At 35.2% G+C, this 134,986-nt stretch overlaps 9 protein-coding genes and 1 long non-coding RNA gene across 15 annotated transcripts; 4 read left to right on the forward strand and 6 right to left on the reverse strand.

Annotated features, from left to right (window-relative positions):
• Window positions 1–895: 895 nt before the first annotated feature.
• LOC128230569 (von Willebrand factor D and EGF domain-containing protein-like) lies at window positions 896–22,637 on the forward strand. Of its 2 annotated transcripts, XM_052942969.1 has the most exons (22): window positions 897–1,110; window positions 1,523–1,744; window positions 2,246–2,416; window positions 2,717–2,737; window positions 2,989–3,166; window positions 3,487–3,592; window positions 3,764–3,850; window positions 7,797–7,925; window positions 8,773–8,844; window positions 11,009–11,167; window positions 13,159–13,241; window positions 14,084–14,150; window positions 16,141–16,323; window positions 16,437–16,645; window positions 17,741–18,041; window positions 18,197–18,349; window positions 18,517–18,706; window positions 18,987–19,177; window positions 19,476–19,568; window positions 19,756–19,914; window positions 20,221–20,329; window positions 21,174–22,637. In XM_052942969.1, the coding sequence occupies exons 1-22, from the start codon at window positions 1,059–1,061 to the stop codon at window positions 21,686–21,688; spliced, it is 3,450 nt and encodes a 1,149-aa protein (XP_052798929.1). In that variant the 5' UTR covers window positions 897–1,058; the 3' UTR covers window positions 21,689–22,637. The 2 variants fall into 2 exon arrangements, with proteins under 2 accessions (XP_052798930.1, XP_052798929.1); XM_052942970.1 differs by lacking the exon at window positions 18,197–18,349 and having other exon boundaries at window positions 896–1,110.
• An 18,092-nt stretch (window positions 22,638–40,729) lies between these two features.
• On the reverse strand, window positions 40,730–53,369 carry LOC128230572 (involucrin-like). The gene is made up of 9 exons (XM_052942977.1): window positions 53,268–53,369; window positions 50,210–50,363; window positions 49,553–49,974; window positions 48,201–48,636; window positions 47,961–48,025; window positions 46,002–46,109; window positions 45,494–45,574; window positions 44,278–44,490; window positions 40,730–42,186 (listed from the first exon to the last, which is right to left on the reverse strand). Exons 2-9 carry the CDS (start codon window positions 50,358–50,360, stop codon window positions 42,139–42,141), a joined length of 1,524 nt encoding a protein of 507 aa, XP_052798937.1. The 5' UTR covers window positions 50,361–50,363; window positions 53,268–53,369; the 3' UTR covers window positions 40,730–42,138.
• Window positions 53,370–56,037: 2,668 nt separating this feature from the next.
• On the reverse strand, window positions 56,038–92,206 carry LOC128231481 (E3 ubiquitin-protein ligase RNF6-like). The gene is made up of 7 exons (XM_052944366.1): window positions 92,116–92,206; window positions 66,439–67,108; window positions 65,572–65,636; window positions 63,117–63,218; window positions 62,347–62,427; window positions 61,802–62,008; window positions 56,038–57,544 (listed from the first exon to the last, which is right to left on the reverse strand). Exons 2-7 carry the CDS (start codon window positions 66,974–66,976, stop codon window positions 57,497–57,499), a joined length of 1,041 nt encoding a protein of 346 aa, XP_052800326.1. The 5' UTR covers window positions 66,977–67,108; window positions 92,116–92,206; the 3' UTR covers window positions 56,038–57,496.
• On the forward strand, window positions 73,166–76,660 carry LOC128231482 (uncharacterized). The gene is made up of 2 exons (XR_008260377.1): window positions 73,166–73,820; window positions 74,086–76,660. It is a non-coding gene; the product is annotated as an uncharacterized LOC128231482 (long non-coding RNA).
• Window positions 78,850–83,702, forward strand: LOC128231480 (uncharacterized). Its single transcript, XM_052944365.1, has 4 exons — window positions 78,850–82,317; window positions 82,431–82,617; window positions 82,758–82,850; window positions 83,011–83,702. The coding sequence occupies exons 1-4, from the start codon at window positions 78,955–78,957 to the stop codon at window positions 83,619–83,621; spliced, it is 4,254 nt and encodes a 1,417-aa protein (XP_052800325.1). The 5' UTR covers window positions 78,850–78,954; the 3' UTR covers window positions 83,622–83,702.
• On the reverse strand, window positions 84,328–85,778 carry LOC128230881 (uncharacterized protein F54H12.2-like). Its single transcript, XM_052943309.1, has 2 exons — window positions 85,316–85,778; window positions 84,328–85,184 (listed from the first exon to the last, which is right to left on the reverse strand). The coding sequence occupies exons 1-2, from the start codon at window positions 85,776–85,778 to the stop codon at window positions 84,328–84,330; spliced, it is 1,320 nt and encodes a 439-aa protein (XP_052799269.1).
• Window positions 86,661–87,785, reverse strand: LOC128230882 (uncharacterized). Its single transcript, XM_052943310.1, has one exon. It carries the CDS (start codon window positions 87,783–87,785, stop codon window positions 86,661–86,663), a length of 1,125 nt encoding a protein of 374 aa, XP_052799270.1.
• Window positions 92,207–98,883: 6,677 nt separating the features above from the next.
• Window positions 98,884–117,681, reverse strand: LOC128229699 (uncharacterized). Of its 5 annotated transcripts, none has more exons than XM_052941497.1 (11): window positions 117,580–117,681; window positions 113,484–113,548; window positions 111,933–112,960; window positions 111,540–111,676; window positions 110,624–110,819; window positions 109,415–109,467; window positions 108,652–108,676; window positions 106,919–106,944; window positions 106,553–106,630; window positions 104,152–104,364; window positions 98,884–101,164 (listed from the first exon to the last, which is right to left on the reverse strand). In XM_052941497.1, exons 2-11 carry the CDS (start codon window positions 113,522–113,524, stop codon window positions 101,114–101,116), a joined length of 1,848 nt encoding a protein of 615 aa, XP_052797457.1. In that variant the 5' UTR covers window positions 113,525–113,548; window positions 117,580–117,681; the 3' UTR covers window positions 98,884–101,113. The 5 variants fall into 5 exon arrangements, with proteins under 5 accessions (XP_052797457.1, XP_052797455.1, XP_052797453.1 ...); XM_052941495.1 differs by having other exon boundaries at window positions 113,484–113,561; XM_052941493.1 differs by having other exon boundaries at window positions 113,484–113,561; window positions 117,520–117,592.
• On the forward strand, window positions 117,584–120,139 carry LOC128229700 (uncharacterized). The gene is made up of 3 exons (XM_052941499.1): window positions 117,584–118,016; window positions 118,250–118,446; window positions 118,667–120,139. Exons 1-3 carry the CDS (start codon window positions 117,702–117,704, stop codon window positions 119,718–119,720), a joined length of 1,566 nt encoding a protein of 521 aa, XP_052797459.1. The 5' UTR covers window positions 117,584–117,701; the 3' UTR covers window positions 119,721–120,139.
• Window positions 120,140–121,287: 1,148 nt separating this feature from the next.
• On the reverse strand, window positions 121,288–123,980 carry LOC128230883 (uncharacterized). Its single transcript, XM_052943311.1, has 3 exons — window positions 123,564–123,980; window positions 123,060–123,223; window positions 121,288–122,587 (listed from the first exon to the last, which is right to left on the reverse strand). Exons 1-3 carry the CDS (start codon window positions 123,978–123,980, stop codon window positions 121,423–121,425), a joined length of 1,746 nt encoding a protein of 581 aa, XP_052799271.1. The 3' UTR covers window positions 121,288–121,422.
• Between the last annotated feature and the right edge of the window lie 11,006 nt (window positions 123,981–134,986).

Here is a 134,986-nt window from a genome sequence, read left to right on the forward strand (position 1 = left end):
ATGTCGATAGGTTCCGTCTATTTCGGTACGACTTTCCGAACTTGCGCCCCCTGGTGCTAAAAGATGCTTTAATTTTGTTAAAATGCATTTCAATAAAATTATTTCTCATATATTTTTTATTGAAATGCATGTTTACTTGCTATTGTATTTATTATGAAATGGTTACGATTGCACACGATTTGTTTTATCAAAGTGTCATAAAAATTATTTCAATTTTAGATACTTAAAAAGGTGTGCTTATTCACTCTGTTTTTCTTAGAACAAAGGGAACTTTAAAAAGGGTTCATACATATAAGAAAGGAAAGAACGAACGAACGAACGAATGAATGATCGTTGTGGTGCTATGTTTTGAACTTTTATTTAAACTCGAATTTGTATTTTCAGGGTTTTTTTACGGTTGTGTCTGTGGCCGCAGTAAATTGGTGTTGTAATATTGTGTCTATTTTGGCGTCACATATTGACGTTTGATAGTTCATTTGCAACAGAACGGGTCATTAATTGTTATGATACTAGTTAACATTTTGTTTGAAGTATAAGAGAATAATAACCGCGCAGCGCTCGGCAACATATGCATGGTACTTAAAATAAGTATTTTTATCCGCCCCCGTCGAATAAAAGAATATAAAAAAAATAAATGAATAATAATAATAATTAAAATGATAGTAATAATAAATGATTAGAATATAAAGTAAAAAAAACACAACAATAAAACAACAACAACAGGATCTGTGTTTTTCATTTAGGAAGAAAACAACATATTTATATCCTTTTTTATCATTTTAAACGAAGAGAAGACATTATTTATTGCGAAATTTTGCACACGTTGCTTGCGGATTGGCTAACTTCTATTGGCGTCGATTTCGTTCTCCTTGCTAATTGTATTTAAACGTTCTTTAGTGACATTGCTTATGCTTTCGGTTGTTTTTAAACAATACGTGATGATTGTCAAAGATATATATCTATATATACAGATTTATCAATTACATATTAACTATATACGTATCTATATAGATACAGTATTCTGTGCATAAGTAGCTATATTGTCTAACTGTGGTATCATGAAGTTCGCAAGCTTGGTAATGGCTTCCATCATCCCTACATTACTTAAAGGTTTGTTTTACTTCTTCTTCTTCTTCTTCTTCTTCTTCTTCTTCTTCTTCTTCTTCTTCTTCTTCTTCTTCTTCATCTTCTTCTTCTTCTTCTTTTACTCTTTTATTTTCATTGCTATTGTTGTTGTTGTTGTTGTTGTTGCACTGACTCAGGAATTATCCAACAACAAATCTCTATAACACAGAAACTTGACCTGTACGCTGTGTTTAAACAAAGGGAAAACATACTATAGAACAGTATATGCACGTTTTACAACTCTACGCGAGCTTGAAGCGATAGTTCGAAACCCGTGTTATCACATTCTTATGACATGTTAATCGGTGTAGATGTATACTGATATATGCAGATATCGTTCAATTAAACTTCAATCAATTATCATATTCACAAACTGTACTGAATATTTTAATCTTAGGCTGTCGAGTCGAAGATGGTGATCAGCTTTACGGTTTTCCAATGCGGAAGGTTGATAATATCGTTCACGTTGGCAATTTAATCAGCGACAGCCTGATTCCCGAAAAATGGTACAGAACAGTTTACATGGGCAAACAATATTTACTTCTTGATATCAACGGTGCCGCCAACTGGAAACTAACTTACGGAATGTGTGGAACATACTATCCTATCTACTTACAGGGTTTGTATTTCATTTAATTTAACAATTTTTAATGCGTTCTCTTTCATAGAAATGTTTTTTTGCCCACATGCTTACCCTTCTCAGGGCCAAAATGTATAAACGGAAGTATTTTAATTCTTTGTTCTTAGTACTCAGCTTTCCTTATAATATCATTTTACACTTATTTGTTGTTTGCGATAATAGCTTAACAAATCTCCATCCATATCTGTTTAAATTAGTTGATTTAGCATAGTTATCAAAACACTTTTCCTTCATATTGCTATTAAACTATTTAGACATGACACTCACAAGTATTTGTCGTTTTAGTGTGAGCTAAAGTTACATGTTTGTAATCATTAGGTGCGATGGCAGCCCTTTAAAAATCATATTTTGATTATTGTCAAAAGCAAATCGCATTTATTTTATTGTTAGTCTAGAAGTTTTATCATATCGTTCAACGATTTGAAGTATTTAAAACAAAGGAGGCGAGGCAAATAATTCATTTCAATGTCACTTTTGTAGACGCACATCCTGATATTGCAACTCTAAACAGTCAGTCAGTCGAAGTAACAGCTTGTACACTGAACCTCAACACGGAGTGTTTACCAGCGTTAACTGTTTATATTCGGAAATGTGGGGAGGAATTGCAGTACCTTCTTACAGCTTCAACTCCCTACGCAGGATACTGTTTTGGTACGAACAACTTCTTGAATATCTAGCCGATGGTATTTAAATTAGAATACAAAAATCCTGCATATATTCAATATAACTAATTATATCGTGATTTAACGATGTTGTTGTTGTTGTAGATGATGATGATGATGATGATGATGATGATGATGATGATGATGATGATGTAATCATCAATTGTTTGAGTATACATTTTACATCGACCTTCTCACAGTATTGCAAAAGTGACAAATTTAAATTGAAAATAAGCAGTAAATGTAATGATATGTATAAACCTATATAATTGTGTTTTCTAAATTTTAGACGAAGGTCAGACAGTATACGGTAAGAGCTTAAATATATATAAATGATATAAATATTAAACAATTAAATGTACGTATTAAAATATTTCAAGAAATTTGAGGCATGAATACCATAATTGTTTAAGTTTGATAAAATGTGTAAGCCATTTAAATGCATAATTAATAAACAATACTAATACCCTTCGATGTGCGTGCATATCAGTTTAGAACTGTATTCTTAGTCATGCTGCTAATGCCAAAATATACATCTTGAAACATTGAACTTCATTACAGACCCGGTAAACCAGCCAGCGCCAGCTATTGATGATGTCGATCTTGGACAAATCTCGATCACCACTAGAGTAGTTCACACAAGCAGGCCTGCAGGTCCGTTTGGACTCCAATATATACCAACTACCCATTTTGTGTGCTATTTTAACATGAAACTCAGATACTTCTACACTGTCAATTGGTAAGATAGTAATGCTTCTTTTACTGACCTGCATTAAGAAATACATACTTTTCAAACCTACGCCCCTGAAGTAAACTGTTTTCATCGACCGTTTCATGGCAATACCCCTCGAATTTAAACATTAACTACGTAAACATGGTAATGCATTATGTTTGTTGTATGATGATGATGTGTGTCTCTCGTTGGTGTCTGTATTTCCTTGATACTTTTACCTTTAACATGCTTAACAAGGTTTACTTAGCTTGTCCCTAAATTATCTTATTTAAACGTGTTCCCATTGTATGTATGATCATCAGAACCTTATGTCGTTCCCTGTTTAGGTACATTGACGGGATTAACTTGACCACCACGGGTCCCTCGACTGATTCAATGGAACTGTCATTAACTGAGACAACAATAATGAACACAGTTCGTCCTGGGTTTACGGTAAGCATCCCCTTCGTTTTCATTTCGTTCAAAGCCAAATGATTACAATTTTAATTGCCATTACCTGAGCAAACCGAAATTCCATCACTCATTCAATCATATAAGAGTAAAGAACGACCGGACAACCGTGAATCGATGATGATTATTCATGTCAAGTATTTTTACTTTTAGATTAAATGCGGTGTTCAAGCCTCTGTTCTCAAGGAAAGCAAGAAAACCGACGAAGATCTCAGTGAGGAGTTTTTTGCTGGAGTCAAAGTAAGTTAAGTCTTAAAGTTGTAGTATTGGTTTAAACAATATGTCGAGGACGCATTTTAAAAGGGCACCAAAGGTGAAAAAATCATAATTTAAGCTTTGTTTTAACTGAACCCGAAGCCGTACTCTCTTGCAAGCATTTCAGTCGAAAGACAATAAGAATATCTTAACTTTTGGCGTGTTATGGGAATTTTCGCATAATTAGGGTACATAAAAATTAACATGAAATTGCTTGCAAAATTTAGGTAGTTATAAAACAAACAGTAATATGATATTTTACATTTTATTACGAATAATTTAAAAACGCACAAACACAAAGGAAAAAGAGTGTCATGACAACAACAAAAACATTCTTAAATGAAAATATGCTGCAATGGCAATTGATTTCTAAAACCATCATACAACAACTAATACCATTTTGATTGCAAAACTATTGCAGATAAATAGTGTTATATTAGTATATCATTTCATATTTTTTTATCAAAATTTATGCAAAAAGCTACAGAAACAAGCTCAGTAGCAAAAAGTTTAAACATAAACCCGGTTTAGTGGCACTGGGCAAACGACATAGAACACAAAATCACAAACAAGAAACAAAGAAGAACAGCACAAAACTCCAAGTATTCTTTTGTTGCCATTGTAACAATACTGAAATGTAGTATTTCACTTACATATGTCCTTATTAGGGTTTGAGCCAATTTTTGAAAAGGGCAGCGTGCTGCAGAAAAGGGTTAGGGCGTTAAGGGGGGGGGGGGGGGGGGAAAGGGCACATTATATCGGGCTATGATTATTTTTTAATTTATAATTATGACAAAAAATGTTATAAATATAAAGATTGAGCAGCTAAAAATGTAAAAAAAGTTTGAACGTATAGTCATATGTTAAGATCAGAACTGAAAACATTTTTATTTGATTATCTTAAGCATTTAAATCTATGAAGGCATAATGGTGCACAGGCTGCTTTCTATAAGGGCAAAAGGGTGCTATGACCCTTGCATAACTTTCTAGCAAAAACCTTACCTTATTCACACTATACAAACTCAGGTTTAAAAAACATAATATTATTGAAAAATCTTTCCCCTATCATCTTCAATCATGACAAGTTTTTACATGATGTTGTTTATTTCAAAACCACCAAGATAAAGTGTTGTGGTTTTAATTTTAAGATTCACTATAACCACAGAATTAGATGATTAAACAATTAACTGCATTGCACTTACACAATTTTAATACTGTCATCATAAATATAAAATCCCAGAAAAATAAAATGTTTTGACTGTTTAACTGCTTTTTATCCAGCATGAATAGAAACTATGGTATAATATTTTCACATATTTTTCAGCCATAAGCCTGTATGAATTAACCCTGACTTTCTGTGAAATTCAAAGAAATAAAACAAAATTAAAATTTCCATTGGTCATTATCAACTTTAACTTGAAGCCCCTTCGGTAATTGTAAAATTAGACAATTGAAGTAAAGGAGTATCGGAATGATCTTTAGATCTTTGATTGTTTAAAGGATGTACAATTATATTTTCTCGCAGACGATGTTTACAAAACAGTAAGACAGGTATTATTTTAAACACACTCTTGAAAATTTATGTAGGTTTATTCGAACTATATTTAAATCATGCAACCGAACTTAACAATACTTCACATCATATTCTAACATATGAAATTAAAATTAAAAAAAACAAAAAAGGATAAAAGATATAACACAGCACTTAACTGAAAGAAATAGAAAAAAAAACCAACTTACCCTACAAATAAATCCTTAGCTTCATCAGTCGCCGATGGCCAAATTTACAACCAAATTATTCGTTCATTCACTAAAATATTCCCATTCATGCATCCGCACTAAACTCACGCAGAAAACGCGGAACAAATACATCTACACTGGCGGTACGCTTTGTTTACTCATCTGTCGTTTAATATTTATTACTGTAACCTTAACCGCTATGTATAACTCATTCTTAACCCAAATTTCTAGTATTGTATATATCTTATCCATAATGAACAAGAACACTCCCAACCTCCCCCGTCAATGTCTTGCCAATACAAGTAGATATCTATTACACTAAATATTAATTGATACTTAACCTTGAAACGTATTTGTCTCCATATTGAATTTCAGTGTCGTTATGATATGTATAAATTGACTATATCTGTAGTATGATTGATATTACCAAATATATGATTACCTTCACTTGTGTAACATGCAAATCGGATACTACTATCACTCTGTATAACATTGTACTTGCCAATGATATGTTTTCACGAAAAATTATATAGCCAGACAGAGCCCCTGGTGTTTTATACCGCAGTCTAAACAACGTAGTTGACACGGTGTGATTATGCCCCATTTTGTAGACGGGATAAAACAACAGTGGCCCTGCTAAGCTTTTATACATGTACATGTATATATGATTATTGCATTTCGTACTATTAATCAGTTATTTCGAATTCCTGTACCCGATTACCAATATTTTAACATGCGTTTTTTATATATCCTATTCATGTTGTTGTATACATTGTAACCTGAATTAGTAAATAAAACGAGTTTTGAGTTGAGTTTAAAGCTAAACACAACGAGTAAAACGCGACAAAATAGAATATACATTGTTTCCGGACTTGATTGCTTTTGGTGTAATACAGTACTGCTTCGTTTTCGTTTAATGCGTTGAGACCAACTACTGAGACATAAACGTCATTTTGTGAGGTGACCATTTTGCTGACGATAAGAAAATAGAGGGATACTGCTGACCAATGGCTAACCATACAGATAAAGAAGGACATTCTTACTAGTAAAATGAAAGTAGTAGAGTTGTTTTATGATTAATTATGCACTAGCGGATCCAGGTGCCCCCCTCCCCCGTCTAAAATCGTCCAAGTTTACTTTTTAATTCAATAAAGGAGAAAAAAGTAATAACATACCCCCAAAATGCACCATTTTGAACTAGAAATTGTTACTTTTTCGTTTGGAGAAAACCCCAAACCCCACTGCAAACACTTTCAACCAAATAGAGTTCGAGGAGGGGCGCGTCAAAAGAATTCGCCCCTAAGTTACGCCCCCTCCAACGTCAAATCCTGGCCCCATTCCTGTTATGTACTATATGTTGTCAAAAAATCGTTATAAATGTTAAATTGGCAGGTGACCTTTATCTTGTAATAGCACATGCAAACAAAGGGAAGTGACTAAGAATTCTCAAACATGTAAAGCTCCTTTTAAAAATCGATACGTTTTGAATGTTTTCGTACTTGATTGTAATGAACCAAAAAAAAAAGAACCTCGAATGTATTTGTGAATAAACTATATGATAAAATTTCACCAGCGAAACTTTAAACTCGATTTGCACAATTATCACTATGCCGACTTTGTAACCTTTCTACAGGCGTCGTAACAATTAATTATTTATAATTTAACAACACTACACAAATAGGCACTAAATATACTCATTATAATTGTGAAGTGAGAAAAAGGATGACATTTCAAGTCTTTTGACATTTTTTTATCTGTATAATTAGTTCAGCGTTCATCGTATGTATACTTGTACTAAAGATGTTAGCATAAAGTCTTGTCAACATCCTTTTTGTCGAGTTGACGGATTAAAACACGACATATCCAATAGTGTGTCCACTAGTCCACTTATAAACTTAGCATGTCGACTAATTTTGGCTCCACAAAACATTTATTGCAATTATTTATTGTTAACAACCTTTTTTATCGACAAAATACGTGAGGCTAATTATTGGATAAGAAAAAAACAACCCGGGAATGGATACGACAGTTGAACGAGGACACGAACGATGACAACGACGCGGAAGGCGTCCAACAAATTCTGGTGTAAACGGTTATAATACGTAGTGTTCGCCCAAGACGCCATATTTATGCACATAAATGCACACAAATGGAAATGGTTCAATTGCGTGTTTTTACTTCTTTTTAACAGATTGAAAATAGAACGATACATTTACCAAAAGGAGGTATAGGAGAAATTGTCTTGAAAACAACGATCCCAGTGGCTTGTCAATATTTGGACGGACTACCTATTCATGATCAGTGTAAATTGACATTAGAGGTATGACTCAATGTATATAACAAATTAGTTTATCATTACGATTATTTATTTTTGAAATATTGTTTTTATTATAATATATACTGAAATATTGATATCATGCTTCCATGTGATATCTTTTTATCGAACCCATTCTAACAATGACGATATTTTGATAGATATGTTAAATGGGTTGTCTTAGTGTTTTGCGTCTCTCGCCTCGTGTTTGTTTTGTCTGGATCATTGTTTCGTTAAACAGGATTTGGGTTAAACTTTAGGAAACTTGGTCTGTCTATGTAGTTTTAAGTGTTTCATTCAATAAAATACAATGAAAACTACAGGGACCAGCCCTGTAGTCAAAAATGCTAGTATAACCCTGTTTAGAGACCCAAGACTAGGTCTCAAACGACGCTGAAGGAGAGACACAAGCGAATAAACACCACAGACAGACCACACACGCAACAAAATAGCTTTTTCAATAAATTCAAACCTATTTATTTTACAACGATTGTGAAACAAGTTATTGCAACATTATGTTTATCACTCTCGTTGGCACGATTTTACGCGAGAGTGTGGTCTGTGTTGTGGGGGAAACCGGAGTACTCGGAGGAAACCCACTTGTCCGGCTTGTTGACCACAAACCAAACTCACATGCACCCAGGCGGGAATCGAACCTGGGTTCGCCTAAGTGCTGGAAGCTTTATCAAAGGCAAGATGCCGATTTGCCAATTATTTTTTTTACTTGTAATATATGATGGATTAACCGCATTGGAATTGTCCGAGTCCCTGTAGTATCATGACATGATGACGATATGAATATTCTTGTAAGATACAATCATAACAATGTTTGAATCATTACATGGTTTGATAGATGGGTAAAAAGAAAATACCTGAATGCACCGGAGACGTACGAAGCACCACGGACTGCAACAATGTGCTAACAGTAAGTTTACTTATATATGTACTGCTTAGTCTTTATCGATTCTGTGTATTTGCAGAAATACCGTTAAATATACCGCGTGAAAGGTTCAATCATCACTTTATGTATTTCCCATACTGTATAAACATTTGTTTCTAACATGTTCCATTTATTCAATATTTATAATCACAAACTAAAGGATCTTTGATATTTTTTTTGTTATCGTAACTGACACTTTATATATGTTTCATTTTAAAAACCTGAAAATAGGCGTTGAAGGCAATGAAGTATGAAACAAGAAATTCATATAAACTAATAAGTGAACCTTTATGTGCATTAGTATTGATAGTCTAGGAACTATATCTATGTGATCATTACCAAATTGCCTTCTTTTATTAGAAAAAAGTCCTTAGCACAATATATTGAAAATACCAAAACTACCACATGGTCTTGTCTGTTCTGAACAATTTGAAGAAATTCCCATTTTCTATTATTGAGTTGGGTTTTCTATGGAAAACTCTCATTTAAAATATACTTTTTTTAACCAGGCTATTTTTTAAAAACTTTTTTTCCATATGAAGTGCGATCAGGTTTAACATATTTCAACCAATTTGTTTACGTTTAATGAAAAACATAATCTTTACATACATCGAGGGTAAACAGGTTGGAAAACATAGGATAGTATACGTTTTGTTTTAATGTAATTATATAACAATATGTTTTGCGAGCGTTTTGAAGTTAAACTTCAATTTATAATTAATTATATTATTAAACATGTATTGCGAAAATCAACAGGCGGGTTTTTACCCCAACTATAACTGTATAGTATATCAACTTCAGTTTTCATACTATTGCTTATAGTAACACTATGCTTTTAGTAACGGTGACATCGACCTTTATCTCGTTTGCCTCAAATGCAACCCAAGTTTACGTCTTCAAAACAGCTTGCATTATACCAAGTTTTAACACTAGAAGCTTTTCAATTTATTGCGCGTAAACCTTTTTCTGTCTTAATTACAACGCTTTTAAAATTAACCCAATAAACTCAAAAGGTTTTTCATGCTCTGTCTTCAAATACGCTTCTTATACAATAACTTCCATCACTAAAATACATACGAAAACCATTCTTAAGTTTTGCAACAGCGACCATGACCTACAAAACACACCCGAACTACGTCTTTACATTTATCTACCAACAAGCCAATTATCCATGAAATCTTACTGAAGTTAGTCCAAGCTTCTTCACTCCCATTCGCTAATAATGCTCCAAATGAGTATAAGACAACTCCATAGCGTAACTCACCAGTCTTGTATCTTGTATTCGAATTGTTTGGAAAAGTATCTCTTCTGATAACTTTAATTGTGGATCTTAATAAAAAATGATGACTTAAAATAACTGTTAAATGTAATATTTTTCTTACAGTTATCGAAAATTTCAACAATATATCAAAATCCATATATATAGTATTTCATATTTTTGACAATGACATGTAACTTTTCTAAGGGCTGTTACCTATGTCTCTGTGCTGTAAAAATGCAATAACACAAAATGACAATAGCAACGACAAGTTATTTGTCTCGTATACATCCGCAAGACGTCTATATTGTATACATTAGCAATATGCATATCTAACCGCGTACAGTTTGATGTTGGGGCAATTTTCTCAAACGAAAGTACTTGGATCGGGCACTTCCAACTGGCATGTAGCTCCAATAATCTTTTTTAAGATCCCCAAGACACTGCGTAATAAGTCACGTAACTGTCTTGTTTGAATGCCAAACGTAAAAACACCTGGACAACATATTTAATTTTGTCTACGTTTTAAATTCATATATTTTAATTATAAGAAAACCCTGACAACTTCTTTACTGTTTAGACGACATTTATGCAGAACTAATTACTATGTTAAAATATGGTTAAACTATACATACCGATGCAATTACTTTCACTGCCTTTAATCTGTAACGAATACTTAAAAGTATTGCTTCTAACTTTAAAACAATTCTTCTTTTGAAAGAATCTGACACTCATCGTCATGTAATACAGCATTTGAAGACCACATCTTATTCTGCTCGTCTAAGAATCAGACGCTGACAAAATAAAATTGTGTATATCATATGATGACAGATTCTTTATTTGTACAATTAATCGAGATGTTTTGCATTTTTTTTCACTTTGTTTCAACAGTCGCTGAATGCAGATGGAACCTTTGAACCAGCAGAGATACGGTTCCCAATTGTAACTGTGGACATTGATTACAACGACAAAAGCGTGTTTGACATCGATCTCAGATTTGGGTCGCACACAAGCGCGTTGTGGCATAATTATGTTCTTCCGAGTGTCCGGGTAAGATTTGTCAAAGTTTTTCACGTTATAAATTTTTTACATCATTACATACATCTCACATGCATTTCATAAAAGAAATTTTATTTCTAAATTTAAAAAATGGATTACCAATAATGCAGCATGAACTTGTAGTTTTAACATATATTTGACATATTACCGAACAGCTGCTTCTGGGAATATATTAATAAAATAGTTTTTTATGATCTTATGATTTGACACTTATACTAGGTTTTGTCATATAGTGATAATCCTGGTTGTCCGTCCGTCAGTTTTGTTTTTATCATAGTTCTAAATTAAAAAAATGGATTACCCATAATGTAGCATGAACTTGTAGTTTTAACATGTATTTGACATATTTACCGAAGAGCTGCTTCTGGGAATATATTAATAAAACAGTTTTATATGATCTTATGATTTGACACTTGTACTAGGTTTTGTCATATAGTGATCATCCTGGCTGTCCGTCCGTCAGTTTTGTTTTTATCCTGAATAACCATAACCCATTAAAGTTACCAATAGTAACAAATCATAAAACTATAAAAATATTGTCAGATTTATGGCCCGAGTTTGTTATTTAAATTCAACAAATGAATTTACTTAACATCACAGCACGATTTTGAAGGAATTGAATAAGATTTAAAGAATCAATATATTACATATACCTCTTTCACCAACATCATCAAATTGGCTTCTTTGACATAAGAAAAACAATGTGTATGCATTTTGTGTATTTAAAGAGAAGTTAGTGAAATTTCAACAATTAATAATAAGCAAGCACACGTTGAACTCGAGCACGTTTTAAGAGCAATAACTGTTGCCCATTGTTCCCAAATGGCCTCCCTTGGCATTTTTGTGTTTTAGTTAATCACTAAATAATTTGCTTTTGAAATGAATGAATCTTGAAGCATTAAGTGATCGCGGTGTTGAATCTTCAATTTCGAAGAACCATAACTCTGTGACATATTGTTTCCTTATTTCATCCGTTGCGATAACAAATAGGTTTGACCATTATTCAAGGCATGAATGATTTTGTATTTGAAATTGATTGATGTCAATAAGTGTTTGTACCCTTTAGGAGAATCATAATTTTACAATCCATTCTAGTAATCTTTAATCCAAAGGCCCCATGGTAACTTTCATTTTATATTTATTTTTCTATAATTTGTTAGGGTTGCTTAATTTAGAAACTGTATTGACATTGGGTATGCTTGCAACGGATGGCAATTATAAGCAGTACTCAGTGCCAAAACAAAATTGATTGGTTTATTATACAGAAAATAAATGCATATAAATTCAACAGTAACAACAGATAAACTGTTTGTTTTTTATCTGTAAGCAGTATTTTTTTATTTCATGGCCCATCACCTTAATCCACTATTAATATACTTGCATTTTCTATATAATACAAATGACAAATATCTGATAATGCATTTTTAAGATAACATTTTTCTTAAAATATATCAGAATGCCTATTTGTTAAAAAACATTCTTAATTATAATCGAGTACTAATTTAAATATTGTTAGCATTAAAAGGAGAGTTTCCTCTTGATTCTCTTGTTATCATTATTGTTCGAGATTTCTTTTCAATTTATTCACTGATGACGCCCTGGACATACTATACAATCATGAAATCATCAATGCAAAAAAGACGTCACGATTGAAAATAAAGCAAATACTGAAAACAAAAATACTGTGCTTTATATATGTTGTTAATCTTACTTAATTTCATCTTAGCATTTATACTTTTGCCAAACCGAATTTAATTAAATTATATGAAAATACCACACACTGTTCTTCGGTTACTTTATATCTGCAATGCATGCAACAAGGCAAATGGCATTGTTTTGTGGTGTTGTTCGTTATTTTTTTTATCGACCGATCATTTGTTTGAAAAAATATGACACGTTTTCTCTTATAGTACACACTCCTATTCAACTCGTCTAGGATATATGATAGTAAGCTCGGTATTTTGTTGTTTTTTTCATTAAAGGTCATTGTGGAGGACACGGAAGAGTACAAAAGCAAGTGGTGTTACTCTCATATTGATCCACATATGAGGACTACAGATGGAAGGTTAAATTATTTCACTTTTCAATAAATTACGTGTTCACTTTTACTCTATATCCGTCTGTCTGTCCGTCAGTCTCTCCCTCCGGAACACTAGACGCTGTAATAAGAAGAATACAAGCTAGGTTTTGAAATTAGAATATAATGCACGTTGCTATGGCAGCTAAAATTCCCAAAAAGAGATCCTACGATAACTCAAGAAGTATGCAAACTAGGTATATAAATTTTGTCTTTAAGTGTTTAGGGGCCAATAAGAAAATTATGAACATCATTTAAAAATATTTTGTTACTAGCTTACTACTCAACGAAAACTGCAGCTGTCGGCGAAATAGGACAATTCCAAATGTATGGTAATGTAATAAGTACTGTTAAGTCTTACCATAGATTGTTATCAGCTAATTGGTTTATTAGGTACTGCTGCTGTGGTTTATTTTATAAAAATAAGAAAAAAATGGTGAATATCTAGTTTACAGCTAAACCTTAGATATCTTAAAATACCAATAAACAATTCAAGATCAAAATTTGTACAATGATTTTGAAACCAAAAACGGTTCTCCATGTACAAAATACATTTAAAGAAACTTTTGCCTGATACAGGAAAACTTAGAACATAAGCTTTATTAAAAACAATTTTGTACAGAATCTTATTTTAGTATAATAGTGAGCCAAGAAGTAAGAGAATGTTTCTCAAATTTTAAAGCCAGTTCACATTAGTTTTTACCACTGCCGCACTGTCATTTTGCTTATGTTATGCACTTTGCAACGTGTACTAGATGGATTAGTTTGGTATTCAAATAAACATCTTGGATGAAAATAGCATTTGACCACGATTAGTTTTCTTTTAACAGACATTACGAACAACAAAGCGATGCCGGAGTTTATATGATGTACACCAATAAGGCGTATGACATTGAGGTAAGACATGTAGAAATAGCTGTATCAGGGCTTTTGAATCTTCTTTAGCAGCCGCCGAAATTCGGCTACCTCACATCTGAAAAAAATAGATAGATTTATTCCAGCATTTTGTAGATAAAAAATACATATATAAAATTAAGGCAGCATTTTATGTGCTGATGTTATAGTTGCGTTTGTTTCAATGTTGTGTCAATCTGCTATTGTTTGGAATAAATGTGCTTGAAGCACTCACTCGTAACGCCGTAAAATTTTATTTTTAAATGTTAAGCAATGAACAGGCTACGCCTCTTTCCAAGGCCCTGTACTTTTCTACTATCTTGATATATATTTATAACGTCTTTGATTTGTGTTTTAGATTCAGACACTGAATGTTATTGTGAAAATCGGCGATTATTAGAAACGCACTTTTACTGACAGTTGATCGATACTTTGCTTTTTATAGTTTATTAACATTTCATTTTAGATTAAATGGTAGGTGGCGTTGGCACTTGACAGTAGTCCTCTCAATAAACAGTCTCAATCAAATATGGACATATTTTATTCCACAATGTACATTACATCTTTATAACAAACACTGATATAGATGCGTTTTGTACACTTGAAACGCTAAACTTTACTGTGTCTCAAACATGCACTTGATTTTATGTTACGCAGACCTATTGTATATACAACTCGTTACTAATAACTTTTGTAAACAATGCAAAATAAGACTGGGGAATTTATGCGCCAACGTTATACTTGCAGCCTCGTTCTGAGATTGATGTTTACGAAATATATTTATAGAAAACGACACCAACCATGGCCAAACGTCGATTTTGACTGCTGTATTGTACAACAATACAGGCATATATCCTTAAACGTTAAACCATACAATTAATTTGCAACGCAAGAGCGTTGTATCGAAACATTGAAAACAGTTTAAAGCAAATAACTAGCACATGTCCTTCGAATCATCAAGGCGATTTGCGCAATATCGCCAAGCTTGATTAGAAGTGAAGACAACACATTGGTATAAAGGCCGATCTTAAATGTTCCCAAAATAATTGGAATGTGTTTGATGTCACTTGTCTAACAGCCAGTAAATGCAAAATTACGGGGACTGTTTATAGTTCCCGACGATATATCCGATATGACGCGTGTATAGTGTCATCAAGTTCACACCTGTGGCATTACGGGTACATCGTTGTAAAAACAGAACAGACGAAGATGACAGTTGTAGGCAAAAAGTTTATTAATTTATTAATTCAACAAAAACATCGAATATTCGAATACCGATTTTGACATTCGAATACCAAACGTTTGATCGAATATTCGAATATTCGTTTGCAGCCCTACTAATAAGCCATTTAAATACATGTAAACCCATGGAACTTGAGACGTCACATTGCCGTTGTTTAGTGGAGTCCATCCTCTCAGCAATTAACATCATTTATATTTTTTACAACATGACAATACGCATTTATTTAACAACGCATCCAAGGCAGTGTTATAATAGTTCACATAAAAACAACGAAAAACAACAACATCAAAATACAATAAAATAATTCCTCTTCACAATAAAAATGAACTCTTGAAGAGACTTCGAAAGAATATCGCTTTGGTAAATTGTTAAAGTCTTTCAATATTTTTTTCAAATAATGACCCGCCCGGGCCCCAATTCCCAACAACAACAAAAATAACCTGTATTGCTTCGGCGATTACAAATCGTAACAATAATAAACCGAATAATCATCATTAAAGTGAGTACTTTCAAGGTTTCTTTGCAAGTTAGATTCGGTTCTATATTTTAGCTCGATGTATCGATCCGTTTGTAATTTATAAGTGAACGTAAGTCTATAAACCTAAAATCAAGCCCCATGTCGCACGTCTTAAACCAAATATAAAACTTGCCGTTGCAATGCCGTTAAATTTTAGCACCATGGAACATGATAAGCGATCAGCTGCTACTATGACCCAAAGTACTTAACAATAAGTTGTTTGTATATAATAGGTACAGCAGAAAACTAAACCATGCAACAACGATCATGCAATGTGCGCCTGTGGTGTTGCTGTTCGTGCAGGGAAGGACGTGTTCATGATAAATAGATGCGGATCAATCCATTACATTGATTTTGTCCATTGTGGCGAAGGGGGGATATTGGAAGTTCTAGAAATAAACTCCAAAAAATATAGGGTAAGATTATATTTAGCATTCATCATGTCGCTATTGTTATGAACTATCCTGAAGTTTAAAACAACGCACAACTTTCTTACAGTAATCTTGACTGTTTTATGTGATGCTTTTAGGTTCTGACACCAATTGGAACACGTATTGAAATTCGTCTTTATGGTGGTAGCTATGAAGGAACGATGAATATAGACATATACATGGCTCCTAAAGATTTTAACAGCATTGAAGGCCTATGTGGAACATTCGACAATGATGTCAATAATGAGTTTTTGGGCAGTAATGGTCAGCAACTGCTGAATGAGAATGACTTCGCTGAGTCATGGAGGTAAAGTAGTTGATAAATACTATATTTGGTTAGTAGATTTTTGTGGAACCATGCGTGAGTGGAGGAAATCGCCATGTTATTTTGTTATTATCTTAGCATTTAAAGTTTTTAATCATTAAAAGATCGTGACTTAATTCTCACCCTTTTCCATCAATAAACTTTAAAACAAGTTCAACACACATACCTGTCGATTGACTTCATAACTCATAACAACATACTGCCATCATCAGCGATTTGATGTATACCTCAAGTATCACGCGGAACTATTTAAGCGGTGGACGGCTTCCCCAAAGGCACAGTTTCCTCTGGTATAAATTAATCGATTAAAATTAATCGTATCTTTAAACAACGCTCGCAAGTATGGCGCGGTTACAATCGAAATAGTGTTGAAGCCATTTTTGGGAGGTAGAAGTTGACCGTCTGCTCGATGCAAACCTGACATTGCAATCATGATTTGTTTCACTGATGGACGATCACATTGCGAAAAGTGAACATGCATAGAGAAGACATATTCAAATAATAATAATTAAACAACAATGCAAACTACAGGGACAAGCTCAGTAGTCAAAACGTTAACGATAACCCTGTTCAAAGGCACAAGAAAAGCCAAACATACGCTAAACGAGAGACGTGCAACGCTGAAACCATCACAGGACAACCACACAACTACATTTGTTAATAAATGGTGGAGTTACCGCCTAAGAACGGTCTGTGAAACAGGTGTTTACTGACTGCATCATAAGTTAAATATTTTTCTCAAATATATCTACAACTGGTTATAGTCTAATTGTATCTGTCATTTACTTTAAACATGTTTATTTTACAACGATTATGAAACAAGTTATTTCAACGTTATATTAATCACTCTCGTTGGCACGATTTTACGCGAGTGTGGTCTTGTGTTGTGGGGGAAATCGGAGAACCCGGAGAAAACTCACTTGTCCGGCTTGGTGTCCACAAACCAACTCACATGCGCCCAAGCAAGGAGTCGAACCCGGGTCGCCTAGGTGAAAAGCGAGTGCGCTAATCACTGCGCTAACCGGACAATCTGTCATTTGTTGCATATATGTAATACTGTATCATTTGGCATTCCAGAATGGACAGTGACACCCAAAATACTGGTTTGAAGGAAAAGAATCTTTTCATTAACTCAGATCGAAGTTTGCAGTCATGGAAAGAAAGAAATCATTTGTACTGCTTTTGTCAAAGCGGAGCCGCGAACTGTTCGTCTACTCAGTATTACAAGTGTTCATTCCCAAACAGCATAACGCCATTAAAATGTCATGTTTCCAAAGGAAACAGGAAGAAGCGAGGAACAGATTCTCACATGAAAGAGTTGCGGCGACTTTTTGATTTGATGAACTCTGTCGACCCCCCAATGCACTATTTGTACAAGGTATGCATCATTAACATGCCATTCCTAAATATGCTAATGTAAATATTAAATGACTAGGCACTATCTTATTTCAGTCAGTTCCTTTGTTTTAGTATTTCGTACGCAGTACTTATAAAATCATGATAAACTAATATGTTATATGTGTATATTTAAAGCGCCAAGCAGGGGCCCAGGATATTACCACTGAAGATGCAAATAAAGCATGCACGGCTTTAATAAACGGAAGTTTAGCGGTGCAGAGTTATTCAGATTTGTCGGCGCTTGAAAACCCTCAAGAAGTTATAAAAAACTGCGCGTATGATGTTAGGGTACTGAATACGAAATGCTTTAATTGTACCATCGTGCCTTTATTGTGAGATAATGTCTGTTTACGTTTTAGTTAACTGGTTTCCCGTTGACATCTTGTTGTTCAGTTACTTTATATAAATAAAAGGACATTTTTTAACAATTTTTATGTTGTAAATGTTATGCTTAGGTTGGTGGAACGTTAGTTTGGGCAAACGCACATGTGGAGTCGTATAACGACTTGGTAAAGAATATGATAGACTTACAACCGGAATACGCTGCTAACAACACTGAGAGGATAGACGTTTTTCTGGCAAATACTTGTCCATCTAACTGCACAGGAAACGGAAATTGCACACTCGTAAATAATAGTGGGGAAGGTATATATTATTAATCTTTTCATCGCTTAATCTTGAATCGGGAAATATGACATAATAGTATATCGATATAATTGTGCATTCAGTTAAGAACACCAGCAACCTTCATTTATCTCATAAATGCACGATCAATAATTAATTTGAAAATGAATTACTCGTACAAGAATAAGGTTTCAAATCATTTACTTAAAGAGGTAACCATTCCGTCATACCTATTACTTCTTTGACTTATGCAGACAAAGAAGTTAAAATGTTATCTTTTCTAATGAAGGCTTTTTTGCAGGCGTGTGCGTTTGCGATGCATTTTACCATGGAGCTGAGTGTTCGATCGATGAAAGAGATCCGTTGATAATAGACGACATAGAAACTGGGGGTGAATGCGACACTGCTGAAAGGTCCGACAACTGTCGATGTTTTGCAATAAGGAGCGGTGCCATTTTGCGTTCCATTCAGTGCAATGTTAAGACATTCAAGGTAAGAAAAATGTGTCATTCAGCTGTTCTGTGCGATGTTTCTTTTCATCGAATGAAAAAAGATCTGCTTTGTTATCATCTTTCACCTCATCAACGTTACGAAGGATATGGAATATTTTTAACATTATCATGTCATTACTGTTAAATTATTTAACAACGGTCGTATCTTTAGAATGTGAATTCCAGGAATACAGCTTGTTAAAGGACTTAGTGAAATGTAGCTTTCTATGTATGGTCTACGGAATATGTGCCTATGAGCAAAAACAAGCAGAAGATTGCACCCGATTTGTTCATTTCAGATATCCATAAACGGGGAAGAAGAATTGGTTTCTGAATATCGTTCAAATGGTTCATACGAAGATATATTCACTGGGGTTTGTTGCTCCAACCACGTAAGTGTTCACGTGTTATCTTAACGTTGTCTTTTTCTGCAGCATGGTGTACATACAGAAATAATGTTCAGTGCGTAAAACCTTTATTCCAGTAAAGCATATTTTTATAAGAATAATGAAGCATTATATATTATGTCCAACATATTCTGAGAAAATAGATAAAATATGATTTGTTTCTTTTATCCAGAACAAGTACGACGCTGATGCATTTGCAGTGAAGTACGAGGTTTCAGCAAGTAACGGTGGCTCTAATTATGGCAATATCAAATCGGTCTTTGTATTTGATTCTACATGCCAAAATGTTGCTTACGATAAAAATACGAACGGGACTGTCTTTTTAAATACCGTAAGTTTATCGTCATAACGCGCTGGAAATCTCTTAGAACCATTAAAAGCTTACTGGTGTATTTACCAATAAACAAATATTGTTTCATGTATAACCACGGTAATGTAATTAAAAGAGTTTCCGATTTAACTATCTTTCTTGCTTTATACCCAATATGATTTACAACTTTGTATACTTTATCATATATTATTCTTGTGATGTACATGTATGGGACAGCACTTCAGATTCCATTTGTCGGTAATCAAATAATTTGTGGCGTTTAAATTTAAGTATCATCCTAATCACAGATATTTGTCACAATTTCAGACAAGCGGATGTTTTATCGAGAATAGGTGTTATTCTGATGGTGAAGTTTCACCGTTTAATACTTGTCTGAGATGCAACTCCTCCGTCAGTGCTACAGACTGGTCTGAAGGTAAATAAAGAGGATAAATGAGAGATGATTTTGAGCGTCTCGGTCAAAATTGAATTTAAAAATTTAGATCTATAACAAAAAGGGGAATCAATGACATGCAAGTGAGATAATCAGTGGCGTTGTTGACAACAGTCATTGGTATGTTTACTGAGGTCTGTCACTGTAAGTGGAGGATATACAGGGTAAAAAAGTGGACAGCCGAAATCGACACATAGTGCCTCTTTTGAATTCTCGTTTCGAAAATTCGATAAGGCGACAAAGGGTAAGTAAAATGGCACCAAAATTTGGGAAAATAAATTAATTAATTTGTATTAACGGTATTTTAGTTGCCCCACTTGCAAAAATACATTAAGTAGCATTTGCGGTCTTTCGCCTTGTTGCCATACAAAGACCTGACCAAAGCGAGACATAGTATTTTTTATAAGCTTCCTTCTATTGCTGTCATGACTTTTTGTTTTGAGAAGTTCACGCATTGTGTTTTATTAAATTTAATATTGTTTAAAACCAAAATGTGACACATGCAGTGCAAAAATGCGACACATATTAACCTACAAAAGCGAAACGCCACAAAATGGTGACATGTCGTGTACACCAAAAGTGAGTCGCAAAATTGACCCTTCCCTTTTCAACGCATTTTAATCCTGCATAGCAAAAGGAACGGCTTAAGAACAATTCGTCTTTCTTTTGCGACTAAAAAATTATTTACCCATGAAAATCCTTTTTCAGTTCATAAGTCAGCTTTTAACGTGCTTTCACTCTTCAGGCCGTTCCCCTTTAAAACTCGACCATAAGAACTGAGGAAAAATGTATAATTATTTTATTAATCATTATTGTGTATTTTAAGCACCATGCACAACAACGACTGTTAGTACCACAACTACGACAAACCCTACAACTACTAAAAAAACAACGACAACAACTGCAGTGCCTACGAAAACTAATGCAGGGCCTATGACAAGTACTGTTGAGCCTACGACAAGTACTGCAGAGCCAACGACAACTACTGCTGAACATACGACAACTACTGCAAAACCCACAACAACTACTAAGGAGCCTACGACGACTTCTGCAGAACCTACAACCACTACTTCACTACCCACAACAACTACTGAAGAGCCAACGACAACTACTGAAAAGCCAACGATAACTACTGTGGACCCTACCATGATTACTGCAGAGCCCACGACAAGAACTGCAAAACCCACAACAACTACTGCAGAGCCAACAACAACAACTGCAGAGCCTTCTTCGACGTCAACTGAAGATTCACTACTGCGTGGGCTGCGACTACTTCAGCAGCTCGTACAACGACTGATGGTTCAGAGACAACTAAGTCATACGACAACAACTGTACAATAAGAACAACTGTAAGCCTACGACAACAACCGCAGAAAAAACACACACAAATAAACAAAAGAAAACAATAATAAAAAAGGAAGTAAAAACATTTTCGTAGACCTTTTTAGCATGTTTAGAGTTTATCAAATGAAAGAAACATTTCACCTGTTACAAGAGCTGTCGAACCTTTAAACATGTTTTTAATGTCATATATAGAAATGAGAATAAGGATTTATGGGATTAAAACTAACTCTTTGCAAAAAGTACATTTTGAACGCCAAATTATTCTATCGAATATAAGAAATGTTAAAGTGCAATTCTGTTAAATAAAAAACTCAGCAGTGGAACAAAAAATATTTTTTGAGTGTTTGTTAAGATTACAATTATGGAAGGGATTTCCCGCCATTTCCCTCATAATGCTTTATGATATTCCAATTTCAATTTTTCTTTTGCTAAAGTAAATTTGATTATAATTTTGATTATTTCAAAGACTTGGTGTATTTAGTATGTTTGAAATATTACGTTGTTAAACGTTAATTTTATGAAAATTAAGCGTAAACTGCCAAACAAGCTGGAAGATTTAGTCAAATGAAACATTTTTAACTAAACTTATTGAAGTTGGTAACACAGCTGGTACTGTTCTCAAAATATTTTTTTTTCTTAATGAATTTATACTTTACTTAATACATAATTAAATAACCTTTATTACTATATAAGTTAAACAAATGAACATTTATCTTTTATCACAAGCTATACATTGTTTCCAGTTTTATATAACTATATTATATAAAACATTTCCTGTATTAAACCTGTGTTGAATATCAATATCACTTGGCATATTTGTGAACAGTTTAATTGGAAATTAATTGTTGAAATGTTATTATTCCTGCAAGTCATACGTTTATTTCTCATTTTGTAGACATGATTAGAGTGTGTTTTTTTGAATAAAGTATTTTATTTTCCATTTCAATCATACGAAGTACATGTTCCTCCGGATTGTATGAGATTCTTAAAATATCCGTCACTTTCTGTATTTAATCCTGATATAATGTCATTAACACATTGACAAACTATAACGTCATCGGACTGGGTATGACGTCATCAATTAAAAGAAAGTCATGTGATTACTAGTGGATATTTTCGCACTATTCTCTTGACTTTAAACGGAATCGAAACGATCGGATACAAATTTTGTTTACGATTATTCCTGGTACTACATTTCTGCAATGGTTGTCATTGCTTTGTCAGTTCGTGGTTTCCGGTTCATCATCAGTGCAATTAACACAGATATCTGAAAAAAATATCGGATGCCTGGGTACCATCGTGGAACGCAATGTTAACAAGTCGGAAAGAGATGTGGAAGTTATTTCATTTCTATTTTGCACGAGCATGGTATAAACATTCATTTGCAAAATGATGGATTATATGAACGAATCCTTATGATTGGATTAGAAGATATCTGTATGTTGTTTGCATACGAGTTTTATTTTCGCCAAATTCAGTGTTCAAACAATAAGATATCTACGGGTTTTGTATTGATTTGTTTCGTCACTTCTCTCACTTATAGCTCCAAATATTGGGTACGTATTTTTCTATTACATAAATAATGATTATTTTGTTGATGGAATTCTAAACAATGACTTTGAGCATGGTCACAACACATTTATTGTCAATAATAACATTTAATTTCCAAAATTTAAGCCATTATGTTATTTATTGATTCCGTGCCAGTTTGCACGTGTCGTATTTATGGCACTTCGTACAAATACAAGAAAAAGAACCACCTGAGAGCACAATGGACATTTTTGCTCCAATTGTTAGGAAGGATAGATTGATCTAAGTATGGAACACGGTTTTGATTTATTTTTAGGCTGTAGGACGCTAAGCTTGCATATAATACATATTTACAATAAAAAATCAAAGCGCTTAAAGCGTTGACAGGTTTTCAGCCTGCTAAGACTTGTGAAATGGAACAGAAAATGGGTGAAGATTTCTCAGTTTGTCTCAGTAATTTCAACCCAGTGATACAAATCTGTTTATTTTGTCCACGGGTGAAATAGGTTGAGGACACTTTACATTAATAAGTACAGGCAGTATAGTAAGTGGGTGATTCGATCCAGACGAATTTTGCGCGATCATCCTGACATTGTAGAAAGAGATCTTAAACATACTTTAATGTCCAAAACATTTTGTTGGATGCATTTGGCTTGGCGGGCATGCCCTGGTAGTAAATTAAATACAACTCAGGCATGTTTGAAGGGTAGCTCAGTGGCCAAAAATTAAAACATAAACCTCATTTAATGGCAAAGGGTACATGCCAAAGAAATAGAACACAAAAAAATCGCAAACAAGAAACATAGAACAACACCAGCACAAAACTCCACAAACAACACAGTGCATATATACTATATAAAAAACAAGGTGTGAATATCAAGGATTGTTAGGTACCGCCTTGAAACGGTCAGTAAAATGTATATTTACTGGGGATTTAAACCAGCTTGCGTGCACAACCTCACTCTTATCCCAACAATCCAAAATAAAGTGAAAACTTAAAAGGTAAATCTTATCTTAAGCAGTGCATTGTTTGTGCACCAAATTTTTAGATAAGGTTTCATATGCAATTGCGTATTACTCCATACGTGTATAATTGAGTATTTAGGGTGACTGATACTTCATGGTTTTGATTTATTTGAGTTTCAGCTTAAAAATCTAAAACAATTTGCGGAGGATTTATGAGCATACATACACTATCTTTAGATGTTGATGTAAAATGTCATATGTTTTAGAATACATGACCATAACCACAAAACGTAGCAGGCCGAAAGCCTTTCAAAGATTTAAGCGCTTTGATTACTCATTTTGTACATCTTCAAGTACTATTCCCAAAGCATATTATCGCCATCGCATTAGCTTTAATAATATTCGCCGCTTTAGGCCAAATTTATCGCGCAAACATAACATGACCATAATATTTTGTTGATGCACTTGTAGTTTTTGAAAAGTGATTACACAGTCACAAAAAGCTAATTGGTTTTGACTTCGGTGTCTGATGGTAACTGGGTAATTGTGCTATTTGACCTCCATGCCCTCCTCGTTCTGAATAGTAATGTATATCTGATACTTTTTAGGGGAGACTTTTGCGTATACGACAAAGAAATTGTCAAAAACAGCCACTCATAGCCAAATGTAACGACATGGGAGATTATTGCGCTGTAGTTTGATATGCAACTGGGCTCAATAGATTTAGAGTACACGGAAATGCATGACAGTTTAGTATTTATGTGATAATTTGTTTAAGTGACAGCATTCAGTCAGTGATTTAACTAATGATCCGGGCTTAAATACGCATAATCTCCTTTTGGTAGTTAGTCATGTTTCAAGGAAAAGTTAAGAATTTTGTCGTCAACAATTGGATGTAGGTCGTCGGTTATACTTGAAGGTTTGTCTCTTCATTTCTGCAATCTAGTCATACACATTTCGGTACTTGTGTGGGTCATGTACTGCACATTGGTATGTTTTTACACTGAAAATAGCATGTTTAAATGTTTACACATCGTGATAAAATCTGTATTTACTCTTACGAATTTAGCCTAAGCACCAAACACTATGTTTTGTAGCTATTAATATATACTATTAAGTACACTATCTATAAGATATATGTATTTTGCTCTGAGAGAGAATACGGCACTAATTATAAAGAAATACCAAAGAGGACAAAAATATAATTGAAACGAAAACATAGAAAACACACATTCAATTTACCGTAAGAATGCATATGTTTCTTAACAATAGAATGAAGTGGAACCATAAAAAAATAACATAAGTAAAAGCTGTAAACTTTATGAAATAGACTACTATATATGTTCGTGGTGCACTTAACGAATATCGTCCCCCAAATCTTGCTCTGAGCCTACGGAATTACCTGAAACAAGTTTTAAATATTAATTAAATAGTTCTTCATTTGAAGTAGCAGTTCTTGTGAAATACAAGCGTGATGGAAAAAAGAGCCCAAACATGAAACCAATAAACCTTTTCTGTGTCCGTGCCAGTATTTCACCACAAGAAGGACAGCAAAAAGAACAATACTGTAGAAGACAATGGCTATGACTGCTGAGGGGTTGATCTTCGCGCTGTCAGAATCTGAATAATGAGCAAAATAATACACCCACTCGTCATTTGTTATTATTATTAACATCAACCGTTTCTGTCAGGGTATAGTAAAGACACAGTTTGAAAAGTATCAGTTCGAAATAATAAAATACCTTGATATTTTCGGTTTGATATACCATGCACACATATGTGACTACTTTAATAATAAATAGGTAGACTTATTGCTGATACCTTATTGCTGTAATGCTTGTAATGCTGAAAAGTCAACATAGAATGTCATAAATACTGGAATATTGAATACCTCTGACGCAGCACCTTTGTCAGTACGGATATAGCCATCATATCGCCAGGTAGCTGCCTGGTAAATAATCGCAATGCGTGCTTTGATCTGTGCAAATACTTCCATCTTCACATTTATCGATATCGACATCGCATGTAAACCCGGTCCATCCCTCTTTGCAAAAGCATTTCCCGGTGTCAGATATGCATGGCTCGCCTTCTTCAACGACGTTATCAATGTTACATGTGCATTCAAGAAAACATTCAGGACCGTAAAACAGGTGGTCACATCCTGAAACCAATGCAAAAATAGACGATATTGGCCGCTCATGTACATGTTTCTTTCTGTAAGCATTCCCTGAAACAAATTTCGATCAAACACTGAAAATAACCAACTATTCTAGTTCATTTAAAATGCTTACGTGTTAGAAAAACATCAATGTAGTAGGTGTTAATTGAAAAATCGAGTAAGAACAATAATGTTGTGACATCCTATGAGCAAATAACCTGACATGGTGAACAGTGCGCTACTTTTATTAAGTAAGCAAATTTTAAAAGACCTGTGATACTAAAATAGATACTTCACTGCTGGGCACAATACAACATTCAAAATCCCACAATGCATCCCATCGAATGCATAGGAGAAAGAGGCCATAATGTAAGGTTATGTTCGATCGTTTCCAGTATAAGAATGTCAATTATTGTAACGAGAGTCTTAATCAGACAGTCTACCAAACACAAAACAAACACGACTCGAAAACATACCTTTTATGCATTTTAATCCATCGGGTGACAGTTTAAAACCTAGCATGCATTTGCAATGATAGGAACCCTTTATTGCGATACATTCACTGTTCTCTGGACAGTGATGGTCACTGGATGCGTTTATCGAGACAGTTCTATTACACGTACTTCCGGACCAACCCGGTTTACATTCACAGTCACCGTTGTTTGGGTAGCAAAAAACGGTGTTCTTTTCAACACATTGGCATTCCTGCCCACAATTCTCCCCGTATAGGTCTTGTTTACACTGAATATATGTAGCAGGACACATGTTGTATGAATATTACAAACGACAATTAAAGCATTATCTGTCAAATATTTCTTTGAAGCAAAATAGTTTTTTCTCTCCATTGTACTCGGTCAATTGTATGGCAGAATTATCTGGGATAGTTTATTAAATCAAAAGACAACCAACACAATTCAATATTAAAATGTAACACAGGCACATTTCAAGACAGTTGAAACCTTTGGAACGAATTAATTAAACAAATACTTGATTAGTTATATAAAGTAAACTGACATCAACAGTTTGAAGATAAAAGTCCAGACAATAAGCAAAGAAATACGAATTTGTCAACATATTCAACCACGTTACAAAATTCCATATTCATTATTGGTGAAGATAAGCTGGAATTATAGGAGAACAAAGAAAATAAGCGATATTTACCATAGCAATACGCTGCATATGGAATTGTAGCCTCAAGGTAATATCGCATTTCATGTCCACACCTTCTAACTATAATGTCCTGCAAATGGTTGCATGTTCAGTCTGTGTCTAAAGAACAACCTTTCATAACCGCCAATTCACTCGTTAAGGACGACAATTCTAAAACTTTATATGAACAAATATAAAGTATCAAAAACGAGATACCTTACCTCAAGATTAATCTAGTTCCTTATCATTATTTTGCTCAATCATAAGTTGCAGAGAAAATAAAACGTATCGACCATGCTCTATGCAGCTGATTGTCATGTTTGATTTCAATCGAGACCAATTTAACTAAACTGATAGAATTGTGTTCTATTTTCAAGAAGGACTCACATATCATTTGAAGTAGGTTTTGAACTAGACTTATGAAGCTATCCCCTTTTAAAACCTGATATCTGCAACATAATTATATATATATTCGCGATGAAAAATAGAATGTTATACACTATTGTATTGAAATAAACATGTTTTATAGCTCTGCAAACAACAATTTGATATATTTTGAAATTGTCTAAATATATTAAAGGAGACCTTGCAGGAAAATTGGTTTGAAAGTTCCACAGTTTCCATTAGTGACATTGTGGCCTGGGCCCGCAAGGAGGAACGACCGACCATTGTATATCGGTCTAAACCATCCTGACTTTAACGTAGAGTCACTTAGCAAATTGTTTGGGTTATTCTCGAAGTTGCTGATCAGCCTTGTTGAAAGATTACTCATTACCAGTGCCTCGTCATCGCAGCCATTCTGAACAAACAGTTCTGTTAATATAAGTAGTAAAAAACAATAATCGAATACAACCGACAAATCGTCGTTGACAATACTATGTCGGCGTGGTTGTCCAAAATCGATGTCGCTAATGTTACTTGCGGTAACTACGTATCTTTTGTTATGCGGTAGAAGTAGAGTAAATGTCATTTTTTTCCGGTAAAATCTCGTTGAGTTCATTCATTTTAAAAAGGACGGTCACTCTCGTACACAAATGCAGTGGGTATAAACACTTTTGCTTAAAAACTTACGAACTCTCCGAAAATTACAAATTGTTTTTAATTGTTTATATATTTAATATAACCTCAATAAACTGTCTCTATGGTGAAGTTGGACCGGTCGGATCGGGGATCCCGGCTCGATGCAGACTGTTTTTGAAACGTTTTTTGGTATCGTTTGTTATTAACAAATTTACTTTTTTTGTGAAAATTTTATAAAATAAAGATATTTTAAGAAATCTTCTATATTACAGGTTATTGAATATTAAGCTGTTAACAAATATTTAATATCCTTTTACATGGATAAAATGCTAAGATAACTTACTTGATGCGTTGTGCATCATTTTGCAATTGATGTGCAATTATCAAGTATGTGTTTTGTTGTTATGTTTTTTCGTTAAGTTATTAAAGACAGGTTATGGATATTGATCTACAGGTTAAACCATCTAAATGGTCATGATTATACTATGCTTAAAGAATGTATTGCTAAATGATATTATGAACTTTCGATTAGTGTCTGATTGTAAATCGAAATACTTGGTCCGATTCAATTCAATTATCGATAGCAAATGGAGTCCGATTTTCCAACTCTAGATAGAAGCCATTGAAGAATAAACGTATTCTTTCTTGTTTTTGTTTTTGTATGTACTCGAAGACGATATATCAATGAAAACTACTGGTCAGTATCCCAATATTTAACGATATCTTTTTTAAAGGCACAAGGTTCAATGTCTAATAGACACTTAATCATTGGTGATCATCACATAGATTGGACACTAAAATATGAATATATTGTTTGAAAAGTAATAACAAGACATTGCAATACAATTCTAAAAATTTCACATGAAAATATATCATTATATACATATATAATGTATAAGGTAAGCATGTCCAGAAATCTCCCAAACCTAATTCGCCTTATTTCGATACATAATGTAATAATTCTTGTTGTTTTATATATACAAACAAGTATTTGAAAGTTTTACTTCTAGTGTGATACACATGGAACCTTTTTGGTGTTTTAATTTTACCTTCACAATGCACTCCGTCCGGTGAGGATTTGTAACCCGATAAGCACAAACTCTTGTAGGAGTCAATGGTGCTGATACATTCACTGTTCTCTGGACAGGAGTGATGGTCACTGGATGCGCATTTTTCAAACAGATATATTTTCGGAATTTTTATGATACTGATTATTTAAGAATGAATTCGCTAAAGCGATATCACTATGTGGGTGACGGTTTTAGGTGAGGAGCGGAGCTACATCGCCATCTAAGGCTTCATTTTGGGCCTGCGCACTCCATCATTTTTTAAATGCAAATGCACAATTGACGGCGTGAATGTTTTTGAGAAAAAAGCAGAGTATGCCAGTTTTAATGTAGTTACTATAAAGAACTAGCGCTGGCAATATTTTGTGCGGGTTAAATATCTAGAGTTATAACATGCGTTTGCAGAATACGTTGACGTTCATAGAACTGAGTTGAGAGCTGCTCATTCTATATCTAGATTCATTTTGTTGCAATTTCCACTATTTTATACAATTTAAGAATTGCAAATATATACGATCTAACAGATATGGCACATCTGTTCATAACTTTTAGATTTCATCTCTGAAATTTGTACATTGCAATAGTCAAAGTTTAAATGAAACTAATACTATAGATAATAAATAATAATTTATGTCCTGCTTAAATACATTTGAGAACATTTCTTCTGCTATTCTTGAGATATGAGATATGCTATATTCAATACGTAAAGAGGACACTTAAATTGCTACAATAGCGGCTTTGATAAAGATCTAACGTTTTAATTGTTATCTGTCACATAGTTCATGAACGTATCATGCTAAACATCTTTTGTAACTTTTTAGTTTCATATATTTCAAAATAATAGCTGTAATAAGGAAGAATTGATAAAGAAAGATATGCATGTTGCTTTTGAAAGAGTTTCACATAGATTTAGTAGACAATGCATACACAATGAGACCTACATTTTAAGCGAATTTATTTATGAGCCTGACAAAAAGAGTTCTTTTTTTCCATTTGCAAATAGTATCAATTGTGTTTGTATATTTTGCATTGGTACACAAAAAACTTTTAAAACCATATAAAATGAGAAAGTTCGAACACCTAAAGCTCATAATAGTGTTTTGATGAAATAATCTCAAAAGTATGCGTTTTACAGGTAATTTTACGGTTGATTGACTTATTTCTTTCTCTGTCATTTAATATTTCCTTTGTATCCTATTGCATTGATGATTTCATTCATTCATTTAAATAATACGTAATTAGTCCTGCTGCCATACTGTAAGTAAGGGTTGTCGTTACAAGTGACACTACCGCGCTGTAAGCAATCGTTGTCGTTACAAGTGACACTACCGGGCTGTAAGTAGTCGTTGTCGTTATAAAATCATACTGCCAGGCTGTCCGAAGTTGTTGTCGTTATAGAATCATACTGCCTGGCTGTCCGAAATTGTTGTCGTTATATAATCATACTGCCGGGCTGTCCGAAGTTGTTGTCGTTATAGAATCATACTGCCGTGCTGTCCGAAGTTGTTGTCGTTATAGAATCATACTGCCAGGTTGTCCGAAGTTGTTGTCGTTATAAAATCATACTGCCGGGCTGTCCGAAATTGCTGTCGTAATATAATCATACTGCCGGGCTGTCCGAAGTTGTTGTCGTTATAAAATCATACTGCCGGGCTGTGCGGAGTCGTTGTCGTAAGTAGTCGTTGTCATTATAAGTAATACTCTCAGGCCGTAAGTAGTCGTTGTCATTATAAGTTATACTGTCAGGCCGTAAGTAGTCGTTGTCATTATAAGTCTTACTGCCAGGCCGTAAGTAATTGTTGTCATTATAAGTCTTACTGCCAGGCCGTAAATAGTCGTTGTCTTAATAAGTCATACTGCCAGACTACCCGTTGTGATTGTCGTTATAAGTCGAACAGTCAGTTGTTTTCGTTATGAGTCTTAATGCGGGAGGTCGTTGTCGTTTTTTCAAAGCGAAAATAAATTGCTGCTGCTGCTGCTGCTGCTGCTGCAGCTGCTGCTGCTGCTGCTGCAGCTGCTGCTGCTGCAGCTGCTGCTGCTGCTGCTGATGATGATAATGATGATGATGATTTTGATGATGATGATGATGATGATGATGATGATGATGATGATGATGATGATGATGGTAAGGCAAAAATAACACTTACATTGTAAGTATATTGGATAAAACGTTCCACAGTTCCCATAAGTTGCGTTGTTTGAATCGGACAGCAGAAACAAACGACTGTGAATTGTTGACCGGTACCATGCGGAAACCAGCTCGTCACTAATCAGATTGTCTGGAACTTGTTCTGAGTAGTTGGACATTCGTGATGGCAAAGCACTTAACTCCAGAACGGTATCGTTGCATCCTAAAGCTGTCAAAATAGAAAATCAAGAAAACAGCAAAAAACTGTCATACGCAACGTACAGTTTTGTTAATAAAAATATCGTCACTAACCTTTTTCGAAACCAATAAAGGTAACGACTAATCCGACGATTTTCTTTATACGGCTCATTTCCGATAGTTCACATGTCGATAGCCATTCGGAACTCCTCGGCCATTTTGTTCAAAAACAACCTCGGATGTATGCCGGTACATCAGTTGAAGTAGTTCGTATTTTTTTAATTATATCGTTAATTAAATTTAGTGTTTTAGAGTTGATTTTTTTTTATCTAAGTTTAAATTGATAACCAGTAAAGTGTATTATTGCAAAGATAATTAAGATTCCCAAGAGTCACCGTGTCCAATCGTGACTGGTAGCGGTGGCTAATGTAACGCCTGTGTAGTAGCTAAATAACGCCAGTGTGCGGCTTATTTTCGGAGGGTAAGGTAAGAAAATTGAAAAAAGTAATCGACAAAGTTTTTGTTTTTCTAATAAGAATAGGTGGAGGATGTGGCCATACAATCATACTTTCAGGTCATATGTTTCTTTTTGCCCAGACTTTTGAGTGTTTCCATATCATCGTGGAAAACCTCACCCTGTTTGGAGTGATATTTCGATTTTCAATTTTAAAATCAAGATTCTAGCATATCTATCCATCTAAGGATTCAATTAAACCCTTTAAAGTTTTTATATTTATACTTGTAAACATTAAACAACATTCTGATTGTCCAATAAAATATAATGTTACTTCGGCAGACCCTTTTAAATAACGATTCGGTGGTAACGCATGTGAAGTGGTGCGCTTTTTCTGTAACGCCTGAGGAGGTGGTGCAAATACTTGCACTCCATAGCTTAATTTTTGTCATATATTCCATTTAAACGCCAATCTTTACATAGATTTCTCAAAACAAATGCCCGTTAAAGACCAGATGACATTTATTTACGAATTTATCATTTTAATCTCAACGCATTTATGTGCATTTATTCGTATACTATTCCCAAATTGATAACTACAATGCAAAACATTGCATAAATATCCTTTTAGTTTGGTGTTAAATCTTTATTTACAATTATACGCGATTAAAGACATATCTTAAACGGTTTTAACCCCTATTATATTAAATACCGGTACCATGCGCCAGTATTTGTTGTTGTATAATAGTATAATCCTCACCGCATTTTGTCCGTAGATTATCAACAAAACTTATATCGTCACTATCTTTGGTGTCGATGTCTTCCCACTCGTTAAGTGTTGACTTCCCGCATACATTTGATATCGATTTGAAAAAGCGTCTTGGTGTTGTCACATTTTTTTTGCATAAAACGCGGGCGATGATATTCGTAGACGTTTTGATGTTGGAGTTCCATAATATGGCGAGGGTTGTGGAGAAACGAATCTAGGCTTTTTGCTGCTCAAACATTTTTCGGGTGTCATTGGCAACCGCTTTAATGGTTTTAGTCTTTTTTTACATCGCTTGTATAATGCAAGTTTCGACTTCTGCTTCATCCCTGGAGATTCTGCAGAGATAGGAAACATTTGTAAATACAAGGTATGTATAATCAATGAAGCAGTTGTTGCAAATTAAGCTATAGTCACAATAAAGATCATACAATAACCCATATTTAAAAAAATAGTTTACAACGTTGCTTATTGTGAAGATACAACTGCATTCATGCTTGCGTCCAGCTTTTTAAATTAAAGAACGAATAACTGCGTAAAAGGATTGTAAGTACGGTCTACTAAGTTCAAATATGATAAATTGCTTGTGTTATTAATTTCTTAATATGCTGTGTTCACATTGTAGGACAACTGTTTTACTTTAAATGATCATTATGATTTTTGAGTATTATTTCGGTAAGTCAAATAAAAATGGTAAACGGATAATTTATAATAAGTGACATGATTTTAAATTAACACGCATAATATTACATTGACAATGACCAATTGTACGTGATACATGTGTTATCTTTTGCAATTGTCGTAATTTTTAAAGGTACTCTACTCCAGATAATTTTGAAATTACTCACAAAACGTTTATTTTCGTTGTTTTTATATTCCCCCAACAATTGCATACATGCTTAATAAAATTTAAGTACACTGTACCCATTGGTATGTGTTCTATACATTTCCTTCACGTTTTTATTTTCGTAATGTTTGGCAATCTGGAGTAGAGTACCTTAAAGAAAACACTGTCGAATTACATTTGTTACTGCGTTTAGAAACGATTTGTACGTGCTGGTTCAAGAGCACGTTGTGTGTACAGTTTGTGATTTGACACGAACACACTTATCGGCAATTTGAATGACGTTTATGGTGTTTATGCACCCAGCACGTTGCTTTGTTAATGCAATACAATCAGTCTCTCTAGACTTTCACGATAATGAAATAAAAATATATTTCCTTGTAAAATGAATATCAGCCATAACAAGTTCTAGACGACCGCCGACAAACACGCAAACGCATACAACACCCATAAAAGTAACCTGTATGTGCCTTTTCTTTGGACGACATAAAAATGGTGTACACAATTATATTTGTATATTTGCACTCGTATATTATACGAATCGTGTATTTTAGGATGTAAGAAAAAATGTTCGTAAGACTCGGATGTCCCACATAATAATACGGACATGAATGATATGTTTAGCCTGTAAGGTATCATTCGTTAACATACCCATATGGACACTAAAACGCATCTTTTTATGCGTTTGATGTACACATATGGCAAAGACGATGTATGTGTTTTTTATTGCTTTAATTAAATTCCCAATAGCCTTTTTGTTTGCGCTCTGCTCTTTAAGATTAATGGGTCATTATTTTACAGTCACTTGTTCGAACCTCACAAGAGCACTTATTTTATCCTATTTTCTCTCAAAATGAACATGTTTCTAAAATAAATGTAATTTGCAGACTCATGTTTTGCCAGTTACTAGTAAACAGACCCAAGTATGAAACATTTAACACCAAACTAAAAGGATATTTATGCAATGTTTTGCATTGTAGTTATCAATTTGGGAATAGTATACGAATAAATGCACATAAATGCGTCGAGATTAAAATGATAAATTCGTAAATAAATGTCATCTGGTCTTTAACGGGCATTTGTTTTGAGAAATCTATGTAAAGATTGGCGTTTAAATGGAATATTTGACAAAAAATTAAGCTATGGAGTGCAAGTATTTGCACCACCTCCTCAGGCGTTACAGAAAAAGCGCACCACTCCACATGCGTTACCACCGAATCGTTATTTAAAAGGGTCTGCCGAAGTAACATTATATTTTATTGGACAATCAGAATGTTGTTTAATGTTTACAAGTATAAATATAAAAACTTTAAAGGGTTTAATTGAATCCTTAGATGGATAGATATGCTAGAATCTTGATTTTAAAATTGAAAATCGAAATATCACTCCAAACAGGGTGAGGTTTTCCACGATGATATGGAAACACTCAAAAGTCTGGGCAAAAAGAAACATATGACCTGAAAGTATGATTGTATGGCCACACCCTCCACCTATTCTTATTAGAAAAACAAAAACTTTGTCGATTACTTTTTTCAATTTTCTTACCTTACCCTCCGAAAATAAGCCGCACACTGGCGTTATTTAGCCACTACACAGGCGTTACATTAGCCACCGCTACCAGTCACGATTGGACACGGTGAAGAGTTAAGACATAACGTTTAACTTCTAAATAAAATTACTACGCGATCTACTTGCAGCGGACGTAAACTTACCTCTTTTTGAGTATGTAAACCGTCCAAATACATCCGAGGTTGTTTTTGAAAAAAATGGCCGAGGACTTCCGAATGGTCGAAAGCACATCCGGAAGTATTTTGTTTAAAACCAGCCCCAGTTGTGCGCAACCGCTAGGGCATGATATACTGTATGACTTTGAAATCAGGTAATCCTGATTAAAGCATTCTTCAGTTTTACATCTGCCTTACAAACTACTGCTCTTTATTTAGGAGACAATTTGTAGCTGCAAGACCCGTATACATTATTATTACAAAGACTATTATTACTGTTTTGCGTATTTAGGTATTTAAATTGATTTTGCTTTGTTTACCCATTTGTAGTTTTGTTTGTACTTGAAATGGTAAAGTTGCCCTTTACTTTTAGAAGGATTACTTTAAAACTTATTAATCTTTTACTTGTTATTATTTGTGAATAATGTCATCTTACTTAAAGCTGAACTCTCACAGATTGAACATTTTGACATTTTTTTTTTATTTTTTAACTTGGAACGAGCCAATTTATATGAAAATGCATGGACACCCGTGATATCAGACTGCTGACAAAAATTAAATCGCAGATTTTCATAGTTTAGTTCAAAACTTGATGTTTTATGCATTTTTTCTTAAACCGTTTAAGTAACGCTTTAAGCCATAAAACATCAATTTACGACGGAAATATGAAATCTGCGATTCGATCTTTTGTTAGCAGTCTAATATCACTAGTTTGCAGATATTGACGCCAAAATTGGCTCATTCAAAGACAAAAAATAAAAAAGTTGCCAAAACAGTAAATCTGTGAGACTGCTTTAAGAGATGGTTACAAATGACGTCTGTTTTTCCCACACAAGAGCTGGATATTAGGTCATTTCAGCCATGGAAGATAAAGAGAATATCTGTTGATTTCAGCGTGAAGTCGTATTTTTACGAGTGGCGAAGACACGACTAAAATAGTATTACTTTGAACACGAGTGAATTTTAATACGATCTTACATTGAAATCAATAATGTTTTCTGTTTTTTTAATGCATATTGTCTGGGTTTTAATAGTATTTTATTTTTTCCTATAAGTACCCTCTTTTTCTACGCCGCTATCCGTGGGACGCCCCTCACACGAAATTAGAGTATAGCAAATTTGAAAGATCGTACGTACAAACTAAATAATTGCGGATAATCAGTGGATTAAACTTGTTTCCTAGTTTTAGAGTCTGTCTCATGATAAATCGGAATTCAATGAGCCCTCACTGTAGGAGACCAGTCTGATTTGCTTGGAGACAGGTCGTTTTACAGGTAAAGAGTGAAGACGACGCATGGTTGTTGAAATATTTTGAAGCGCTGGTGGGGTAAAACAACTCATCATTTGATATGTTAAATGTTCTGTGAATTTTCCTGGAAGTTCGTTTTACATATTACAACAACAAAAAGTTTAAAAATATATTTAAACGATGATATAACGTCTGATGTATGTTCGAGCAGTTGTTTTCGTCTGTTTTTTTTTTTTTGTGAGAAAGCAACTGTTCGAACATTCAGTTTAAAGTTCAAGACAACGAAAAAAAGGATTACATTTTTTTTCTGATAAACGGTAAGTTATGAATCTCCAAACATATCTTCACTTAAACTAATGCAACCTCTTATAAATTTCAAAATATTTTGGCAACATTTTCTGGTTCAAGAAAGACGTGTTTTGTTTTGATAAAGGGGAAGTCAGCAATCGATTTTAAAAACAAGTTTTCATATTTACTCCTTAGTTTGCAGGGAATATATCAAATTGATATTCCCACTGTTGTTATTTCACTGATAAAAATCCATATTTCACAGAAAAGAATGAAAGAAAACCTTTTCTCTCTCCCCAGACAAATAGATCCAAATATTTGACCATGCTGTAAATCCTTAACTTGCCCACGGGCAAAGATAAAAAAAGTACCCGTATGGAACTATTTTTATTGCCATCACGCAAGTAAGTCACTTATTGAAGACCGTCATCTTAAGCTGCATGAAAACCTTATCTTGTGCCAATTTTTAAAATCCAAATAAATAATTTATCGCTTCAAATGGCACATGAAATTGTTCATGCTGAATTCAAGAAATAATGCATTCACGTTGTGTTCCCACTTTCCCAACCGCTATTTTTTCCTGTAGAAATTGACGTTGGGGTCGGGGAGATGTATGGTGTGTTTATTAATAGAGTTGATGGGTGATAATTGACGAAAATTGCTATACAGTGCAGAAAAAGTTGCGTTTATAGTTTTGAGAAAGTTGTTCTTAAATTTAATAACGCCACACACATTGACTTCAGTTTTATACAAAATGGGGAGCAGCATCAACATATGTCATTATATCCATATCGCCTGTTTGCAGCTAGTGCTGCTTAAGCCTGATGGGCCTTGGCTCCAGCTCACGGTAGACCCGCTTCCTTAACCGCTGCTTTCTACCATTGTGTTGATCCCCGTACCTGCTTTCTCAGACCACTTAGGATGTCTGCGACAACGAAGGCGCTGTCATCTCTCTTGTGTGACTGTGTTCACCAGCGATTTTAGTAGAAAGATCATTCTTCGTGTTGATTTTCGCATCGCATATTTGGTTGACACAATTCCAGTAGCGATTCTGCCGTTTTCTGGATTTCAGGCTGTACATGTAGCCATTTAGAACTACAATCTGGCGTCCTCTGCTATTCTCTGTTAACCATATACAAATCATTTCAATGTTAAATAATAGTCGCTACGAATATATTATACTTCGTCGTTTCAAATATGCACTTACAGTAAATTTGGACAGTTTTCGAGTATATAAGAACATTAGAGTGTTAAATTTAGTGTTCATATTCACAATTTCAGGATGTATTTGATCAAGGTACAACAATCACAAATTATTATATAGATTGCATTGAAATACATGTAGAAAATACTTTTTGTCTTTAATTTGGCCTAGTTCACATAGTCTGCATATTCTCTGATCTAATTGTTCTCCAAAAAAACGACCTGTTTCTACCCCACGCGTGCGAAACAGTGGCTCCAGCTCTTTTAGAAGCTGTATATAAAAAAGAGCCAATGACACTGCCGAGCTAGAGCAAAAGAACGGACATCATTATAAAACGTAAGCATAACTCGTTATTTTATCTAATATCACAATTATGAGGGCTTATTTGGGAAATCGGAGAATGCAGTGCCATATAAATATGTTTAATCTTCACATCTTTATTAATACGATAACATAAAGAAAAAACACATTATACGTATCCTTGCCCAATTTTGAATATAGAAATGAATGAAAAAACATATATCTAACAGATGAAAATAGATTCCAGTTTTTGCATAAAATTGGCTCATTCCAAGACAAAAACAATAAAAAAGTCAAAACCTTCAATCTGTGAGTGTGCACCTTTAAGGATATAAACTCAGCTTTAAATACAGAGGTACATCTCTATTTTATAGTTTAAAAAAGTGCACCTCTGTTTTTAGAACTGCATTCCTTAATAATGATAATAAGAAAGAGCAGTACCTTTTGATTAAGGTTACGCTTGCGAACTGACATTTACTCAGTATTACATTAATAAGATAAAGAGAGATAAACACGAATTGTGAAAATGTCGGTGGTACTAAGAGGTGGGGAAAATGTGTACGGGAATATCACAACACCTACGTGTGAGGAATTATTACGAATATGTCACATGTATGACATTTGTATTACGTTTCAACAAAGCTATGTATATTTTATTTCACATGCTTGTAACTGTCACTTATTTGTCTACAAACGTGAAATATAACAATATCACTCCGCATGTTTGTACCAATATAATTGGAAACAATATTTACTTAATTGGTATCATTTCAGCAAGTCAAGTTTTAAATTCGGAATGAGGTTTACATTTTGTTATATATGGGGGACTTCCATGGATGGAATTCCATCATTCAGTCGGCCTCTTATTGTTGGAGTTGATCACGGTCGATCAGAAGTGCTTTAAAGTGTCTTCGCATGTCTGTATATACCCATACAATATATAGTAGCCTCTGGTATGACAATTTGTCTAACGCTTTGGACAAATTAAGTAATAATAGTAATATATTGTTATACTGTTCTTGGTTACCTATATTTTTAGGAAGGTCGTTAATGGTAAGAATGAGTTGCGATGCACATGAACTTATTTACGAAACCGATTGCTAAGCATTTGTAAACTTTTACAAGTATGATGTTAAAGCTTAGATGTTTCAAGTCAAGTCGTGATAATGTGTTCAAAAAGTTACATGAGACTATTGTCAGAGACATGGGCCTGTAGTTTGCTGGGTTTTATTACCCTTCTTGAATATTGGCAGGTCTTAGTCACTTGGAATAATAACATAATCTACTGATTCTTCGAAAACAAAATACTGGGGATAGTTCAAAGGAACGTTGTTTTAATATTCTAGTCTGGCGCTTGTCTGGATCAGCGACTTTATGAGAATTGAGATCTTGAAGGAGCTTTTCAACGCAAGAATGTGACATATTGATGTGTGGCATAGTTGGGTGGGGACTTTGACCGTAATAGTGCAATAATGAGGTACACTTTATAAATATTTGCTTTTGTTTCCTCATTCGAAATTTTATCTCATGACTTACATGGTGCAACCCCAATACTGATACATTTCAAACTCTTGGTGAAATTCCAGAATTATTTAGAGGAAAATAGATTATATTCTCTGTGTGTGGGTCTACAGGGTCATTTGTGAAAAGCTATTTTCCATTTTCTGATGAAATTCAATATCTGACTGTTTTAATTCTGTGTTTTCTTGAAGCTCTTTTTCATCCGGCAGCTTACTTTCTTGACCTCCTTGTTAACCAATCACTGACTGAATCTTGTTGGGCTCGTCTTGGATGATACAGAATAGCAGATAATGGGCTTGACAACTGTTCAACATATTCAGGATATCACTATTGAGCTGAACTAAAATCATGTTGAAATTTAAGTGACTTCGTTTTTAATTAATCCTTTGCACAAGTGGATTGTCTTTTTATTAGGCAATAGTAATTCTTTGCATTTATGAAATTTTAGTTTGGAAAATTGGGCAAAGCAATCAAGTTTTTCTATATTTTAATTTTTATCACAGATAAATAATGATGACAAGATAATGGGCAATAAGGAGTAAAGATAACTAAAACATAACAGTGTATACAAAACAGAAAAACAGAATTGCACTTTTTCATTCAAAGTAGGAAAATTAATACATAAGGTGCACAAACGTTTGGATGTGTTGCCTGTTTGGAGCGCCAATGAAGTGATGGTAGCCATTACCTTGACCCAAATACCAGCTGGGCTCATTTACTGACCATGATCAATGTGCATATTGAGTTTAAAGACATAACAACAAGTCGTTAAGAAGTAACTAATTTGAAAACGGGTAGTTAAGCTCATCTGTTTTTCGCAGATAAAAAATCTGGGTACTTTGACAGTCTTGGTTTTGTCGTATTGTAAACTTTAACTTTTGCCATTACTCAATTTTTTTTAATGATATTCGAATGAAGCTTGGTACATATTGTAGCCAGAAACAATATGCACATGTATATGAAGACCCATAGCCCGTGCTTAAAAAAGTCATATAATGCCCCTTATTCAACAGAACCAGACGAGCGTTGGTGATAGCTCCGTGACTCTCTTGTTCTTGCTCTATGGGAAAAATCATGTGTGGAGATAAAAATCATTCTGTGTTATTTCTTTAAAGAAGGATCCAGTCTTGGGAAGTAATAAATAACAGCTGCATTTTAGCAATTAGACGAATGCAGTTGAAGAAATGAATCATATCAATTATACAACAGTACATTCTAATATCTTAAATGACTCTAAACAATTTGAATGGCCAATATAATATTATATACATTAAATACAATAAACATGAACAGGCAGTGATTCATTTTTATGCTTATCCAATGTTATATACCCGTCTTTTTTTAAAAAGATCTATTATTCCTATACATTAGCATTAGACAAAATTGTTTTTGAATAAAATGTCAACAAAGCTATGCTTTGAACTCTCAAGATCCATGGTTATAAATAAATTATTGTAAGAATATTGTGGGATGCCCTAAAGCACATTTAAAATAAATCACTGCATGTGGTTACTCAAAAATGAAACGAAAAAAAGTTCTTATAATAGGAATATAACTTAACTAATAATGTTCAAGGTTTACAGACTACATAAACCATTAATACGAGTCCCGTCTTTGAATATAACTATTACACCATGAAGAAAAGGCATGAAATAATTATAACTATATTAAATACAGACACACATTATATGCTAAGAATATATTGTGAAGCTGAATTAAATATGACTTGCTTGTAATCATAGCCGCTGCCCACAACCGTACCATCCCTACATAAAAGTTGCACAACTATTTATGTTCACTGTATATCACTATATTTGTATCACAATCACTTTGATTTTTCAGGAAAACATTATGTTAATTTAACGCGCCGCTCATCTGGAGTCAGGAAACTTTAACGACCTCTCTGCACACCGGACATGTTGCGTTGTCCTGAAAGTTAAAGCCAGATATGTAAAGTGGTATAGAAGAAAATCTCTAAAGCAATACAGAGATCAAATAATAATACCAGGATAACGAATCACGTGACTTTAAAGGAGTTATCACGTGGGTCACCACGGGTCACAACCGATGTTAACAAACAAGAAGGTGACGTTTATTTCTAAATGACTTTTTTAGCAGGAAAAAAACATGAAAACATTTCTAAGCCTATAAAAAGCTATGCTATTTTCTGCTTCTACATAAGTGAACTATTTTAGACTTGCTTGTATTTAAATGACGCAATCCTTGGCCAAAGTTTCGACTTGACGGAAGTTTGTAGAGCGATGCAAAGCTGAAGTTTTGGCCAAGGAATGTACTTCTTTAAAGCATATTATTTAAAAATCAATGGAACAGTAGTTTGTGTTTGTGAGATACTATTAGAAACTGTTCGTGCAATTGTTTCAAATATAGCAACTACATTGTATAAGGCATTCAAATGGCTACTTTATGTCATCAATGTTGTGTACCTTGACATGTATGAAGTCACGCAACGGTATGATTGCATTTTAATTAGGACAATACATTTTGATATAATTGTGTTTTAAGGCAAATTTGATGGCTCAAAAATGTGTCCATACAATAAGCAGACATGACACGCCTCAATGCGACGAAAACCATGAGTTCAACAAAGGCAATCAGAATGTTTGGGCAAATTAAACCAGTTATTGATGGACGTACACATTTGTGTAAAAATTCCAAATGCATGGCCAAGCTTAACACCCGATAAGCAAAAATCAAGTAATTTAGACCAATAACCAAATGTGACCATGACCTTTCACAATTTACATAATGCTTTACATGCTATATACTAGCTCTATATGTTTAACATTTTGCCAAAAATATTAAAATTCCAAAAAGTATATCCAAGTAACAGGCCTGAAAAGCCAAATTACAATGAATTTTGATTAATGACCCTTGAATGTGACCTTCGACCTGCTGGCATGGGTCTTGATCGCGACACTTCCCCTCCTCAGAGTGAACATTTGTGCAAAATAATCTTTAAAGTATCCCTTATCAGGACTACACAACGTACAAGCAAAAATACAAGGAATTTTGGTCAAAGGCATTTGAGTATGACTTTGACCTAAAAACAAGGGTATTGCACGCGAAACACCGTCTTTTTATTGTTATCTTTTTGTTCTAAGTCATTTAAAAAAAAAATCATGGCCAAGTTACAATCCAGATACAATTTTTAGACAAACATTTTTCACAAGAATATCCGACTGCCAAACATCATTCCCTTATCTAGTAACATATGCCTTTCTTCCGAAAAACATGTTATCTATGGTATTGTTTTATTAAAATCGAGTATACGTATCAAAAAGCCATGCTATCTTGAAAGTAGTAGAGAATCTAGGAATTAACCCGAACATTATTATTTGGAGTATGCAGCTAATGTATATGTATTAAGAATAATGCAAATCATATTGAGTTTAAAACCTCTTTCTGTTTATTTTTCGCTTTTTGTTTAACTTTTCCACAAAGTAATGCACCAGTCAATTGTAACCACGGCTCCCCTCCGGGGAATAGCGAGGACTTTGACTTTCGGTCCATGCAACCCCGGCTAAAATTCTTGTTAGGCCCATTTCCCGCTCTATTTTGCGCGAAGACAAAACCACCGCAATCACCCGGCACTGCGGGGCCACCTGAAAGGTAAAAACACGGCCCATTTCCCCGACTATCCCCCCGGACCTGGGGGCCGTGGTTACAACTGACTGGTGAATATTTTAGTAAGTCCTGAAAATGATGCCTAAACAATGACTCTGTATTTTAAAGTACACTGTTCTATTTCATTTCGCCAGTGCAATTAAGGATGTTCTGGTTCTTCTGTAATTGTCATAAATGTGTATTTTCTAGGTATTAACTAATGCCATCATCATAAAAATGTCTTATAAATCCTTCGAACGCAGTCAGTATTTTTTATCTGAAGATCTTTGGTATATTTCTTATAAAAAGGGCTAAACTTTTGGGTTTACCTGCTTGATAAAAGTTGAATAAACGAACAAAAAGTGAAAACATATCAGAAGTATGAAGTGAACCTACTTTTAACCATGGGTCAATACAGGAGTCATGGAATATATGGAGACAGGGCAATCTTTTCTGTGTATCTCCAGTCTTGTATTCCTCCATACACACGCTGCAGTCCGCGGTATCTCCGTCTCTCTGTGTGTACCTCTCGGTCGGAAGTGTGGAGCACTCCTCTATGGTTAGGCCTCTACTAACATTACCCAGGCGCGCTCCCAGTTCTAACAGAGACTGTTTGTACAAACTTTATTAGAAACATTCATTATAAGGATTACATTCAAAATGGATATTTTGCAGTTTTCTGGCTTTAGATCTACTCCCTATTCTTTGATTAAGATCCCAGTAGATAAAAATGGTCTGAATTTAACACAAACCTGAAGTGGTATTGATGAACCAATAATTGCATACCAAAGAAGCTTATAAGAAAATACAAGATACATGAATTTTTATTTCAAGTCGGGTATATGATAACAAAAAACATTCGCTCAATGAGCAATTTTCCGATATAAATAACAAACATACATGACATATCAAAACATAACAATGAGCTTGTGGCCTGGAAATAAAGCATAATTATAGTCTTAAATAGGTAAAAATATTGAAGCAAGTAATTACAAAAGCTGATTTTCGTAAATTGCGGTGTTACCACTAAAACATTTATAAGCTCTGTTTTGAATATCTTTTCTAGTTTTTCAGCGTTGGTCTTGCTACAAAAAAAATGCTTAATCTTTGAAGAAATCTGGGCATCAAAATTTAATAAACTCATTAATCAACCTCATCGCCTAAAAGTTTAACTTGCTCTTCACAAACAGTGTGATTAAGTATAACAAAATTATTCAATTGTTTTATTTCTTAAACAGACTTGAGCCAACTGAAATTGCTTGAAATTTGTCAGGGCTAGCATGCATTTGATTGTTAGAAAACCAGTTAAAAACATATTACTCTCTTCTTCAAGAGTGGTCTTAGCAACATCATGACTTTAATCAACCACATAAAGAGTATTGTCATCTGCATACTTAAAAAGCTGCATTTTTTATCACGTAAAAGATGTCATTGAGCAGATGTTGAAGACGGAAGGCCTAACTTTATTGCGGAACTGTTAAATAATGTGTGACTGTAAAAATGCAGAATTCAAAATCAGAAAACAGTATTCTCAACTTACATATTATTATTACTTTTTAAAAACTGAAGTAATTTATATGTTCTCTCTATAAATGGATAAGCTATATCTTACCTCATAACTATTTCCTACATTACTCAAGCCAGGGACGTCAAACATTGCAGGAACCCTGACAAAGTTCCCTCTTCTGCCCATCTGTAACAGGAAGTAGCAGTACATATACAATAATAATGCCACAGTAGTGATCCTTTCCACGCATTTAGGTCCTAATTACAATAAGTTTCCTACAGTGAGGCTATTGTTTCAATTGATTTAACAACAAACAAAGTATCAAAAGAACCATATAGGAACACTTGATTACCCAGTCAAATATTATGAACATGTGTTGTTTTGTCATAGTAGTATTAGTAATTTAGTGTATTAGTCTGTCACTTACAAATACTATGATGGTAAAGTGTTTATTTCATTTATTGCCACAACAGAGGTGACACGTAAAGTGAGTTTGGTTTTAGTATTTTGCGTCGGCAACAAAAGATGGTAGCATAAATATAAAACACTGTGTTTTATCATCTCCATGTAACTGATTACACAATGAAAACCCAACCCCATGCCTGCTGTGTACCTGCCATAGTCTCCTATGGTGGTTCTGGAACTCCAGCTGTGCCTCATTAAGGTCTCGGAGCTGAGATTGTCGATGATGCTGTAACTCTTGTTGACGGGCGGCCACTGCCTGGAAATGAAATGTTGGAATAGCACACATCGAGGGGTGAAAGCGAAAAGGTTCTATCTGCTTCTTTATTTAATGTCACTTAGAACCTTTTCGCATTCACCCCTCGACATGTTCTAGCATATTTTTAGTATTGTGTAGAAAACTATGGATTGATTCACTTTTACAAGAGTTTGATATTTATAATTTTTCGCGAACCGGTCAGGGCACAAATTCTAAACCTGGCATAAATATTCATTTCAATTTTTTTGTCACTTATGAAATATTGCAACACTAATTTTGAAACTCTAGAAATTTGGCGAATTTATTTTTTGGGGAATCGAATTAAAAGCAGTGAACTTCCCAATATTCCTTCCAACCTATTTTTTTCTAAGCTTGCCATATACTAAGTTTAATCACTCTGCATCATTCTAAACTGAATTAATGAAGTAATAAGGCATGGCCAAAAATTTCAGTAACACAATGGAAAGTCTACACTCTTAGTTCCATTATAATAAGTCATTCCCTAACTCCTGTTATTTAATAAAAAACATTTATTTCTTTTTTAAGTTAATGATATTTACCCTGAACCAAAAAGCAATCCAAAGGTAAATGTTACACAATCTTCGAATGTTGATAACTTGAAATTTATTTAAAACTCCAGTTACTAACTAGAGCCCAATTGTTATTCCATAGTACGTCTTTAAATGAGCCTTCTATGTGCTTCACCTCAACATTTTCCTATTTAACTGACCTTGACCCTACTAACCCCAATAGCAATCAATCTGAACATAGATCTTCACATGGACATCCTTAATTGTTTCATCACTACATGTATATTTAAAGATATCCTTAAATTGAGTTAATGAGCATAACCCTTTCATTTCATTTTAAGCACCAGCCATCAAGACTCAACTGTCCCCAAAAGTAATCCAGCCCAATATACATCTTCATTTGATATATCCTGTACTTAACTTCATCACTGTAGGTTATTTTTACATTGAGTGAAAAACATTTATTTTTACTGTTACATCAAGTCTGACCTTGCCTCTCCTAGCCCCACACTCCTGCACAAGGTACCTCTTTAAATAAACCTCATACACAAGTCTCATCACTATACAAACACAACAGACTGCATCACTATAGATACACAAAATCGAACAAGAGCGTTTGAGAGGAAAACATTTTTCTATTTCTAGTAGCAGGTACCTTCACTCCATTGACCTCAAATACAATACCAAGCTATATCTACACATTAGCTTGCTGTAAACCAAGTTTCAACATTGTAATTCATTTCTTAATTAAGCTATTGAGCATAAATCATTTTCCTATTGTAGGTTATACTGACCTTGAACCTACCAATTCCGAAAGCAGTCATCAGCTACATTCACACCAAGTTTAATCATTACTTAACAAAGATAAACAAACTAAAGTTATTGAGCAGAAACCTGCACTCCCGAACACGCTCCCGCCCTCGAATCAATGCCAAACCTCATTTAATAACCAGGACCTTACTGTTAAAGAAACCTGGTTCAACATGAAATGTTTCAGGAGTAAAAGTATCAATGACATCATTTGTTTCATTAATGTTAAAGCATCTTACAAGAATAAAACTCATAAAAGCAATCACAAATGTAGTTTTCCAGTATCAGAGAAATATGAATGTACATGTAGTTAAAATGATAGATATATATACATTAAATTGCAGAAGTGTAAATATTCAGGAATAATAAAAAACCTGTGACACATGAAAGAATTCTTAATGTAAAATGTAGGGATGCCGCATGCATGTTTTCAGATGTCGTATGCGGCCGCAGCAGCAGCATTTTAGTAATATGTGATTATTTTTTTATATTGAGATACAAATACACAAACCTGTTGTATTTCCTGGCGAGTTCTTCTCCTTTCCTGTTGCATTTGATGATAATCCTGCAGAATACCTGTACATAAAGTTCAAATTTGAAAGTACACCAAATAATTATGCAATGTTTTGTTAGTCTCTGTAAGGTTTTATTGGCAGTTATGAATACTTCAATGCAATTGAATTTAGCAATTTCCTGGGCAGACTAACATTTCATTGACATTTACATACTTAAATGAAATAATACCCATTACCTGCAGATTGTGGAGCTACTGGGGGAACCATAGTAGGCCCAGCCAAACCTCCTCTGTTCCCGGCCCCATCCCTTGCATCCTCCTCCCTCTGTAGAGAAAGGGCCAACTCTTGGTCAATAGTCTCCTGATTTGTCCTCTCTTGACCCAGACCTCTGGTCATTCCTTGAGATCTGTGACCCCTATTTTGATGCAAAACACCTCTCCGTCCTCTGTTTCTAACATGTTGGCCACCCCTTTTCGCTATTTCTTCCTGGGTTAACGATTCTTGCACTGTAAGGGCAAACATTCTGTCTTGCTGCTCTTGCTCCTCCCTTTCAGCTTGTATTAATTCCTCCAAATGCAGGCGATCTTGCTCTTCCCTCTCAGCTCTTAGCATTTCCTCTAAATGCAGGCGATCTTGCTCTACCTGTCTCTGTCTTTCTTGGTTTAACTCTTCCTGTTAATAAGAATGCTGATAAGCATACATGTACATAACTATCATATGTCAGTGATATCTTTTGGTGTAATTAACTGCCTTCTAAAGGCATTTTCCCTTGCGAAAAACTGTCCATTTTTCCCCAAATTTGATAAATTTTTCCCAATTTGATAAATGCAGATTACGTTGATGAATAAAAAAGCAATGAATTTCTTAGAATAAATAAAATCTTGACAACACTGACCCTTTAACAGCATAATGTATGCAAAAAAATATTTGCCATTATATTAGCAATATTGGCCTGTTTTACCAAAGTCAACTTTTTTCCCACTTTGCAAGGCACAGGCGGTAAAAATAATTCCAAAAAAAAATCACTTTATGTTGGTATAAAGTTGATTTAATAACAAGAAGAATGAAAATGTTCTGAACTTTTCAGTTATACTAAATCTGGCAAAAGGAATATTTTGCAATAGCGTGACAATTTTTCTCTATCATACCGGTACTTTATAAATTTATGGATATTATATCAATCAAATATAAGAAAAATAAAATGTGCAAAACTGAATACAATTTAAAAAGTTTTTTTTCCATTTCTAACTAAAACTCTACGAACTGAATATGTTGCCTGCTTGAAACATACTCTTATTTACAATTTGGCAATTCAAGGGCCATTACTCTGACTCTGGATTGAATAATGCAATCTAGCCATCTTTCAAACTTGACAGACATATTTTACCCATAACCATTCTAAAAAAATTGTAAAGACCCAATCAGAAAGTTAGATATCGGAAAGGAATGTGTGACACTGCAGTCAATATGGAAAACCTTGTGGACGAAAAACAATGGCAATGGCACACATCATGATCATGCTTTTTATTTCATATTTGCAAGGCTTCATTGCATGTACACTTAATCCTAGTAAACAAGAATTTGTTACCTGCATTAATCTAACAATTTGTTCGTCATGTTCACTGTTGTTTGTTCGAGGTACATTATGTTCAGCTGTTTTCATGGTCCAATGTGGCTGCTTGGACATTGTGGATGTGGAGGCAGCAGCCTGGCTTTGGCTTGTTTGCACTGGCTGGGGAAAGGTTGGTGCGGAGGATGGAGCCTGGCCTCTGCTTGTTTGCACTGGTTGGGGCATGGGTGGTGTGGAGGCTGGAGTCTGGCCTCGGCTTGTTTGCACTGGTTGGGGCATGGGTGGTGTGGAGGCTGCAGCTTGACCTCGGCTTGTTTGCACTGGTTGGGGCATGGGTGGTGAGAAGGCTGAAGCATGACCTTGGCTTGTTTGCACTGGTTGGGGCATGGGTGGTGTGGAGGCTGCAGCCTGACCTTGGCTTGTTTGTCCTTGTTGGGACACTGTGAAAACAGAACGGCAATCAAGAATTCAATATTTTATACAAAATTATCTCAAGTACAATGGGAAATTTTGTTTTGCATGCAAGTAAACAATATGAATCCGAATGTGTAATCACAAACTTTAGTTATTAAGTTACTATTTTTCTGAATATAAACCGCAAGCAAAATATAAGCAAGCACTTTACATCACATCTAAAGAACTCTATAAAATGCATCTGGAAAAACTAGGTCATACCCGTACGCTGCTGCTGATGATGTTGGCCGTAGGATGGAGAAGCGCTGTTGAAAGGATCATCCATATCCATTGGAGATTCTGTTCTGTGGGTATTTCCATTCCCTGTTGCTGTCCAGAAATCTCCAGTATTGCATTGTGCCATTGTTAGCATGGTCTAGACAGAAAATTATGATATGGTTAATCATGATATCCATAAAAAGTTCTAAAAACCGGACATATCACACTCTTATTGCACAATTCCATAAGACAGATCACATTTGTATAGCACAATGCAATAAGACATATCCCACTCATTTGAACAATGCCATAAGACATATCCCACTCATTAGCACAATGCCATAAGACATATCAAACTCATTAGCACAGTACCATAAGACATAACACATGTATTAGCACAATGTCATAAGACATAACACACTCATTAGCACAATGCCATAAGACATACCCCGGTATCACACTCATTAGCATAATGCCATAAGACATACCCCGGTATCACACTCATTAGCATAATGCCATAAGACATACCCCGGTATCACACTCATTAGCATAATGCCATAAGACATATCATACTTGTGAGTACAATGACACTTGTAAGCATAATGCCATGCAAGAATGTTATCTAATGCTGGTGAACATTTGTGTTACAATTATTAACAGCATGGTACATTGGGTGCCATGGTTTATATTGCCGTTTTAACATTGACAGCCTTATTGTTATATACATCAACTTGACCTTCATATGTTACATATTGTATATAAGCGTTTCCAATTGAAAAACAAATCTGACCCAAACCTGGGTAAAAAAGTTTGATGATGTTAAGATATTTCAAACTAGATCACATGTTTACATCATCACAATATTGAAACCTTTAAGGGGTACATTTTAAGTTATTATAACAGATTTTAAACAACATTCTCCTGGTTTTTGAATATATATATATTTTAACAATAAACTTCAGCTCTTCCTCTGTTAGAATAATGCAAAACTAAGTGAAATTAAATATCTTGAGTTGATGTACTTTGGCTTCTATTAAGGTTATCGAAAAAATTTTAGTTTGATAACAGTAGATCTTTGACACTTCCTTAAAGGGACTGTACTCCATATGATAAACAGCAAAAAAAAAATTGTCGAAAACTGACAAACTTGGTATCAATGTGTACAATGCCTGGGAACTTACTAACTGAAGTACCACATTGTTTGCAATTAATTTATTTGGTTGTGTGGCATTTCTTCATCAAGTTAAACTTGCCAAATCATATTACATTTATATGTAATCCTGTATCTTTTTCCTGACATTTTCTTATTTTAATACAATAATCACAATTCAAATTTACTTTCATTGTCATAGCACAACAGCTATATAGCCTGACATACCTTGTATGTCGCATAGCCTGACAAACCTTGTATGTCGCATAGTCATGAAATCAACTGTAAAATAAGCTTTTCCTGATAACAATGTAAAATGTCGATAAAAAGTCAGCTAAATTGTTTTACATGTCTTTAGTCTGTTTTTCCTGTTGTCATGTTCTTTTTAATCCTTGTAGTAATCCCAGAAGTAATTTAAGATTTTGTAATTAACCTGAAACTTTTGCTATTTAACTTCAAATAAACCTTGTCTGATGAAAAGAGTTGTTACATGCTGAGACATTTTAAGCGCCTGATTGATAATAACCAGGTGCTTGGAATGTAATTTCCTAAATGAGGTGCAAATCGTGACTGTCCGAGAACTACAGCAGTCCGAAAACAACTCGCCTTCTGGAACTACCTGGTATTAGCTAACTAGTAATGGAAGGGTGCTGCACCCTGTCCTTTTTGGTAGCACCCTTCTGCCCTCATGGAGACCAGCATCAGTGTACCCTCCTGCCTCCATAGAATTAAATGCTAGGGATAATCAAAATTTTATTTTGATCTATTAAAGCTTAATTTATTATAAATTCATACAAGCTTGACATATTTTGCAGTTGAAACCTATTATTACTTCAATTAAGCTCAATGCCTACTAGTTTTTGGTGAAATTTATAATAATAATTTTAAATGCCAGATACAGTGCGCCCTTTTCTCCCTTAGTCCCCAGTCCTTTTTCTGCAGCACCATGTTCCATGTCTAAAACCCTAGGTCCTGTTCACCGAAAACATGTGCATCATTAACAAGTACAGAAAATAATCCAAATTTTGTATCATTGAAACAATAATACACTAGACTATCAAACACACATTTTTTGCATTGCCATTGCATGAAAGATTGAGCCATCGCGGGAAAATTTGCGTCATCCCCGGTATATTTTCTGCAGTGGCTAACAGTGGCGTGCGTTATCACCTCGCTCATTGGCTGCTAGCACACATGGCATCTGAAAACATGCACAGGGCCTATTGCCACGATGCGGCTTTCCGTAATATGCAGGTATTTTAACAGGTACATGTATTGTTGGTACACATATACATGTAGAGCATTCTAAATTGTACCATGCTCGCAGAATGGCTTTCACCCAATTGCAAGGGTAAACAATCTCATCCCCCAAATTGATAATTAGGTCACTGGAATATTGAGTGTTTGTTAAAGCATTTTTGATAAGTTAATTGATACTAAAATATACCTGCGAAAGGCCTTTCACGCCTTTAGGAAGAGTTTGTACCAGTAGCTTTGTTCTGTTCTGGCGCGGTTTAAAGTGGGGAAAATTATAGAAATGAACATGGTGAACATCATTCCCCCACATATTACATTTTAATCTTCAAGTACATTAAAACATTGAATGGCATTTTTCAAAAATACTCAACGAAACTAGGAGAAACTTCATAAGTCATGCTAGATAATCAAACTTATCAAACCCCTGAACACACACATGTTTTAAATGGTGTTCTGGATTTGTATCCTATTTGAATTTGTACTGTCAACCAGTATATTAAACAAAAGGAATACAAATCACATAATAGAATATTCTGAATCCCATTTTCTTTTTCAATTATTCGATTTAATTTGGTTTAGACTTTTATTGTAATTATATCCTTAATATGTACTGCTGACAGTGTAAAATAATCATAACAAATGTTAATATATTACCTGCGATCTCTGTATGAATACAGAAATTGCTTCGAATTCTATCAATTATTTTTAATCTTAATTTCGTGTTTTAGTTTCCAGTTTCCTTTTCGATCCCTCTTGCGCAATGTTTACAAAGCGTCGACTGATCTAGATAAAAATGATTTAGTCAAATCGTCCAAAATGACTAGTGATACTAGACTGTTACTATACCAATTCCCTCATTCTCTTTTCTCCCCCCAAAAAAGGATTTTTACCAACGTAGGGTACCAGTCAAGGTGTCACTGCTGCAAATCCTCTTATTTTAAAGTCATCGATCATGCCGCTCTGCGATTGAATATTAAATTATTTGAATGGTGTCATATTACGCTCGCATACTCAGTCTCAGTTAAATGTAACAGCGTACCTTCGTGTGTTTTTTCCGGCGTTGATATTTTTTCTCTAAGTGAAAGCGCTATGGGTTTTTTTTTCAATGCGTGTTCCTGCTTAGAAACTTATGTAAATAAATTCCAAGGCTTGACCATCTTTAATAGTTGTTGTCAGTTTTACATGCACTGTTGTTATATGAATGACTACAAGATGCAAGCATCCACGGGCCCAAGAGATATTCAGTAGAAGTTTCTATGACTTCTCTGGCAGGTCGTATGTACGATAACAATACAATACAATAAGTTTTATTTCAAGTCGGCAAGACACAAACATATGCAACATAAGCTCTGATGAGCTTTTTAACCGACCGGAGTTTCACTGCTGCTGGCGTATTAGTGATATCAGTGCTACTGGTGTATCAGTGCTACTGGTGTATCAGTGCTACTGGCGTATCAGTGCTGCTGGCGTATTATTGATGTCAGTGCTACAGGCGTACCAGTGCTACTATATTAGCGTTATCAGAGTTGATGATGTATCAGTGATATATGAGCTGCTGGCGGTTTAGTGCTTCTGGTATGTGTTAGTGATATCAGTGCTGCTGGTGTATGTCAGAGATATGAGAGTTAATGGCGTATCAGTTATATCTGTGCTGCTGGCATGTGTCAATGATATCAGTGTTGCTAGTGTGTGTCAGCGATATCAGAGTTAATGGCGTATCAGTGATATCAGTGCTGCTAGTGTGTGTCAGCGATATATCCGAGTTGATGGCGTATCAGTGATATCTGTGCTGCTGGTATGTGTCAATGATATAAGTGCTGCTAGTGTTTGTCAGCGATATCAGAGTTGATGGCGTATCAGTGATTTCAGTGCTGCTAGTGTTTTAGTGATGCCAGTGATACTTGTGTATATGTGATGTCAGTGCTTCTCGTGTATTAGTGGTATCAGTGCTGCTCGTGTATCAATGATGAAATTGCTGCTCGTGTATAAGTGATGACAGTTCTGCTTGTGTATTAGTGATATAAGTGCTGCTTGTGTATAAGTGATATCAGTGCTGGTCGTGTAAAAGTGTGATCAGTGCTGCTCGTGAGTAAGTGGTATCAGTGCTGCTTGTGTATCAATGTTGTCAGTGCTGCTCGTGTATAAGTGGTATCAGTGCTGCTTGTATATCAGTGATATCAGTGCTGCTCGTGTATAAGTGGTATCAGTGCTGCTCGTGTATAAGTGATATCAGTGCTGCTTGTGTATCAGTGGTATCAGTGCTGTTTTGGTTAGTAGTATCAGTGTTGCTTGTGTATCAGTGATATCAGTGCTGCTCGTGTATAAATGATATCAGTGTTGCTTGTGTATCAGTGCTATCAGTGCTGATTGTGTATTAGAGGTATCAGTGCTGCTCGTGTATTATTGGTTCTAGTGCTGTTTGTGTATTAGTTGTATCAGTGCTGATAGTGTATCAGTGCTGCTCGTGTATTATTGGTACTAGTGCTGTTTGTGTTTTAATGATATAAGTGGTGCTTGTGTATAAGTGATATCAGTGCTGCTTGTGTATCAGTGCTGATCGTGTATAAGTCATATCAGTGCTACTCGTGTATTAGGGGTATCAGTGCTGCTCGTGTATAAGTGTTATCAGTGCTACTCGTGTATTAGTGGCATTCTAGCCTTTTAATATTGAATATCATGAGAAAAACAGTTATTCTTCTTTTATTGACATATTATTCCAAACCATTTAGTCGTCCCATTATATTGATTTATGAATAAATGATAAACATTTAAAAACGCTTCTTTTTCTGGACAATTAAAGCACATGTACAGACATTTATTTTGTAACAAATTGAAACGAGACATTCTAGAATTAAACAATAAATTAAAAAGTGCAAAATATAAAATGTAGACTGTTCAAAAGGAAATGCTTTTATCATATATTCGTTTGATATACCGTGGGCTGCAAAAGTTCAATCACAATTAAGCCGTGTTTCGGTCAAATATGGGAACTAAGAACAATAGTTTAGTTTTACATAGTTTGGTAAATTATGTCCATAACGCGAATGAACGATTGTTTTGTTTATTTGTTGATTGTTCTTAAGCATTTGATTATCGTGTTTCTTTTCCACGTACACCAGAGCGATGATGCTACAAGTCTGCGTTAGATTTATCATTATCAAACCTCTCATGAATAAGAATGGGTCTTCGAGGAAAACTTTTTAATGCTATTAAAGGTAACTATAGTAGTGTTAAAGTATAGGTTAAGCTTTTTTGAGAAACTTTAGAATTTTTGATCATTTTATTATTGTTCGTCAAGGGGAATGTTAATGCCCGTTTATTTTTCCCATTTTTAAATGGAATATTTCTGAATGGAGCCGAAAGAAAAGATGTTAAGACAATTAAATTATTTTTATTGATGTATTCAGATTACTAGTATGTTGAAATATTGACGAAGACAAGTGAGGAATGCAGCACATTAATATAAATATCTTGACTACTGTTACATCTGGAAGCTATCTGTAAATAAAGACAAGACGAAAGTTATTGTATTTAGGAACGGTGCTAGACTACGGCAATATTTGAAATTCGATTATTCGAAACTCTGAAATAGAAGTTGTCTCAAAATATTTTTTAAGCATTGTATTCACTGTGGGATCTTTTATACAATGTTATAAATCACTATCAGGTCCGGCAAATAAGGCTATTTATAAATTGAAAAAAAGAATCCTCAAAGTTGTGCAATGATATCACCGGAACATGTGTTAAATCTATTTGATAAATAAGATAAGCCATCATATTTTATGGTTGTGAGGTTTTGGGATTTTTCCGGGCTATCAAAATAGGAAGAATACATACAATATTTTGTAAGAATTAATTAGGGGTTAAAACTTCTATATACGGTAAACTTGAAAAGAGTATAAGATATTGGTTCAAAATACTACACTGTAGCGAAAGGATATTAAAGATTATGTATAAAACGATGTTAAATAAAAATTAACAACAACCCAAGATAAATAGTGTGCGTAAGTGCATAGATATAATGCATAAAATTCAGTTGATATTTATGATTTATTTTCCCAATTCTATAAGCACAGTTGTTAATACTGCGATCTTACGGGTAATCTTGGCCCTTTTTAAAATGTATTGTGTGTTAATATTTTCTTAAATATACTTTTTTCACTAGGCTATGCTTTCCCAGTTGTTCATAGCGATATAACAGTGAAATAAAATTTGAAACAGTGAATTGATAGAATTTCCAATGTTTATACTATTTATATACTTAAACGTTCAAATCAAAAGGCAGCACGATTCAACATAAATTCAACAACTTCATTTCTGCATACAGTTTATGGCTTTTCTGAAAAACTAAAATTAGCTGCCAGTTTTCACCATTTATAGGCATATAATAAAGATAAAAGAAACCAGTTTGTTTCAGTGTAAAATCGCAATATACTTTATCTCGTTAACACCAAAAGTAAATATTTCACTACTGGCGCTGCAACTTGTAATATATGGCTTTTGTTTGTCACCGTCGGTGAAATATTTCGATTGATCATGCATACATTATACATATATCGATTTTATATACAAAATGTATTTACATGTACTAAATATGCTCATAATTGGAATATAACTAGATTAATAATGTCCAAGGTTACAGAAAACATCAACCATCAAAGAAGGACTACGTCAGTAAGTCTTTGAACACATTTGAACTATTACCCATACATATGAATATAGCGTTAGGCTGAGTGAAATAACATGACAAGCTTGTATCCATAGCCCTTGTCAAAAAATATACAATCACTATTCATGTTCACAGTACATCACTATAATCTGTTCCCAATGTGTGGATTTTCAAGAAAACATTCCTGTTAATTGAACTAGACGCTCTTCTGGAGTCAGGAAACGTGAACAACTTCTCTGCACACCGGACATCTTGCGCTGTTCTGAAAATTAAAGCCAGTCAAGTTGTTTAGAAGAAAATCGTTGAAGCCAAAAAGTTATAATACTCCTAGGATTAACGGAGAATATTTGTTACATTGTGGTTTGATATTAATTTCAGCAAGTATTAAACATCCTCGTACACCAGAGCGTTGATGTTATGCGTACAATTTAATATTATCCTACCTGATGAATGAGAATGGTATTCAAGGAAACTATGTTTTCATAAGGGCACAACCATATGTAAAAAAAATCAAAAAAATCTGTGACCATGAGGAAAAAAACAAAGATCTTACACTGCCATTTAACCAGTTTCCTGTGTTTTTCATACTAAAATTTAAAAAAACAACATGTTGATTTGATTAGCACTTATTCGGAAATCGCTTGACAAAAATATCGTTCATATCATGCCGTTATTTGGGTGGAATTGTCTACGATAGAAAACTTTACCTTCCACAATCCTGCAATCTACGAGAACAGTAAACAAGTATAAACAATAATATTTTCACTGCATTGGGAATTAAAGCAGCAGTGAACAGAAAATATGTATCTCTAACAAATCTTAAAAGAATATACATGTGCCTAAAACTGAAACATTAGTTTCTGTTCGTGCGACATGATAAGAAACTCCTCGTGTGATTGTCTCAAATATAGCATCTACAACGCTTCCAAATGTCTACTTCATGTTATCAGTGTTATGTTGCTTTTCATGCAAGTCAAACAACTATGATGTAACGCAGCGGTATGGTTGTACTGTACTTTATTTTGACAATATGTTTCCTTAGTATTATGTATTTTTGCAATATGTTGCTCGGACTTGGATGGCCCCAGTAGTCCCAAAGGTAATTACTAAAGTTTTGTCAGCCAAACGTCAACTGATGGGATATGATTAAACAGTTTTGTGGAAGACTGTTGAATTAAATAGCAATGTGTTAAATATATTGAATTCATATTGCTTCATTGTTTATGTCCAGGAGGCTTGCCTTTCATTATTCAGTGGCTGTTAATAATCAACACATACATATTTGATAACGTTTATTTGTGCAGATGTATTTATGGAGAAAATGTATCCGAACATTATTCTTTCGAATATGCAGTGAAAGTGGGTACATTATTCTTTCGAGTATGCAGTGAATGTGGGAGCATTATTCTTTCGAGTATGCAGGTGGGTAGATTATTCTTTCGAGTATGCAGTGAATGTGGGTACATCATTCTTTCGAGTATGCAGTGAATGTGGGAGAATTATTCTTTCGAGTATGCAGGTGGGTAGATTATTCTTTCGAGTATGCAGGTGGGTAGATTATTCTTTCGATTATGCAGTGAATGTGGGTACATCATTCTTTCGAGTATGCAGTGAATGTGGGAGCATTATTCTTTCGAGTATGCAGTGAATGTGGGTACATTATTCTTTCGAGTATGCAGTGAATGTGGGAGATTTATTCTTTCGAGTATGCAGGTGGGTAGATTATTCTTTCGAGTATGCAGGTGGGTAGATTATTCTTTCGAGTATGCAGTGAATGTGGGTACATCATTCTTTCGAATATGCAGTGAATGTGGGAGCATTATTCTTTCTAGTATGCAGTGAATGTGGGAGCATTATTCTTTCGAGTATGCAGTGAATGTGGGAGCATTATTCTTTCTAGTATGCAGTGAATGTGGGTACATTATTCTTTCGAATATGCAGTGAATGTGGGAGCATTATTCTTTCTAGTATGCAGTGAATGTGGGAGCATTATTCTTTCGAGTATGCAGTGAATGTGGGAGCATTATTCTTTCGAGTATGCAGTGAATGTGGGAACATTATTCTTTCGAATATGCAGTGAATGTGGGAGCATTATTCTTTCGAATATGCAGTGAATGTGGGAGCATTATTCTTTCTAGTATGCAGTGAATGTGGGAGCATTATTCTTTCGAGTATGCAGTGAATGTGGGAACATTATTCTTTCGAGTATGCAGTGAATGTGGGTACATTATTCTTTCGAGTATGCAGTGAATGTGGGAGAATTATTCTTTCGAGTATGCAGTGAATGTGGGTACATCATTCTTTCTAGTATGCAGTGAATGTGGGAGAATTATTCTTTCGAGTATGCAGTGAATGTGGGTACATCATTCTTTCGAGTATGAAGTGAGTATGGGTACATCATTCTTTCGAGTATGCAGTGAATATGGGTTCATCATACGTTCGAGTATGCAGTGAATGTGGGAGATTTATTCTTTCGAGTATGCAGTGAATGTGGGTACATCATTCTTTCGAGTATGCAGTGAATGTGGGAGAATTATTCTTTCGAGTATGCGGTGAATGTGGGTTCATCATACGTTCGAGTATGCAGTGAATGTGGGAGAATTATTCTTTCGAGTATGCAGTGAATGTGGGTACATTATTCTTTCGAGTATGCAGTGAATGTGGGAGAATTATTCTTTCGAGTATGCAGTGAATGTGGGAGAATTATTCTTTCGAGTATGCAGTGAATGTGGGAGAATTATTCTTTCGAGTATGCAGTGAATGTGGGAGCATTATTCTTTCTAGTATGCAGTGAATGTGGGAGCATTATTCTTTCGAGTATGCAGTGAATGTGGGAGCATTATTCTTTCGAGTATGCAGTGAATGTGGGTACATTATTCTTTCGAATATCCAGTGAATGTGGGAGAATTATACTTTCGAGTATGCAGTGAATGTGGGAGCATTATTCTTTTGAGTATGCAGTGAATTTGGGTACATTATTCTTCCGAATATGCAGTGAATGTGGGAGCATTATTCTTTCTAGTATGTAGTGAATGTGGGAGCATTATTCTTTCGAATATGCAGTGAATGTGGGAGCATTATTCTTTCGAGTATGCAGTGAATGTGGGAGCATTATTCTTTCTAGTATGCAGTGAATGTGGGAGCATTATTCTTTCGAGTATGCAGTGAATGTGGGAACATTATTCTTTCGAGTATGCAGTGAATTTGGGTACATTATTCTTTCGAGTATGCAGTGAATTTTGGTACATTATTCTTTCGAGTATGCAGTGAATTTGGGTACATTATTCTTTCGAGTAGGCAGTGAATGTATGTGTAGCCATTCTAAGGAATGTGCAATGCATTGAATTTGAATATACTTTCTAAGATGTGCACCGTCTTTTAAATTTTCTTCTTTAATATAACTTTATTAAACTTGAAATGGAATTTACGTGCTGAATATAATGCCTAAACAATGAATCTGTTTTTGATATTGTCATTTTTGATATCGCAATGGTCGTTGAGCATCCCCTGCTTCTTCTGTAACTGCCAAATATTTATATTTGGTAAGTATACATGTTTTAGCAATGTCATCGTCCAATAACATAGCTATATTAATGGCGCCATCTTTATGAAACGAGGTTTAATGGTTGAACATGGGAGGTCGAGTAATGGATAAAATTCGTATAAATTTCGTTAAATTAATCATAAATTGTTTAGTGGTTACTCCCTTTTAAAAAAATAAAGATTTATTTTAAAGCTACACTCTGCTTATACCTGATAGTTTTCCAAACGACTAGCGATGACAGGCATAAAGCAATAAAACCTAGAAATAGTTCAAGTAAAGACTTGATGAATAATGTATTTGCTATATTGCATCATTCCGTTTAAAGTACGTTTCCCAGTTTTAGTATAAATTTAGGTTGCATGCTATCTCGAATAGCTGGGTTTAAAACAAATAAATAACAATTCTATTAAAAACTGTTAAATAAACATATGCAACTGTAATACGAACTTTTTACATATTATATTAACATATAACTAAGTAAAAAACAATAACATGGTGATGAAAAGCCTTTATTATTGAATACACATATCAGTCTTAATCGTGCTTATGCAATTAATCGAAAATTTCATTAAAAACCAATATGTTTTGCAATATCGTGATACGGGGCTAGGCTATTACACCAAATACAGCGATACGTTTTTTTTACGTATCGTTTAACCCCTAATTGTACATATTGATTGACGAGAGCAAGCATGTGGGTTAAACTGAAACCGATACACGAATATTCATTTCTATTTTTTTCAATATATAAATTATATTCATAGCACCCTTTCATCTATGGTCTTTCTTGTGAACTCTTAAAACGCTGTAAGAAAATTTCTAGTCAAGGCGAAGATCTGTGAGATGTTTTTTTCCCGGTAACTCACCCTGTTTTTTACATAAAAAGAGCTGAACATATTTAAAAACTTTGGGGTCCTACTAGCTTGATTACACAATACAATGAGATAACGTATCAGTTGTAAGAAGTGAACCTACCTTCAACCATGGGTCAATGCAGGAGTCATGGAATACATGGAGACAGGGCAATGTTTTCTGTGTATCTCCAGTCTTGTATTCATCCATACACACGCTGCAGCCCTCCGACTGTCTGTCTGTCTGTCTGTATCTCTTAGTCGGCAGTTTGGAGCACTCCTTCGTAGTCAAGCCTCTAGCAACATTACGCTCTTCCAGTTCTAAAAGAGCCTGTTTGTTTAAACTATCTCGATTAGAAACATGCCTTATAAGGATCACATACAAAACGTGTATTTTTGTACTCCTAGCTTTAGCTTTGCCCCCTTTTTTGTTTGATCAAGATTCTAGTAGACAAGAACGTTCTGAATTTTACAAGAATCTGAAGTGGTATCGATGAACCAATGATTGCATACTAAAGCTTGAAGCCTTCATTAAAAGATAACAAATCATATAACATAATAGTAACGTAGTTTGGGACTGTAAAAATGCACCCTTAAAAATCAGATTGATACTTTACTTTCCTTAGAACTGAATGTAATTGATAACAATTGATAATAACTATATCTTACCTCATAACCATTTATATCATCATTCAAGACAGACACGTCAGGCATTGCAGGAGCCCTGACAATGTTTCCTCTTCTGCCCAGCTGTAACAGGAAGCAGCGTCAATGCATATTAACATAACAATAACCAACAAGTTTCCTACAATGAAAGTTACTGTTTCAAATGATTTAACAACAAACACGGTATCAAAAGAACTATACAGGAATACTTGATTACTCAGTCTATTATGAACATGTGTTGTTTAGTGTTTTAATAAGTCTGTTCCTTGCAACACTATGATGCCAAATTGTTTATTTCATTCACTGGCACTAGGGTGAGAAATCACTCGACTTCAACGGGGTCCTCACATGGGTCAGCACGGGTCAAAGCCGATGTAAACAAACAATTAAGTAAGTGACGTTATTTTCTAAATAACTTTTTTGACATAAATGTATGCAGATATTCCTACGCCTATACAAGACTATGCTATTTTCTGCTTCTACACGTGTGAACTATTTTAGATTTGTTTGTATTTTAACAATGCAATCCTCGGCCAAAATTTCAACTTGACGGACATATGTAGAATCATGTGTTCTGTTTGCGTCGTGATATTTCTCACTCTGGCCACGACGAGTTGTGTACACGTTAAGTGAATCTGATCTTAGTTACGACGAATTTTGAGATTGCAACCAAAGATGGCGTCATGAATATAAAAGCACTCAGTGTCTATCGCCTCCATTGTATGTTACTATAATAACTCCGTGAGAAACCCAACCCCACGTCTGTTTTGTACCTGCGACCTGTGGTGGTTCTGGGATTGTAGTTGCGCAGCATCAAGGTCTCCAAGTTGAGATTGGTGAGGATGCTGTAACTCCTGTAGACTGGCGGCCACTGCCTGGATTTTTAAAAAAGACAAACACTATAGTCATAAGATCTTAGGATACTATCGATTGCTTCATACTATAGATTGCCTTTTTTGCAAGGGTTTGAATTTGTGCGTGCTTTTTTGTGAATCAACCAGAACCCAAGTTCAAAACCGCAAATTGGCTCAATATTTTTGAAACCCTGGAAAAACTACAAACATCAAAAATATCTACAACGCGTCCGTTGAACTTCACTAACTTTGCACTTCCCAAAATATTGATTCAAAAATATTCACACTCTGGTATAAGCCAACTACAATGCTGAAAAATAAAGCTTCAAAGACGAGGAAATGTTAACACTGCAATCTTATAAAACTCATAAAACTCGATTTTCATTAGTGCAATTTGGAAATCTTCCCAATATTCCTACAAACTAAAGTCATTTTCACTTGAGCTTGCTATATACCAAGTATAATCACTCTACTTCATTCTTAACAAAATTAAGTTAGTAAATCACAACCGAAATTTTAAGTAAAATGGGCCTGAACCCAAATACCCCAAAGGTAAGTATCTACACTTAGTTTTATCAGAATACATCAGTTTATACATAAGCACTCCAGCAGAATGACCTAAACTTGACCACCAACCCCTTATAGAATCCCAACCGAACTTTCCTAAAAGGATCACTATTAAAAAATAATCTCACTATACTTATCCTAACAGGTCTATTTTAAATAAACGACATAAGCCTCGACTCCATCACCAAAAATGTAACCCAAAGGTTATTCTACACACAATATTTCAAGGTATAGAACCTTTTTTATTCAATACTCAAGTTACTTAGAAAAAACTGTTTTTCTATTTTTATAACAGCTTCCGTAACACCTAAATCCAAATCCAGGTTACATTTTCACATGAGCCTCCTATATACTGAGTTTTATCATCACATCTTAATATAAACTCTAGTGATTTAGTGAATATTTTGTGTTCTCTATTTTTAGCCACAATGACCTTGACCTCAAATGCAATTCCATGGTGCTTACACAAGACCGCCATCAGCTTCATCTCACCATTTTCTTATTTTAGTGACAGTGACCCTGACCCTAATTACCCCAACAGCAATCAACGCCAAAGTGCATCTCAGCATGACCTTCCTTAAATTGAGTAATTGAGCGGAATCCTTTCATTTGATTTAAAATACCAACAGACCTTAAAAGTAATCAATCCCAATTTACATCTTTACTTAATCAACCTTGTACCCAGCTTCATTACCGTTAGCTACTTTTTACATTTTGAATGGAAAACCTTTTTTAAATTTAAGAAGCAACACAACTGACCTTGACCTTACTTACCCCAAATACGTGCTCACAGTTTCTTTTTACATCAGCCTTCTGAACAAGTTTTATCACTATACAAACACACGCCAAATGTCATCCCTATACACACATTCTAACAAGAGCTATTGAGAGAAAACCATTTTTCCATTTCAAATAACATGTACAATGACATCACTGACCTCAGATACAATCTCAAAATATCTTTTCATAAGAGCTTGCTACATACCAAGTTTGAACACTGTAATTTGAACCTTACTCAAGCCATTGAGCGTAACCCATTTTCCTATGTAAGTAACATAATCACCATCAACTCCAAAGCAGCACCTGTAACATTTAGCTGATAAATCCCCTGATTAGGTCTTATCGGACGGATAGCCATTATTAGAGCACGCGTGATGTTTGCAAAATATCTACATCCCCCTCCCAATGACAGCCAATTATTTATTTCGCATTGGACACGCTTTTTGTGTTCAATGACACCACGACCGTGACCTACTGAACTCAAAACCAAAAGGGGTCATCTCTACTCATAACCAACCGCCCTATTAAGTTTGAGTTGAGAAAGGTTTGCACAAGTCTACTCTTGTTATCTATCGGAAAAGCTTTGATCTACCGACCGACCGACGCACCGAGACATATGCAAAACAATATTCCTGCTTCTTAGAAGAAGGTTATAATCATAAGCTACCTACACACCAAATCGCATTACTACGAGGAGAAATCTTCCCTCCCAAGCATCCTCCGGCCATAGAATCAATGACAAATCTCACTCTGAAAATCCGGGCTTTTCAACTAAAATACTGATTGTCAATGCAACCATTTGTTTCATCAATGTAATAAGCATCTTACCGGAATAAAAGGTCATAACACCAGCCACAATCGCGGTTTTTAGTATAAGAGGAACACAAATGCAAGGAAATTTATACATTCAACTGCAAGAGTGTAAATATTCAGGAACTATCAAAAACGTGACGCACTGTGACACAAGAAAAAGAAATCTGGTTGTAAATGTAAAAATAAAAATAAACTGAGATACAAACACACAAACCTGTTGTATGTCCTGGCGAGAACTTCTCATTTCTTGTTGCATTCGATGATCATTCCGCAGAGTACCTGCACATAAAGTTTACATTTGATAGTATTACAAGAGCGTCTACTGTCGCAAAATCCGCGCGTTTTAGTTTTAGGACTACAAGTTTGGTGATGAATGGTTGTATGTTAAGCCAAATTCAAAGAGCGGACACTGGAATTTTTTACCAATTCAATGTTCACTACACTGGGGTAACTAAGACGACATGGCTGGTCATCGAACCTGACAGATCTATATGTTCTGCCCATAAACATTCTGACCAAATTTGGTGATGACAAAGTCATTAAAATTCCGGTTAGGACAAAACCGATTTCAGTTTATTTCTATTATTTCTATTGGCGATAACTCCAAAATCATCAAGCGATTTTGATGGTTAACGAACTTGTCCAAAACATTTTTTTTCAATTCACATCCTGACTAAATTTGGTGATGAGAGGACAGAACCTTCTAAAGTTATTGACCAGAGAAGATCAGTTATGTTTTAATTAGGTAAGATAATTTTCGAGTGTATTGAGCAATATGGTTTATGAAAATATTATGCCCATACACTTTTTGACCAAATTTGGTGATGATTGGACGAAGGCTTTTAAAGTTATCGAACGGACAACATACTGCCACCCGCCCGCCTTAGATATACAGCAGGAGAAACTACAGTTCAATCGCTTATACGAACGGGCGTATAAAAGAAGAATGTTATGTTTTGTTAGTGTCAATAAGGCAAAAAAAGACAGTTGGGAGTAGTTCAATGCTTGTAAAGTGAGCCATCTACTACGCAGATATTCTTTCACTGACATAAACTTGCTTAAACGAAACAATACCAATTACCTGCAGATTGTGGGGCTACAGGGGGGACCACATTAGGCCTAGCACCATCGTCTCTGTTCCCGACTCCTTTCTTCTTATCCTCCTCTCTATGTGGAGACAGAGCTAGCTTATGGTCAACAGTCTTCTGATGTGTCCTCTCCTGACCATGACCTCTGCCCATTCCTCGAAATATGTGACAAATTTGATTACGAAAACCTCTCCATCCTCTGTTTCTACCATGTTGGCCATCCCTTTGTGCCATTTCTGCTTGGGTTGGGTCTTTCAGTGTACAACCGTCACTGTTCCATGCTGGTTTCCTTTCACTCTCCTCTAACTTTAGAGACAGGGCGAGCTCGTGGTCAAAAGTCCCCTGATGTGTCCTATCCTGACCTTGACCTCTGCCTATTCCTCGAGATCTTTGATTCCTATTTTGATGCAGAAAGCTTCCCCGCCCTCTGTTTCTACAATGTTGGCCACCCCTTTTCGCCCTTTCTTCTTGGGTTATAGATTCTTGCACTGCAAGGGCAAACATTCTGTCTTGCTGCTCTTGCTCTTCCATGTGAGCTCGTAGTATTTCCTCCAAATGCAGGCGATCTTGCTCTTCCCTGTCAGCTCGTAGTATTTCCGCCAAATGTAGGTGATCTTGAACTTCCTGTGCTTGTCTTTTACAGTTTTACTCTTCTTGAGTGTGCTGATTAACAAACATGCACATAGTTAGCACATTGTAGTATACAGTTGTATTAATAACTTGAAAATGTCCTTTCGATATTTCTGAATCAGGCTTAACGAATATTTTGCAAAAGTATTATAAGTTTACTCTACCACACTATGTTACTTTGTAAATATTATATAAATTGTAGATTAGAAAAAAATGACATTTGCAAAATCTTATACATTTTGAAAAAATGAAGTTTTTCCATTTTTAGCTAGATCTTCACAAATTGAATATATTGCCTAAGTAGTTAGAAATTGATGGGAGTAGGATTCCCCAGGGGAAGTTTTACTCATAGAAATTGATGGGAGTAGGATTCCCCAGGGGAAGTTTTGCTCTTCAACGAAAATTGTGTCCTTGGAAGCGGGAAGACTCGTATTGTATACTGTGATGGTCCTTTACGATATAAGTAAAAGAATTGACAATAATGCCAGTGTGTATAAGTAAACGTGAATGAAAATTGTTGTAGAACGATATTGTTCTTTATAGTATAAGGGAAACAACTGCTATACTACACGTCGTGGAAATACGGAGAAGCGTTATTCTTCTTAATCACCGTTGCTGGGTTGCGTTAATACTTTAAATTAGTACTTGGTGTTGCTAATTACTGATCGTTTGTTTATATTTAAAGGCCAGGATTATAAAGACCCTTTGTATAGCTAAATGCTCTTTCAATGTTTGATTTTAAGCTTGTACCTCGCAAGTAATTTTAATGTTAGCACTAAATAAGTTAATTTCATCTTGAAAACAAGGTACAGTCATGTACGGACTTTATCTAGGACAACGCAAAAATAATATGTTGTGAGAATAGCTATACAGGTAAACACAGGTACATACCATAAACTAACACAGTATTAAAATTAAATCTAAGACAAATATCGTGAACGCTTTGAAAACCCTTTAAACGGTGTGTATTGTGCAATAGGACACAACGAAAAGTTATCGGATTATGGTGAGGGTTATTGGTCACATTTTTACAGTCTGTACATGCAGATTTGTATGAATTACTAATTACTCTCACCAGTAAACATCGGCTTAAGACGCCTTACATAGCACGATGTTATGTATAATTGAGGTAAGTCGTTGTTATTTTGGTTTTAAAAGTCATTGCTAAAATGTTTGATGAAAGTGCTAGCGCGTTAAAATAATGCGGCTAAAGTTGTAGTTTGTATCACCCATCAATACTGACATTGGGAAGCAACTTCTCTATATATTTATGCTTTGTTTTAAATAGTTAGTTCTCTTTTAAACAGCTGGATCCATTGAGGTATTTAGTTGCAAGATAAGCTTCAGTTTTTATATAAGGAGGAATTTGTAATAGTAACACATATATTTGTAAGTACGCATTCCTGAAGGGCGGTGTTTATAACTTTAAAATTACCTTTTTTTTGTAAATTATGTAAATGATGTAAACTTATATAATTAACTTCTTTTGAATTGCTTTGAAGAAAATGATATAACTCTTGAGATATTTCCGCCCTGTATTCAAAAATAAATTGGTATCCTACACATTTAATTAAAAAAAGTATCCAACCCTAAAATTAAATAAAAAAAAATGATGTAAAAATTGAGTGTCAACTGTTAAAATATTAACTAAAAGCTGTCGAGGGAAGCATTATCAGTGGGTTTCATTTTTATGATTTAACTTTCACATTGAAATCATTCTCAAAGCTGATTGGAATAAAATCATAAAAATATATATATAAAAATGATACAACAATTGTGTTTTATGTAGTAAATGCCTGCCTATGCCAGGATTGGGAAGTTTTATAGAACAACAGGTATTTTGTTTTGCATTTTATGTATTGCATTAACCTATTGTTTAAAACACTCTTATTGAAATCACTTTTTGTTTGCATCACCTTTTTAAACTAGCGATGTTTGCAAGATTATGTTGTTTTTTGTTTGTTTTCAGAACCACATCTTGAAAGCAGAAGACTTTGTTGATCCAAAATAATAATTGCCAGATAAGTTGATTTTTTTTCTTCATTTTTTAATTGTGTGTTTTGTTTTTCATATTTTGAGTTCATATGAAGACATAATGGGCTACATATTTTATAACATTTTGTTAAAAAACCAGTACCATGTTGACACATTATTTAATGATAAAAAGTCACTTTAATTACAGAGTCAGCCAAGAGTCAGTCCTGATTTTGGTTGTAATGTCAAGTTATCAATTTAAGTTTCAGGAACCTTTGTCAACGTATATGGAGCTTACATAAAAACGTTAACATTAGCATAATGCTAAGACTACCCTGTCTCCTAGTCCTATAATTGTTGAACTGTTTTGTTTGTTTATCTTAATAAACTGCAACCATATTTAGAATGAGTGTTTTTTTGGTTTTAGCAAATGGAAATTAAACAGCAGCTGGATGAGTTGCAAACAACAACAAACAATGGTATGTTTTATTATGAATTTTATTTTTTAAAATATTAACAACCATGAAACTTTGTCAAACATATGAAATAGTCACACAACTTTGTCACAACAAATATAAACAAACTTTATAATGAATAGTTAATTAAAATACAAAACAACCATATAACATAATATGGACTGAAATATTTATGATGAAATACATTTTCTTTGTTTGCTCTGTTTGTTGTTGTTACTAGTTCATGTGTTCATATTGTCAAATGTGTGGCTATGCCCCTATGCCACTTAACGGGGTATATGTTAAATGTTTGGCCTCTGATCAAGTCTCTATACTTTTTATTGTATTATCAATGACATATTTACTAAAGAACAAATACACATACTGCTTTTAACAAATATAAAAAAAACAAGAAGCTTACAATTTTTGCGATCAAATACATGAAACTAGGGAACTATAGACTGCCAACAAACGCAATATGATATACAATATGACTACTACAGGTAAATGGAATTGTATACATTATTAAAAAAAAAAACTGACCTTTAGATACACCCATTTTTTTATAAGCCATTCAATGCTTTAATAAGTATTAGGTAATTAACTGATTGTTCTGTCTTCTGTATTGTAAATACATAAATTTTCAGTAGGAACAACATACAACAGTATATAAAACATTTAAAGATCCTTTCTTTTACAGGTTAGTCAACCATATGTCCTCCAGGAAAACAATGTTTACCTATCTGATGAAGGATGAGCCATAACATGTGAGCTAGGAACCAAAGCTGACCACAGTCTACAAAAGCGAGCCTTACCCAGATGCATAAACAAACTTTACAGTTTTCTAATTATTGTAAAACAAAACTGAACACAGAATGTGTTTATTTTAAACCATCCATGCAGTATCACAATCAGTCCTTATTGTCAACCATCCTGGACCACAGTGCCACATCAAAGCAGCAACCTCCAACTTTTGTCTGGTTCAATGCAATTATGTTCCATTTGTGCAGCATTATGAGATTTTAAAGTATGATGATTATGGCAGCTACCCCCTCCAGCGAGTTGATGAGACTGAGCTGAAATGATAAAGAGGGATAATGTAACAAGGCAAGGAAAACATAGCATGTATTACATGTAATAAGCCATGCATAATAATAAATTTATAAGCTATTTTTACACATATTTAGGAATTTCTTGGATATAATTTATTACATTTTAACTCTAGATAAACAAACAGCAGCAGCACTTTCATGGGAATACTAGACTTTTCTTAGTTTATCTTTAAATATGTCTAGCTTACAAAACTTTATAAAAAAAACTCAGCTTATATGGTGGGTTATACATGTATGGGTTCTGTGGTTGTTTGATATACATCATTTGGAATATACATTTTGAAATAACAGATTGGACAGTGGTGTTTGTGGAGTTTGATGTGTTGGACTATCTCTTATTATTATACAAGTATGCTCTAATCTTCTAGCAGAAGAAAGATTTGTTTTTGTTAATATATACACCTTGGTTTCCATCAAAATTTTCTTAGTTGTTTTAGTGCAACTGAATGCTTTCATTAAATGATACAGAATGCAATAATAGTTAATTATAATGCTCAAAGTTAAAATGCCCATCAAAAACTTACGTGTTGTGTTTTATGCTGACCTGGGGAGATTTTATGCATAAACTCCATGATCAAAGCACTAAGTTTTATGCTAGTCTTGACCGAAGGTGTGCTGACTGTCTTTGTAGTTTCTCTAACCCTGGATAGGTTCAAAAGCATGGTGAATGTCATGAACATGTCTGCAAAAATGTACTTGTTATTATAAAACAAATGTACTTGTTATTATAAAACAAATTTTTACGTTTTAAAAGAAACATCTATAAACTATTTACATTTTGTATGGTTGTATACAACAATGGAACTATTATTGTAAATACCACCATTTATATAATTTGTTGTAAGCCGATCAACAACTACTCTATATAGAAAACAGCATTTAAGATTAATAGAACATAAAAATTGTAATTGAACAATTGAAAAGTGTTTATGGTACAACTAGTAAATGGCAAATTACTTTTGCAGCACATTTTAACAGAATTGTCTGTTGTTGACATCACAAACAGTGGACGGAACCTCCATCAGTCGACGTTTAGGGTGGGTTGGGTTTCTATCTCGTCAATTTAGTTGAGTCTTGAAATGTTCATGTATGTGATTACTCTGAAACTGTCTCTTTACATCTCAATATTGACTATTTTTAATGTCCTCATATAGTTCAATTCACCTATCACTGAGTTTTGGTCGTGATGACACAACTCTTTTTTATATGTACAGACACTACCTTTGTTCTTTTATGAAAGCAGCAAAACAATGAAACAAAAATTAAGAATATTTATTTTGTGCAAAAACCCGGAAACAAAGTCCTTCCAGAACGGTATATGGTTGTCGTAAACGGGTAATGCTATTTCCCGTTCAGATCGATTTTAAGGTTACACACAACTAATTGGCGTTTTCTATACGCGTTTGTTTTTACCTAGACAGGGTTGTCCTTCCTTTCTTATTAAAATTGAACAGAGGATTGAAATGTATGTAATTGTCTTCCAACAAAATGATATTCCTCTGTTCTGTTAACACAACGTCCCCCTTGAGTAAGAATATCAAATCTACCAGTATTTAATAGTATATGGACGTGACTTGATTGAAAAGCTGTGTCGGTCTTATAATTTGTAATCCATTTAATCTATGAAACCAAAAATTCCAATTGTTTTTAGCTAATCTAGATTCTGTTTGCGGTAAAAATGTTGAAGGAAAAAATCCGGGTAATGCTCTGATTTCGGGTATAGCTGGTTCCGAGAATAAAATGATGGTTTCAGTAGACGCTGGTTGAAATGACGCACATTCATTTTACTTAATTTTAAAATAAGAGCTCTACAAAATGGACATTTACTTATATGTTTAAAGCAGTCTTGTCATACTAAAGATTTGCAATTGCACGTATTTTTAAAATAAATCTCTTTGTCATCATTACAAATGTCAAATTCTTCCATCCAAAGTTTTTGAAACATATCTGTTGTTGTACAAAATGGACAATTGTCTAGCCTTTCAAAACAGTTTTTACACACTACAGATGTACATTGACATACGTTTCTAAAGTAAATTTCAGCCTCTTCATAGCATACCCCGCATTCTTCCATCCAAAGTTCTTGAAACATAACTGTTGGTATAAACATAAAGTTGTTATAACGTAAAGTTCGCAAAGTTTGTTTTATATAAACTAAATAACGTGTATGGTGCTTTTTAAAAGTTGTATATAGGTGAATAGTTAGGCGTTTACATATTTTAGCAGAGTACATTTCTTTCAGTTTAACATTTTTTGTTCATCATCCATTTTACGTTTTAATTAAAATAACTGTGTAATAACATCCTATTAAATGGAGTGTTTAGATGATACATATTTTGCTGTACAAAATAAAATGTAATAACAGCTCATTTGCATATATATTACCACATATTTTTACTCTTTATTTGCATATAGATTATAACCGTGTATTTAACACTTCATTTACATATAGGGTATAACCGTTTACAGTTAATCATCTCGTTAAAATGCTATCAATTGAATAGAAGTCCCACCAAGTTGTACTATTGAAATTGTATGTCTTGAAAAGAACTAATTTAAAAAACGAGGAGACGCCTGTAATCTTTATTACATTTATATATATATATGAACCTCTATAGCCAACAACCTCATCAAAATGTCATCAACCCAATGACACCTGTCGAGATGTTAAATTGAATTTTCGTGTCTTGAAAAGAACTAATTTCTATAAAAGAGGAGACGCCTTCAATTCAAATTATTTATGTATGAAAAATAACATCTTAAATAGAATCCATTACCTGTTTTCAAAGGAGTCATTGAAGACTTTATTTGCATTTAAATTAAAAACGTGAGCAACATCAGACCCACCTCTTAAGCCAACGTATATAAGTCCAGCGCAATTTACAGCATTTTCAAATCGCTTTCGACAACTGTTTGAACTAAAGCTTTTCCATAACTTTTCGAAAAACTTATAACAAAGTAACACTTGTAAAGATTTATTTTCTTAAGAACATGGACAAACCGATTAGAAAACAGTTTGGTTTTAATAAGAATGTAACGGTTAAGAAAAATGGAGAATACTTAAATGTATATGTGAATCATACTGTCTATGAAAACGGCGAACTGGTAAAGGAGAAATCCAGATCCGTATGGTTGACGTGGAAGGAAACTATACAGCTGAAAGAAGCGATCCAAGCTATAGAAGAAGAAGTGTTGATGATCGAAGTAAGTTTGCTTTTATTAATTTTAAAGTAAATAACTGTAGAACTAGTTTGTTCTTTGATATGTATTGGTATTTCATTATTTGTAGTTGACTATTTTATAGAAATAAATTTATTTTAGAAGCTGTAGACTATATGTTTATAGGCATTAACATTGTTTGCTTTTATTATAAAATTTATTTCACACCTAAATTTTGTTAAATAGGTTTGATTTTATGATCTCATCAACGGTAAAGTATTAATTAACCAACCATTTTTAATTTTTTTAGGGGTTCTCTAGCGATACAACTGGGGATGCTAAAGGAGTTACACACGTCGCTGTTCAAAAAACAGATACGACTAGTGCTGCGTCCGCTGCTGCTGCTCAAAAAACAGATACGGCTAAGACAAGCGTAAAACGTCATTATCCCTATTAGATGCAACAACTTTAGACTGTAAATGATAGATGATTGACGAGAGACCAACGCGCTAAACTATATTAACTTTAATAGAAAATGGATCAGTGTATATGTAACAGTGAAAGAATATCTGTTTTGAGACGTTCTGCATATATTTCAACAGCTAGAAAAGCTGTAAAACTGTGTCGTTGTATTTCGTGTCGAAAATACTATATCGCTATTCTTACATGTATTGAACTTATCGATGATCAAGGACTTGTTGATGCGGTTATATATTTACCTATAAGAAATGCCGAGCATGGCCGTTCAGTTTTCAGAGAAATAATTAGCGCTCCTATAAACCCTTAAACTTTTACAACAATATTTAGAAAACAAAACAAAAACGCCATCCTTATTTTTGCCAGCAGTAATATCCTTTTACGTAGATGATGACACGAGATGTTGTGTCATATGTATGAAGAGACAAACTACCTATTTAGTAGAAGAACGTTTGTCTGATAGAGTAACTGTAAGTAGGAAATGTATAGTTTGTGGTAGTAATTTACACGATTCTTTTGCTTTGTTATGAGATGCTTTATTGATATTGCTGACATTTTGTGAGCCAATGAGAAAACAACGACTCTCGTTCCTGGGAGGAGCTATGCGTGATAGTAAATTGAGAGGAGCTTAGCGTTGAATAAAATGAAGGTGTTCTCTAAAGAGTATTCAAAGTTGCGAACGCCAAGATGAAAGTCAGAAAGAGCGGTGTTAAGAATATATATTGTTCCACGTGTAAGAAATGGATCACGGATTGTTTCGTTGGTCGTCATGTGCAAAGTAAGACACATTTTATGAAGAATCAGAATCATGAGTTGCATCCGCGGAAACCAAAACTAAAATCGGCAATGGACAGTGGATCGATCAGTTCTACACATGTAATGAAAAATGTAAAAGACAAAGTGTCTGACAAGCAACAGGAAGCTACACATTGCACGGTACAAGGTGATGCAGTAACGCATTATACAATACAAGGTGAAAAGGTAATGACATGGGGATCTGAAGCGTTTCAAGAACTTCCGCAGAATGTGCTTGGTCTTTCCGGACTTGATGATACGTGGGACTTTGAAAGCACATTAATGAACGACGAACATGCCACTGAAAATGGTATCACCACCGACAATGGTATCAATGGAGTTGACGTTCAGCCACGATCAGTACAATATACGACACACAATGGTTTGAATCCATGGACAGAGTTTTCAACTGAAGTGTTAAGTGGTGCGTGTCCAGACGGTTCAGTCGCATCCACAGAGTTCCCAATTGACGTGTTAAGTGGCGTGTTTCCAGAGCGCGTATGTGACGATCCTCATCACAATCAAATATCGTACTTCAAATGTCACCTGTGTAATCCAACCACCTATAAAGACTACGAAAGCTGGTAAAAACTTTGAGTAATTCGATTTCATATACCAAGATGAATTCTAGTGAAACTGTACTTTTTGGGAACAGGTTAAAACGAAATAGTTATGCGAAGTATGAGGATCGTTTATCTTCCTATCAAACATGGCCTCAGCAGATGAATCAAGATAAATACGCTCTAGCTAAATCGGGATTTATTTATTCGAAAGAAGGAGATATTGTAGAATGTTTCGCGTGCGGCGTTAAAGTGAGCCAGTGGGCAGTCAATGACATTCCCGATCTTGAACACAAGAAATGGTCGCCCGAGTGTGCGTATATAAAGCTGACTTGTTCTAGAGACACATACGACGTTGCAGCATTTGCGAGTGTGAATTTTGATTTTTAAAATTTTAAAAATTAGTAAAGAAATATGGAGCTCAGTCAAGTGTCATTACTAGAATCGTATTTTGACTTTTTCTATGCTAAAGAAATTAGCAAAAATATGTACCTTGTTTTCAGAAAGAAGTGTTTCGGCTGTCAAAATGCTTGTTTATCGCAAAGTGATCATACGTGTTTAACTTTAACGGATAAACAGCAGCTAGAGTTATATTTCGATGACATTCTCGCTGAAGTGGATGAATCCGATATTGTATTGAAATGGAACGAAGCAACATCTCTTCTCGACGTGTCTGTTCAAGTGTTGAACATGTTCAAATTAAAAGTGTATTGTAACGATTGGCGCGAAACTGATATGAAAAGTGAGCAGTGGAAATCTAAAATGATACAAATGACTGTTCAATTGCTCATGTTAAATCACAGATTCGGTTAACTTTGCAAACTAACTAAAAAAAAAAAAAATGTTGCATACTAACTGGCATTTGCAAAGGTTGATAAATGATGTTATATCTTGTTGTATGTGTACGTTCTTTGATGCTTATATGTGCTCGTTGTTTGATGATTTTACTGTATGTGTCTTGATCATTTATATGAACTATGAATGCTATGTATATATCTATATTTTTCATTGGTGTTGGGAAAAAATATAATCAATAAAAGAGTATATAGAACATCTGAGTCTGTTTTTGAATTGGAAAAAACTTTTTTGAAAAAAAGTATAAATTAGCCCGTTGAATGTGGTTTGGTTTCATTTGGATATCTCGTTAGACATGGAGAGTACGGTTAAGCTAGAAGCGAACTCTACGGCTCAAGTAATAGGTTAGTCGTGTATGCGGGTTATTACATTATGACATTTATTAAATTAAAGAAGTTATGAATCGATTTACTTTTCATTTTTTAAAAGTATATGATCTAGATTTCATTGAAGTAGGCACTAGATTTCGATGGAAGGCTTCCAATAAAGCTTTTAGCTAAGCTTTTATGACTTAATTTTTTAGGTCCGAGCAATGTGGGAAAGAGTACTTTCGTGTATCAACTCTTAAAACATACTGACGGAGCTTTTACTAAACCGATAAAAGCCATTTACTATTGCTATAGTGTTTATCAACCTTTGTTTGCGGACATGAAAAAGGCTATACCGCACATGACCTTTTACGAGGGTCTACCCACAAAGACTGAACTTGAAACCTGGCACATGAATGAACCGAGAGAAAAGATCTTGGTGATTGACGACTTGATGATTGAAAGCGCGAAATCTAAAGCCGTCGTAGACATCTATTGCAAATATGCGCATCATTTCAAGTTCTTTTGCTTTCTCATTTGCCAAAATGCGTTTTGTCCTGGACGCGAATTTCGTACCATTAGTCTAAACACGCACTATTTCTTTTTATTTAAAAACAATCGAGATGAATTACAAATACAGACGCTAGGTCGACAAATCTTTCCCGGTCAGATCAAATACTTTATGGATGCGTACAAGAAAGCCACTGCCGAGAAATACAGGTATCTTCTGGTCGATCTTTCTCCGCATTCCGACTCATTATATAAACTTCGAACGAACGTTTTACCCGGGCAGTTAATGATAGTGTATCAACCTGAGAGTGTGACAACATGAGTCAGTTAATTAAAAAGGAAAAGGATTTTTTACGTCTACTTCTCAATACTTCTATCAAACAGAAAAAGGTGTTATTAAGAGCGATAGACAAGTCGCAGTTAAACGCTATTGTACAAATTGTGTATAATTTGATGCTAGGTTATCATCCTCTGGCAGATAAAGACAAAAAACAGTTGGCAAAACATAAAACTGTTATTCGGCAGTTTATAAGCAAAAGCATTTCGTTGAAAAAGAGAAAGGAATTGCTTTTAAAGTATTTCAAATATATTTTACCATTTATCAACACCATCAAAAGCAAGTTGTTGTGAAAGAAGGATGGCTCGTGAAATGGTTGTGGTGCCGAAAAGTAAATACGATCATTTACTTAAGCTTGAATCTGAACAAAGAGGTGGCAGTCTGCGAGATAGAAACGAAACATCCTCGGTTGCTAATGATATTGTCAGTGATAAAAACGCGGATAAAAGAGACGAACATTCGTCCGTGTCTGGCTTAGAAAAAACATCTACGGATGATAGCGAAGTTAAACACGAAGAAAACGCCGATGTAGAAAAACCAAATCTATATGTGCGTAAACCATTCTCAGAAATGCATTTCGATAGGAGGAGGTTAACACATTCGAATGTTAAAAAGGAAAAGGGTGCCAAGAAGCGCTTGAACGAGAGAAGGCGTATACAATCAAAGGGAGATGGAAAGAATGTCAAACAACGTTGGATTAACTACACCATTTAAAGGTACTTTTATTCGGTGCATGATCTTATGAATTATAAATGCCATTTCAGATTCGTTGAATAGGTTTAATGACATGAAAAAGAAATAGGAGACGTACCTCTCGGTGATTTTTAATCTAAAAATTAAAAATGTTGAATAGCTCTAGGTGTGGTTACGAATGTTCTCATACATAATAAATGATCTTTCAAATAAAACTGACAGGTTTAATTATCGAGCTTCCATCATGAAAAGAAATACAAGACACAACTCCCGGTGATTTTAATTAAAAAAATAAAATGTTGAATAGCTCTAGGTGTGGTTACGAATTTTCTCATACATATTTAATGATCCATCACATAAAACTGACATTTAATTCTCAACTTTCAGTCATGAAAAGCACATCTCGGTGATTTTAATTAAAAGTGTTGATTATATAGAGGACGTGACACACCTCCCGGTGATGTTAATTATAAAAATTGTTGATGTTTTTATATTATACTCGGTTTTAAATTACGAATATTTCAGTACGATGGAGGCAGTCGAAGAAGACAGTTTCGTTGTGAAAGCTTAAAACACTTTACTTTACCTTCAAACATTTTGGATATTTTTTTTTTTTGAATATTTCGTTGAAAAAGTAAACAAAAATGGAAAAGAAACAGAGTGATACTTTATCGGATGATAGTGACGAGGAATTAAATCGTAGAGAGAGTCAGAATTTTAAAAAGAAAGACAAAGGATTCAAATGTGTTATATGTTCTAAACACTACAAAACTATAAGAGCACGGCGACAGCATATGCAGAGTCATATGATCAAACGCAAGTGTGAACAATGCGATAAATCGTATGCGCGCTTAGAAAAACTGCGCAATCATCAGAAAAAGGTTCACGGATTACACCGTCCACAAAGACAAACATCTGCCTCGTTTTCATGTACATTATGCAATAAAACGTTCGGGAGAGAATATAATCTCAATCGACATAAGGCAAAGGTACATCAACGAACTCCGAGAAGGTGCACAACTCAGTTTTCGTGTCGACATTGCGAACGAGAATTTCAAAATTATGATGAATTATTTCATCATGTAAGTCAGAACCATCCTTTAAATCAACAAGGCGGTCGAAGAGCGACAACCCCCGCTGCATTAAATGTTGACGAACCATACGATCAGCAAAGTGTAAAGCAACTTGTCGATGGGTCTGATGCTAGTATAGAGAAAGAAGATAATGGTGAACGCAATAATGACGATGAAAAAGAAAATGATAATGAGGACAATGACGTTGATTTGAATCAACAAAATGAGGAATCGGCTTTAAGAAATGGAGTGATAAACAGATATTTGCAACCCAGAGGAAACGAAAGATACGATGTGTTGACATTTTTCGCTAATAACAGAGACAGAGTCATGGCCTATCTACAGTCTCGCGCGCGCGCATTAGGAGGTATTAAATGGAATCTATGCGTGCAAGTAGAAATGCAGCGCGACGATGGTTCAGACATTGTAGTGACAGCGTCATATTTTAGAAGTCGAACTTATAGAACATTGTCGGCGGATGATATAGACGAACACGATTTAAATGAGGCGATGCAGAAAATGTTTGAGAGTCTGGAAAAATTCATTCGTGAAGGCTCGGGGTGGTATATCAAAAAAGTGTTGAAACTAGAAATCCATACTGTGGTGTACAAACCCGTCAAGGGCTCCGCATATATACCCTTACCGAGATCGCTGTCAAAGAGTCGAAGTCTATTAAATATTCAAAACCAGGATGATAAGTGTTTTCTATACTGCCTAATAGCGTCATTACATCCGACAGCGATTGAACCGGAACGCGTGGAACATTACTATCAATACGAATACGAAGTAAATATGTCTGGCATCAGCTTTCCCGTCACCTTATCGCAAATACGGAAAGTGGAACGCCAAAATGAACATATATCGATCAATGTCTTTGCCTATGAGGACGAGTCAATCGTTCCATTAAGAATCACCGAGCAACGCCATCGCTTGCACCATGTCAATTTATTGTGGCTGATGCACGAGGAAAAATCGCACTATTGTTTGATTACCAATCTAAACCGCTTTCTGTCTCGCACAAAGACGCATAACAACCAACTATATTTTTGCTCTTACTGCCTACACGGATTTAGCAAGGAAAGGTCACTACAAGAACATGAGCAGTATTGTTCAACGCATGAAGCCCAAAGGGTAGAACTTCCCATTGCCGGTCAGAACGATATTCTTGAATTTAAAGATTATGAAAAGACATTGACAGTCCCTTTCGTGATATACGCCGATTTTGAAACCATCAACAGAAAACTACACACTTGCTCACCAAATCCTGAACAGTCTGCTACCACAGCGACGAGCAAACTCGAGGTCTGCGGTTTCGGTTATAAAGTTGTGTGCGAAGATAAACAATACACCAAACCTTCTGTGATTTATAGGGGTGAAGACGCTGGTAAGAAATTCATCGAATCGTTATTAAAAGAGCAAGAAGATATACAAGAGATTCTTTCCACTATTGAACCCATGCAGATTACTGAAGAACATAATGATCTTATTGAAAATGCTACTCATTGTTGTATCTGCAAAACACGATTCACGTCTTACGACAAGACCTACAATAGGATAGTGAGACATCATAACCATCTCACTGGGGAGATCATTGGACCAGCCTGTAACAGCTGTAATCTCAGTTGTAAACAAGCAAAGTTTATCCCCGTCGTATTTCATAACCTGAAAAATTTTGATGCCCACATTCTCTGCGAAAATCTCGGTCTTTTCAAAGACTATCCATTGAAATGTATCGCTCAAAATACCGAGCGATATGTCAGTTTTTCACTAGATAGACTGAGATTTATAGACAGTTTCCAGTTCCTTCCCGCTTCATTAGAAAGTTTGGTCGAAAATCTAGCTCAAGATGGATTGCCAGCCTTCACACATTTGCTGTCTGAAAGCGAAACACATGCTCACCTACTCCTTCGAAAGGGCGTTTATCCGTACGAATACATGGACTCCTTCGATAAATTTGATGAGTCAGAATTACCGTCTAAAGATCAATTCTATTCAACAATCAAAAAAGAACATATTTCGAATGAAGATTATGAACACGCGCGCACCGTGTTTCAGACGTTCAACATGCGTTCGTTAGGAGAGTATCATGATCTGTATCTGAAAACTGATGTGGTGTTACTGAGCGATGTATTTGAGTCATTTAGAAAGCTGTGTTTACAACAGTACGAGCTAGATCCATGTCATTTCTACACTTCACCCGGTCTATCTTGGTCAGCTTGTCTGAAAATGACAGACGTTAAGTTAGAGTTGCTGACGGACATCGATAAAATATTGATGATAGAGGCCGGCATTCGCGGAGGTGTGTCTCAGATATCAAATCGCTATAAAAAGGCAAACAACAAATATGTGCGAGAGTACGACCCTTTACAACCTACGACATTTCTACAGTACCTAGACGCAAACAATCTCTACGGTTGGGCTATGGTGCAACCTCTTCCACTACGTGACTTTGTGTTCATGAACCAGAAATACATTGAGGCATTTGATGTCATGTCTATTCCGGAAGCAGGTGACACGGGTTACATTCTAGAGGTGTCGTTACATTACCCTGAAAGTCTTCACGATAGTCATAACTGCCTACCTTTAGCCCCCGTGCGAAGAGCTATTTCGAACGAAGAGCTCTCCCCGTATGCGAGACAACTGCTCAGAAAGCTGCACGGATTATCTGAGAAGGACCCTCTACCAAACCGCGGTAAAGTGGAGAAATTGTTGACCACATTAGAAGACAAAGATCATTACGTCTTGCATTACAGAAACCTACAGTTATACATCAGACTAGGCATGGAACTCAAAGCCGTTCATAGAATTCTCAAATTCAAACAAGAACCGTGGATGAAGACCTACATTGATCAAAACACGGAAATGCGTAAGATAGCCACGTCCGCATTCCAGAAAAATTTCTACAAACTGATGAATGTATCCGTGTTTGGAAAGGTAAGTCTTTCATTAGATATATTTTACTTTTTATAATCATCTCTGCTATGCTATTTTTCTGTTAAACATTCCGCGTGAATGAAGAATCTATAACTATTTTCAAACCCTTTCAGACCATGGAAAACGTGAGACTCCACAAGAATATTGAATTGGTACATACAGAAGGTAGACTTCAAAAAGTCACTGCCAAACCGGCCTACAAAAATACTACCATCTTCAATGAAGACTTGGTTGCGGTGGAACTGTACAGGACAAAAGTCAGCTTATGTAAACCTATTTTTTGTGGCATGAGTGTATTAGGTATGGTGTTTCGTTTATGAATACATTTTTCTTTTGTTGTCATTGTTGAAGATTACTATCTTAAAAACATACAATGTCGCCGCTTTGTCTTTCAATTTTATCATTACTACTTCTATCTGTATTATGATTCTCCGCTTCAGATCTGAGCAAATGTCTGATGTACGACTTTTGGTACAATTATATCAAAACGAAGTACAACAACGCCTCGACACAACTACAAATGACGGATACAGGTAAAACGTATACTCTTTGTTATAAACCGATCTATAGTTGTTATCTTTTAACTACACCAAAACAAGTAAAGCGTAAAAACAAGTGTGGAAAGTACTACATTTCGGATAACTAACTCATTCAATAATTCAACTGATTGGTGTTTTTTTGTTGTTTTTTTAGATAGCCTCCTGTTTTCTTGCGATACAGACGATATATACGAAGACATGAACGCTTCAATGGAGTACTTCGACACCTCTGACTACCCGGAGGGGCATTTTCTTCAAAGTGATCTCAATAAAAAAGTGCTAGGAAAAATGAAAGACGAAACCAACGGAAGCCCCATTACTGAATTTGTGGGACTTAGATCAAAAATGTATAGCTTTCGATGTAACGATAAAGATTTTAAGAGAGCCAAAGGCATTACTAAGGTAACGGTAAAAAAAGAGTTAAAACATGACTGTTACAAAAATACTTTATTCGATGAAACTAGCAGGATCTCGTCCATGTCCTCTCTTAGAAGTCACAGACATGCATTACTCGGTGAAACGATTCAAAAAACGGGGCTCTCTGCATTCGATGATAAAAGATTTCTAAAAAACGCAGTAGAAAGTTATGCTTACGGACATTACAAAGTCGCTACTGAACCTAATGCAGAAGATGTGATGGAAACGCAGGAGGCAATGACATTTACAATCGTATCTGAAAAGGATCTTTCAAAAAGATACTCGATTGGTGTTGAACACAGTTTTAACATTAATGACTTTAAACTCACTCCTTGCAGAAAATTGTGACCTATAATGTTTTATGTAAAATATAGTATATGTGTATGCCATTCTTCATTTATACAAAGTGAAATAAATATATACAACATATAGTTTTGTTTTTATTACATGTCTCATGAATGAAGTAAAAACGCAAACAATAACATATATTTTATTCATTTATTGATTACAATATGCATAACGTATGAGTTTTACAAGCATGGCAATAAAGAAGCGCATATCTGATTATGATTATTCCACTCATTCACTAGACATAATGGATAAGCGTTAAACATGGTATCAGCTATAAATGTATCATTGCAATCTACAGCCGAAACATCAAACATGTTTAAAAATGTTTGATAGGTGTATCCGAGTAGTCTTTGACGCAAAAACAAGATACAGTATAGTCCGCACACATTAGAATGATCACTTTGTAATTGAATACGGTTGGTGTGTACTTTGCTAGCTTTGATACGTAGCCAATGTTGAAAATACGAACTATTCTGACCGGGCGTTCTACCATAGGTATCCAAAAAGTCCACATGCCCGAAACCGTCGCAAAAAAATCCGCACCAATGTTGACCATGTTTGCTGTGAATGTCCGTATTGGCAATAAATCCGAAAGGAGTCTTTGGAAGTTCAAGCGGTAGTCTATCGGCAGGAAAAACGCCAATCACTCGTTTTGTTAACACGGGGTCACAATCGATCATACATGTCAGTTGGGATGTTTCCATTACGACAAAATTATATCTCGCTCCTTGTTCACTTCGAAATAGCCGGGACCCTCGCTGTACACGATGCAGCTCATAGGCTCTGATAACGGATTCTTAAAGACGACGTCTAGTCGTACATTCCCAGATTTTGTTAGTGACAAATACTCTCCGTGATGGGAGAAATCAGGCTCTAGTTCAAACACGAACAACGTAGAACCGCCAATAAAGTGAGTTCTATCTAACTGGTTGCCTTCATCTTGCCTCCACTTCCCGCTAGATAAAAGCAAGTTGGTGTAGGCACGTATGGTGGAGGTGCCAGAAGCACTAAAGTCCAGCTTAAGCGGGTTAGATCCGACGGGAAGACCGTCGCAATACACAGTGATTTGCTGAATGGAGCAGTTCTCAAAATTAAACGGGTTAGTACTAATATCCCCGCTCACTGCCTTACTTTTCACGAACCCCACGATTAACTTGTTGGGACGTCTGCCTTGGTACATATTATCCCAACTGTACGTGGTGGAACCTGATGCAATACTGACTGATTTCACCTCCACCTTATTGTAGGGGTAAAGAGCATTTTGCTTCTCTAGTATCTTGGAATGACCGAAAATGACAGCGGGATTCACCCGGATCTTTCGCGCGAGAATGTAAATGTCTTCAATGACCAACTGATAGGGTACCGCATCTGCCGCACACAGACAAAACTCTATTGGACTCCTATAAAGCTTGATTTTCAGGTCAACCTCGTTCAACAGGAATCTATTCATATCGAACAGATCGTGGAATATACATCCTTGCATATCTAGCGACGCGGACTGGGCTATTAATTTGTTCCTCAGAAAAAGTCCGTTGTTAGTACCATTAGGATCGACAACTCCTGCAAAAACAAAACAAAAAAAAAAGATAACATTTTAATGCGAGATATCGAAAAGGATATAATTTTAAAACAAACAAATAAAAACAACGTAGTATTTATTTGTCAAGGCATTATGATATAAACAAAATTACCAGGAGAGTCTGCATCGTCCATGATAAAGCACTGTGTGGTAAGCTGGCTATCAGCAGCATCCCGCCCATACTTCAGTATAGTTGGTATGTAGGCTCTGTATGGGTTGTAGTTGCACGTAATGGTGGCCTTGTTTTGAAGCGTGACTTCCACGGTGGAAAACAACGCCTGAAGAAACATATTGGCAGGCGCGACCTTATTGTCCGCCTTCTCTCCGATGGCACTTCCATCCGCCTTTGTAACTTTTACCTTCACAAATATCCTTGAATTTTTCAAATCCAAATAGTCCATGGAGTTCTGACCGCTAATTCTGAACTCAAAAGGACCGTCGCTAGAGGCCTGCGACATAGGTCGAATTTCCTCATCATAAATGTTAGTTACACTCGTTTGTGTGCTCGGAAGATCGAATAAAGCCAGCTCCGACACGAGTCCTTCTTTAAATTTACTTTCATTCAACACCGACATATTTTTAACTAATTTCAAATATATCCTTTTTTCGGCTGCCTTTCAACTTTTTACACCCCTTTCTCGAGGTTTTCTTCGTTTTATACGTTTTTTTCTTACCACCTCCGCGATGACGCTTGGTTCCTTTGTGAGACTTTTTGTTGCTGTTTTTGCGTTTAGTCCCGCGTCGTTGCTGTCCTGTGCTAGACTGAAGCATATCCACGACACTAGCCGGATTTATATCCTGTCTTTCAAGCTCCGACTTCGCTTGCGCTGTCGTTTGCTCCGCCGGTAAGACAGCTTTTATAGGGTAAGTTTTATCGTCTACCGCTTTTAAGTAGTCCACTGGTATGACTGATAAACGCCGCCCACCTCCGGATTGATTCAAAGACGTTTTACCGCTGCTAACGCGATCAAAGAAATCAACCCACTTTTGTGGATTAGGAACATATAATGTCATTTTTTCTTCTCACAAGAATGGATACTGCTTTAAATGAAGCGTCAGGTACACCGGCTGTTTCAACTCTGTCGCGAAGGTGCCGCTCTCCGATTTAATATAAATCAGAAATTCTCTCACCTCTGTCCTTTTTACTGGTACGTAATAAGGCGTATCCAAAATATAGTCCCAGCCTCTTTTATTGTTTTTCTCCAACCGTCGTAACAGCGGTTGTTCAGATCCGTGGACTATGCTTTCTTTACAAAGGTCTGAGTAAACGTATAAAGCTTCATTCGCCGTTTTCAATTTAGATTCCTCGGAAGCAAACAACTCAGTCAGTGCCACTTTCCAATTGCCGTGCAAGCTCAATGGTACACTCAGATGCACTTTAAATCGATACACTTGGTTATCCGAAAAATAAGCGTTACTTTCGTCGCTTCTAATGTACAAATATCTATCCATGATGATTATTTGGTGTTCCACGCAACGTCCTCAACATCATCAGCATCTACCCAACTATTGAACGTTTTGGGGAACCCTTGCCATTTAACAAAATATTCACGTCTTCTGTTCCTTTTTCGTTTCTTCAGTATACTCTCGATAAACCATAAACTGTTTTCGTCTTTGTTCACCTTCTGCAGTTCAGCGGTATAAAACAAACCTTGAATGCGATCACCTTTTAAATCTTTCAGTTTGTACATGGGAATGGCTTGCTTAAGAATTCGACCTGACACTTTAAACACCTCCGTGGTGTACTGTTCCTGATAGGCACGCTGAAAGGGCTGTTTAGTGAAGCTAATGCGAACGAGATCACCGTTTTTAAAGTGAAAATTAGGTTTGGCGATTGGCTTGTTTGACTTCTTCAAATACATTTTCGCCCACACATCGGCTTCGTTGCTTTTGTTGACATCATTAGGGGCTAAACCGTGCAAACCTCGATGAGGAGTTGTATTGTAACTCACGACCACATTTTGAAGATCATCGATATATCGATAAGTTCTCTTGTGTCTCATCATTCTATACAATCTCTCTTTTAGAGTCCTTTGAACTCGCTCTACAAAATTACTTTTCGGGGAGTTGTTTGTGGTGAAAAAATGTATGTTCAAATTCTTCATGTATTTCCTAAACCATTGATTAGAAAACTCGCTACCTTTATCCGCTCGAACCTTGCGGATTTCTATCGGAGAAATGTCAATCATCATGTCCTTGGTAGCGTTTAAAACTTCCTTTGCCGTTTTGTTTTTCAATGGTTTCACCCACAGTTTCCTGGACAGAATGTCGATGGCGCAAAGCAAATAACGTACACCATCATTCTCATCAGCTATGTTAAACATCGACAAAAGATCAATGTCCAGCTGCTCGCCGATAGCCGTCACTCGCACATTCGCTTTCTTAAATTTGTGTCGTCTCGGTTTCTGAAGCGAGTAAGCGTCCTGATCGTTTAACCATTGCTTTACGTAGGAAACAGAAAATATTCCAGGATATTTATCATCAAGAACACGAAACAGTTTTTGCGCACCCGCGTAAGCAGCGGGATTTTTCTCATCAAAATAATATCTCTCTAAAATGTCTTCTTTCTCTTTATTATCCATGATAATGTTATTAGGGTACTGGTCTGACATCGAATGAGCATTTAGCTACAAAAAGTGTCTTTATAATCCTGGCCTTTAAATATAAACAAACGATCAGTAATTAGCGACACCAAGTACTAATTTAAAGTATTAACGCAACCCAGCAACGGTGATTAAGAAGAATAACGCTTCTCCGTATTTCCACGACGTGTAGTATAGCAGTTGTTTCCCTTATACTATAAAGAACAATATCGTTCTACAACAATTTTCATTCACGTTTACTTATACACACTGGCATTATTGTCAATTCTTTTACTTATATCGTAAAGGACCATCACAGTATACAATACGAGTCTTCCCGCTTCCAAGGACACAATTTTCGTTGAAGAGCAAAACTTCCCCTGGGGAATCCTACTCCCATCAATTTCTATGAGTAAAACTTCCCCTGGGGAATCCTACTCCCATCAATTTCTAACTACTTGCCTATGTTTTGTTTCCCATTCGTTCGAGTAACCGATGTTCTCTAATGCGGTATAATGGATAAGAAACACAATGTTTGAATTACAAAAGAGTGGCCAATGTGTATTCTAATCACTCTAGCTGGTTTCCATATATTTCCAGCTTCAAATCTAACTACTAGTAAGTTATTAACTTGAAGCCTTTAACGCGGTGTTTGCCTTTATAAATGTCATAAAAGAAACTCTGCCTTTATCAATACCCATAAACAACCTGCAAAGACATTATATGTCATCGAAGATTCCGGAGAACAGATTGTCAATAAATACGCAAAAACAACTTGAAAATAAACTTCCGTTCTGAATTTTTACTTTTGTCATAATAATTTATTTCATAACATTATTACATTTTAAAGTGCTTTTTAAGTATCTCTTAGTAGTTGATAGTAGCTCTTAGCAGTTCTCAGTACTTGTCAATTTATTTCATTTTAGTGCATAACAGTTTAGCCGATACGATACAATATGAGTTTATTGCGTAAAGCATTATACAATGTTCATAGCATATAAACATACAATGTACATTGAATGGAGAAAGTACAGATCTCTGAAACACCTCAACATATGTATGAAAGTAGCTTTATGTATTTTAGTAGCTCTAAGTTGCTTTAAAAAAAGACCGTTAAATATCAGAACAATCGGCACGATGCCATAAGACATATCACACTCATTAGCACAATCCCATAAGACATATCCCACTCATTAGCACAATCCCATAAGACATATCCCACTCATTAGTACAATCCCATAAGACATATCACACTCATTAGCACAATCCCATAAGACATATCACACTCATTAGCACAATATCATAAGACAAATCACACTCATTAACACAATGCCATAAGACATATCACACTCATTACCACAATGCCATAAGACATATCCCACTCATTACCACAATCCCATAAGACATATCCCACTCATTAGCACAATCCCATAAGACATATCCCACTCATTAGCACCATATCATAAGACATATCACACTCATTGGCACAATGCAATAGGGCATATCACACTTATAAGCATAATGCCCTAAGACATATCATCTCCTTTAGCAAAATGTCATAAGACATATCACACCCATTAGCACAATGCCATAAGACCTAAAACACTTATTAGCACAATGTCACTTATAAGCTTAATGCTACACAAGAATGTTATCTAATGCTGCTTGGTGAACATGTGTGTTACAAGTATTAACAGCATGGTACATTGGGTGCCATGGTTTATATTGCCATTTTGGCCTTAACAGCCTTATTATAATATATATCAACTTAATATTTCACATGTGTATGCGGTCCAAATCGAACAAAACTCTGAACAGAGCAGGTTGGATGGTTTAGTGATGATCAGAATTTTCTATCTAGATGAAATATACACCATAACATTATTGAAGCATTCTTACTTTATAAGTAATAATAACCGATTTTAAGTTTTTAACACTAAATCTGGCCCGTAGTATTAGTAAACACTTCACCGAAATGTATATATAACGTGAAGAAGTGAAAAGAAATAATGATTATTAAAATTATAATAAGGATTGTAGCCAGGTTTCGAAAATGACATGGTGCTGCAGGAAAGGGACAGTGAGCTAGGGGAAAAGGGCACATTGTGTCGGGCTGAAAATAATTTGAACATTTTGCATCTGTAAGTTATTGTGATTAATTGAAGTAATAATGTCATTTTTGTATCGTTTTTTAAGTTTTAATCAAAACAAAAGAAGTATTCAATTCTATGAATGCAGAAGGGTGCCCATCCCAGAGTGCAGCACCCAGAAGGGTGCCCATCCCAGAGTGCAGCACCCAGAAGGGTGCCCATCCCAGAGTGCAGCACCCAGAAGGGTGCCCATCCCAGAGTGCAGCACCCAGAAGGGTGCCCATCCCAGAGTGCAGCACCCAGAAGGGTGCCCATCCCAGAATGCAGCACCCAGAAGGGTGCCCATCCCAGAGTGCAGCACCCATTCATAACTCTTTAGCTAAACCCGTATAAACTATTCTGAGACTAAACCTCTCTTTCTATTTCAAGTACATTGTATTCGATTGAACTAAATTTAGATGTTTTACAGTTGACATTGTAAATATTTTAGAGTAATTGCGAATTCTGTACGTTGCTTCAATTAGAATAGATTATTTTTAAAAGTAAGTAAGCACTCTTTATAACCATCAATGTAATACATTACAAAAATATATAACTTAGTGAAAAGGTCAACAATGTCGTCCTTAAAAATGACAGGTCTATGAAATAAATCATCAAAAAAATGTAAGACCAAGTGAAAGATAATCTGAGACAAGACTTATATAATCATTCCCTATTCCTGGGTAGAAACGAGTACTGGTGTCCATTTTGAGAATCCTTGAAATACTACCCCTTGCGTTGATCGAACCAACAACCTATTGTTTGAGAGGCGGACACCTATACCACGAGTCCTCTATCAACCTCACAAGCGTGTTTGAAACACAAAAAGAGAACGACAATTTGAAACAACAAAATACTGAGCAAAAGATTAAAAGGCCTCAGATAATGACCAAGAAGAGTCTGTTATTATGCAGGCAAATAAAATGAATGGAATGGAGCAGTATTCAGGACGAAACAATGTAGTATTAACATATATAAGTAAAACACTGTAAAAGCATAAAATACCGACAGAAACATTAAACTTATAGTGGTCACTCTGAATGATAAAAAAGACTGGTCCTGACTGAAAGTGGCAATGATATCTCACACCGACTGGGAAAGCCAGGAGAAAGATCAAGACCAATGATAGTGAAATATATTTCGCGAATGAAAAGGAACGAGCTGCTGCAATGGAGAAAGGAACTCAAATTACCCGCATATATATAAACGATGAAATTACAAAAATGACTAAGTTTGTATTCGACGGTGATTATTCAATAGGACCTACAGGAGCCAGAGTATCAGAGAGAGTATGTGTACGCGAAGGAAAGATTTTTCACAAATGAAGCGACCAGATAAATCGACAAATACACTAATGGGACTATAAACATTGGATTAGAACACATCAATGGCGTTACACCATGGCAGCGAACCGCTTTTCTTCTTCTTCTTTTTTTTTTTTTGGGGGGGGGGGTGGGGGGGGGCAGTGGATCGTTACACACCTGTGACAGGCATAGATCTTCACCACGTGTGTCCAAACTAGCAGCTTTTGACATAAATACTAGTTAAATTGAAATAAAATTCATTTAATTCATTTCAGAAATATGACTTTATTTTGAAAAGCATTAACGCCATCAGTTAAATCTTGTTTTTGTTTTTTGTTATTATTCAAGTGAATATAAAGATACATTTATAGAATATTAATTAATATACCTGATGAAAGGGTTTCATTGTAAGTAAACTTTGACCATAGATATACTTTGCTACCTTTATATGCATGCATCTCAGTTGTACAAATTCATTTGGATAAATACACCATCAAGACGCGTACCGCTTTCCTTGGGGAAATGGTGTATCGTTGCACATGTATCCAAACTATAGCGGTTTATATATGACAAAAATACTTTTGAATTTGAAATAGAATTCATTTATAAAATATAACTTTATTGTGAAGGGTAAATTAACTAAAACATTGAATTATAAATACAAAAAAATGATTTTCATACACATGTGTATGAAAAACATTTTTTATATATATTTATGAATTGCGTACAGTATTGTGTTTCTACAGGAATTCAATATTGGTCAAGTAAAAATAAAGGTTCGGCTCTTTATTGTAGCTATTCAAAGGAACCTATCCCTTTCGTTTTTTTCGCTCGCGGATGAATTCAATCAAAAAGCTAACTTCATCTGTGGCAACTGATTAGAAACTATTTGCTTACCTTATTTATTCCAGTGCTTTGACACTAAACACTATTTCTCCAAAATTTAAACCAATCACATTTACATGTTTACAGACGTGATAAATCAAACACACTCCTAGATTTTATGACTTCTCTTCCCTTCTGTATGTTTCTTGTTACCCCGGAATTTATTATAATGATTCATGTATACGAAGTAGCATCATTTGTGTATGTTATTTGTTTGAACATTTGTTCTCGCACCTTTTATACAGTACATGTCACGGTGTGCATTTACTTTTTACTTCAACGTTTGTGTATATTTCTTTATCTCGAAACACGTAGTTTAATTCGATTAAAAATCATAACAACTACGAATAAAATATTCTCAGAGTATAAAGAAATAGATGGATTTTTAACACGGTAGAAAATGTACACCTTTTATAGCCAATACTTAATTAAACAAGAAAGAAAATTAAATTAAGACAAGATTATACACAAAAATTACAACTGTATAAAACATATGTTTTCATATTAGTTCTGTTATTATTAACAGATTTATTAATTTGTATGATTTATGGTTACTACAATATCCAATCATTACTCTTATCAACAACTCGACCGTCTCCGGCAAGCAAGCTTCTGTTGGATAATGGCCGAGGCGTTCCGATTGACCATCTTGCTGACTTTCTGACAGATGTAGAAAACGATATTAACAAAAAAACACACACGTTTTTTTAGTTTGCATGGTACAATAAACCGGAATTATTTTTTTTTGTGCTAACTAAAATCTATATGGATAAAACGATATTTGAAAGCATAAAATAATAGGGATGGGAAAAAATGTATGCACGCAAATTTAAAAAAGAGGAAATTATCAAAAACTTTAATCCAACTTGGACCAACATGAAAAAAATCAATTGCTCCTGAAAAAAAACGACGTATTTTTCAAGCATAAAACAATAAATAATAACTATGATGAAAATAATTATAATAATAAAGATGATAATAATAATAATAATAATAATAATAATAATAATAATAATAATAATAATAATAATAAATTATAATAATGAAACAACTAATGCAAATTTTCGCTCCTTTTACGGAATGATATCAGAAAGGTGTAACGTTATTTGAGCACATTTACGACTGTCGAATTCTTGCTACAAATTCGACAAAATTAGACTTCTGGATGACTTAAGGAACAGGATTTCCTACAATACATTTCCTAAAATACCTAACACTTGTTAGTTCTATACCAGCCTCTTTAAAAACGAAACTTATATAAGAAACTATAAAAAAAAATGCACCACCAAATAACTTAACTGATAAATTACTACAATAAAGGCAAATATAACATTAAATTAGTTCATTATTAATCGTTGAATGAAATGAACGATTCTGGTAGAAAAAATTAAATGTCTAAACTTTTGATGCTTTTATTTCCAAATAACATCGGGATTTTGTTATGTAGAAATTAAGTCTCTTCTTCAATCTCAAATTTAGGGAAACAAAACATGAATGAACTTTCCTTACGAAAGTAAAATAAAAACAACGTTTGTAGATCAAATGTCAAAACTCGATGGATTTTACTGTTTTTCTTCCTTTCTGAACTAAGAATCACCTGTTTTATACAAAATTATTATTGATATAACTACCTTAATAGTTATTTCAATGAATTTATATCCGTATTACTAATAAATGAAATGCATCACTGTTCTAATAACCTACATAGAAGTTAGAAATGATCATAGTCATCATAAATGCACAGGTTTATACTTCGATTTGCATTATTAACAATGATAAATTCGTTTTATCTATACGAATATTCTTTTTGTGACCATTTGTAATATGCTATTAGATCATTTATCTAAAATCAATAAAAAATGTAATTCAAATCAACTGAGTTGTCTTTTTTACTAACAGTATGTCCAAAAAAAACCTCAAAAGCGAATGTATATTTTCGGATTTAAAACTTTACGCACATGAAGGAAACATTTTCAAAATAACAATAAATCGCATGATATCGTCAATATTATACACTTATAGTCATAACGATAGTTCTTGTTTTAAGACTTACGGAAAATATACGTATATTATATACTGTTACATATTAAGACATTTGGAGGGTTAAAATAGTCTACTGAGAGGACTGTTTGTTATCAAACAAATACAAAAGAAAACAGCATAATTTGAGCAAAATGACAGTATTTCGGATTTCCTATATTTCAGTTCTGAGAAACATGTTTTGTGTTAAATGTATAAAAAAAACGTAATTGCCAAGTTTTCTATAATAATCAGAGTAAATTTGGCACTCTAACATAACGCATCTAACAGTCTTGACTCTCACATTATGTCCGACAAGTATTTCATTTTTTTTTATATTATCAATAACAATATCCATTAGGGACAATTAGCTTGGGGATTAGTACCAGTTAAAACAAACATTAATGATAACAAAGTAGGCCGAAAGGACCAGGCCGAAATGATAACTAGGCCGAATCGACCTGAAACAAATGAACACAAGGTACAAGTCTATATACGATCAGATACCACTAAATGAAATTCTTATATATTCTATAGTCAATTGACCAGTTTGTGCCCGAAATAAAACGGATGTCTAGTGTTTTACAACCGCCATGACCACCTATGGGAAGAAAGTTCAACTTGTGTACTAAATTTAAACAACGTTAGAAAAAAAGTTACGTTTCTGATTAAAGAAAAAAAAGATTAGTTCAACGTAGCCACTACGTTTTGGATTAAGTGACCACATCCGGTGCAAATGTACAACAATGCGGTAAAAATGTAGTCATTGATTCTCCAAAAATTCATTTTTTTAAAAACAATTTCACCTAAAGTCAAGAAACCTTGGTAAATTGTTATTTGGGTTATGAAGTTTTTCACCCTTGGTTTCGTCTCCCGCTGCACTTAGTAAAACCAGAATTAAGGACCTTGAATTAGAACGTTATGGCATTTCTGGACTTGAGTCGCTCAAAACTTTATAACCTACAGTCAAGAAACCAAAGGGAAATGCTAATGGGGTGATGAAGTTGTGCACCTATGGTTTCGTTTCCCGCTGCTTTTGATAAAACTAGAGTTATGGCCCTTGAAGCAGCAAAAAAATAGTATTGGCGGGATGTTATTTAGGTGATGAAGGTTTACATGTGTTTGTTGTCGTTTTGATGTCGTTGCGCAAAGTATATCGAGAGTTATGGTTCTTGTGAAAGCAATTGGTATTTTATGACTTGTGTCACTCTAGAAATTATATCATCTAGAGTCAAATTACCTTGTGGGAGTTTTGTTCAGGCGATGACGATATGTTCCTTTGGTTTTTGTTTCTCGCTGCACATAGTATATCCAGAGTTTTAGTTCTTGAAAAAGCAAAAAAGGGGCTTTTATAACACAATGCAGCCAGAATGTTAGCCCTTTAACTAGCAAAACTTGGAAGTTTTTTTTTATTGGTTGAACTTGTGGCACTAATATCTTCAAAATTATTAGTCATAAACTCATGACATCTTGCAGAAAGGTATTTGATGGTATAAAGTTGTGGGACTTATAACTTTGATGCACATTTGGACAAGCATGGACACAATAATGGCCGTGCACTTTTGAGAAACGCGGCATGAGGGGGCATTCGTTTGATATGGACACATTTCATTGTATGATCAGTATATTTTAACTTGGAAAAATAATGAGTTTGAATTTAATAATTGAAATAAGAGGATTACTTTTCATGTTTACCAAAACTGTTCTTTGTAAATTTAGATGTCTAAAGTAAGCCAAAGTACATTCTTAAATTGGAATTTGATTAATAAAAAATGGTTTATTGTGATTATCATTATGATAATTTCCATCTAAAGCATAAACACTTAAAGAAGTAAATATTACGCAATGTATTGAAGGAAAAAAATAGTGAACTTAGCTTAATCCTGTTATAAGGGTCTTATGAAGTTTCAAGAAATTGGGGCCAGGCGTGTAACTGACTGTACGCAAATACGCAGTTGCGTAAATTTTGACAGGTCCAAGTTTTTGTCATACCAAAACCCCCGAATTTGAAGTAAAACCCGAAGGGGGTAGGGTGTGAAGGAGTTAATGCTGCCCGTCATCGATCTGCGTAATCCCAAATTTCCAGTACTTATTTTGTCATCGTTCTTAAACATTCTATGTCAAGTTATGGAGTTAAATAATGATAATGATGTATTTATTTTGTTTCTTTGTTTTACTGTTATAATTTGTTGCGTATACCAAGTTTATTTATTTACTGTTTAATGTTTTGCCATAATTATGTCTGCTATCTCTCTTTTGCGCGTGATCCATGAGAATAAATAAAACTTTAAAAAAACTTGTCACGACTTCCATTTCATCGAAAAATAGACTATTTAAAAAAAAAAATCAAAATAAAAAATCAAACATATCATTTAAAACTAAAGACATAGTTACACAGAATACCAAGGTTGCAAGTTTTACTTTAAATGTCATGATTTATATTTTACGTTGAACTAGCACACTTGAATATAACTTTTTCTATTTAAAATATGCATATCTCCAATGATCTCTCACTGGCACATTTGCAAAAACAAAAGTTGTATTTCGTTTTATCTCTACAAAAAGTTGTCTTTTTACAGATAGATTAATGTTGTTTTTATCGTTGACAGTGTAATGAGGATCTCACCTACAGTACAAGATAATGCTAGAGAATATACAGTTAAGACGCCGTTGTTGTTATTCACGGCCAATATAGGGATTACATTTCGTCAATAAATTATAACACAAGGTTGTATAATGTAACCTCTAACAAACATCCCACAAAGGATCAGACCGAACGAGGGCCCCCATTGTTAAAATAGGTAACCAGTTTTAGTAACATCCTATATGTTACAATTTTAGGGTTTGAGCTAAAGATATAGAAAGGGTCTGCACCCTGTCCCTTTTCGGTAGCGTACTTTTGCCGTCATGGCGACCAGCATGTGCAGCCTTTTGCCTTCATAGAATTTAATGATTCAGACGGTCAGGTATTTATTTTATTGTGATTAGGCCTAAATACATACAGAATGCATGTTTTGCAGTTGTCACCTAATATGACTTCAATCAAACATAATTCGTAACATTTTCTGTCCAATTCATTATTTTCAAAGTTTTTCATAGCCCGATTCGATGTGCCCTTTTTACCTTAGCATCCTGTCCCCCTAAGCAGCACCCTGTCCCCCATAGCAGCACCCTGTCCCCCTAAGCAGCAACCTGCCCCCTAAGCAGCACCCTGCCCCCCTAAGCAGCACCCTGTCCCACTAAGCAGCATCCTGTCCCCTTTAGCAGCACCCTGCCCCCCTTAGCAGCACCCTGCCCCCCATAGCAGCACCCTGTCCCCCTAAGCAGCACCCTGTCCCCCTAAGCAGCATCCTGCCCACCTAAGCAGCACCCTGTCCCCCTTAGCAGCACCCTGTCCCCCTTAGCAGCACCCTGTCCCCCTAAGCAGCATCCTGTCCCCCTAAGCAGCACCCTGTCCCCCATAGCAGCATCCCGTCCCCTTAAGCAGCACCCTGTCCCCCATAGCAGCATCCCGTCCCCCTAAGCAGCACCCTGTTCCCTTAGCAGCACCCTGCCCCTCCTAAGCAGCACCCTGTCCCCCTTACCCTGTCCCCCTAAGCAGCATCCTGTCCCCCTAAGTAGCACCTTGTCCCCCTAAGCAGCACCCTGTTCCCCTTAGCAGCATCCTGTCCCCCTAAGCAACACCCTGTCCCCCATAGCAGCATCCTGTCCCCCTTAGCAGCACCCTGCCCCCCTTAGCAGCATCCTGTCCCCCATAGCAGCACCCTGCCCCCCTTAGCAGCATCCTGTTCACCCTGTCCCCCTTAGCAGCATCCTGTCCCCCTAAGCAGCACCCTGTCCCCCTTAGCAGCACCCTGTCCCCCTTATCAGCACCCTGTCCCCCTAAGCAGCACCCTGTCCCCCTTAGCAGCACCCTGCCGCCCTTAGCAGCACCCTGTCCCCCTTAGCAGCATCCTGTCCCCCTAAGCAGCACCCTGTCCCCCTTAGCAGCACCCTGTCCCCCATAGCAGCCCTCTGTCCGCCTTATCAGCACCATGCCCCCCTTAGCAGCATCCTGTCCCCTTTAGCAGCAGCATCCTGCCCCCCTGATCACCCTGCCCTCCTAAGCAGCACCCTGTCCCCCTAAGCAGCACCCTGTCCCCTTAGCAGCATCCTGTCCCCCTAAGCAGCACCCTGTCCCCTTAGCAGCACCCTGTCCCCCTTAACAGCATCCTGCCCCCCTCAGCAGCACCCTGTCCCCCTTAGCAGCATCCTGTTCCCCTTAGCAGCACCCTGCCCCCTTAGCAGCACCCTGCCCCCTTAGCAGCATCTTGCCCCCCTAAGCAGCACCCTGTCCCCCTTAGCAGCACCCTGTCCCACTTAACAGCACCCTGTCCCCTAAGCAGCACCCTGTCCCCCTTAGCAGCATCCTGTCCCCCATAGCAGCATTCTGTCCCCTTTTGCAGCACCCTGCCCCCCTTAGCAGCACCCTGCCCCTCTAAGCAGCACCCTGTCCCCCTTAGCCGAGCCACACCCTGTCCCCCTTAGCAGCACCCTGTCCCCCTGAGCAGCACCCTGTCCCCCTTAGCAGCACCCTGTCCCCCTTAGCAGCATCCTGTCCCCCTAAGCAGCACCCTGTCCCCCTAAGCAGCACCCTGTCCCCCTAAGCAGCACCCTGTCCCCTTAGCAGCACCCTGTCCCCCTTAGCAGCACCCTGTCCCCCCTTAGCAGCAAACCTGACTAAATCTACACAAGTTCGTGAAAGCTAAGTATAACACAATATAGTGTTAACGTTTATTTTCAACATACATAGTTTGATTCACATTATTGTTTGTAATTATGAGGGTGTCCACATTCCCCCTGCCCTGCGGCATACAAAAATGGTGTGACGCCCTCATGAATCTGACTCTGTACAAATATTTAATTATAAAGTTGTGTACATTAACATGACTGACATCATGTGTCTGCTCCCGCTTCATGGAATGCACCATGTTTTTTTATGTACAAGGAACATGCTTTTATTCTTTAAGTAGTCATGCATTATGAATAAGTAGTCATTTAAATTCCTGTATCTAAACAGTTTAAGAACCGTTTATATCACATTTTTGCTAAGATGCTTTCAAAGAATCAATTTTAAATATTTGTCAAACAATTAAATGAAAGAAGTTACAAGCTATCTTCTAAATTCTAAGTAATTTAATATATTTGTGTACATATAATCATTTATACAATATACATTTGTGCATAAAATCACAATCAGTTCAGGTAGCTATCTCAAGTAATGAATTACCAGTAGGAGGTAAATCAAGTGGTATTTGAAGTATCATATATTAAAATTTAGAACAATACCAAACTGACTCAGACTTAATTATATCAGTACATGTATTTACAAAATACAGTAACACTTATGTTGCTTTCACAACACTCAAAAATGACTCCTCACTTATTATTCATTAAACCTGAGTAGCATAATTTGGTATTTATATACATGTGTTCGTACAAACAAATTGTTGAACAAAAATCTTATTTCTACCCAATGGATAGTTAAGGATAATGGCAATACTAGCTCAAGTTTAAAAACTTAAATAATTTATACAACATTATAAATGAAAGATTATGGCAATACTAGCTCAAGTTTTAAAAACTTGACCAGATCAGTTCTCTGAAGGCAAAACAAAAACGATTATTTTATGAAACAAAAAAAATGTGAAATAATTTATATAACATTATAAATGAAACATAATGGCAATACTAGCTTAACTTAAAAAACTTGAAAAGATCAGTTCTCTGAAGGCAAATAAAAAAAGAAAAAAAGAAAGATAATTTTATGAAACAAAAATAAATTTGTGAAATAATTTATACAACATTATAAAGAAACATGACAGTGGAAGTTCAGAACAAACATACAAAGTTCTATTTCCTGAATAATCCCAGCATGAAACCTCTAAGAACTTGTACAGTGGAGTTGACAGTACACAATAAACAGCTTCATGAGAACGATAACTTACCAAGATAAAAGGCTTGCAGAGTGAAAGCCAACAGTCTTTCCTTGAAAAGGGCCATAACTCAATAGTTAATAGTGATTATTAGTTATTGAAGTTTTTGCACTACTATGACGATGATGGCTTCAACACCAATAATATGACAATAACTCACATCTTTTAGCTTTGCTAGCAAAACAATATTACAATAGCAGTTTATGACAGCTGAAAATAATCAGAAATTACTAGCATATTTTTTTTTGCTATATCAACCCCAACTGTTTGCTCAACACACAAACAATCAACTGTTTGGTATTTTGATTATTTTTTAAATGAAACATGATACTTATGTTTTATAGTATAATCTACACTTGTTGGGTTTTTTTTGTAAGCAAATGGCATAACCTCCATATTATGATCTCTTTTATAACCCTAACCGTAGTACCTTCTGACTTTGCTAGGTATTTTTTTAATATTTCCTTTGCCATAGCAATAATAATTTTTGTTGTTTATAACAGAAACTTATATTTCCCTTTTCGTTTCCTAAGCACATGTGAAGAACTAATCAACACGGCCTAAAGTAATACCTAAAATATGTTGCTTTTTCTGGCCACACAATAAAACCAGCATGCTTACTTCATAAACCATGGCCGGCATGTTTTCCAGAAGGACATTCACAACATTTCTGTTTCCTTAGCAACTACAATTTTTGTCCAGCGAAATTTAAAATGACATGCTTATTCTCTTTGAGATCATGGACTTCCCACTTGTGACGTTTTCTTGAACTAGCAGAATTGTAACTAATAACAAAATCCTGTTACATAAAAAAGACTTTGTGAACCAGTGAACATAATTTTTACATTTAAGTATTTTTGAAAAACTTGCTTTATAACCTATTATCAAACAGAATAGTTATAAAATATCTGTTAACCGGGATACATTGACTTGAAACAATTTATTATACAAAACAATCAAATGTGAGTTCAGTGAAAACATCTTTGATCAATGTACAAATGGTTCAGTATCCTTCATTACGAGGTCACTTTCACTTCCACACGGCAAATGGGACATGTTGCATTTTTCTGGAAAACAAAAAATGTGCAATTGATAATTAATACTTTTCCTTAAACAGGATGCTAAACGTTAATTGCTTCTGTATCAGTTAGGTAAAATTGAAGAATTATTAGGCCAACCAATTAAGCAGACAAAACTGCACTATTCATAACATTAAATATGTTGCTCATTTATACATAATTTGGTGATCTTTGACTTAAAATCTGTGTCATTACAACTCTCTCACAATACATGCATCAAATACCGCACTTGCACTTGATTCCCATGCATCAAATACCGCACTTGCACTTGATTCCCATGCATCAAATACCGCACTTGCACTTGATTCCCATGCATCAAATACCGCACTTGCACTTGATTCCTATGCATCAAATACCGCACATGCACTTGATTCCCATATCAGTATTTACAAACATCTTTCTATCTGGCATAAGGCATTCATGAGGCATAAACCAGTGATCCAGACATTTTACATGTAAAGCCTTGATTTTAATTTTGAAATGAAAACCATATTGCAGCAATTACTATACCTCATGTTAAAATCATTGCATAATACTATTGATCAGTGATCTTAAAGTTATCAATAATTAGGCAAAAGTCTCATTAATTATAAATGCACCTACACAGATCCACTGGTCAATGCAGAGGGAAAAGTCTCATTAATTAAAAATGCACCTACACAGATCCACTGGTCAATGCAGAGGGAAGTCTCATTAATTATTAATGCACCTACACAGATCCACTGGTCAATGCAGAGGGAAAAGTCTCATTAATTATAAATGCACCTACACAGATCCACTGGTCAATGCAGAGGGAAAAGTCTCATTAATTATAAATGCACCTACACAGATCCACTGGTCAATGCAGAGGGAAGTCTCATTAATTATAAATGCACCTACACAGATCCACTGGTCAATGCAGAGGGAAGTCTCATTAATTATTAATGCACCTACACAGATCCACTGGTCAATGCAGAGGGAAGTCTCATTAATTATTAATGCACCTACACAGATCCACTGGTCAATGCAGAGGGAAAAGTCTCATTAATTATAAATGCACCTACACAGATCCACTGGTCAATGCAGAGAGAAAAGTCTCATTAATTATAAATGCACCTACACAGATCCACTGGTCAATGCAGAGGGAAGTCTCAATAATTATAAATGCACCTACACAGATCCACTGGTCAATGCAGAGGGAAAAGTCTCATTAATTATAAATGCACCTACACAGATCCACTGGTCAATGCAGAGGGAAGTCTCATTAATTATTAATGCACCTACACAGATCCACTGGTCAATGCAGAGGGAAGTCTCATTAATTATAAATGCACCTACACAGATCCACTGGTCAATGCAGAGGGAAGTCTCATTAATTATAAATGCACCTACACAGATCCACTGGTCAATGCAGAGGGAAAAGTCTCATTAATTATTAATGCACCTACACAAATCCACTGGTCAATGCAGAGGGAAAAGTCTCATTAATTATTAATGCACCTACACAAATCCACTGGTGAATGCAGAGGGAAAAGTCTCATTAATTATAAATGCACCTACACAGATCCACTGGTCAATGAAGAGGGAAGTCTCATTAATTATAAATGCACCTACACAGATCCACTGGTCAATGCAGAGGGAAGTCTCATTAATTATAAATGCACCTACACAAATCCACTGGTCAATGCAGAGGGAAGTCTCATTAATTATTAATGCACCTACACATATCCACTGGTCAATGCAGAGGGAAAAGTCTCATTAATTATTAATGCACCTACACAGATCCACTGGTCAATGCAGAGGGAAAAGTCTCATTAATCATAAATGCACCTACACAGATCCACTGGTCAATGCAGAGGGAAGTCTCATTAATTATTAATGCACCTACACAGATCCACTGGTCAATGCAGAGGGAAAAGTCTCATTAATTATTAATGCACCTACACAGATCCACTGGTCAATGCAGAGGGAAAAGTCTCATTAATTATTAATGCACCTACACAGATCCACTGGTCAATGCAGAGGGAAGTCTCATTAATTATTAATGCACCTACACAGATCCACTGGTCAATGCAGAGGGAAAAGTCTCATTAATCATAAATGCACCTACACAGATCCACTGGTCAATGCAGAGGGAAGTCTCATTAATTATTAATGCACCTACACAGATCCACTGGTCAATGCAGAGGGAAGTCTCATTAATTATAAATGCACCTAAACAGATCCACTGGTCAATGCAGAGGGAAGTCTCATTAATTATAAATGCACCTACACAAATCCACTGGTCAATGCAGAGGGAAGTCTCATTAATTATTAATGCACCTACACAGATCCACTGGTCAATGCAGAGGGAAAAGTCTCATTAATTATAAATGCACCTACACAGATCCACTGGTCAATGCAGAGGGAAATGTCTCATTAATTATAAATGCACCTACACAGATCCACTGGTCAATGCAGAGGGAAAAGTCTCATTAATTATAAATGCACCTACACAGATCCACTGGTCAATGCAGAGGGAAAAGTCTCATTAATTATAAATGCACCTACACAGATCCACTGGTCAATGCAGAGGGAAAAGTCTCATTAATCATAAATGCACCTACACAGATCCACTGGTCAATGCAGAGGGAAGTCTCATTAATTATAAATGCACCTACACAGATCCACTGGTCAATGCAGAGGGAAAAGTCTCATTAATCATAAATGCACCTACACAGATCCACTGGTCAATGCAGAGGGAAAAGTCTCATTAATCAAAAATGCACCTACACAGATCCACTGGTCAATGCAGAGGGAAAAGTCTCATTAATTATTAATGCACCTACACAGATCCACTGGTCAATGCAGAGGGAAAAGTCTCATTAATTATAAATGCACCTACACAGATCCACTGGTCAATGCAGAGGGAAAAGTCTCATTAATTATAAATGCACCTACACAGATCCACTGGTCAATGCAGAGGGAAAAGTCTCATTAATTATAAATGCACCTACACAGATCCACTGGTCAATGCAGACAGAATGGAAGGAATGGAAGCAGGGCAGAATTTTCTGGGGGTCACCCTCCTCATACTCGGACATACAAATATTGCACTCTTCCTGGGAGTCTGTCCGTCTGTATGAGACCACAGGTAGTCGACAACACTCCCCCTTAGTTAAGCCCTTGTCTTTCACTTCTCCCAGTGTCTCAGCAAGCCGCATCAAGTCCTGAATTAAGATATTGAGTTGAGTGATAATAAATTAAATTATGACATTTGGAGTTGATATTAACTAGAACTTCATGATACAGCTGGCAAGTACGGTTCTTATGGCTTATGCATATGATATATGTAATGACTTTGATTCAGCATAACTGAATAACAATACAGAGTCAGATCTTATAAATATAAGAATGATGTTTGATAATTGTCATTTATATTGCTCAGTTCAAAAGCTCTCTAGAGCTCATGTTATACTGTTTTGTATTGGCATCTCTAGAGCTCATGCAATACAAAACAGTATTGGCGTCTCTAGAGCTCATGCAATACTGTTTTGTATTGGCATCTCTAGAGCTCATGCAATACTGTTTTGTATTGGCATCTCTAGAGCTCATTTTATACTGTTTGTATTGCCACCTCTATAGCTTATATAATACAGTTTGTATTGCCATCTCTAGCTCATGTTATTCTGTTTTGTATTGTCATCTCTAGCTCATGTTATACTGTTTTGTATTGCCATCTTTGGAGTTCATGTTAAATTGTTTTGTATTGCCATCTCTATAGCTTATATAATACTGTTTGTATTGCCATCTCTAGAGCTCATGTTATACAGTTTTGTATTGCCATCTCTATAGCTCATATATTATAATACCGTTTGTATTGCCAACTCTAGAGCTAATGCTTTCCTGTTTTGTATTGCCATCTCTAGCTCATGTAATACTGCTTTGTATTGCCATCTCTATAGCTCATATAATACTGTTTGTATTGCCATTTCTATCTCATGTTATACTGTTTTGTATTGCCATCTCTATAGCTCATGTTATACTGTTTTGTATTGCCATCTCTGCAGTTCATGTTTTACTGTTTTGTATTGCAATCTCTATAGCTCATATAATACTGTTTGTATTGCCATCTTTGGAGTTCATGTTAAACTGTTTTGTATTGCCATCTCTATGACTTATATAATACTGTTTGTATTGCCATCTCTAGAGCTCATGTTATACTGTTTTGTATTGCCATCTCTATGGCTTATATAATACTGTTTGTATTGCCATCTCTAGCTCATGTAATACTGTTTGTATTGCCATCTCTAGAGCTCATATAATACTGTTTGTATTGCCATCTCTGGAGTTCATGTTTTACTGTTTTGTATTGCCATCTCTAGAGCTCATATAATACTGTTTGTATTGCCATCTCTGAAGTTCATGTTTTACTGTTTTGTATTGCCATCTCTATAGCTCATATAATACTGTTTGTATTGCCATCTCTGAAGTTCATGTTATACTGTTTTGTATTGCCATCTCTGCAGTTCATGTTTTACTGTTTTGTATTGGCATCTCTAGAGCTCATTTTATACTGTTTTTTTTTGCCACCTCTATAGCTTATATAATACAGTTTGTATTGCCATCTCTAGTTCATGTTATTCTGTTTTGTATTGTCATCTCTAGCTCATGTTATACTGTTTTGTATTGCCATCTCTGCAGTTCATGTTTTACTGTTTTGTATTGCCATCTCTAGAGCTCATATAATACTGTTTGTATTGCCATCTCTGGAGTTCATGTTTTACTGTTTTGTAATGCCATCTCTATAGCTCATATAATACTGTTTGTATTGACATCTTTGGAGTTCATGTTAAACTGTTTTGTATTGCCATCTCTAGAGCTCATATAATACTGTTTGTATTGCCATCTCTAGAGCTCATGTTATACTGTTTTGTATTGCCATCTCTATGGCTTATATAATACTGTTTGTATTGCCATCTCTAGCTCATGTAATACTGCTTTGTATTGCCATCTCTATAGCTCATATAATACTGTTTGTATTGCCAACTCTAGAGCTAATGCTATCCTGTTTTGTATTGCCATCTCTAGCTCATATAATACTGTTTGTATTGCCAACTCTAGAGCTAATGCTATCCTGTTTTGTATTGCCATCTCTAGCTCATGTATTACTGCTTTGTATTGCCATCTCTATAGCTCATATAATACTGTATTGCATTGCCAACTCTAGAGCTCATGTTATACTGTATTGCATTGCCATCTCTAAATTCACTTCATGGATAAGGGTAAACTTAAAGCCATGATCATTCAATGTTTCACAATACTGAACACTTAGTAAATAAGCCAACAGTAGTAATATGTTTCTTATTTTCAATTTTTTCCATAAAAATCAATTCCAACGTTAAATTGAGAGAGTACCTCATAATCATTTCCTTGACCATTAGGACTGGCAAGGAAGATGTTTCCCAAACCATGTCTTCGCTGACGGCCATGCCCCTGTGTATGAAATTGTATACATGTATGATTCAGTTTCAACCACTTTCTCGCTTACACCTTTTTTTCTATATATCAACAATTAAGTTATACTAAGAAAAAACAATTAATATAATACCTTCGCCCTTGCACAAAAGTCAGGCAATGAAATAAGATTTCTAGAAACAGATTTATTTTTTTCTACTCGTGTTGAAATTCCCAATAAACACTTTATCTCTTAAAGAGAATATTTTCATCAACACCTTTGATTAGAAACACTGAATGGCTCGTACAGAAGTTTAAGTGACTTACACGTCTCTGATGTTGAACTGTTCTCTCTGAAAACAAGGTGAATAAGAACATTAAGAATGCTCTCATTAAACAAGAGGCCCATAAGGGCCTATGCTCTACTAGCATGGCTCTTGTGGTCATTTTCAATCCAGAGCATGTATGTATGGTTAAAAGGCAACAAACATATAGTTCATGTTTTGTGTTTGGGTTACCTGAAAACGTTGCACGTTCAACATCTGAGGACAGAAAGTGTTGTAAGCAGATTAGTTGCATGAACTATTTTAATATGTGCCAAGTAATGGTCATCTGACAAAAAAATTGCTTTCAAAACTGTAATCATGGTCAAAATTTCATTTCTGTAGCTTTAAAAATAAAAAAAGTTGGTCAAAAGGTCAAAGTCAAGGTCATCCGAGGACAACATTGATGCTTGCTTGCAAAACTGTACACGTGGTCCAAATATCATTGCTGTAGCTTTAAAATTAAAAAAGAAGATCAAAAGGGGTGGGGCCAGTTTTGGCCCAGAGGGCATAATTTCAACTGTTTTGCTAGACAGTCATCAAATGATGCTCCACAACAAATATCAAAGGTTTACATGAGCCTTGTGGTTTGAAACAAGAAGATTTTGAAAAAAATTCTTAAATTTCTCTAGGAAAACTCAACTTGTGACCACCGGGGCAGCGCCAGTTTTGACCCGAGGGGCATAATCTGAACAACCATGGTAGCAGACCACTAAATTATGCCTTATTCAAAATAGCAAGTGTCTGCATAGCTGGTTCAGACAAAAAGATTTTCAAACATTCCCAATTTAAGTATACCAAACCTGTGAACCCCGGGGGATGGCCAGTAATGATCCCAGGGGCATAATTTGAACAAACATTCACAAGCAATTGTTATTAGATGGATGTGCGAACACACAAAAAGATTTTCAAACAATTACAAATTGAAGTAAACCAAACCTGTGAACCCTGGCGCGTGGCCAGTAATGACCCCGGGGGCGTAATTTAAACAAACATTCACAACCAATTTTGTTTAGATGAATGCGAGAACTACAGACACTTTGGCCAATAGAGCTAAAAAAAATGGCTTTTGGCCTTTCAACAAGAACAAGGCAAAGTAATTCACAAAATCAACTGCAGAACCAAAAAAGCAAGTTGTCTCCCTTTCATCCTAGACTTGACTTTACATGTAAACTTGGCTATAAATAGACAAATTCAGTCATGCAGACTTGGCTTAAAATAGGTTAGCTAAAAATAGTATTTCTTTAAAACTTTCAAGGCCCACAATCTAGGCATGCATGGGTGGTTTTCGAAAGTAATCAAGCTCTGATTGATATCTAAATACTGTACAAGTTTTATTAAGATACAATCAAAACTGAAGACTGTATCGTGTTCACAAGCAATTGTTTACAACGCACGGATGCACATACTACTTACACATTACTATGGCATTAGCTCTTCTGGCCTTTGGCCAGTAGAGCTAAAAAAGAATACATGAAATGTATTCTCCTAACGATTTTATACTATTATTAAAATGTAATTTGCTTTATAACTAAAATGACCAAAATGTCATTATAAGCACATCTTGAAATGATTAAGAAGACATACCGGTAATATCATAACATGTCTTCAAAACGGATAGCAGATTTGCTTATAATACTGCTCTGTTACCCATCAAATGGCCTGATATATAGAACCAGTTTGCTAGAGAAAGGTTTACAAATCTAGTTTTGTTCTATTAATGCTTAGAGCACTCACCAAAGTTCCCTATAAGCTCAAGAAGCTGAAAAAGACACAAAAGAGAAATAATCACCACCATAATCATTAAATTTGATTGTAGACAGTAATGGTAAAATAATATATATTCAGGAAACACCAAAAGGAAAGTACTTTCCCTTGGCATTTAGTAAGGGTTTTAGCCAGGTTATAAAAAGGACAGGTAACTTCAGAATAGGGACATGGTGCTAAGGCAGAAAAGGACAGGTAACTTCAGAATAGGGACATGGTGCTAAGGCAGAAAAGGGCACATTGTATCCCGCTGTGAAGAACTTGAACATAATGAAAGTGACAGAATGGGGACTCTGTTTAATTGAATTAACATTATGTTTCAACAGCCAATATTTTAAAATTTGTATGTTACAAGTTTGAATCAGAACAACACATATTTGACAGTTTTAAGCATTTTATTCTATGAGGGCAGAAGGATTCCCATGCTGGTCAATGAGGGCAGGACAGGGTGAAGCACCATTCCATAACTCTTTAGCTAAGACCCCATAAGTCCATAACTCTTTAGCTAAAACCATATCATATTTAGGCACAAAATAGTGTTTTTTTGTTAGTTTTTATATCCTTCCCTGACAACACACCTTCACTAACATTCTTCTGTTTATTGGAAGAGTATATACCAGTCAGAGAAAAATACTATAAATTTGCCCAAGTATTGATAATATCAGTCATTTTACCACTAAGTTACGGTGAAGTGTGTATATACATCTGTAAAAATATACATCAGGAAACCTACTTCATTAGTAGCTGATGACTGAAGCAATCTGGTGACTGGCTCCCTATGGGTACCTAAAAACACACAAACATATATCTAAGTTTAGGTATCTAATGTATAAATAAGCTTGTCATGTCATTAAGGCCTGAGGTAATAATGCTAAATTTTGATGCCTAGTCACCCCATATAATTTTACTTACAACATGTACATGTAATTAAATCACAAAAAAACATTGATAAGAGTTATTGCAGTTTATATTTTTGATCTTTATTTCAACTGAAATCAGACATGAAGCGGATTATTTTTCAAATTTTCAAGTCCAAAAAAAATATATGTCATCTTCTTTTCAGTCTAATATTTACACTTTCGTTCTCAACCGTGACTTCCTTTCAAATGATAACAAAATAATATGGGGTCAACAGACTACCCAAACTCACAGGGTGGTAAATCAGATACCTTATAACATCACCATTGTCCAACATAAATAAGCCTGCAATTGGGATAATTATTGTTTTGGCATCAAATTAATCAGAAAACAAAAATTATGAAACTGATAAAGTGTATCTTTTGACATTGATCATTCCTGATATGCTTCTGAAAATCAATACATTTGCACTTTAATAATTTAATAATACTCATAACCCGGACCCCAATATCATGAAAATACTCAAGTCAAATCTCAATCTCTGTCAAAAATATTTTTTATCAAATTACAGCATCATATGATTCAAACATGATGTAAATGTTTTACTTCTTTAAAATGGCATTCTCTCATTCATTATGTTGATAAAATAAATTGGTAAATATTTTACAGAAAAAAAATTAGAGCAAAAATTGTACGTGAGTCCAATTTATTATTTTTGAGTTTTACTCAAGTACATTTTGTGCTGTAAAATCTTTTTTTTGGAGAAAATTGAGCAATCATGTTAATCAACATTATGCACGTGAGAATGACTGTGCTTTTAAAAATAGTAAAACATTAGTAAGTTTTAATAATGTCATAATGTAATGTGGAAAAATGAGTTGAGATTGAGATCGAGATTTGACTTAAGTATTTTCGTGATATTGGGGTATATTTGTTTGTTTTTTTTCATCAAAATTGTACACATCCCATTTAGTTGTACATTAATACCTTGATATTGATGAAGTATGTATGATAAATATAACATTCCTTTACAACATCTACCAGTAAGTAAACTGAGGTTACTGAAATAACTACATATACACACCACCCCTCTGTCTAGAGTTCCTGGAGCGTGGCCGTACAGGAGAGTACATGTGCCATTCATGGCCCCCTGTGGCCCCCGTCTGGAGCTCAGAGGGTGGGGATAAGGCGAACATGGGGTCGAATGTCTCATTTGGAACAGGTTCATGACTGCTGGTTGTATCTTGCAGAGCTATGGCGTATTCCCTATCCATCTCTTCCTGTTAAAGATGTCAATTAAAATTCTGTAATACTGATTCAAAAAACACAAAACCATACATTGTATGTGGCTATCTGTGTTTTGATTTTTCTACAAAGTCACTCTGTAATTCATAACAGCTTTCACAAAATATGAACTATGCCAATAGAATATACTCATGCATAAACCCCAAATCTGTTTAAAACTTATAGTTTCTTTTACAAGTAATGATTTCAGAAAATCTGTTTATCATACATGGCCTGGGGACATATGCAATAAACATCTAACAGTCTGCCCGAGGAAATATGAAACATGGAAAGAAATGATAGTGTTTTTCTGATAAATTGATTGGTTGCGTCTGAAATCAGCAATAATAGATTATATCTGGCAAAAATATATCATTTATTTAACCAGCACGCTGATTTTCTTCAATCCTCTCTTTATTTGCATTTGGTTAATTTCAGCCATTTTTCTCCTTTGAATTCATTTATATATTTGGAGGTTTTTATCGTTCACAATATGGCCGAAAGCGACAATAACACTAATAAACTTCAAACATACACATAAGCATAGCAAACGACAATTAAGCAATTGCCAAAAACCAATTGTACTATCGATAATTGGTTATTTGAGTGGAACTAACTATCGATAGTCAAACTAGAACCGATTCCCAACACTTATCAATTGGTATGCTTGATAATGTGAGTGTCGTGTTGTAATGCAACAGCAACAGTGGACCAACCTGTAGTCTCTTGGCCATAGCTTCATCACTCTCATGCTGCCTGATCTGATCAAGAGCTGCCTTTGTTTTCGGTGTCACTGAAACCGATCCAGTTAAGTCTATAGTTGCGTGGTCATCTACCCTTCCCAAGGGATGGTCTGTAATACAATTGTAAATCTGCTCTTTGTAGTTTTATCTGTTTATTCACATTGAGAGGACATGCATTCAAAATTCAATGCTGTAACAGAAATAAGTCACAGAGTCTGTTACACTGTTGAATGGTCCTTTTTAAATTTTAAATTTAAATACATTCAACATTCAAAATTAACCTGACAAGCCAGCATGACATCATCTTGCTCATAATATTTGGACTTGAACTATTTATTTGAAAAGTAACTATTTATTATTACAAACCTTGTGGTACAGAACTTGCTGTTGAGGAGGCTCTGGTAGATACCCTTTTTCTTCTACCAATAGCACCTGAAGACTCCTTCGATTTCTTTTCCAGCCTCCGAGCCCTAACTGCTGGCCGAGCACTGAATATGGGCGATATAGACACAAGATGGTTTGGACCCGTTGCTGACTTTGTTGGCGTACATGTGTCTAAGTTTAAAGGCAAAACTGACACCAATGGGTCACTGCATGAAGTAATAGTGGATGTCCTCTCACACATCAAGGAATCTGAGCTACTATGAGGCAAACTATAAGACTTTGGCACTGCACAGTCACTAGGAATAAAAGCTGGTGGAGCTTTTCTTTTCTTGGTAACTGTTTTATGTTTTAACAAGCTAAGTATTTCATTATCCGAGTCTGATTCTGAGCTTGAGCTTGGCCAGCCATATGACTGTTTTGGTTTCTTTCTTCTCATCGTTTCTTTTGACAAAAATATTGATTTATCTATTTTTCTTTTACTGGTACCATTTACTTCGTTTGCAGCAGAAGAGTAATTATCAACTGCTTTGGGGGCAGAATTCTTCATTCGAATGGAAATTTTCATTGGTGAAATTAAAGTTGAAGAATTATCCACAGCTTCGGGTGTTGATTTTTTCATATGAATAGAAAGTTTTGTTGGTGAAATTAGAGTTGAACTTTTTACAAACCCATTAACGGGCCTATTCATATTACTATCAGAAAGCTCCCCAGCTGACTTCATTTTTGAGTCTCCGTAGGAATTATTAAAAGTACATGTACTAGCAATATTTACTTTGGGTCTTTTAAATGGGGATGATTTGAGCTTTTCCTTTTGCTTTTTGGATTTAAGAGCTTCTGCCCTTCTTAATGCGAAGTCAGACTGTCCCGGCAAAGGAAGGAATGGGGAAGATCCTGAGTGAAACTTGCTTGGAGACCGCTCTGAATCATCATCAATGTCAGGTAGGTTGTCTTCAAGAATAGCAGCATGCCTTTGCTTATGAAGAACCGGTATGGAACGTTTTGTCAATGGACTGAAGATAATAATGACATATTTTCTTTAAACTGAAAAAGGTATGATAAACAGGGTATTAGACTGGTAAGACAAAGTAATTATACTAATTGGTACAGTTAAAACCAGAAAGTAACAAAACCCTCTGTTTTTAATGTCACTTGGTACCTTCTGGTAGCAACCACACAAATTATATCCATTAGCAAAGGTTAATGTTGGATCTGTATCAGACTTTGATTTATATAGAATGTAATCTAATCTGAAGATTCTTAAATGTTTATAGGGCAATAAGTATTCTTTGTTCATTTAAAATTCATCATAGGTTCTCCGTAATCTTGAGTTTCTTCCCCATCTAGGATGTTTATCTAAAACCTCTCTGTCTCATTATGGACAGTGGTATTGGTTCTATTCTTGAAAACAATCTTCAATCTTAATGATCAATGTTGTCACTAACATCGTTACATGAGCAAAAACACTGTCCAGTCAAATAAATTTACACTTACGGTATATTACTATTAGACTGGTATATCTAGACTACAATGTACCTTGGTGTGTCAGGCACCAAAATCACATCATCCTCATCCATTTTTCTGATCAAGATTTGTGTAAGCTGCAATGATAATCTGAAAATTGAATGATTCAGTCTTTCTTATTTTATATTCTACATATACATATATTCTCCCTCCTACTCTAGCAACCCCAGACCATTTTGTTAAATATAGCTTATTCATGAAAACTATCATGCAGCTCATTAAGACCTTTACAGAACATTTTGGATTCTTTAAGTATCTAAATAAAAAAAAAAGTTATGGCATTTTTAAATCGACAATTTCTGGCAGCTTTTATGATTTTTGCCCATATCTGGGACCAATAACTTTAATCCTACTCCCATCACCATCCAGGCCTTTTTCTAAAGTGGTCATGGGCCCAACTTTGGACCCATTCCCAAAGGAAAATACATGATATTTTCCCCAATCTTCAAAGAAAAAATCCCAATTAAAAAAAAAAAAAAAAAAAATGAATTCAGAAATCGTTGATTTTCATCACATTCAGAGATCAGCATGAAATATCATCTTTCATGATTTATTGCAATAGATATTTTACACCCAAAGGATTGATATTTCAGTCGTTTCAGGTCTTTTGAAAGCAAAAAGAAACTAATATTTAATAATTTCCTAATTCGCAGGGGACTGGAAAGCTTGTTTTTTTTAACTGTAAAATTTCCCAATTTGGGCATATTTCGCAACACAAATTTTCCCGAAATGTCCATGGTCTTTTTCCCAAAATGGGCAGAAAAAGCCTTGCCATTACTACCCCTTCTATCGCAGTTATTAACACACCACCCGACCCTGTCACTGTTACTACCCCAAGCTATAGGCATTGTTTACCCTCGTCACTGTGACTTCCCCTCCCATCAATATTATTACATACACCAATGTCATCCGAGTTGTTCAGGGGTTCTAACAGCTATTTACTCCTGAAAAATGGCCATGGTCTGATTAAGAATGATGAATTTTAGTCCAAATAATTGTACATGGACAGACTTTTTAACATGCCCAAAGCAGGGTGATGGGGCTTGTATCATTTTTATTCACAGACATAATATTCATTTTGTAGTACATCCTACTCAGGCTACTGGCTTTGATGCAAGTCTTTGGCAATAAAATTTATCATATAGTTCTCAATCCTAAATTCAGGATTAATCCATCCGTCGTTGTTAACCCTCCAGGTAGCGTTCTGTGTAGGTTTTTATGATAGATTACATAACAAGAAATGCCAAATGATTAAGAAGTATCCATGAATTGAAGGTTCATTATCATTTAGTCCAAACAATTGTACGTAGAAGGATTTTTTTATGATTTTTGACATGGCAAATCCTTTACGTACAAATTGTTTTGTAGCAAAAGCGGGTAGTTGTTCCGATTGGGATTCCGGGTTAAAGCATATTGCGTCCATAAAATATCATAAAAACAAGAAATATTACTAAAAAATGTTATTTTATATTAGTTCCGTACAATAAAAAAAAATCCAACAAATAATTATGAGTTTGATTGGATTTTCTTCATTTCATTCTTTCAAAACATATCGCAAGGCTGCAGTTCACAGTTTTACAATAATCGGAGCACTTCTGTCATGGCCGAGTTGTTACGATCGTATTTACGAGGTCTATCAGGAAGCTTGTCAGAGGTGGCCGAGTTATTACGATTGGGTCGAGTTGTTCCCCATACTTGTTGTCTGTGTCAGTCAAGTTTTGTTTTATTGGAAAGGTAGATCATGTGTTTAATGCTAGTTTTGAGAAAAATAGCTTTGTACTTACATGGTAAAATATGAATATAAACCTTTATTATCCATTTCAAACATAAAATACTTCACTAAAGACAATTTCAATATTTTTCAAACCCACCCAGATTTGGCACAAACCCGTTCAGACGTTAGGGATTGAAAGAATCCTGTATAACACGTCTATTATTTTAGACTATATTATCGTTATGCCAGTGGACACACTTTTCCTCCCAGAAGTAGGACACCAGAACAAGTCAAATACCATAAAAAAGATACATCAAAGCAGAAATCCAGGGTTGAAAATACGTACTACAAAATCATTACATGAAACAAGACACATACTATTACGCAATTTAATATCCGAAAAGTATTATCCGAATTCAAATATCACAGATAAAAATTGAACTGTCAAAAATACCACGCGGAACACATCATTTTAAAAAAAAATATCGATTACATACTTACTTAAAGTTAATGTAAGTAAATCGTTCAAAAAAACACCATAAATTAAAGCCCTCTTACCAAATTCTTGGCGGAAAAATTTATGTATCTTTAAACAGGTTACAGTCGACCTGAAATTTACTGGTAGGATATGTGACAAACATGGTAGAAATCATTACATTAATATTGCTCTTTGGGAATGAGCGGATGTCATGACAGATAATTGGCTCATACAGAATCCATATAGAAGAAAACTATTCAAAGCGACGTAGTATATCTTAATTATTATACTGGTACATATTTCCAGTTCCTGTGATACATACTGGTACAGTACAGGAAAATATTTCATTTGATACTTTTTAATTTTCATATGATATTTACATTTTGGTCCTTTTTAAGGTTTATCTGAAAATATACATCATATTGGTATCAAAACAGAGTGCCTTATTTACTTTACAAATTTAATGGAAAACATAAAAAAGCGGAAAAAACAACGTATCGATGGTCAGTGATCGATTATTTAGCATGCTTAAAGTAAAGAGCGTTTTGATTGGACGACGATGACATCAAGAAAATAATATATTATAGTTTTGCACTCGATTTGGCAGCGATTGAATCAGAGGTTAGAGTTATCACGATCGAACCTCTGATGAATGAGAATGAACATTAACAGTTTAACTAGTTATGGTTTGCGAATTCCACTTAATAAGTAACAAAATAACTGGTTAACTAGTCAAGATTCGTGTTACCAGTTACTTATTTATGCATTTTTGGCTTTTCAGAGAGCAGTAATTGGTTATCTAGTTATGATTTGCGAATTCCACTTAGTAAGTAACTTACTAACTGCCGGTTAACTAGATAAGATTCGTGTTACCAGTTACATGCCTATAAATGTATTCCAGATTCAGGCGCTATCTAGTAAAAAAAATTGGTTTGAGAATTCCACTTAGTAAGTAACATACTAACTGGTTAACTAGTTAAGATTCGTGTTACCACTTACTTAGCGAAATTCGCAAATGATAAGTAGATAAGTAGTGGTATAAATCTTTGATCCGCCCCTGGTTTTGAGGTTCATCGTTATATAGTATGCGGGAAGGTTCCGTCATGATATACGTTTGTCATGGCATTCATTGCTTCAATAACAGTAATTTGTTGAAATCACACCAAATGGCCACCCGACCCTCAAATCAGTTTGTTTTTAAATTAACAGTCATGTTTATGGAAAATAACTAATTGTAACAAGTACACACACTTATCCAGTACATTCACATAAAACAACAGGAATGAAAAAAGACCACCTTGAATGAAAAGGAAACACATGTTCTAAGGACGCATATACAGTGTATGCTATAATGTCCCTCGAGCCCATAATATCCTTTGGGGCGAACCAATCATTAGCCTCTAAGCATATGATAATTAATGCATGTATGGGGTTATCACCTTGGAACGGGCACACTATGAATTTAAACTAGTTTATGAGTACTCAACCTTCAACTTGTCCCAACATCAATATAAAAAGTAAATACACGATTAAACAGCCATCAACGAAGATATCATGAGCAACAGCCACATTAAACAGAGATACATTAATATTCAACCATCAAATATACGCTCTACATTAGGATCTGAAGTTGACGATAGAAGGCCATCTTCTCGCGACCATCAGAGGCATACTTAATAAAAGTGAGAGTATAACTTTAATTTATCCGGTATTCACATGGGATGCTAATATTGTTACACTAAAACAATGCTGGCATCCCATATGAATATCACATAAATTTAACTTTTCTACTGGCTTTCATATTTCAATTATGTAAGTTATTCGCAGCGTAACACGATTTTGCACGTGCAATTTACCTTGGTTTCCGCTTAGACCAAGACCTAAATAATATACAAAACTGGTTAGTAGATACGTACTATTGTCCTTTCCGATAACTCGATTATCTTTCCCTGAATACTCTTCAAGTGGGCATGCGCAAAAAGCGGAAATTTACTTCCGGGGACTACACAAACCAGGAAGTAAACAGCAACAAGTGAAAATGGAAAGTAAAGATTCAAAACTAATAAAGAAAACGGGCAGGAAAACCCCTAAGTACTGTTGTATTTGTAAAGGAATTTACAGAGGAAAGGTTATTGATGGGAGAAAAGTGTCATTGCACCGTTTTCCTCAGAACAAACGTTTAAAACGTGTGTGGGTGCAGCGATGTAAAACGGTCATGAGATCGTTCCAGTGGAATGAACACAGACGATTGTGTAGTGAGCATTTTGTTGGCTTCAGAGGACCTTCATTCCAGCATACACTTCCATCTATGTTTCCAACTGAGACTGGTGCTACCAAAACCTTCCAGCCAACGGTATTTTTTATTTCTTATATTAGTTTAAGTTCTTCCTTACATGCACCTCAAAATGAATTATGTTATATCAACGGTGCTTAAAAACAATGTCACAGCACTTATTTGTAAATTTTGTAATTTAAGAAATGATTAAAGAATTGTTTTCAAATACAGCCTGGAAAAATGTGTACCATATAGCCTGGCAGATTTTGTACTAAAACATTTATCTTATACAGTTTCATTTGCAATTTCAGCTCCTTGATGAAGACGTAGGTGATGATGATGATGGTGATACGGTCAATGACGATTTAGACCTAGAACTGTCAAATGATGATAGTATACAGCCACAACTGTCATTTGTATCCCCTTCCGGGCATGCCATTGATACCTCTGTCCACCTGCATGATTACTGCATGGGACCAGTACTACAGCCACAGAATCAGTCCTTTAGGTATTGTTCAATATATATATATATATTGCTTCTTGTGCTATGAAATCAATCTGATAAGTTAATTACTTCTGATCATTTTTCTTCATTCTTTAACAAAAATAGGAAAATTTAAGTGTTTGTAAATGTTTAAGGCCAAAAAAACAAACATTTGGTTAGGGTTACCAGACTGTACATGTAAGATGTGGTAAATGGGTACATGATCAATTTGTATATGTTTCAGATGTTGTGACACACAGACTGAGAACAACTGTGCAGTGATGGAAGTACAAACTGAAGAAAGTTTCCTGGGAAAAACAGCAGACTTCAGTTCACAAACAGAACATTCTACTAGAGACTTTGGTGTACAATGTCAGCTACCTATGCTCACATATGATGACGTAAAATACAATGACGATTTGGTCAGTTTTTACACCGGAATCCCTAATCGAGTTGTGTTTGAAGCTTTGTTTGATGAAATCAAGGATGAAGCTGAAGTGCGGACATCAAGGCGGAAACTTAACTATAAAGATTCAGATGGAGGACGGCCAAGAACTCTAAGTGTTCTGGATGAATTTTTCATGGTGCTGATGCGCCTACGTCTAGGTCTGTTATTTGAAGATCTAGGTACTAGGTTTTGCATATCCACTTCACAATGTAGTGACATTGTTGAAAGATGGATCAACTATTTACATGTACAATTATCCTTTCTTGTTCAATGGCCATCTCGTGAGGTAGTGAAAAATAACATGCCTGAACAATTTAAAGAGAAATATTCTAACACTAGAATTATTATCGACTGCACTGAAATTTACAGTGAAACATCCAGTTCTCTTTCTTTGAAAAGTTTAATGTACAGTGATTACAAGTCTCACATGACTCATAAGATTTTGGTGGGTATAAGCCCAAATGGTGTTGTAACTTTTGTTTCTGACTGTTGGGTGGGCTGTACCAGTGACAAGAAACTCACAGAAAAATGTGGACTCTTGGACTTGCTTGAAGAAGGAGACGCCATAATGGTTGATAAGGGTTTCACTATTACAGACCTTACTACTCCAAGAGGCATTCATCTCATTATTCCACCATTTAAACAGAAAGGAAAACAATTCTCTAAACGTGAGGTTCTCCTTACAAAAGATATTGCAAGTTTACGAATACATGTTGAAAGGCAAATGGAGAGAATCAAGAACTTTCGAATATTGCATGGCAATATTCCTATAACACAGTCAAGGAGAATTTCTAAAGTGTTCAAAATATGCACATATTTGACAAATCTATGGCCACCACTTGTTCAATAATAACTCATGTGTCAATGAAAGCGTTTGTATATATCAAGCATTAGATTTAGGGATAAAAACTTGTATACTTCTAACTAGAACAATGAAATTACAATTTTGTTTTAAAATCATTTTTTCGAGCAAGTTATATGATAACATATGAGATTACACATTTGATTCAGGTTTGACAAAAATGGATAAGGAAATATGCTCATGTGAATGGATTTCAAGATTTGATTTGAAACATGTATGCATTAACTGATCAATTTATTGATATAATTTTTTGTTTGTGAAACATCTGCTTTGTATTTTGTGGTTTTATTATTTGTAACATTTCTAAGAATAAAAGTCAAAGATCACTTATTAAGTTTGGCTCTGAAATGAGTTTTTTTTTTATTTGCCATGTGTAATTGATCTACCACGTACTTCAAATCATTAGTATTGAATTGCTTAAAGGATTTTTCAGTATGAACCATTTTCATATCAGTTTCATAATTGAACTAAGTGGAAATAAGAATAGGCAAGAGTGCCATAGATCAAACTGAAATGCCCGACAAATGTTAACTTTAAGATACATTAGATTAAAAAAACTAGCCCCATGCTAAATATGTCCCAATGTTTAAAGGGACTGTACACCAGATTGGCACCAATAAAGTTTTTTTCTGTAACAAATCTCAGGACAAATTATTTAATAAAATGTTTTACTCTTCTGATATGATAATGGTAAAGAAATACCAAAATGTAAAAGAAAATTGAGCTATGGATTGAACTAGTGTCACCAAAATAGCTGTCCAGTGTTGTATCCACTTTGCTACGAAGGCTTATCCGAAACCATATGAATGCTTAAGCTAATATACCTTACTTGGTTATATCCCATGATATCATCAACTAGCAAATCACGCATAAGAATGAATTCTACTAGGTATACATACCCAGTAAAAAAAAATTAATGGAGAAATATGGAAAAAATAATGCGAAAATAAATTAATTGTATACTACGGTATGTGGTACTTCAGTTAGTTAGTTTCAATGCATTGTACACATTGATACCAAGTTTATGTCAGTTTTTGACAAGTTTCTTTTTTTTTTCGATATTTCATCACACGGTGTATAGCCCCTTTAAGTTTTGCACCCTGCAAACATAAGAAAGTAACACTCATTTGTTGTTTTTAATTAGCAAGTCAGAAAAGGAGAACAACTCGACAGTCTTGAGTTATGGGCCGTGCAGTAGCTACATGCAAACCAATATTCAATTGAACATCTTCAATTGTTTTAGAGTAAAACTCAGCTACTTCTTTAAACAATGGCAATATAAACGCTATCACTATCCTGCACACAAAATGCAATAATAACACACTTGAAAGGTTAAACATATGTCCATTTATTAAGCTCAGAAATACATCCCTGAAAACTAGATAAATGGAAAGGAAAAGTAGAAAAGGTCAAACATAAAACAAGGAAATAATTAAAGTAGATTTACAGCATCGCATAATCACAATATGTTGACAAAAGTACACATACTTTCAAAATACTGCCCAAAATTTAGATTTACAACTTTTTTATTCATGGTTTCAAATTATAGTAACAATACAGTCATTTTGGAGTTTCATTTTGAATATAGTTATGAAAATAACTGAAAGCAAACAAGATATTCACATAAATTGCCATTATTGATCATTCAAATGTACATGTATAAACAACACATAACTAGACGATGTACAAATCAATTGAACAGACTCATTCCCCTTTTAACACGTTGTGCGTACAGTTCAGGAATGTATGATTCAAGGCAAAATCTGTCAAGTTGACACAACATTTTCAGCCAAAATGATTCACAAAATGCAATTCTCTGTATAGAAAGACCTACACATGTCCAAACTACAAAATCACACCATTTCCTCCCGGTGATTCCCATCTGCCCTTGGACCTGGTAGTAATATTTGTGTGTTTCCTTGAGTAACACCTTGCCATTCTCTAACTGACAAAAAAAATCATTGTCTTCACAGCATTCCTCAGGCGTTTGCATCCTCCATTTCTTAGAGGCAGGACACTTAATCTCAACCAGACCAACACTTTCTGTACAATGTGAACAGAACACAAGCCCATCTGGACTGGCACCAAGGTAGGGTCTGTCGGCACATACAACTAGACCACTGTCTTTAACTGCTAGTCCTTTGTGGTCAGTTTGCATTGCTTTCGCATACATTCTCTTTGCAGCCTTCTCATGTTTAATTCCATATTCTGTGTACTTGCTTGTGAAATTGGAATACAACATCTGCCGCAGGAGTCCGTCAGGTTCAGTTGATTCTTTCCTACGACAGATGCTGCCAAAGTTTGAAGCTGTTAGGCGTTCTTTTCTGGCCTCTTGCCATTTCCCACTTTTTTGGCCCCTTGTTAAGATTTCAGTTAATTGAATTTCTTCAGCGCTTTGCTTCAAAGAGTCAAAATGATCCAAAAACACTGTCTTACTAGAACTGTCCCTCAAGTTTACACTATCATGGTAGTTGAATGGCACAGAATGTAACACAGGGAGATCTGGTTCATTTTCAGTTGTTTCAATTTCAAAGTTTTTTAACCAGCCTACATTCAACTTCGAACCAACCAGTTTCTGCCTAAATCTGTCAATGTTAACAGTGCATCCATTGATAGAGTTCAGTTCATGGTTTTTGTTTACAGAAACTTTACGTACTGACACGTTGTACAGTTTCTTCTTTGAGAACATAAGATCTTCAGATTTCCTAGGCGACAGCTTACGTTTCCGTGGTGCAGACAGCATGCTGAAGTTGTTCCAGGCACAGGGTTTGGATGTTGGAGCAAGGGTTTTTTTACGCGTCAGGTCTTCAAGTCCATACAGCAGGGCACCAATATGGTTGCAGCATTCACCTTCACTAGATGAAAATAAAAAAATTCATTTACATGTGTGCCTTTTTACTTGTTATACTTACATGTATATTCCAAAACATTAAAGTTTGAAAATGGAGGTGAATACACAGTATTTTACACTTAGTATTTCCTGGTAGGCCATGAACATACAAAACACAAACAGTGCCATAAGTAAACACCAACACGGTGAAGGGAGTTCATTGAATCAATACATAAGCTCGCCTGTTCTTTCATTCAGAAAAAAATAGCAAAACTCAGCTAACCATGAAAGCCAAAATTATGACAGTTATAACATGTGCTTTTTTGTCTCTTGTAACAAGTGTACCAAGTTTGATAAGAAGATATGAAATAGTTTGAAGAATGCCCCAAGTTTAAGTATTTGATAATACTGACAAAATAGCCTAGCGTGTGTGGGTTTGACACCTTTCATCAATGCAGATCAGAGACTTTGATTTATCACAAATTAATTCAACTTACCCAGCTGGACAGTTGCAGAACGCGGAGTGTATGCAGCCAGTCACTTTCGACAGAAGGATCCAGGGTTGGTACTCTGGTGACTTTCTTTTGTCTGCAGTTGGAAATGATGGCAGCACGGAAGCTTGAACATAACAGTGGCTGCACTCTTCGCTTATGAGATGGACCTGAAGAATAAATTATAAATAATATTTTAATTTAAATGACAATAAATAAACAACATACATCATAGAACATATGAAAATTGTACAAAATACATTATTTTTTTTAAAATTAAGATAAGTATATAGTCAGTGTGGTTCGACACATACATGTGCTTGCATCCACCACACCCCCCTTAATTGTGGCTAGCCCCGCCTACATAAAAATGTTGAGTACATTTTTCACACCAAATTATTTTTATGTCCAAGTCAAAATAGTCCCCTTGAGCTAATTATATAACTAGATGAAGTAAACATGGCAGAAAAAACAGCCTCAGACTTATTATAAACTCACTATTTGACATACCTCAACTTTCTGTACATGTCCGTCCACATAATAAGTCCTCGCCTTCAATTGACGTTTCGAGTCTCTTTTCAGTACAATGTAGTTGTATATATCCTTTTCCTCTACAGCAGGAAACAGATCAATAGTGGACTTCCATGCCTTCAGTGTTGATGGCGGTGGAAGACCCTCGCCACATGGGAGGATAAAGCGTTCGGTTGCTCTTCTCTCTCTTTCTTCCCGATCTCTCTCCTCCAGCACGCGTTTGTCAGTTATAGAAAGTCTATATGCGCCTTTTATCCTCTCAATCAATTCGCATTTAAGACCTGATACATTCAATTTCCGGTTCGCAAGGTATCTTTTCAAATCGACGACCTTAAATGGTGTCAACTCATTGTTATTCATACACGCCCCAGTGATCTCATTGTCTACGTCGGCCATCTTGCAAAATGTATTCCCCGGAAGTAGGAAATGGAGTAGCCTCCCTTAGAAATCAGGGGAAGTAACCAAGTTATCGGAAAGGACAATAGCAATATATCTATAATAAACACATGGTAAATTTCACGGCGATGCAATTTAAAACAAAGCAATGACAGGACTTATAAGTAGTGTGTAGTCCATAAGGTAATGTTCTATTCGGATTTTTTTATTGTGTAAGAGCTGGTCCAACTTCGATGTCCATGACAATTGTTTCTTAAACAGTTAATAGGAATTTGGCGGAAACAAACATTGCTTGGTAAAATTTCAAGACATTCGTGGATTTTGGGCACACGAAACAGATGAAAATCGGTTATACTTTCTAAGTATACACTTATGAAACAGCGTAAGTACTACATACAAAAACACTTTGTTCTAAAATAGGGTCCAACCGGGTAATTCGAACAAAAAAATATTTTATCTCGAAAGACTTTTGATTTGTATTCAAAAATTAGAGTACAAGGTCAGATTGTGTGATATTGATGGTATTTGTAATTGTGGTTTTTGTATTATTTTAAATATTGTATTAAATCTCATATAACTCTAATCTGAGTGGCAATGTACTCGTGGATATGTACTGTATCATATAGTGTATGTTATAGTGATATAAACTTTACATTCGATGTACATGTGATTTGATGAAACGTAAATAAACTATAAAATATTCACTGCCCAAGTGTGTCGTACTTAGGTCTCGTTATTGGAAGTATTGTTATCCTTTGTATAGAATGTTGGTATTCCGAAGTCGGTCCCTGTTCCTTTTTTTCGACATAATTTGTATGTTTCTGTGATATTTTCTTTTCGATACAAAGTTTTAACTAATCATCGCGAGGCACAAACACTTTTTTAAAAACAACATGATTTTTGGTATTTATTGTTCAAATACTATTAATGTTAACTAAAAACCATATGCCGCGTACCTGTATAACTTTATATTTTTTAGGAAAAGCAAATCAGGGTACCTACTTATTGACCTCAAAATGTACTCTGATCAGAGCGTCCGAATGATTCAGACATGTATGTTATCACTACTTCCGGATGCTGATGATGTGAATTTCATAGTGTTTTATTGAGGAAATAAAGCCGACATTGAATGATTTCCACCATCAAACGGATTTATTTTCATCTTACCGTGGGTAGCATTTTTAATTTGACACGTAAATTTTCAAGCAATACAAGTTCGTTTGAAAAAATAATGTAATTTCAATTTCGCAAAATGGAGATAAAAAATATCAAATATGCGCATACTTATTTATAAAGTTTCATTCTAAATGAGGCCAAATGTATGGATATGTGCACAGCATCTGTGAATAAGATGATTGTTTACCTATGTGCATAGAAAAGTCTTGGAGCCACTCTCAGTGTAAGTACATAATTACTTTATACATTTTGTTCAATGATATGGTGATAAGCCATCGCCTTTGATAAAACAATCTTGCATGCTCAATTTTGATTTCCTCTCTTATAATGCACCAGTCAATTGTTAACACAGCCCCCTCGGGGATATACCGGGGAAAAGGGCTGTGTTTTTACCTTTCAGGTGTCCTCGTAGCTATTATATAAAAGAACTTCAGCGAACACAGTATATATTACCTTCTTGGACGTGTTGTAAACATCAAAAAAAAAATATCAACATTAAAGTTATGGAAGCCAGAACTAAAGTCCTCGCAGTGCCGGGTGATTGCGGTGGTTTTGTCTTCCCTCAAAATATATCAGGGAATTGCTCTTACCTTAGATCCCCTGGGTGCTGGGACGTTATTCACGGGATTTTACCACCAGTTCGTTCTCCCAGGGCAGGGATTTTACCGGGGATTGGCTGGACAGAAAGTCAAAGTACCTGCTATTCCCTTGGGGGGGGGGGGGGGTGGCGTGGTTACAATTGACTGGTGCATACTTTACAAGTTTTTTTATCTGAAGACGCTTTTTGCTCACTTTTTGTTTTCTAGCCAAAAATGAAAATCAAAAATCAGTCAGAGATACAGTATGGTGATGCATTGTTGTTGATAGATCAATATAAATTTGTGAAATATTTGAGGGAAAGGTATTTAGTTAAATAATTTACAAGTGTAACTTTTGAGCTTTATTTTACAATGCAGTGCCGAATATTGTGGAGATAGAACTGAATTTGTATTAATTAATCAGTTGACTTGTGGCGTTAAGGGAACAAAATTAAAATCAAAATATTCAATAAAGTTCCCTTATCACCCAATGTTGTGGAATAGTGAAGTAATGAAGATTTAACCTCACAACAGTCTTTCTCAAATGCTGTTCAGGCTTTTGTATGCTTAAGAATAACTTACCTCGCAATGTCAGACCAGAAATCATCTTGGCATGAGATTGGATCACTATGGATCATTATGCAGTCAATTGTAAATACGCCTCTTACATCCGGGGGTATACCGGGAATAGCCGGCGAAATGGGCCATGTTTTTACCTTTCAGGTGGCACCGCAGTCCGGTCTTCCCGGAAAATACAGTGTGGATGGGGCTTAACCTAATGTCCCTTGGGTGCGGCGGCATTTGGTGGGGACTTTACCATCAGATTATCTCCATAGGGCGGGGATTTTAGCTGGGCTTGGCTGGACCGAAAGTGAAAGTCCCCGCTATTCCGGGACCGGGGGGGGGGCATGGTTACAATTGACTGATGCATTAGCTTGTGTATTCAGATAAAGTTAAGAATATATATAATTATTTATATAAGTTATACTTTGCAATCTAAATCAAAGATTTGAAAAAGGTATCCTTTATCAATAAATGCAAGTATACATAAATGACTAAGTGAGCTTTCAAGATTACCTTTCCAATCGCATACACAATGCAGTTTGAAACCTGGATAATTAAAACAAATCTTGGTTGTAGACCATAACTATTAAATATTTGATAAGTCACAGACATTATAAGGTACAGTTTGAAGGGGCTGTACTCAGTTAATGATGAAAAAGCAAAAAATTAAAGAAAATTGTAGAAAATTGACATAAACTTGGTATCGATGTGTACAATTAATGCATTTAAACTTACTAACTGATGATCCCCATAGTTTACAAATGATTTATTAATAGCAGTTATTTCGTGTTTTCCCATTAAAAAAGATTACTAGGTAGATTACCGAGTAGAATTCATTCCTTATGACACTTCACTGCAATTTTTTTTTTTCATTTTGGTATTTTATTTACAATAACGATATCCAAGAGTAAAATATTTTATTAAAAAAATGTCCTTAGATTCGCTACAGGAAAAAAAAACTTTTTTGGTGCCAATCTGGTGTACAGTCCCTTTCATAAACAACAAGTGAAGCCAATGCTGTATTAATTTGAGACAAACAAAAAGAAAGAAGACAGCACAAAGTTCAAAAAGTGTGACTATTGTGAGAATACCTTACATAATTTATAAATTTGCATGCGATTCAGACAATTTTAATGCTAGAAATCACAAAAAAAATCATTCCCTTGAATTATTCCTGTCATAGTTTAAAGCTTCACAGATTTACCGTTTTTACAACTTTTTACTTTTGTCTTGGAAAGAGCAAATTTTTGCATTAACATCTTCAAACAATGATATCAGATTGCTGACAAACAATCAGCTCGTAGTTTGTCATATTTCCTTTCGAAAATTAATGTTTTATGGCTTAAACCGTTACTAACAGTTTAAGAATAATGCTTAAAACATCATTTTTTAAACTTTAATATAAAAATCTGCCATCTAAATTTTGGTCAGCAGTCTTATATAACTGGTTTCCATGGATTTTCGCAAAAATTGGCTCGTTCCAAGACAAAAAAAAAAGTTGTCAAAACGTCCAATGTGTGGGAGTGCAGCTTTAAACTCATAATAAAATTTCAATGCACTGCATTTGACATAATTTTGAACAGATGAAAAAATGTTATTTTTAAAAAGCACAATATATCCTTTATGTGACCTTACATTATAATGAATTTATTCATATCATAATTAAGTGACTTTTCTTGCACTTAAATGTGAACAAGTCAAAGCTTGGGATTGAACACTAAATGAAACAAGAATGAAATTAAATGAATCACAAAATATCATCAAAATTATACACACAAATGTTCTTTGATATACAAAAAAATGAAACTTTTTAGACTTTCAAAAATTTAACATTTACTAAATACGGTTATATAAAATGATGAATACATTTGTAGGATTTGATATCCTGCTAGATGTAACTCGGCTTCGTTCATTTTTCTAAACTTTCTCTCAGTGATGAGGAATACATTTTATTCATTGCAGTTGTTTTCTAAGTTTATGAAAATAAGAACAATTGAAACAATTCATTAACTACTGTTGATCAGTGCAGATTGTGGGAGGTCATGGTTGATTTCAATGAACCACCAATAAGCCCTGCCAAAATTGGATACTGATTGGTCAGTCAGGTGCTTTTGGTAGGCATTATTAGCATGACTGTTCATTTTAACCATCATTTATGAATGTTTACAAAATCATTGAATATTGAAATAACAAGCAAAATGTCAGTTTGAATGATGAAAGCCATGAAATATGTGAAGTATTCCAAAAGACACCAGTTTTTCAGCTTGTGTAAATAATGAGAAAATTGTTAAGTAAAATTATTTATTGTTTATCAGGAAAATGTTGAAATCTCATGTTTAGGCCTATAGTAATCATACTTGATTGCTATGTTATTGGCACTTATTGCAATATGTTTTATTCATTGCAATATTTATGTAAAGCATTAATTATTATGTTGACTTAAGTTTGAAGATAAGAACTAATGGTATAGGTAATGTGAGAATGATCTCGTAAGTCTTTAAAACCACTTTTGCTATTGTGAGTTTTTTTTTGCTCCAGTCTTGTTCAGTTTAGCTTTTGAAGATTTTCAAAGTAACTGCAAAACAAGTCCAGCTGTCTTGAAAGACTATGTCAAACCCTGACCAGATATAATTTCTTGTCTTTTCAAATTACCAACTTGGGAATGGTTTTATCATAACATAGGATATTGGTTTTAAAAAACATAATAGTGTTTTCGTATGTGGAATGAAATATCATAAGTGGCACTAAATTGAACATAATTTATAGTTCTCATTGATATTACACATAGCCCCAAGTACATGTTGATCTAAGATTTAAGGCTTGGATGGAGTCAGGGCAAGAAAAATGCATGTTAATAATACATTGTACTTTCCAACGCAAGAACTGTTTGTTTATTCAAGTAAATAAAGCAATCCCCACACCAAGGAACTGCAGTATTGCTTAACCAGCTTAATTGACATTATGAGTTGGAGTTCAAATTGCTGCAATTAAAGGCACATCTAGTTTACAGAATTATTCAAACTCTGATTTAGCACCCTTAATATAGTTATATGAACTACTTTGCGAAATGAAAGCTTTTTTAGATTTACAAGGACGGGTGACAAGTATTTGCCAAATGTACTGCAACACCTGATACCTGTTGCCTAGGAATCCAACAAATTCTTGGCACTTCAAATGTTACAGTACTATTCAATTTGGAGTGCCTGAAAAGAAAGCTTTTTGATTCTACATTCAACATCTTCTTTCTGTATGACATATTGGACCAGGAATATCATGAACCTACAACCTTTTGCATCTATTGAGATAGGGAGCGTTCAGGACAGTGACAGAGGGCAATACAAGAATGGCCAACTGCTGCATTTATTGAGTTATCTAATGCATACAAATTAAGACGGAGAAAATAATTCTTAATTTTTCCAAACTACTTCCTTAAACACCTTGTATGTAGTTGTCTTTTACAATGATTGTTCAAAGTTACAATGGCCCTGTGGGTTAAACATGATCTGTCCACGGGGTAACATGTTTTGTACATAATAGGGTTATAAGTACCGCATTTTGATCCAGGAGGTTGTATTCAACTCAAGTAGATTTTTGCAGATTTGGATTTCACAAGGCACAAGCCGAGTAAAATCAAAATCTACAAAAAAACTACCAGAATCAAATATGACATTCGGCCATATCCGGATCAAAACGCAGTACTAATAACCCTTTTATTATATACATTACTGATTAGATCACTTAGAAGCCACATCTTTGCCAATCTCATTAAAATCATATCGTGACGTTCACTTCTTTTCATTACGTTATGTACGATCGATCCACCTAGCGTAACGTCGTGAAGCGTGTATTGGGGATCTGATTTTAATGAGATTGCATCTTTGCATAACAAATTTCATTTTAAGGATGCACTCATTGCTTTAATGACGTCAATTTAATATTGCGCAACATACTTGTTATGACGTGACGTCACAAGAGTGGTATATATGGCCGTATTGCACTTGAGCGAAATATGGGTTAAAGTATTTTGTGATATGTATAGCATGTGGATTGATGATGGGTATATAATAAATAATAAAATTATGTTTGGTATTCCATTCTCACTAGCAGTGTGATTAAATGCTGACACCATGTTATGAAATTTGATGGTCAAAGTATTTAAAAGACATTTCAATATTTCATACTTTAAAAACGATATTCATCTCATCTTAGTCTACTCCATTTGCTTTGCTATGTACAAAAGTCTGCAGCAGTAATATGAATAGCATTAGACAGAAGGCAGTGCTTAGTATTCATCAACAGCACTAAGTTATAATGGTAACATGTTATATGAATTGAATACCAAGCACAAATTAAGAGGGAGAAAATAATTCTTCACTTTTTAAATAAAAACTACTTCCTAATAGCATTGTGTAGTCTGACATAGGTGTACAATGTAGATGTATTTTACAAAGATTGTTCAAAGTACAGCCCTGTGGTTTAAAGCTCCCCTGAAAAAGAGGTGACAGGTTTTCTATATAGTATATAATTACATCATTGAAAATCTTCTCTGAAACTGCAAATAACAGACCTTTGATATAAAAGGATTTGATCAAATTAAAGAGGTATGTGTGCCAACCACGTAAATTAATTTGTACAAGTCTGATTTAAGGACTTTGAGAAATTCAAAAGAACTATGACTTTATCTGATTTAACGCTTTAGCCCCCCCCCCCCCCCCACACACACACCCCTCACTCTACGCACACTTAACTAGATTTTTCAAATTTCCTTTGCAGCTTGCAAGCAGTTTTAGTCTAAAGTTTAAGCTAGCCCATCAAACAGTGACCCCTTGTGATGTGAGCCGATTTTGTCAATGCTTAGAACATGGTTGTCAACATTCCCCTAAATGAAGCCCTAGTCCATCAGTGCTTTCAGTACTTTGATTCTCTCGTGGTATTGTATAACTTGATTGTAAATAATAGATTGCAAAATTATTCTTTTTGTTCTTTCATGCATGCAATATTAATTTGATTATGAATATTGAATTGATTAAGTGTATTTATTATTTACTTATTATTTACGATGAGCTGTATATGCTTTAGTTAAATAAACATTCTGTTCTGTTCTGTTATTTCGTAATTAGGACTAAATGTGTTCCAATTAGGAGAAAGGATATTGAGGTTTGAAGATACATTCTTGTAATTCTGATTTAGTTTCTCGTAATCAGGACAGTATCTCCTAATTAGTTCTAGTCTTATCAGACTGATTAAGACTCAGAAATACTGTTACATAATTAGGACTTAGTATCTGCTAATTAAGGGTTACTCTCTCTCAAAATAAATACAAAAAAATACACAGTGGCACTTGTCCTCTTCCATAGAATGATACCGACTCGCAATTAATATATTTTTTCTTTAATTAATTTGTTTTAGCTTAAAGAATGGACACCATATTAAGCTTTATTTATTTTTAAATAGTTTGAGGTAGTTTAATGATAAAATAAAATGTCATAGAAAATCAATATTCTAATGATTTGTAAATACAAATCTTAAAGTTATGATCTACAGCTAAATCATACTTGGAATAAGCTAAGTGAAGTTAGACATTGGACATTCAAAAATGATAGTCATGCTGGCACGACATTGGACATTGGACATTCAAATTGAGAGTCGTGCCAGCACAACATTGGACATTGGACATTCAAAAATGAGAGTCGTGCCAGCACAACATTGGACATTGGACATTCAAAAATGAGAGTCGTGCCAGCACAACATTGCACATTGGGCATTCAAAAATGAGAGTCGTGCTAGCACGAGAATGGGACTTTGGACATTCAAAAATGAATGTTATGCTGGCACGAGATTGGACATTGGACGGTCAAAAATGAGAGTCGTGCCAGCACAACATTGGACATTCAAAAATGAAAGTCGTGCTAGCACGACATTGGACATTGAACATCCAAAATATGCTGGTTTTCTTAGAAAAGGTAAAGTTATCTTTGTTTTAAGTCATCATTTAAGCAAAATGTTGCCTTCCGACGTAGCATTTATGACGCAATTAATCACGTGGTATACACACACTGTACACGTTTCATCCTACGAATCAAATGCTTATTGAAGTAACGTATATACACGGTGCATATCTATATCGGTACCCTCTTTGCGAAATATACTGAAACGGTACCCTCTTTGCACATGCACCGGTCCGTCTCTGCTGAAAACAAATCGGCGATGGACAACAAGCCAGTAAATGTTCATTCAACTGATGAAAGGAGAGATGTCGTGTGCAAAAGAAGTATACCACGGAACACTAGAATGTTATAGCTATGTCTGTTTTAGTAATGTGCCCATTTTTCAATTACTGCAACTCCACAATAAGCTACACAATATCGATATGTCTTGCCTCGCCCACAGCCTCTGCATGTTCTGCGGGCTTAAATGAACCACTGGTTTGATTATGTACACCCCATACATATTACATGTATTCATTTATATATCATATTCATACATTATATATCAAATTAATATTGCATGCATGAAAGAACAAAAAGAATAGTTTTGCAATCTATTATTTACAATCAAGTTATACAATACCACGAGAGAATCAAGGTACTGAAAGCACTGATGGACTAGGGCTTCATTTAGGGGAATGTTGACAACCATGTTCTAAGCATTGACAAAATCGGCTCACATCATCCCTTCTTTCATCATCAGTTGAATGAACATTTACTGGCTTGTTGTCCATCGCCGATTTGTTTTCAGCAGAGACGGACCGGTGCATGTGCAAATAGGGTACCTTTTCAGTAGATTTCGCAAAGAGGGTACCGATATGGATATGCACCGTGATATAGGGCCATTGCCATTTGAATACGATAAAACAGTATGGGTGTGTCCCTCTAATACGACATCGATGTTCATTTTTTTCGTATATAACTTTGCCGATTAGTCTATATAAATGTGAGACAGTAATGATTTGAAGTAATTGAAAACGTACATACAACACAATTCTGCTTTATAGAAATGTGTTTCTGATCGCATTTGTGGACACTAAGCCATTTATTGGTCTTTTATATAAATAACTGCACTCTACAATAGCTGATACATTATTTCTAGAGTAAAGAAAATCGACAACTAGAACATTTAAAAAGTTTTTATTCAATTTTTATCGGCCAACCGTCCGTGTTTCCCTCACTTCTTTCTCGACGGAAGTAGGATGTCACCAACCACGCATAGTTTCTCGACGGAAGTGGGATGTCATCAACCACGCAGGATTTCTCGACGGAAGTGGGATGTCACCAACCACGCAGGATTTCTCGACGGAAGTGGGATGTCACCAACCACGCAGAGTTTCTCGAAGGAAGTGGGATGTCACCAACCACGCAGGATTTTTCGACGGAAGTGGGATGTCACCAACCGCGTAGGGTTTCTCGACGGAAGTGGGATGTCACCAACCACGCAGGATTTCTCGACGGAAGTAGGATGTCACCAACCACGCAGGGTTTCTCGACGGAAGTGGGATGTCACCAACCATGCAGGATTTCTCGACGGAAGTGGGATGTCACCAACCGCGTAGGGTTTCTCGACGGAAGTGGGATGTCACCAACAACGTTGCACATATAGCCACGGCCTACTGTTTGCATATACAAAGGCGCAATTTCAGTGTCACCGCTGATTTAAATGACGTCACAATATATTGAATTGATTGACAAGTCTTTTTGACAGGCGCACGGCTTAATTTTAAAGGCTGATGCGATTAGGGAGGGGCTAACACTAAGTCGATTTAAAATTCTTAAGTAATTTCTACGCGAATAAGAAACCACGGTCGCTTTGCTGCGAACCGCTTCGTTAGGTTACTTGTTCACGAAGAGATAAGTTAAACTATAACCTGTACCAAGGGGGAGGACGTAATTTCGTTTCATGCAAACATTAAGTGAAAAAGTCGTTGACTTTAAATTTTGATACACATCACATACCAAACTGAAAGACTCGTGATCATTAGCGATTCTCAGAACTAAAAACGTATCCTCTCAAGGCTAAATAAGTGTGCAGTTTGTTTGCATTTCGCCAAAATGTGGGTAATGTGCTTGCAATAAACAAAATGGGGGGTTAATGAACAAAGAATCGGCATGGAAACGTGTACAGTCGAGTAATAACCATAAAGGTCGGAATATAGGAATATGATTATACATGCAAGCACAGTTGCAACATGCACAGATATGCCGAGAAAATACGAAAATTTGTAAACATTGCCTCCTCAGCCGCAATCTGTTCAATATTTTTTTTAAAGTTATGATACCAAACTAAGATGCCGATCGAAGAATATGTATTTCGCCACCTACTGGACGCATACATTTTTCAAAACTTAAAGAAAAAGTCCACTTACCAGGAAAAAGTTGGTACCAGAATCGGTACTTTCCATTCTAAAACCGCCATTTTGTTTGCCATGAAACATTTTTCTCACTTTTTTTAAGAAATTACGTCCTCCACCTTCCTATACGTGTCATTTGCCTATCTGAAAAGGCATTGATGACACAGCATCACATAAGCTAGCCCGCGACGGGTACAGGTTTAATACGAGGTAGACGGTACGAACAGTTTGTTTAAAAATAAAACGCTAGACGGTAATTTAAATAATTGTGTCAGAAATGTCAGGCTGTGTGTGTAAGTTTATACTATCAGGTTTTTGGAGCAAAGTGCCTAGACAGAATGTAG

This window comes from Mya arenaria, chromosome 4, assembly GCF_026914265.1.
Source record: "Mya arenaria isolate MELC-2E11 chromosome 4, ASM2691426v1".
In the NCBI taxonomy this organism is placed as follows: Eukaryota; Metazoa; Mollusca; class Bivalvia; order Myida; family Myidae; genus Mya; species Mya arenaria.

Bases quoted from the DNA above. Each gene is read 5' to 3' on its own strand.
- LOC128231481 (XM_052944366.1), bottom strand. From the start codon at position 66,976: ATGGAAGAGCAAGAGCAGCAAGACAGAATGTTTGCCCTTGCAGTGCAA. The intron at 62,428-63,116 runs GTACAAAACAGA...TTCCTGTTACAG, and splicing joins AGAACCACCACAGGTCGCAG to CTGGGCAGAAGAGGAAACAT. The intron at 57,545-61,801 runs GTAGGTTCACTT...TTTAATTTTCAG, and splicing joins GCATTGACCCATGGTTGAAG to AACAGCGCAAGATGTCCGGT.
- LOC128230881 (XM_052943309.1), bottom strand. From the start codon at position 85,778: ATGTCGGTGTTGAATGAAAGTAAATTTAAAGAAGGACTCGTGTCGGAG. The intron at 85,185-85,315 runs GTAATTTTGTTT...TTGTTTTTGCAG, and splicing joins GGACGATGCAGACTCTCCTG to GAGTTGTCGATCCTAATGGT.
- LOC128229699 (XM_052941497.1), bottom strand. From the start codon at position 113,524: ATGGATGAGGATGATGTGATTTTGGTGCCTGACACACCAAG. The intron at 112,961-113,483 runs GTACATTGTAGT...TATTATCTTCAG, and splicing joins TTGGTGCCTGACACACCAAG to TCCATTGACAAAACGTTCCA. The intron at 106,631-106,918 runs GTAAGTCACTTA...TTTCATACACAG, and splicing joins CAGTTCAACATCAGAGACGT to GGGCATGGCCGTCAGCGAAG.
- LOC128229700 (XM_052941499.1), top strand. From the start codon at position 117,702: ATGGAAAGTAAAGATTCAAAACTAATAAAGAAAACGGGCAGGAAAACC. The intron at 118,017-118,249 runs GTATTTTTTATT...TTGCAATTTCAG, and splicing joins CCAAAACCTTCCAGCCAACG to CTCCTTGATGAAGACGTAGG. The intron at 118,447-118,666 runs GTATTGTTCAAT...TATATGTTTCAG, and splicing joins CCACAGAATCAGTCCTTTAG to ATGTTGTGACACACAGACTG.
- LOC128230882 (XM_052943310.1), bottom strand. From the start codon at position 87,785: ATGGATAATAAAGAGAAAGAAGACATTTTAGAGAGATATTATTTTGAT.
- LOC128231480 (XM_052944365.1), top strand. From the start codon at position 78,955: ATGGAAAAGAAACAGAGTGATACTTTATCGGATGATAGTGACGAGGAA. The intron at 82,318-82,430 runs GTAAGTCTTTCA...AAACCCTTTCAG, and splicing joins ATGTATCCGTGTTTGGAAAG to ACCATGGAAAACGTGAGACT. The intron at 82,851-83,010 runs GTAAAACGTATA...TTGTTTTTTTAG, and splicing joins ACTACAAATGACGGATACAG to ATAGCCTCCTGTTTTCTTGC.
- LOC128230572 (XM_052942977.1), bottom strand. From the start codon at position 50,360: ATGCTAACAATGGCACAATGCAATACTGGAGATTTCTGGACAGCAACA. The intron at 48,026-48,200 runs GTAATGGGTATT...CTTTATGTACAG, and splicing joins AGTAGCTCCACAATCTGCAG to GTATTCTGCAGGATTATCAT. The intron at 42,187-44,277 runs GTAGGTTCACTT...TTTAACTTTCAG, and splicing joins GTATTGACCCATGGTTAAAA to GACAACGCAACATGTCCGGT.
- LOC128230569 (XM_052942969.1), top strand. From the start codon at position 1,059: ATGAAGTTCGCAAGCTTGGTAATGGCTTCCATCATCCCTACATTACTT. The intron at 1,745-2,245 runs GTTTGTATTTCA...TCACTTTTGTAG, and splicing joins CTATCCTATCTACTTACAGG to ACGCACATCCTGATATTGCA. The intron at 19,569-19,755 runs GTAAGTGTTCAC...TCTTTTATCCAG, and splicing joins GGGTTTGTTGCTCCAACCAC to AACAAGTACGACGCTGATGC.
- LOC128230883 (XM_052943311.1), bottom strand. From the start codon at position 123,980: ATGGCCGACGTAGACAATGAGATCACTGGGGCGTGTATGAATAACAAT. The intron at 123,224-123,563 runs GTATGTCAAATA...TTTATTCTTCAG, and splicing joins GACATGTACAGAAAGTTGAG to GTCCATCTCATAAGCGAAGA. The intron at 122,588-123,059 runs GTAAGTTGAATT...ATTTTCATCTAG, and splicing joins TTCTGCAACTGTCCAGCTGG to TGAAGGTGAATGCTGCAACC.